This window comes from Aythya fuligula, chromosome 5, assembly GCF_009819795.1.
Source record: "Aythya fuligula isolate bAytFul2 chromosome 5, bAytFul2.pri, whole genome shotgun sequence".
NCBI lineage: Eukaryota > Metazoa > Chordata > Aves > Anseriformes > Anatidae > Aythya > Aythya fuligula.
The window spans coordinates 53,518,796-53,640,241 of record NC_045563.1 but is presented as its reverse complement, the minus strand read 5'-3'; the positions used below and the strand labels follow the sequence as shown (position 1 = coordinate 53,640,241).

Below are 121,446 nucleotides of genomic sequence, written 5' to 3'. Positions count from 1 at the left end.
CCCCTTCCCTCAGCTCGCCTCAGCCCGCGCCCTGCTCTGGCCTGGCCGTTAGCAGCCGCCATGGCAGCAGCAGCACCTGGGAGCGTTGGGAAGCCGGCTGGAACCGTCTGGAACCGTCTGGAACCGTCTGGAACCAGCTGGAACCGGCTGCAACCAGCACCAGGCTGCCCGGCTGCGTCCTCCATCTTGTCTCGCTCTGTGCCCAGTGCCCGGGCGTTGTGCTTGTCACCGCTCACAGCCTTCGCTGCTTTGGCTCGCCTGTCCTCCTGTGCCCTCGGCAGGACTGAGGCATTCCCCCTCGGCTTTCACAGCCTCCTCCTGCCCAACACGCCCGTGCTGGCAAGAGATTTCCTGAGGTCTTGTCCTGGAATCACTCAGAGATTCCCGTGCCCTTGGGCTCAGCCGGGTCCAGATCTGGAAACGGGGGGTGGTGGCCTTTGTCCAGCTGTGCCAAAATGCCAGCCGAGTGCTCCTGGGACTAGTTTGGGGGGTTATTTGTCAAGTTTGAGGAAGAACGTGCGGGGAAGAAGAGCGGGAATGGCGGCACCAAGGACTTTGGTTCTTCAGCTGCTTCTCTGTTAAAGGTGGCAGCTCCCAGCAGTGTCTCTGTGTGGAAGAACGATGGGGGAATTCACAGACTGCTTTGATTGACCCTCTGGGGACAAAGGCTTGGCATCTAACTAGGCTGAGGGCAGAAACACAGCCACTGTATTTCTGCATCATCTCTTGTCATGTCTGTGCCTAAATACCTGATGTCTGAGGGGAGGTTTGGGATCTGAGCTTGGAAGCCACTGTTCCATCCCCACGCTGTCCAAACTGGCTGTGGTAAGTAGCTCTGGTCCTGCTCCTCGATACCTTGTGGAGCTTCCATCACCTGGACTTGGAGTATGCCTCAGTGGATTCACTGGCTTTGCTCCTGGTGTACAGAAGCCTGTGCTAAGCAAGGATGCAGTGGGCTTTGAAGTCCTTGTGGCACGAGAAGAACACCTGAGGTTTACTAGGCAATGCGGAAAAGAAGGGAAGCATTGCTCACGCTAGAGGAGTCTGCATCGAAGCGATCGTGCTGGCAGTTGTGCAGGCTGTGTTGGGTCCCATCAGCCTGGGTAAGGTATAGGTGCCGGGGCCTGCAAGAGGAGTTGGAAGAGAGGGTGGGCGATGGAGTCCTGAGTGAGATTTTTCTCAAGGGGGATTTTTCTGCACATTGCAGCTTTGTCCTGCCTTGGTATCTGTCTTGTCAGCCCCCTGCCCATGCCCCATTATTTCTGGACTTTGGGTCCTGCCCCCTTGTGCCCATAGCCCATGGTCCTTGGCAGCTGTCCTTCTCGGAGGGCATTTATGGCTGCTCACAGTGGTTCCCCTGCTAGGCCCAGTGTTGTGTTCTTGCTGGGATGAAGAGCTGGAGAACTGGTACTCACTCGGTCCGGGTGTGACAGTTGTGTTTATTTTGGGAAGTCCCCAGATCTGGGTGCCTGGAGGTACATACTTCCCAGGCCTGGTGATGGCAGGCTCCACAAGGTATCGAGGACCAGGACTGCAGCTGCCTGCCATGGGCGGTTTGGTCCCTCTGCAGGTGTAAGCAGGGGCTCGGCTTTTGGTGGGACTGTGGCCCACGAAACCTAGGAAGCAAGCAAAGGAAAGGACACCTCCAGGTGGCTGCACATTCACGCTCCACTGGAAGAGGCACAATTGGAGTTGCCAGCCCCCATAAATTCTCCTACCATGGGATGTTTTCCTCCAAGACTACTACAAATACAGTTATGTCTGACTGAGTGGTTGTGTGGTACGTAGCCATGTTGGAGCCTGAATGAGAGAGGGAGTTAGGAGAAGACAATAAATCACTAACCTTTTAGAAAAGAATTTACTAACTTTTAGAAAAGGGGGAACTGAGAGAGGACGTTAGGGGAATATTATCAAGTAGAGATAGAGTGATAGGCAGCATGAAACTAGGATGGTCAAATTAATTAAAGCAAGAAGCCTTGGGCCCCTTTACCAAGGTCAGCCTCCCAATAAGAGTGTGAGCTGTCTTAAGAAACTGGTCCTGCAGATGGACAAGAGCCAAGGAGCAACTGAGTCTGCACAGAGACAAGAGGTCAAGGAGCGGTGACGAGGAAGAGTCATCAATCTTCATCCCCATAACCCCGAAAGACCACCACCAGCATACACTGCGCAAGCGCAGATGGGAGCAGTTTATGGAAATGACTCCTTGGAGCTAATTTTAATATGAAGCAGGGGCATGTTATGAATATGTATAGGCGTAGTGTGAAACTCCATGCATATGTAACTCTTTTCTGCATATAACCAAGGCAAGTTGCTGCGTCAGGTGCGCACGACTTTGGCGGGACTACCCCCCGTGCTGCCCAGCACTGAATAAACATAGCTAATTTACAATCTTTCTGATTGTGGAGTCCGTTTTCCACAAGTCATGAACACGGCTGATGCCATTGCTTTATGTGCTTTATTTACGTTATTGACGGACGCCATGGGCTTTATGTGCTGTATTTACTGACTGAGGCCACCCGCTTTATGTGCTTTATTTCCTTTACTGACTGAGGCCATGTGCTTTATGTGCTTTATTTCCTTTAATGACTTGTGCTTTATGTGCTTTATGTGCTTTATGCGCTTTATTCGCAGCGGGCCCGTGAGGCGGCGCCGTGCGGCCTAGTGGGGCTGGGGCTGGGGAGGGGCCGCGGGACGGTAACCATGGTGACGGCCCCGCCCGGAAGTGACGCCGGGGGCTGGGCAGGAAGTCAGGCGCTGGCACGGAAGCGGCGGCGTGATGGCGGACGGGGAGGCGGCGGGGACCGACACCGGGACCGACACCGGGACCGAGACCGACACCGGCTCTGGCAGCGGCACCGGCCCCTCCTGGCGCCGGCCTCATGGCCCGCTGCAGCGCTACTACGGGCTGCCCGCCGCCGAGGCAGCGGAGGCCGCCCCGGACCCCATCGACATCAACGGGCCTCACTTTGACCCGGAAGTTTTCCTCGCGAAGGTGACCTTTGACCCCGCTGTGACCCGCACCCCCACCCCGGGGACCCCCTGAGGTTTGGTTGCCCGCCTGGGGGGACCCCAACGGGTTCCTATGGGGATCCCAAAGGGTTCCTATGGAGATCCCAAGGGGTTTCTATGGGGATCTCGCAGCCTTCATGGGGCGAGCGGTGCCGTGCAATCTGTACCCCCGCCCCCAGAGCCCTGTGGGGACCCCATTAACCCCACCGTCAGGCTGTGCTGGGTCCCAGAGAGACCTTCCAACCCCCTTCAGATCCCCACAGAGGGGTTCTCTGGGTACCCAACAGATCTCCCTCCCTAGGCGCTCTTTGGGATCCTGTATGTCCCCTGTGTAGGGGCCATATGGGGCTATTGGGGGCCGTCGTGGATCCCAGCAGGGCCCTGGCGTGCAGCTGGAAGCTCTTAGGGTTCCTTCTCCCAATGCCAGGGTGCCATTTAAGTGGTTGTGTGGCAGGCAGGCCTCCCTGAGCAGCATGTTGGGCTGGGGGAGACAGCTGGAGGGCTCTACCATGCAATTAGGGGGCAGCTCAGGAGTCCAGAACCACTGTGGAGGGATGTAGGGGCCTGGGAGGGGGTTGTTCCGGCTGCAGGAGAGTTGTTGGGGTGCCATAGGGCCATGGTGCGGTTCTGTCATGATTTCCCCCTTCCAGGTGCGCAGCGAGTGCCCCCTGGGGCAGTTGTTGGCCCGCGAAGCTGCGCTGGGGCGGGAGATCCGCGCTCTCGACAGCGACATGCAGACGCTGCTCTACGAGAACTATAACAAGTTCATTTCTGCCACAGGTGGGTTCTCAGGGAGGACACAAGCATTTGGGGGGGAACCTGTGGGATCCCAAGTGGCTCAGGGACCCATGGGTCTCATTTTTTTCCCTCCCCCCAGACACTATCCGAAAGATGAAGGTCGATTTCCGCCGCATGGAGGCAGAGATGGACGATCTGGCTGCCAACATGGCAGCCATCAGCACCTCCAGCGCCCGTGTCAGCGCGGCGCTGCAGGACCGTCACCGCCGGGGCGCCCAGCTGGCTGGTACGGGGAGGGAGGGATGGAGCCCAGGAGGGCAGATCTGTGGGGTTGGGGGACAGATCTTGGGATTGGGTGACTCGGGGAGGACAGATTGTGGGGTTGGGGGTCAGATCTGGGGCTTGGAGGGGCCTGGGGATTAGATATTGGCCTTTTAGGGGTAAATATGAGGGGATGAGGAGACAGATGTTGGGGTTTAGGGATCATGTAGGTCGGAGTGTAGACTGGGGGAGGCTGGGGGAGTTGGAGGAGCCCATCTGGGGGCAGACCTGGGCTTTGTGGGGTGGGCAGATAATAAGGTGTGGGGGGAGCAGAGGAGGCAGATGATGGGGAAGGGGGCCAAGAGTCAGATGGGGAAGGGGAATGGGATCCCAGAGGGGGCTGATCAGGCCCTGCCTCATCCGTAGCCCTTCCCCTTGGTCCTTGCTCCCCCCACCTCGGTGCCCGATCCTTTCCCCCATGCCCGACTCCTTCCTGACGTTGCGGCCCCTCCAGGCGTGCAGGCGCTCCTGCGGAAGCTGCAGTCCCTCGTGGAGGTGCCGGGGCGGCTGCGGCGCTGGGCGGCACCGGGGGCAGACCCTGCGCGGGCCCTGCACTGCTACGCCCGCGCCCGGGCCGTGCTGCGCCACTACCGCCACCTGCCTTCCTTCCGTGCCATCGAGGACGAGAGCCACGCCATCATGGCCGAGCTGGCCCAGCGCCTGCGGGCACGCCTCCGGTACGGTCACCCCGCAGCCCGCTGCCAGCAGGAGGTGGGGTTGTGGGGGTGTTCACTCTGGAGCCTACTGGTGGCGGGTCTGGAGAACAGAGGGTGTTCCTTTTGGGGGTAATTATAGCAGTTCCCCTCACAACTTTATTCCACTGGTAACTCTGGAACATGCTGATGCTATGAAGTCCTCATTTCTCCTTTGTTTTTCAATAATTATCGTTAACTCTGAAGCCTACTGATGACCTTTATTGCTTTTTCCTGTTTTGCTGTGCCGCTATTAACCTCGGAACCTCATAGCACCCAGCTAACCCCTCCCATCTCTCTAGGGACGACACCTTGGACCCCAAGGAGCTCACAGAATGTGTGGAGATGCTGCTGCAGCTGGAGGAGCCGCCCGAGGAGCTGTGCGAGGAGTTCCTGAGCCATGCCGGTGCTCGCCTGGAGACCGAGCTGGCGGCGCTGGAGGCTGAGCTGCCCCCAGCCGATCCCTCCGGTGCTGCCACCACTCCTCCCCCGGCCTCCGACATCCTGGACTTCGTTGACCGCGGCAGCTCGGCCTTCGTGGGCAACCTGTGCCTGCTCGCAGCCTCGTACCGCAGCCTCTTCGAGGGCTGCCCGGGGGTGGGGGAAGGCCGCCTGGAGGCTTTCGCCGCCGCCCTCACCGCCCGCTACTTCGAGCTGCTGGAGCGGCGCCTGGCGCTGGAGCGGGGCCTGGGCGACACCTCGCTGCTGGTGCGGGCGCTCGACCGCTTCCACCGCCGCCTCCGCGCCCTCCTCGAGCTGCTGCCCACCGCCGGGGCCGAAGCAGGCGCCGCGCTGGTGGCCCGGGCAGCGGGCGAGCGGGTGGCCCGCTACCTGCGGGCGCTGCAGACCTTCTTCCTGGGGTGCCTGGGTGATGTGCGCCAGGCGCTGGCAGCCCCCCGGCCCCCCGGCAAAGAGGGGCCCGGGCTCCCCGACCTCCTGGCCACGCTGTCCTCCTCCGTTCTCGGCCAGCTCAAGGCCGTCCTGGCCTACGTGCAGCTCTTCACCGCCAAGGACGTGGCCTTCGCCAGCTTGCCCTACTTCAAGGTGGGCTGGGGGCAGTGGGGGGAGCTTTGGGGGGAGTATGGGGGTCGCTGGGGTGACCTTGGGGGTGGCTGGGGGCTGCGCTGGGCAGGGTGGAGGTTGCACGGGCTTAAAATAAGCGTGGGTTTACTTTGCAGGTTGCATGGGGCAGATTGGCAGTCCCTGCAGGGGTTGTTGGGGTGGTTTTGGGGTTGTACAGCACAGCTTGGTGGAACTGGGTTTGTTTTGGGGTTGCACGGGGCAGTTGTGCTTTCCGTTGTGCATGGCAGTGCTGTGTGAGGGGCTGCTGGGGGCCATGGGGAAAATATCAGGCTCTAGGGGCAGTTTTGGGGATACAGAGGAGGTTTTTGGGAGACCCAGGGTGGTATTTTTGGGACATAACCCCCCAGGTTTGGTCACGGGGCCGTTCTACACGGTGACATGGGTGCGACAGCGGTGCCCAGCAGCAGTTCTTTGGGGTGCAGCTGAGGCTTTTACGGTGCAGTGGCAGCTTTTAAGCAGGCAGGGGTGGCGGTTTGGTATTTTGGGAGGTGTAACCCTCTGCTTTTGGCCACAGGGAGAGTTCTGCGTAGAGGCGGTGCGCGAAGGGCTGGTGGTGGCCTTCGTGCGCTGGCTCTGCCGCACCGCCCGGGGCTTTGCCGACAGCCCCACGGAGAGGGGAGCCCCCGCAGCACCCCCGGCACTGCTGCTGCTCCTCGCCCGCCTCTGCCTCGACTACGAGGCCACCACCATCAGCTACATCCTCACCCTTACCGACGAGCAGTTTCCTCCTGAGGTGAGCCCCAAAACCCACCCTCGTTGGCCCCAAAATGGCTCTGAGGGGGTCCTGAATGTCCCCGAGGTGCCACAGAGCGGCCCCGAGTCCTGGTGTCTGTCTGGAACATGGGAGTGTGTGTGGAAGCATGGGGATCTTCCTTCGAACTTTGTGTGCCCCCAAATGTCCACGAGGGACCCTGAAATGTCCCCAAAGGGATCTTGAATGTCCCCAAGCCCCTCCCTGTGTCCCGCTGTGGCCCCATGTCTGTCCAGAATGTGGCCCCAAGAACAGCAGTACGCATGGAGGCAGAAGGGTCCCTCCCCGTCTCAGTGTCCCTAAGGGGTGGGAGCTCCACAGAACGTCCCCAGGAGGCCTTGGCACATCCCTGAGTCCCTCCAAATGCTACAAGGACGTGAGGACAATAGGGATGCAGCACTTTGGGACAGCCCAGAGCATCCCATGTACCCCCCGACGTCTCTGTGTACCCTCACAACAGATGGTGCTGTGCATGGGGGCACTGGGGGAGGCCTCTAGATGTCCTCACATCCCTGTGCCACCAAGGAGCCATCTCCCTGTGTCCCCAAATCCCAAGGACACGGGGCCGAGGCTGCGTGTGGAGTGTCCCCATGTCCTTTGTGCTCCCCAGGACACGGGACCAGCGGTGACGCCAGGCCCGGCGCTGTGCGCGGAGGCTCGGGGGGCGGCGCAGCGGCTGCTCGACCACTACGTGCAGGTGCAGGGGGCGGCAGTGGCGCAGATGCTGCGGAAGAGCGTGGAGACACGCGACTGGTTGGGCACCGTCGAGCCCCGCAACGTCCGCGCCGTCATGAAGCGCGTGGTCGAGGACATCACTGCCATCGACGTCCAGGTTGGGGCAGCACCGGGCCCCTGTAGGGGCTTGGGGTGGGGGCTGGAGACCCGTAGAGGGGTCCCAGATGTGCCAGAGGGTTCCTGGGGATCCCTGAAGGGGCCAGAAATCATGCCTGCTGTCCTTTATAAAGTCATTGAGAATTTTAGGATGTTGCAGGTGGTCCCTGTGGGGCTCCCTAAAGCACCCTCAGGGGTCCCAGAGGGTTCCTGAGAGGGTTTTGGAGTCCCAGAGGGTCCCTTGCAGGGGGGCTGAAGTCTCTGAAGGGCCAAGAGGAGACTCCCTGAGGTGTCCATAAGGATTTTAGGGAGAGACCAGAGGGGTCTGAGAGGATCTCAAATGGACTGGGAAGTCTTAGAGGGTTTTGAGGGATCCTGGCTTGTTTTGGGAGTCCCCAGGGGGGTATTTGGGGTGGGTTTGGGGGACGCTGGCACTGAGCACGGTGCGATGCTGCAGGTGGGGCAGCTCTTCGAGGAGGGCGTGCGGCGGGCGCAGAGCAGCGACTCGAGCCGGCGCGCCTTCTCCGTCTACAGCAGCTCACGGGCGCCTGGGCGCTACGCCCCCAGCTACACCCCCAGGTCAGCCCTGTCACCTGGGTCACCTCCCTATCAGCCCGGGGTCACCCCGTTGTCCCCACATTCGTGACCAGCCCCGCGTCCTCCTGGCTGTCCTCATGGCTCCAAATGATCCCAATGTTCCCCTACAGTCCCCGTGTCCCTGTGACAATCTTCATATCCCAAATTGTCCCAGTATCCACCCATGGTCCCCACATCCTTTGGCAGTCCCTGTGTCCCCACACCATCCCAGTATCCCCTGATTATTCCCATCTTCCCCTACTGTCCTCGTGTCTCCAGATGCCAATATCTCTTGATGATCCCCATGTGCCTTAAATCCCCGTGCTGTGACTCTCCCCACATCCCCCGCTCATCCCCATGTTCTCCTGCCGTTGTGTCCCCATACAGCCCTCCCATCCCATCTGTCACCGTGTCCCCTGACCGTCCCTGTGCCCTCCTTCCTCCCCTGCCAGTCCCGTGCCCCCCTGATTGTCCTGCTTTCGTTGTCCCCAGTGCCCCAATGGACACCCACCTGCTCAGCAACATCCAGAAGCTCTTCTCCGAACGTATCGACATCTTCAGCCCTGTCGAGTTCAACAAGGTGAGGCCGTAGGGATGTCCCAGTGTCCCTCAGGTGTCCCCGAAGACCCTAAGCTGTCCATCTTCCCACCTGTCACGTGTCCCTTGTGTCCCCGTGTCCCCAGTGCTGGGGTTTGGGGGTTCCTCAGGGGCTGATGGCTAAGACAAGGGGCGTTGGTTCTTGGGGCAGATGGCAGGGGTGAGTGTCAGTGTTCCTGTGTCCCCACACTGATGTGGCTTGAGGTCTCTGTAACCCCCGTGTGACATGTCCCCATGTCCTAACACATGTTAGGATGAGGATTAGGGTGTCATAAGTGCTGGTGACCCCAGAGGGGCATCCCTAATTTCTCCGCATCCCTGTGCGGACACGACTTGAGTCCTCCTTGCGCTGGCTGTCCCCATCCCCACCGTGCCACTTGTCCCTGCTGTCCCTGTGTCCCAGGTGTCAGTGCTGACGGGGATCATCAAGATCAGCCTGAAGACGCTGCTGGAGTGCGTGCGGCTGCGGACGTTGGGGCGCTTCGGGCTGCAGCAGGTGCAGGTGGACGGCCACTACCTGCAGCTCTACCTCTGGCGCTTTGCTGCTGACGAGCGCGTGGTGCAGGGGCTGCTGGACGAGGTGGCCGCCAGCGCTGCCCACCGCTGCCTCGACCCTGTCCCCATGGAGCACAGCGTCGTCGAGCTCATCTGCGAGCGCGGGTAGGACCTGAAGATGCCAGGGGGACACGTGGGGACATGTAGGATGGGGGGGGGGCACTGGGACATGGGACATCTGTGTTGCTGTGGGGCGCAGTGGAGATGGGGATGTCTTTGGGAGGGCTGTGTCATGGGTCCTGGGGCACCCCATATGTTCCCACACATGCAGCAACACATGAGGACATCCCCTGTCCCCCCACCAGTCCTGGTGAAACCCCATGTTGTCCCCCCCGCGTCCCGGTGATGCCAATCCCGTGTTGTACCTGCCACCCCAGTGCCATGCCACGTCGTTCCACTACCTTGGTGACTTCCCCCGATGCCTGGGGCATGCCGGGTGCAGCCCCTGTGTCATGGTTGAGGACAATAAATAAAATGCATGTGAGCTGTGCCTTGTCCCTGTGCCTGGACAGCTGGAGGATGGTGGGGTGGGGGCATCTCTGGGGAAACTAAATTGAAAAGCTTGGTCACCATAAACTCCCTAAATAAGCTGGACAGTGATGGATGGACAGATACTCCTGCTGGAAGGGATCAGGAGGATGAGGGAGTGTTGCAGATACTGTGGTCCCTAACGGAGAGGCCAAAGCAACCAAAATGAGAACTTTTTGTCTCTCTGCCTCGCTGTAACAGTAAGATCTTGATACTGAGCTTTTGGTAAAGCATACGAAAAAAAGATATGAAGCACAAGCTGAATCCTCGACGTTATCAACTCTTCAGGAGCAAACATCTCCCATTGCTATTGACTGCCGGCAGAGCAACTGGAAGTTACAAATTCACAACGTTAGTTCACCTTTAGATGGCGCTGGAAAACCATATTTAAAACAACAGCTCACAGCTTAATTCAAATTCTCGCTTTGTTAGAACTTCAATCAAGGTTCCTGCAAGTATTTTGTTGATTCAGCACTGAGGGGGAGGAGGGTGCATGCTGTTTTCTCTAATTTTTGTGTGTCAGCAAATATTTGCAGTATTAGGACTATGGGAGGGCACTGGAACCAGGAGTCACTCAAATAACCAAATGTGGTAATAATGTTGAAGATAATGTTGAAGGCCTGGGCAGCAGGGTACCTTCAAGGGAATATCTTCATGTCCGAGTGGCAATACTGTTATAGATTTGAATGCACACACTATCATCATTCCAACTACTGCGTTGCTATTGCTGTTACTACCCTGCATACCCGCTTTGAAATCGTACTTGTAAATTGTCTCAGGTACGGCACTTTCCCAGAATATTTACTGGTGAGGGAGGCTATTGTCCAGCATGTGTACGGATTATACATTCTCAGGTTTTCCAAGAACTTCCAAATGTTGCAGTTGTAAGTTTCAGAGGGTTAAGCACGGTTATGTGGTGCTTCCTGTAAGAGATTCCATAGACGGATAAATCCTCGTGATGGAAATCACTGCCTGGCAGTGCTGACACATGGAAGCTGCTGTTCCAGCCCCATGCTAGCACCTCATGTCAACAGGCACAAGAGGGGAACGGGAAGCAGCCGGGAGAAACAGGATGAAGCAGCCTGAGGCAGGAGGCCAGGGCAAGGCCCAGAGCTGGAGGAGAAGTAAAAAAACACAATACTTGGGCAAAAAATTGTAAAACCAGGTCTTTATTTACAACAGCTAAAGCAAACTGAGATGGCCACCCTCATGAAGACCAGGATGTTCCAGTGGCCTTTCATCAGAAGTCATCCGCTTCTGAACTCAAAGCAGTCTGTTAATTCCCCCATCGTTCTTCCACACAGAGACACTGCTGGGAGCTGCCACATTTAACAGAGAAGCAGCTGAAGAACCAAAGTCCTTGGTGCCGCCATTCCCGCTCTTCTTCCCCGCACGTTCTTCCTCAGACTTGGCAAATAACCACCCAAACTAGTCCCAGGAGCACTCGGCTGGCATTTTGGCACAGCCTAACAAAGGCCACCACCACGCGTTTCCAGATCTGGACCCGGCTGAGCCCAAGGGCACGGGAATCTCTGAGTGATTCCAGGACAAGACCTCAGGAAATCTCTTGCCAGCACGGGCGTGTTGGGCAGGAGGAGGCTGTGAAAGCCGAGGGGGAATGCCTCAGTCCTGCCGAGGGCACAGGAGGACAGGCGAGCCAAAGAAGCGAAGGCTGTGAGCAGAGACAAGCACAACGCCCGGGCACTGGGCACAGAGCGAGACAAGATGGAGGACGCAGCCGGGCAGCCTGGTGCTGGTTGCAGCCGGTTGCAGCCAGTTCCAGCTGGTTCCAGCCGGTTCCAGCCGGCTTCCCAACGCTCCCAGGTGCTGCTGCTGCCATGGCGGCTGCTAACGGCCAGGCCAGAGCAGGGCGCGGGCTGAGGCGAGCTGAGGGAAGGGGGTGGCCCCCGGCGCCCTGGGGAGGAACCTGCGCCAAGGCTGGGGTCCGTGGCTCCTGGAGAGCCCAGGGACAGGGCAGGGAGCTGAGAGGGGCAGGGGGCAGCCCTCCAGGCCCTACTCCAGAGGAACTTTCCGGAACTGTCAGCATGCTGCAGCCTGGGCTGTGGCACTGAGGCACAGCCATGACAAGAGATGAGGCAGAGCAGCAGCGGCCGTGTGTCTGGCCTCAGCCTGGGGAGATGCCAACCCTGTGTCCCCTACAGGGGGTGTGGAGCTGGGCCCTGTCCTTGGGTGATAGCGTGAAAGTCAGTCAAAGAAACTCTCTAAGACTCAATTTGGAGTTTTAGGGAGCAGGCATTCTTTAACTGTGGCACAGGACCCACAGAGGATTGCTCCACCTAGAGTGTGTTCCAAATTGTTCACGTGCCAGGGGTTATATACAGTTATAACCATTCTTTAGGTTTCCAATTACTAACATAGTCATACTATTTCCCATAACTCGTTAAACTCTTTAAAGTTCTCTGACACATCCACATTTGTTTTCACTCATGGTCTCTCTGGGGGTCTCTGGTGGTGGTCAGTACACTTCCTCACCGTGTTCCCTGCTTGAACCCAGTCCTTGTGCATCTCCTTCTCTCTGATGGTGTTCTCTCTACTTAAGCCAGCACACTGAGTGTAGTCGGTTACACACGCAAGCACACCTGCACAGCATGACTTTCTCACCTAATCTGCTGACACATCCTGCAGGCTTGGGTCATCTTGCCCTCACCTAGAGAAAGATACAAGTCTCTCTTTTCATACAGATGAAGCTGGCTAAGTAATACAAAGTTTCTAAACTCCCTGCTAACCAGCCAAACATGGTAAGGTTTCACCTATCGTCTAACGAAGGACTTCAAATCTGATCTGATGGTTCTATCAAGGAAAAGACCGTTTGTCCTGTCAACTCGGTATCATGGGGACAGGTGAGAGGATTGTGGCTTCCATCCAGCTTGCTGGGAGAAAATCACATTTTGGATAAAATGCTAAAGAGTGGCAGATGAAGGGGCCCATATTTACCTGCAAAGTCTGATCCTTTTTTTTTTGTTTGTTTGTTTTCCATTTTTTTCTGGGTAAGGCTGTGCAGTAGGGAGGATGGGAAAAAAACAATCCAAAACTCTGGAAGTTGGGATTCAGTCTAGTCTTAGGTAAACAGCTCTGCTACATTTCTTTAATTATAGCATAAAAACTTTCTGCCAGTAAGGCATGTTCCTTAGGCTCCAGCTGAAATCTGGACCGCCTGCAGTACAGGATAGTCCCCTGTAGTAGGTACTTGAAGTGCAGAGGGCAAATTCAAAGACTGAATCTTTAGAAAAGAAACTTTAGAATTCTTTAGAAAGAATCTTTAGAAACATAGAAAACGTTTCCTATCTACAAGGACTTCCTCCTTTCTAGAGCCACCATTGCACAAGAAATGGGGTGCATTGTGACTACAGGAATTCATCTCCTTTACGAAGCTCTTTAGTCTGTGGATCATATGTAACCTACTTTGAGCTGAATGCTAGAAACCACTGCCAGGTTTGCAGTCCTGTCCTGATTACAGGCCAGTTCTCTCTTGAACTACACTTTGATGAGGGGAAAAGGAGACCATGAACCACTACTTAGCAGCAGCCTCAAGAAATGCTTTTCACCACCTGCCATCTCTGCAGCAGCTCCCTCTGCATGGTCAGCAGATGAGTGTCTGTGCATCATGGGGGAGCTGGACCTTCTGCTCCAAGCCCAGCCTTCTCACCACCATGAGTCCAAGGACTTGAGAGAAAAGCACACAAAGCAAGTTGAACCCGAAGAGAGATGTAATTCTTAATTATGCTCCACGTGGCACCTTCTGGAGGCCCAAGTCCCCCTGCCACAGGAAGGGTGAGTGGTAACATTTACAATCACTGAAAGGAGGAAAATTCTTCACAAGGAGCCTGCTGCTCCAACTGGCCTTGGTGAGAATCCCAGGCTGACTGTATGAGGGCTGGAGGCACCACACAGTACCCTGGCTTCTCAGAAGTAAAATGCGTCACTTCCATTAGGGTAGGTCAGTCCTCTCTCTGGGTCATCACCTTTAAAAAATGTCCAAAAAAATCACAGTTCAGCTTCGTTCTGGGAAGCAATGGCCAAAGCAGAAGAATACTCAGTTACTGAAGGTGCCCAATCATCCTTAGGGGCAACGCTGCTCCCCCCTACTGCCTGGGAAGCAGTTGAAGCAACTGTCAGGCCTGCTCTTCTCCCTCATTGGAAACGTGCCGGTAGCCAGGGGGCTGAGACTGTACGCGAAGAAGTACAATCATGAGGAGGATTATAAGGAGAAGGAGAACGGATCCACACACGGCCAGACCCACAAACAGTCCTGCAAGGGAGAAAATAAGTGGTCACAGTAATTCTAAGCTTTCCCCTTCTGCCACGTTCTGCTCCAGCCTGGGCTCACCTGTCTCTTGCATGCTGCTTGCTACCTGACATTCTTGCTCCCAGTTTTGAGGCACAACAGGATCTGTGAGTTCCAAGAATTTATGCAGGGGACATTTGTGCTGACAGCCAGGGATCGTCAGTGGGAAAGGTTCCTTCCCGCTCTCATTCCGGAAAAACATCTCCACAGAGAAGTCACTGAAAACGAAACACAGCTAGATTTTTTTTTTTCCTCCAGCTCAAGTCACCCCTTCCCAAAAAAAAATCTTAGAGTGCAAACCATTTCCTTCAGTCTGGTCACAGTTTTCCTCCTAAGAGTCTGCCACTAGGAGCAAGCTTGCATCCCCCTAGATTGCACCTAGCCTAGGTATCTAACCCTTGAGGTGAAATCACAGCAGACATCTTTACTGCAGCCCTCACCCATCATCCTCTTGGTACAGCTCAAATAAATGACATGAGGCGTATGGTGCTTGAATCTTGTTGTAGACATCTAGAGCCATCTGCAGTGCCACAAGTGTGGTGTCATGCTGAGAAAGAGGGAAAAAAACCAAATCAGTCACCCTCATGAATGTGGCAGGGCAGCTCAGACCATACCAGCAATGGGCAGGGCAGTGCAGAAGGGAAGCCACCTTTGTAACTTCCATTGAAAGAAGGGAAAGGAGCAGTAGTTGGAAAGGTGATCTGTGATGGTGCCAGAGAAGGGGAGGAGGTGAAACACAGCCGTATCTATCCTGCATCGTTCTTTTAAGGATTAATCTCTAGGGAGCAATCTGGGAGATGCTTGACTTTCCAGCCAGCAGGCTGCTGGAAAGGGGGGTGACTCTCTTTAGCTGTACTGCTGAAACATCACGTTGGAGTAGCAGCAACCCATCCACCAAATAAATACAGCAGTGGCTCCCCAAAGACTGCCGGTCTTATCCATGAGCCTAAGCTATACCAGGAACTAAGTGCAGCTTGGGAATTTTCCTCGGGGGCCCCAGAGGAACGATGCCAGGTATTGCATATCCCACCCAGCCAGAGGCAAAGATGCATCTCCTGCTCACTGCACAGACTGGAGAGAAGCCAGAAAGGGTAAAAACCATTAGCAAGCCCCAACCCCAAGTGTGAGGAGGAGGAGATGGAGCAAAGTTCATACCCAACCTCTGACTTACCGCTGAATAGGCAAGAAGTTTCAGGTGCTGGTGAGCAGAGGCATTTGCTGCTTTGGTTAGGTTTTTCCTAATGTGATCCAGCAGGACCCCTGGGGAAAGGGAACAGCTAGTAAGATTCAAAATCTAGGCAGAGCAACACAAAGCTCCTTCCCTACTGCACTCACCGCCTTGCAAACGAGCTTTTTCTACCCGGTGGTGGATTCCAAACAGAAATTCAAAGCCAAAGTCTTTCAGTTGCTTCAACCGGGACATGACATCTGGCGTAACCCATGATGGCAAATCCATTTTGTGTGCTTGCTAGGAAGAGAAAGAGAGTACTCATCTGGAGGCAGCACGGACCACAATCTAATCAGAGAATGGGAGTCAGGGTGTCTGGAGTTGATTTACTGCTGCTGATTTTTTGTATTGTTTAAGTAGGACCCTTGTCTAGTTAGGATTCTGTCTTCACCCTGTCACGCTGCATACAGAGAATACACGTAGTTCATGTCATTCCTTTTAAATGTTGTTTCAGAAACTAATTGTGAGAAGCATCAAGACTAGAACCTAGGAGCTGCTTTTCTGTGAATGCACACCTGGAGCGCAGGGTTAGAGTGTTAGGACAGTACAGTAATCTTGGGGCATTTGGTTTCTGGTTTACCTGCAGCACAATTCCCCAGGAGGCTCTGTGGGCCACTGAAAGATGTTGGAAAAGTTAGCAAGCACTTAGTGTTAGCAGACGTAGTAGTGGGATGCACCACTGACAGAGCCCGGTAATCAAACCTAGAACACACAGAACTGGGAACCAAGAGAAGAATTTGCTTTGCAGCCAACCCTTTACAAGAAAGGATTAGTTATACTGGCAGACAAACAAAAGTTGTGGTTCCCTGGCATTGCTCGGATGGAGCAATTTTGTATGCCACATCCTGTTAAACTGCCAGAAGACGAGTTTGAATATCCTTAAGGGCCCATTCTGCCTCAGCAGTTCACAGAAATTCCCATCAGCAACCTAGGTATTTAGTTAGGTTTTCATTAATTTACAAAGAGAGTAGCTGGAAAGTTCAGGTATTTCTTGGACCTTTTTTTTTTTTTTTTTTTTTTTTACCAACCAGATGGTAGAGCGAACCTGCTGGCTCAGGTGAGAAAAAACATTCCTCTTCAGGGCACTGTTTGTAAAAGTGAGAAAAAAGGAGGAAGCTCAAAGTGGCCACAGCCATTAGTCAGGCTGAGGGTATAGTTTTTACAGTAACTCTCCCCTTCCTTACTATGGTGTAGTTTCATTTTGGGACAGTGAGCTGTCAGCCAGGTTCTCAGGGATATGATGGCTGTCAGCTGGGCTTCCGGGCCCAATTTGAAGCTCTTTAAGTGAGTCTTGAAAGCGCAGTTTTGAAATTCTTGATCTCTTTGACTAGGAGTTTTTGTTACTGACAGAACTTGCTTCACTGTCACTGTTACAAGATAGGAGATTGGCTTTGTGATACAAAGGGCAAATTTACACAGTGCAATGCAGCTCTGAGCTAGAATATTCTCAGGTTGCAGCAACTCAGGCAACTACTTTATGTAGCAAAGTGTAATGCCATGCAGATTTATGCTTTGCATCCCTAATGTAGTATATACTGCATTACTGTACCATTGCCAGCAATCTCACTACCCTTGCATCTCCATAGGACCAACAGAGTGTCAAAAGCAGCACGTCAGTGTCAGGGTTTACATTTTGTTCTATCACTTACCAGTCTGATATTTAAAGATCACTTTATTTTTTTTCATTGTGCTATATGGTTGTACACAAACCCGTGCCACAACTGTAAGTCTCCTGGATGCACGACCTTTACTTTGGCATTAGCACTGCTAAATCGATTTTTATTTTTAAGCTTCCAGGAGAGGTGCTTTCAAGAAAATTCCATTTGAATTTTGTGCTTCACCCCAGATAGTAAAACAGTAACGTCTGTCTCTAGAGTCTTTGTCACAGGACCTCATAATGGGTCAAAAAACAAATGTTGGTGAACCCAACTTAACACAGTGGAGCACTTCTTTAGAGAGGGCATTAACAGAAGCAAAGAAGTGACCAATCCAAATTAACAGAAGCAGAATCAGGAACAGTCCAAATTTAAAACACCCAATTTAAATCATAAAGTTAGCACTCCTTCAGCTTCCAGAGATCTCATTTCTACCTTACTTAATTCAGAATTGTCCACGAACATCAGAAGATTTCAGGTTGAGGTCATTTTCTAGTGTCTTTTAAATGAGGTATTTATTGTGCTGGTGGCCTTTTTTCCTGGCTTTGGCATGATATTTAAGCTACAAAGCAGGAGGTTTACATAGCAAAGTGCAAATCCACGCGCATTTATGCGGAAACTTACTTCGCAGAACAGTGTGTCATACACACTCCAGACAGTCTCCAGAGAGACATCCCGAATCCCAGTCTCATTTGCCACCATCTGCAGGAATTGCTGTAGGTATGAACAGAAGGAGAGAGGCCTTCAATTTTCCAGTTTCGTGCTGCATGATATGCACTACATGATATTGTCAGAGCTCTGATTGTGTAGAAGCGGTATTTTAACTACAGGGCCACTTTATCTCACACCATCACTTACCAAATTGTCTCTGGTCTTATTTACGTATTCTGCCGAGTGCCGTGTTTCGTTCTGTAGTTGTTCGTACCGTGGGCAGGGGTTCAATGGGAACTTCAGTAGCTGGGCAGAGATGAGAGCAGGTAAGTCACTGGGAATTCCATATGTACAGGATTTAAAACATACAGAATGGTAATGAAACCCCGACCATCTACAGCTTCGAGTTCTGCCCTCTAACATGCTCCAGCCAGCCTGTGTGTGGCCTGGTGCAGCTAATATAGGGAGTGAACAAACACAGCCCCTCAGTTCTCATCTCATTCAGAGAACAAACGAATCTTTGCAAGGCAGGTCCCAGGAGAAGCTCAAAACAATCTGAATCGAGCCTGAAGTAAAGACTTTTGGAGAGGTCAGCACAACATGCCACTTGGGTAGTCAGGATGTATCCTCGGGACTAACTTACCCTTTCCCCGGACTCTGGCACTGTGTGTACGGGGATCGGCTGCCAGGAAATGTTAGGGTTGAACATCTGTTGTCTCTCTGGGGGATACAGGCCTGCCAGATTGGCCTCCGCACTCATCAACGTCCGATCGTAATCTGTGCTGCGGATGAAGATCTGCCAGGACAGGGACAGCGCACCGTTAGTAACGCCACTGTAAGCGGTGCCGCTGGGACGCAGGACAACGCACGTGCTGAGGAACATCGCCACGTGCCCTGCAGCTGCTTGTGGACAACAGGATAACAGGAACTGAAGTGACGGGGCCTGCTGGCGTCAACCTGGACGAAACTTTAAGGATGGATGTGAAAGATGCTTCACTGTGCAATGCTACAGCAGTCTGTTCTGGGTAAGTGAAATAGCGAGAAGCACTGTGTGGATGTTACAGATAGGAAGAAGGGAGTCTGAAAATAAACGAGTCAGAGAAGAGCAAGACAGAGATGTAGATAACGATGGGCACAGATAGGAAATGTGCTGTATTTACAGAGCAGGACTGGGGCAAACTGCTGTGTTCAGTTCTCTGTTCCAGGAACAAGCTGCTGCTCCTGCTGAAACCTGGCTTCTCCAAGCCTCAGCTTTGCCATCTGAGAAATAATTAATAATAATCTGTGGTCTAAGAAAGAGAAGGGGAGAGCTGAGATATCATTTGATCAGTGTGGGCTCTTGGGATTAATGGGCCAAGACTTACCATTCCAGAGCTCAGAGAGAGAGATCTGAGCCAGAAAGGAAAGAAAAGGGAAAATACTAAAGAGTTCAGAAGGTCAAAATGGCAAAACTTTGCTGTTCCGGTATCTGTGTGCTAAAATCACTGGGAGGAGATTGGGAGAAAATTAGTGCAAAAGAGCAGGAACATGTGTGAAAGAATGCCCTTAACCCCAGCATACTGGATCTGAAACAAGAACTGAAAACCAGAAGAATCAAACAGAATGTCAAGCTTGGGGTTTTAAATGCTAAAAAACCACCACATATGCTCACCCTGTATAGCATCCCCCGTATCTCAAAACTTACCAGTCATGGCAAAAAAGTCTGACAATTCCTACCCACTTTTACCTCCCAACTGTGGCCTGAAAACAACTGATCCTGTACATGCTAGACAGGATTGCCTTCATCCTAGGCAAGCTCTGAAAAAAGGAACTATTTTAAAAGATAAGCATCTAATTTTACAAGTGTCATAAAAAAAAAACAAACAACAGTTAAGCCCTGGGCATATTTGCTTTCTTCAGCACCTTTTGCCACGGCTCCAGCTTGTCGCTGAGTCAGGTGACAGATGGTCACACAGTGTCAACCAGAGGCAACGCTTCTCATAAGAGAGCTTGCTCAACTCAAGCTGGTATGGGCTTGGTTAGCGGAACTGTTCCTGTTTGCATATGCCACGGTTTGTTTTTCCTTCTCAGCCAAGGGAAGAGAAACAGCTTCAGCTGGCAAAAGCTTTGTAAGAGCGAAGTACGTTTGGAAAGGAACTACTGAGGAGGGTTAAAGGATCCACGTTTGAGCTGACACTGGAAGTTTTGTTGAAGCAGCAGACGACAAAGAGGGGGTGTGATCCGAACCACGTCCAGCTGTGTACTTCCTGGGGAGCCCACAGAGGGGGCAAACAGGACAGACAACCCTACAGGGCTCTCAGTTTGCCTCGTCTGGCCGACCACCCGAGGCAGAGCCGGATGAAATAAGCACTCACCTCCTGCCGCCGGTACGCGGCGCCCAGGAAGCCTCGGTAGCGCCGCCGCAGGGCCTGGCCCAGCTCCCACTGCTGCCGCATCCCCACCTGCAACGGCAGCGGCGTTACCCTGAGCCCCGCTCCCCCTCCCCGGGCCCGCTTCGCGCTGCCCGCACCCACCTGCGTCAGCTGCCCGAAGCCCTGCGGCCAGGCGGCCTCCTGGAAGGGGTCCCGCGGGTAGGCCTTGATGGGCGAGCGGTCCCCGTGCCGGTACACCTGCGGGCGGCGGGCGGTCAGCGCAAGCCCCGCTCCCCGTCCCCTCCCCTCCTCTCCCCTCCTCTCCTCTCCCTCCCCTCACCAGCGTCACGAAGCGGAGGCTGCGGGGCCGGGCGGGCTGCAGGCACAGCGCCAGGAGCAGCAGCAGCAGCAGCAGCGCGGCGCCCGCCCTGCACCCGCAGCACCCCCTCCAGCAGCCCCGCAGCGCCTCAGCCGCCATCGCGCTCCCCCCCCTCCGTCCACCCCGGGCCCGCCCGGCGCTGCCTCCGCCTCCCCTCAGCACTGCGCGCGCGCGGCCTGCCCGGGGCCCGGCTGAGGCGGCGCCCGGCCGGGCCGGTGGCGGCCCTGAGGCGGCGGGCAGGGCCCTGCGCCCCTCACAGCGGCCGCGTGAGGTAAGGGGGCGACCGCGGTGCCCTAAGCGGGCTGAGGGGGGCTCTCCCGGCTGCCATCCCTTCGGAGCTGCGTGGGTGCTGTGTTATTTGTGGTATAAAGGGGGCTGTGTCCGCGCCCGCTGCGTGCAGCGGCCAAGGTTCAGCTGGGCGGAACGGTTTGTTTAATCCGCTTGCGCCTGGATGCTGCATGGACCGGAGGATATTTCGTCTTTCTTGGGAAGGGTCGCCTTGCTGTGTGTTTTTCTAGCCTTCCTGCCCGGTAAGAAGTTATTCGCGGATGAGGAGCGGGTGTTGTTCGCAGCAGGCGCCCACCTACTTGGTTGTGGTATTTTGTATTGGTTTTGTTTCTCTTTTCTGATCTGAGAAAGCTGGCAGGAAATCGGTGATGAAGCAGAGCTTCGAGCGCCGCTGGGGCCGGAGCAGGCGTCAGGCAGAAGTTTGGGTCAGAGCTGTGATGTAAAGGCAGTGCCGGGCGAGCTCGCCTTGACCCCAGCCCCTAACTGGTAATTTGCACGTCAGGCCAGCTCTCCCAGCTCCAACTGATGCGGAAAGAAAAGGATTGGTCACGGCCTCAATTACCAGTCACCGCACGCTGCCCCGTACCGTGCCGGGGAGCGATCCGGCCCCTTTTACAGAAGGGGCTGCTCGTCCTTGAGCGAGGTCTCCGAGGTCTCGCCTGCCCTGAGCCATCGGCCACACGAGCGCATGGTGTGGCTGCAAGCCACCGCCTTGCCTTCAGCTTGGAGCCACGCGTGTGGAACCGACTTCGGTTCAGCTGTTTGCTGGCACAAACCCCAGCTTTCGTTTCGCTCCCGGCCTCCCGCAGCACTCGGGGTGGATTTTGCACCGGGGGCTTGCTCTGGTGGGCACCGAGCCCCCACTTCCCTGAGTGGGCGGCTGCTGGGTGGAGTGGGGCGAGGCGGGGCGAGACATGCGTGGCGTGGGCGGCCGGGTCGGAGCGGCAGGCCAGCAGCACCGGTAACTTTCCTCCCAGGGCTGGGGAGGCGCTGGAAGGTGCTGGAAGGATACGGGGCCCCAGCAGCGCAGGAAGGAGCCATTCGCCCACTGGGATCACAGAGCAGAGAGGGCTCTGCTTTGGGACAGCGCTGGAAAAGGTTTCCCCCCTCTGAGCGGATGGGGCAGGAGGTGGGAAGGGTCGGGTGATTGTGGCTGTTGCTGTGTGCCCAGAGAGTCCCGAGCTCTGCTGGAGGTGCTGCGGAGTGCAGGATGGGGAGGTGTTTGCTTGTTTTGTGCCTGCTCGTTGCCTGTCCTCATCTGCGCTGCTCAGCTCAGCGTTTTGCTGTCCCCTTCACCTGCCGCGTCCTGTCAGCCTGCATTGCGAGCTTTCCGGGGCACAGGCTCATCTGCAGGGCCATCGGTTCACACTGCACCATGAGAGGGTGACTGGGCTTCTGCTGGGGGTGATTTCTCTGCGTGCCATTTCGTTGCCACATGTTGTGCTGAGGTCCGGAGATGTGCAGCAACAGGTATTTCGTTACAGCACAACAAACCTCGGATCGCTGCTGAGAGATACTTTCCACCACAGATTTCCCACCCCCCTGCCTTTTTTTATTTATTTTTTTTTTCCCCTAAAGGCACCATTGGGCTCCTCACTGCAAGGCTGCTTCTGCGGGAGTCTCCAGCCCTGACTCACGTTCGTGACTAACCGTTTGGATCACTGTGTGTCAGCCAGTTCCTGGCTATGACTGCAGGTTATGTTTGCAGGGAAGACAAGCCTCTGAGCTCTGCTGCTCGTCATGAGGAACGTGGAGCATCTGCTGCTCCCTGGGTGTCCGGGAGAAGACTGTACATGAGGGCAGGCAGAAAAAGGAAAAGCTGTTTGCTCCTTCCCCTAGCGAGTAGTGGTCTCCCCTTCTAATTAAGAGAGCGGATTTGGCTTGAGAATTCCAGCCGTGTGTTGCTGAGCTCCGCCTTCCCTCCTTTGGGCTGTGGGAAGAGGGCATTGGAGACAGTACGCGTTGTGCCAGGGCAGGATGGAGTTTGGCCTTGCCACACTTCTCTGCCACCACGCCTGCAACGTGCTCACCAGAAGGCTCCTCCGGCTGCAAGGCCTGAGAGCAGGCTGCCCGGCTTCCCGGCCTAATCCCTTGTCGAAATCTGGCGTGGAGCTTAGTGTTTCTTTCTCCTGTGTTTACACATGTGTGTTCTTCTTTGCAGAAGGAGGCCAGCAAAATAGCTGGGAGAATAAACCTGAGGCAGAGTGTGGAGAGTGTGGAGCTGCTCAGGAGCTCTGTGGCTCCTCGAGGAACCCCGCAGCTGTTTGTGTAGTGAAGAACAGCAGCAGAAGTATTGTAGCAGGGCCTAGTTATATATAAATTGCCTAATCCAAAAAAAGAAAAAAGCAAAAACTAACAAACAGGAAACTTTATCACTGACTTGTTGCATCCTGGCCGTGTGCCTTGGGTTACCCTTGTCACTGGGGAGCAGTTACTGCTGCACAAGTGCAGCTTGCTGCCTCATCCCCATCTCACACCTGTAGGGAGAGTGGCGTTTCCAGCGCTGCTATCTCTGTTCAGAGAAGTTTTTCAGGAAGGGTGCTTTCTCTAGGAATAGCCCTTAGGACTCTCAGAGCGCTCATTCTTGGGTACAGAGAAGGATGAATGCTCTGCTGTCTTTAAACATGCGATCCGGTCTTTAGAAGTGGGGATGGTCTCAGACCACAAAAGTTGCATCTTTTCTAATTAGATCTGGTATGTGAGCATCTGGCTATCAGCAAGGACTTTTTTCAAAATGTCAAGCTTTGATTTTAAGGCCTTTAGCTGTCGCTGTTTTCCAGAAGTCATGTTCCTGGGGAAGAATATAGAATATAAGGTGCCTTGTCTTGAACGTGTTGAAGGGCGATCCTGCTTGCTGCTCTGGAAGCAGCTGCTGTCAAAGTCTCATTGCCACAGCTCTGTGAGTCTTTGTATATGGAATAGGAAAACTTGTCAGATTGATGTAACCCCCAACAATAAGACCTGCAGATCTGACAATCTTGGAGAAAAGCAACTGTTTCAGAATTGAGGTGAAACTTAACATGTGAGGATATTTTGTTTCACTAGGGAAAATTGCTCTGCTACAGAGTGTTACTGTGTGTTCCTCGCCGCATGATAATTCAGGAAGGCAGAATCGCATCCTCCTTGCTGTGGAAACCGTCTCCGTGGGAAGGAGCCTCATCTTGGGAGGGAATTCAGGGGAGTGCTTCCTGCAGTCAGGCACAGTTCTACATCTAGGCCACAAACAGGTTCAACTTGGTCATGCTTCTGCTTCTGCTCGTATGTAAGTACAATGTTTGACCCAGCATTTCCACGGCGGTTATGGCAGCTGGCAAGCTGTATTGGAACGAGCTTTGGTTTGACTGATGGGTATGATATTGTTAAATTAGATCAGGCTTTACGTGTTCTGGCATTCATTTCTCTGTTAAAAGTTCTAGCCCCCCTGTGTGGTGGTGGCCATCTGTGACTTGCTGCTTAAGACAAAATATCTTTTTTCTCCAATTTTTGGAGCACGGACGAACTCCTCGCTGGTGTCCTCGCTAACAAGGAGGCATCCTGGGAGCCAGCGTGGCTTGCAGTTTTAGACCTGGAGATCTCAAAACCAGATTTCCTGTAAGGTAAAATCACTCGCTTTATGGAGCGTCCAAAAGAAAATGTTAAGGTGATAGCAGCCTCATTTCGTAACGTGAGTTGAAATCTACGCTGCCAAGCTTTTAAGTGTCTTATCTGGGGAGGGCAAAGGCTGATTCAGGTAGTGCACATAGGAGGGCAGAGTGAAAACCTGTCCTTTGTGTTTAAGGGAAGGGGGGGGGAAATACGTGTTTATTAGTGTGAAGTTGATGGTGAAATGGAGAGAACGATGTTAGAGAATTAGAAATCTAATTCTTGTTTTGATCAGACCAAAGCCATTGTCTGTAGGATTAAGCGGGAGAACGGGGATGGGAGGATTGAAGGGCTTTCAAAGCCATGCTGCAGAGCCAAGCTGAATTATACCTCTCTGGGATGTAAATAAAAGATGTTCGGTGAGTATTGCACTGGTTGCTAAAGCAGGTGACTGACAAGAGAGTAGGTGTTCCCTGGCATATTAGGTTCTGTAGTTTATTTAAAGGTTTAGAAATATATATGGGTAAATAAACTTGTACAATTTCTTGAAATGAATGGGGCAGAGGAGTTGCATCCTCTCCCTCTCTGGGGAGAGGGGCCCTCTTGGCCAGCTGTGAAACAAACAAGGCTGAGTGGTTTAAAGCCAGGCTTCCAACTTGCTGCTTTCAAATCTCGGTGGGTGATTTAAGTTATTCACGTAAGCCTGGTTTTGCGTTTGGTGTTTTCCTAAAAGGAAGGTACCTTCTAATTGGCAAAGCTAATTTATTAATATTTCTTGCTAAGCAGGATGATAGTGTATACATGCATCCGCGTTATGCTATTATATCACAGTAAATGTTTACATTAGAAAATAGTCACTTGGATTTACTGGATGAGTAATTCCTTTCCTTATGACTTGTGCAAAACTGCATTTGAATAAAAAGGTCAAATTAAAAACATGCAAAACTAAATATTTTATAACTAGACTATAATCAAGGGCTCGATACCGAAGAGAAAATATGCTTGCTGGAGTGTGTTGTTGTTGAAACTGTTTTAGTGTAACAAGGCAGTGTTATCTGTACTCAGCAAAACGAACTGGTTGTTTTTGGTCATTGTGTCCTTCCAGATCTTAGAGTGAGCATAACTCATCCTCCCTTGTGTTGTTTTTATTCAGAGATTAGAAGAGAGAAAACATCTCCCCCCTCTTTTATGCTTCCCTCCCCCAGCGTTCAGTGAACTGAACTAATTTAATAATCGAATTGATGAAACTAATCTTTCTGTCCTTTTTCCACCAGTACTTCAGTGGACTCTGGTTCCGTGGCCTTAAGAACTTCTTCAAGTTTAGGAATCACGTTCTTTAAGCATTCCACTGCAACCGTGTGCTCTCTCTGCTTGGAGAGCATTCCTGCTTTTGTTGTAATGATTGTTTTAGGCTTTATCATAATTTCTCATTGTCTCAGAAAATAAATTTACTGAGTGTAAGCTTGGACCAATGCGTGTAAATTCCTACTTAAACAGAAATGTTTGGAATTTAAGCAGTCTATTTAGGGCCCTTATGAAACGAGGGCAAAGAGGTAGGCTTCTGAAACAACTCTGTGGTGTGTCTCGGTTGCCAGGGCCATGCATGCAGAAATGTGCCAGTCCCCAAAGGACTCCACATGCTACGGCAGTGACTTTTCCTGGACGTTGTTCCATTGTCACGTTGTCAGGTAACGCACATGTAGTGGCTCCTTGAGCACCCACGGGGAATGTTTGTGGGCACTTGACTCTGCGCTGCAAGAGCCTTTGAGGCTTGCCCTGGTGGCTCTTGCCTTGACTTGCATCCACACACGGAGCCCTCGCCAGCGTGCTGCAGCTTGCAGGAGTGCTGCCACCGAGGCAGGGCAGCTCGCCCAGCTGCGTGCTCGGGAAGCTGAAGGAGAATTTGTCGTCCTGCCTCCCAGTATTGACTTGGCCATTCTGCTCTTCTGCTCATCGACTGCTTCCCAATTCCTCTGTGGGAGAGGAACAGTTTTCTGGTCTCGGTGGAAGGGCGAGGAAGAAATGTGACAGATGGCTTCTGTGTTTGCAGTTGGTGAGGGAAACGTTCCTGGGCATCAGCAGGTGTGGGCAGGAAGCCCTAGGGCTGTGATTCAAGGTCCGTGTAGCGCATGGGCAGGCGAAGTTGCGCTGGTGAAAGGTGTCGGATTCCTTTAGTGAGGGAAGAGGGAACTCGAGTTGTGAGGAGTCTTTTCAAATGTAACATACAGATGAGCTTAGGTCATGCGGTGTAGCTCCTGTTATCTAAGCGTGTCTGAGAAGAAGGGGATTAACTTGCTGGGTTACGTGGGACTGAAGAAAAATTTTCCCTCGGTCTGTAGAAAGCTGCCAAGTTGCTATTTGTTTTTCTTCAAGTAGCACAGGTGTGGTGAATGCAGAAGCCTTTTCCTGAAGAAAACATGATTTTTCTCTCTATTACCAGCACTATTTTCCTATCATGCTTCTTCTAACAGCGGTTTGGGCACGAAGAGGTAAAACCAAGGAGAGCCTGGAGACTTTGTCCTGCCTCACTTCGGTATCAACTCCAACTGGTACTGCCTGATACTTGCTCTGGGTGGTGCCTTCTGCAGTGTCCCAGAATCAGCGGCCATCCCCACCCTCCTCCCTTGGTGCAAGGAGCAGAAGAAGAAGGCCAGCCACCTGCTGGCTCAGCCCCGCTGCCTGCTCGTACACGTGCTCACGTTTTCCAGAACTGAACTTGGCTCTGCAGCTATTCCTGACCGGCTGGGTGGTAGGAGCTCGCTGACCTGTGCAATGTTTGCTTGCTTGCTTCATACAGCCCCTGCCAGGGCATTAAGCTGGGCAGAACCGCTGGCTTGTGTTTTTTTCCGTGGGTTGCTTGTGAATTCTGCCATTGGCTTCCTCCTCCTCCTCCTTCTCTTCGTGGCAACATTGCGCAGGAGCTGGGAACGGAGTGGGCTCCGTGCAGTATGTTCCTTATGACAAACCCTGACAATCTCATGGTTACGTTCTGCTTTTTTCAACCTGTTTGGGGCTGTAAAAAAGCATCGGGCTGTTAGCACCTCGGCCCTTTTGTGCTTCTTTAGGGCTCTTTCTGGATGGAGATCACCTGCAGGACCGGGGGCTGCTGTGCCGGCCGGTGGGTGTGCCGCCCGCGCGGCCATTTCACTGGCTGCTGTTTGAGTCCCGGACTCTGTCCGGCTCTGGACTGTTTTCCAGCTGAGCATTTGTGGTGATGTCAGGCCGTGTGAGAAGGGAACATGACTTGGCAGGACAAAGTCTGCAGAAAGTTCAGCTCCACATTTGGCCAAGAGCCTCGGAGGGAATGAGATCCACACACACACACACACACACACACACATTCTGCCGCTCAGGCTGTCACACGCCCTCTCACATGCTCCCTTCCTGTCACACGGATCCTCTTTCTCTCATTTTCAGGCCTTTAACCCTTCCCTTGTAGCTTTCACTCTCTGGATTTATTTAAAAAGGAAAATAATTCCCTCCCTTATCCTGCTGATGTCGTACCTTGGAAGTGTTCAGCAGAAATGACCCCCAGAGCAAAAATAGCCCGTGCAGACCAGGGCCTGGAATAGTAAAGTCAAAAGCAGGGCAAGTTTGCCTTATGACAGAGCCCGTAATGGTCTTTTCTTCTGACCTGCACCCTGCTGCGATGCCAGTCTTTACTGTGTTTCTTGGCACTACTTCTCCTCTCTTTCCCTGCTCGGCTGCAGTCTTCTTGCTGATGTAGGTTTGGGTGCGTAGATCTGCTGTGGGGTGGGAGGCCCTGCCTCTCCTCTCTCCTTTTTTCAAAAGCAGTGGTAGCAAAACTTGCCAAAACGCATCGCAGGTAATGGATGAGTGGGGAATAAGCCAACGTGGAACGGTCAAGCTTTCTTTGAAGCAATTTAGACCCGGTCCCAGTATCTGTTTTATATGGGTATTTCTGTAGCGCTGTCGTTTCTTCCTGCCCTCTGTGCTACATCTAGGGATGAGATTTCTATGAATGGGAAACGCTGCTTTTCCCCTACTGCCCTTAAGGGAATCTAAATGATTTTCCTGCCTGTTTTGCAATCCAGTACTGTATTTCTGTTTTGCCTGTGAGCGGTAGTATTTGTTTTGATAGATGCTTTTAGGTGGGACAGTGCTTGGATACTAAGTGCTGTACAGATACTCCATAAAAAGGCTGTTTCCCAGAAACACTCCTGTTCCGGTTACGGCGGTGTGCAGCGTGCTGATGGAAGTGCTCTTGGGGTGGGAGGAAAGGAGGAAATCAGAACGATGAACAAACAACTGCGCCATTAACAGCCCGCTCCTTTATTCCCGTCTTCCCTCTCTTGCCTCATGTTCTTTTATTCCGTATCTGCTAGAGGATGGAGAGCGGTGTCAAAGAGAGTGTGGGCTGGGTAAGAGCCTGCGAGCTGAGTGCTTTTAAATTTTCTTTCAGGCTTTGCTGTGATTCATCTTACAGCTTTGGGAACTTCTCCTTCGTCCTCTTGTCTTGCTGGTAAAACGTTGCTGCTGTTTCTTACTGCTGTTACCTGCTCTAGCAGCAGTTCAGTGCTGACAGCGGACTGGGCCATGTTCCTGCTCAGAGCACTTTGGGATGCTGATGTTGAGGAGATGGGCTGAGACAAGCTGGCGAGCTGAGCAGGTTTCCCTTTAATGCTGCTAGCTGCTAAAGGCATTTGGTTAGAATAGGCACGGGCAGTCAGATGGTATTCCCTGACCTCATAGGGTTTTGCAGAGATTAAATTATTTTTAAGGAAACAACCAGGTAAGCAGTATGTTCTGTTATTATTTATCATTATTGCTTTCTGCATGCAGAAAAAGGCCAACTTCTCTAGCCATAATTTCTTTGATCCTCTTACTGGCCGGGGACTGAGTTTAGTCCTTTTCCCTGACGTTGTCTATCAGGTTGTTACTTTAGGTAGTCATCCTTGTTGTTTGTTCTTGTGTTGTTTTATTTCTTAGTTCTGATCTCTCTCCAGTTTGGAGACAGCATTGGGATAACATCCCAAATCCCTCAGACTTGTGTTCCCTGTAGCAGAGGTCTAACCTCTGTGGGGTTGGGGGTCATAAAGACTCCGAGGTAGAGTTTTGTTCTGCTCTCTGCAATATGGTGCCAATGCAGTGCTCCACACTGGCTGGAGAGACAGGTTTCTTTCACTCTTATTTTTTTCACTTCAGTGCAAGCCCCATTTAAGAAAACAAACAAAAAAAACACGATCAGGCTTTTTGAACCTAGCTAGTTGTTGCCATTACCTCTGATCTAGATGACGCTGGGTATTTCCTGTCTTTTTTTGGGCCAAGTTCTCTGACAAGGCTGAGGAAACTACATCTTGAAGCTGTTACTTGAAAACTTTAAAGAGTGGCTGGCTGTTAGGTTTGGGGTAGCTATTGCAGAACAAGGTACTGGCGGCTGTATAAAGCTGGAGAGAGAATCCAGAGACAGCAGACGCTCCGGTTGTGTTTTCTGTGCTGCCATGCAGTGGCATTTAGAAGGGAACTGAGGTGAGATCTGTTCTCATTTCCAGCCTTCAGTAGGATGTGATGAACTGTTGTTGCACGTGGGATGCGTAAGAGCAGGTCAGCAGCAGAAATAGCGAGCTGCAAACAGCTCAGTGTTGGTTTCCCACAGCAGGGTCTTGCTGCTTAGCAGATAATTTAATTGGAGGAAGTTTCCTAGGTTGCTTGAATACTTTCCACGTATGATTTCATTTATTTATTGATTTTGTCTGGTGGTGTGGGTAAAAGTACAGAAGAATTATGCTAGCTGTTGCATGTGTCCTAGGAAGAAAAACAAGCAAAGCAAAATTGCCACGGTGTAGATATGCTTAGGGGAAAAAAAAGACTTGCTGCTAGCATAATTTGCATGGGGAAATTGTGAGTGGCACTGGTGGAAGAACGCTGCTGCTCTTATAAAGAGAATTTCCATAGGGAGAACTTGCTGTTACTGCTGATGCTAACAACCATTCGTACGGACGGGGCTGCAGCCTGGATCCCCTCCTTGCCCTTCTTCCCGAGGAGCTGCAGGGAGCTGCCCTTTGCTCCCGTGATAGCAGGAGGGGGCAGCTGCTCGGCTTCGTGCGTTCCATCCTCCTGGGAGGAGCGCAGAGGCGATTTTTCCTGTTTGAAGCTTCTGTCAAAGCCTCAGTCGTGCTTCCTGCCATCTGAAGGTCGATGCTGATAGCGGCGTCAAACTGTCATTAGACTGTTGGAGCTGGATTTGCAGCCAGATGCTGAGGATTACTGCAGTTCAGCCCCGAACGGCAAGTTCTGCTCCTGTTCTCCCCCACAGGTGCCGCACAAGTCGATGGTGCTCCAGGTGGCAGGGCTCTGCCCGCTTCTCACGTTGGGGCACCAGTCCCCAGCTCACCTGGCTGCACAGAGCTGGGGATAAATGGCTTGGCACTTTGCCATAACCCAGTGCGTGCTCTAGTTTTTGCCATTTGGGGGATGGTTCTAGTCTAGGTTAGCCAGAAGCTTGAAAGCTGAGGTGGCGGTGACAGTAGAAAGCCTGGGAGGAGTGGAAGGGATGAGCTTTGTCACCTAGGCCTGGCTGGTGCTGTTTGCCAGAGTTCAAGGAAACTTGTGTCAATGGCCTTTAGGGGAATTTCATGTCAGCAAGGTGGACACACCAGGCCTGATAGCACTTGTTATTCATTTCCAGGTAATTAACCAGGAAAGAGTCCATCCTTTCTAACCAGCATCTGTCTTCTCTCTCCCTTTCTGCCTCTTACTCTCCTCCTTTGTCACAGGGACTGCTGCCTCGGTGCAAACAGGAAGAGAGGCGCGAGCTCCCTGTGCTCGGTGTGAATGAACGGCAGTAACCTCCCTTCTCCTCTCAGCTGCGGGATCAAGGGCATCTGGCTGTGGGGTGGGAGGAAGCAGAAAGGCACGGCCCACTTCAGGATCTTACCCACCCTGAAAACAGACACGGTGTAACTCTTTTCCCCTAGCTCCTTGTGTTGACACGGCACGCTTTGATCAGGCAGAAACCAAGAGGTGAAGACGAGGGCAAAACCCAAACCTCAGCCTTTGACAGGCAAGGAATAATGAGAGACAGGTAACGAGAGAGGGGAGGGAGCATCTCCTGCTGGATGAGGCGTGAACGGAAGAGCTGACTTCTTGCAAAACGATTGCTGTTGGGGTGAGAAGCTCTTTTGCAGAACTTGTAAGTTCTTGGGCGTTCTTGCAGTCAGCACATTCTGTCGTCTTCTCAGGGACAGTTTGTGAAGCTCTGTTCCCAAATTGCCCTGTGTGGGAAAGAAACACATACTGTGTTGTGAAGACACAGTGAATTTGGTTTTTGATGTAGAACAGAGCAGAAGTGCTTGGGACTGATTCTGCTCCGAATTAGGGTGTTCTGTTTGGTTGTACATTTGTGGCTTAGGACCCTAATTCACTTTTCTAACCAATTTGCAAAAAAAACCCCACAATTTTCACTGGAGAAAGATTTCTCTTTTGCTTCACTCCCGTTTTCTTTTTTCCCTGAGGTGGGTGGAACTGGCTTCCAATTTCTGCTGCTGCAATCGTTTGCTTATAGAGGCATATTCTGTACGGCAGGAGCATCTAAGTCACGTTGGATACAGATTGATAAATGTCTGCAGAAATATTTGCATTGTTGTAATAAAAAGTCTGATTTTGGAAGGAAAATTAGCAAGTCTGCCCTCCAGTCTTGGGGAGCTAAACACAGCGTTAGGAGGTTTGCCTGTAAGAGCCTGACCATCCCTTCCTTGTCAAGCCTATGAGGAATAGGTGGAATCCGTCTTTCAGAATAATCCCTCCTGTCCTGCTGTACACCATCATTAGACCTTCCTGCTTCCCTTCCCTGTACTCTTTCGACCAAGTGACACACAGGAATATTTTAGTCTGTCTGGTTGTTAGTCACTTTGGCTGTTGCCCTCTGAATACTGCCACGGCATCCATAGCTGAGCAGGTTAGGAGACATCTCGCTGTGTGCTGAGACCAGACTGAAGCCAGGGGTGGAGACACAGCCCAGAGGAAGGCTTCACCATGAGAGCCGGGTGCTGCAGCGAGAACTGAAGCGAATTCAGGGATGCACCACTTCAAAGGGAGACAAATGCCGTAAGCGAAGCTCACGCCACACGTCAGCAAAGTCACAGGTAGTAAGGAAGCTGGTCAGCAGCAGGAGTCAGAGCCAAGGTAAGAGGATGGGGGCTCTCAGACTCAGAGCCAGAGGGGCAGAGGTGGGAATAAGACTGTATCACTGGGGACAGGAGACCTAAGTGGAGCAGGCTGCACGGTTAGCAGTGGCTGGTAGGACCAGAGGTGGCAGCAGCTTGTGAGGCTCACAGGCAGGTGCCACGCACTTGGGCAACTCGTAGCAGTCAGCTGAAGCTTAGCTTGGTCGCGAATGGAAGCAATCACGAGGCAGCAGCTTTCTTACCAGGATCATCAAGACTGATGGTGGCTTGTGGACTCCTTCCAGTCTGTGGATGTCTTCGTGCTTCTGTGGCATCAGAATGGATAATGCAATTTCAGCCGGGGTCGCTGCAATTCTCTGTGGAGAGGGCTCTTACAGCTGGGGCCCAGCTAGTTTCTTTTTCCTCAGAGTCACGGTACAGTTCTTTGCCTTATTTGTAAACATAATGTTCAGAACTACTTCTTATGCTATCCTGTTGCGCTGCTTTACATGCCTTGCATTTTTGTGTTTTCTCCCTCCCATTGACAATCAAGTTGATTTTTTTTTCATTTTTAATGTTTTTCACACAGATTCTTACTTTATTCTCAACATGACAGATTTGCATAGATTTCTTCTTCTGCTCTGAAAGGTACAAGTGGCTCTGTCCACTTTTTACAAAGCGAAACCTGTTATATACGTACTTCTGACCTTCCTATGGACCTCTTAGTTGTGTTGGTACTTCTTGAGAAATGCAATGTTGCAGAGGAATGAGCTAGGATGTTTCTTCTTTTGTTTCTCTGGGCCAACTGCAAGGTACTGCCGTGTTCTTTGGGGAATTCTGTGAAAATTCTCTGGCTGCCACACCAGAGGAGGGATAGGAAGAGTGTTAGGTTAGTCCTTATGAAAGAATTGGAACAGCAGTGTCTCCTGGGGGGCTTTGTTCCCTGCTAGTGCTGTAGGGTCCGTGAAATGTCAGTCCGACCACGTTTATTTTTTTCCCTCAGCCATTTATATCTGCAGCCAACTTTTGGTACCAAAGATAGCACCAGTGGTGTACACACTGTGCATTTAGATTTCAGCAGAGACCGTTAAGCATTGTTTTGACCCAGCTCTCAGGGGTAGTTCCAGAATGGGTGCCAGCACTCCTCTTGCATGTCACAATGCATTTAGAAGCCCAAATGCCAAATTAGATCCCTGTTTTAAGTACCTGTGAAGGATAAACCTTCCTATCAGACACAGCAGTTCACCAACAGCCTGCTTTTTTAGGCCCCCTCCAAAAAAACCCAGTCCTTCTGCCACGCAGGTGTGTGACACATGAGCACAGTCATGTTAACACAAGACTATAAATGCAAGGTCTCTTCTGCTGATGCTGACGTGCTGCAGAGAGCGCACTTGTGATTCATTTTGGAACTGAAACCTAACCATTTATTTTTTTCTTGGCAGAAGGCTGTAGGATTTTGTAACTTACCAGGACTCTGACCAGTAACTCTTCTTTTGAAAGATACCAGAGGCTTGCGCAAACTTCCTAAAAAGCTACCGTTTCATCGGAGCTTCCAGTGCTTGGAGGTAAAAGGCTTGTTGTGCTATTCCTCCCATTATTCCTGCGCTCCACAGTACAGGTTCTCTGGAGATGCACTTGCATCTGGTCTGCTTCCTGGCTCTTAAACTTCTCCCAGAAAGCACCAGACAAGAAATGGCAAGGAGAGGACAGACGTTTTTAGCAGGAGTCGCAATAACTGCACCTGGCTCACTTGGTTTCTTTACCCATGTGCTGTGCTGCTCAGAGCCTTTACCTTTTATTCTTTTTTTACCCTCTATGACTATGGGACAGAAATGAGGCATATTCTGCAGCTTTGTGGCTGTTGATGACAGGCCAGGTCAAAGACTTCCAGAAGAGTGCATAAATGCTTTAGCTGAACTTGGAAGAAGACTTTCAGCTGAGCGTATGGGTTGAGACAAGGCTGTTGCTGGAGGAAGTAATGAAGGTTTCTGGCAGTTAACATGAAGTGCAAGAGCCAGGGCTGCCACCTCTGGTCTTTGTTACAGAATTTTCTGTTGCAGGAGCACTGGTGTTGAAACCACTGGTCTCAGAGTTGTTCAGTTGTCTCAGAAAAGGAAGAAAGAGGAAAGAAATGGAGTAGGGAGAACCTGGTGGCAACACATTTCAGAGGTGTTTAGTGTCTTGTTTGAGATGTGAATGGCAAGGGCTGGTAGAGAATTGTTTCCATCAGCCTTTCATCTGTATGGGCTTCCTCGCTGGAGTATGTTCACTAGGTTTCTCTGACCTGGATGCTGTGTTAGAGAGAAGCGATTGCCCCATCTTCTGTCACTTGGCCAGTCCTGGCTTCTAAAACTAACAAAGCTGAGACAGACGGTGGGAGGCAGCACAGCAGATGATGTCAGGAAGGCTCTGTTCCCTTTTGCAATTAGAGCTTGCATTACCCTTCTTTATCTCAAGTTGAAGTGGTGGTGCAAATTGGGAGATACGAACCTCTAATAACATGGCTGTTAGTACAGAACTCAAGGGTTTTAGTCATTTGGAAACTCTTCTTGTATATTTCTATGAAAACTGACTTGCTGGCCTAATCATACAGCCTCTCATATATATGTGTGCCTGTGTGGAAAATGCTGATTTAGTTTTCTTTACCTAGCCCCACCAGCGTGCTGCTGTTTGCAGTTCGGTCAGTTTTCCACAGCCTGTTACTGCAGCTACGAAACTAAAAAATGCTGGCTCGTAGGAGAGGCTTCTCATCTGCCCTGCTCCTGTCTGGCCTGTTCCGCTGGGGGAGGGCTAGGGAAGCTGGTGCAGGAGGTAGGAGCATGTGGGCTGGTTTCGCAGCACGAAGATAGTGGCTGATAGGCCTTGCCCCTTGCCGTGTCCTGGGTGTGCACGCAGCTTTATACTCCCCTCCCTGGTGCTAACTGCAGACTAGTCAGACATCGCCAGGAAGTCTGCAGTCTTGTGGTTGTGTGTATGTTTTTAGAAACTCCCCTTTGGGCTCCAGATGTCCTGCTGACAGCAAGTTTCACTCCTGCCATGTCAATCGTGGATGAGAGTTTCAGAATCCCATCAGGATGCGCCCTCCTCTTTCTACCTTCCGGGATACATCACATTTTATGGCCGGGATGCAGCAGGACCTGAGCTCAGTCACTCAATGCCTCAGCTGGAGGATCAAACTTTTGCTTCAAAAAGCACTGCAGTGCTGCTGGTAGTGATTCATTCTTCACAATAATTACCGTTTGAATGAATCTTTTGCGTGGTTTAAAGGAATGTGGAGATGCGTCTAGGCAGTACACTTAGCTCACTGTTTCGTGCCCAAACGTGCCCAGAGACATCTGGTAATCTGCATCAATGAGGAGCTTGCACAGGACTCGGAGTACAAGGCACATTTGGGTTTGTTTCATTGAAGTTCCTCTCTCCAAGTGGTGCTCTGTGCCTCTCCACAAGGCTGCAGTATTTACTGTGGAGTTTTTTTTTTTAAAGTTGATTGTGATGGCCACTCTGTTCCTTTGCGAACTATGAGACTTCTTGAATTGTTGGCAAATCAGATCTGTTATGTAGCAGTCTCCCACATTAGGATTTTTACTTTTCCTATGGCTTCGAGTCTCATATTTGCTGCCACTGCGTTCATCATAGATGGTCTGTTTTGGCAGTGATTCAGGGCTGCGTGCACCAAAGGGAAGAGAGCTTTGAATTCCTTATATGGTCTGAGTCTGTGTTTATAAAGGTCACATAAATTAATACGTCCTGTGGTTTTTTAGACCTGCATTCATTATCTGCCGGCGTGTAATGGGACATGGCAGGAGTCCAGCAGGCTTGACAGTATGACTGGATTTATACTTGATGACTGTTGCTCTCGGAGTCCTGGGAGGGGGTGGTTTGTGGGACTACTGCTTTTGTCTTTGTCTTTGGCATTCCGAGAGAAGCTTCGTGGTCTGGTCCAAACATACAGGAGGGAAGAAGGGACGGGGGACAGCAGTCCTCTGCCTTTTCCCAGTCAGCAGTGCGGTGTGTGAAGCATGCCCCTGGCTACCTGATGCGTTTGTATTTGGGCTGCTGCCCAGCCTTCTGTCACCTCCTCTCTTGTAGAGAGTCACAGTCCTCTGGTCCCAAACTCAACTGGTCAAGTTAAAGTGGTACAGGCCTTTAACACAGTTGCTTTTTAAATCAGTTAATCCCTTTAGCTTGCATTGATAAATCACTGAATTGAGATCAACTGATCTAAATGCATGCTTAGTCAGATTAGGCGTGTTTACACTAGCAGTTTACATCGGTTTCACTAAGTCTGTGCAGTCAAACTGGTAAGGCTTTTTCTGTGCAGGTGTAGAGCTTTTGGGAAAAACAGTGATTGGATTCACTTTCAAGGTTCAGTTTCTGTAGCGTGGAGTTAGTGCTGGATCCTCAGAAGGTTGGTGCTGAGTCTGTTTCCTGAGGGTGGCATAAGGGTTGTTTCCCTTAGGTGTGATGCTGGCTATTCAGTTCTTTTTGTAGGTCCAGGAAGGATTTGTAATCCTCATATTTGATGCATCATTGATCTTTGGCATAGCCTTCGGCTGTTGCTAGTAATAGGGAAATTAGTCTTTGCTAAATCGTTGCGTCAAAATTGTCTTTTACAATTTTCTTTGTGTTCTGCAGTGCGTGACACAAAATCCAGCACAACTGGCAGTAACGAGTCATTTGTTACTGGAAGCTTCAGCAAAGGCCACCCGTTGTAAAGTCTGGAATTTCCCTTTCACACACTTGGGAGGGGTCAGCGCTCAATTCCCCTGGTGGTGGTAGCAGTAATGGAGATGTGTCCTGCTTTGATAAATATTCTGGCAATAAACAGGCAATTTTGTGTCTGAATGCGCTAATCCTTGTACCTTTACCACAGTTTGTTAAAATGTTGTGTTTCAAGGGAATAAACGCTGTTAAAACAAAGTTAATTGTCCCTTTTTAATAAATAAGGAAACAAAATCTTAATTTTGCTTGTGATGCAGTTTGTAATAGCTTTGGGGAGTTAACAGCCTCAGTAGTTGAACTCTTGCCTCTTTTGCATCTGTTTTTCTTCACAGGTACTTCCTTTCTGACTTGCAGTAGCAGAAAGAAACTGAAGACGTTGAAGGAAGACGCCGGCTGCCTCTTGCTCTGCAGTAACCATGCTGCAGCAATGAGATTATAGCGAGCCCTTCCTGTGTGGCCTCCATGGGTCCCACTCAACTCAGCACACAAGATCATGGGAAGAGGGTGGCAAGTGTATTTGAGATGGAGGAGGAAGGGCTTTCACTCTTCTCTGGCTCAGAGAACCCCCCTGAGCATGCAGGTATGGAAAAATTCTTATTCAGTCCACACAAGCTAAGTGAATTCCATTCTTTGAGCTGCAAAAAGAATTAACACTTAACAAAATTTTAGGGTGATTACTGCTACGCTTGAGGCAGCCAGTGTCTAAGACTAGAATCCTTTACTGGTAGTTGAAGATGACCAGGTTTATACAGCTGATAAACGTGTTGAATGCTTTGCTTATTTGACCTCCTGGAGGCAAGGTCCGTGGCAGTAAAATGGAGTTCTTTTTGTTTGCCTTATCAAAAGCTGCTGAACAACAAAGCTTTACTGTATGTGACAGTCCTACAAGGGTTAGTGATGCAATGAAGTACTAGGTTCTTGCAGATTCATATAACAGGAGAGTAGAGTTTTCCTCTACACATTTTTTTTTTCTCCTGAATGTGTGTATTCACAGTAATGAGACATAATAGGCCATGATGTTTTGAAGCTACACGGCATAAAAACAAGACAGGCACCAGAATTAAACAGAGTAATCTGCCACAAGGAATGGAAGTTAAAAGTGTATCAGGAAAGAGAACTGAAGTTTTGCAGTTATAATTGTCACTGACACACAGAATCCTGTATCTTCAAACTTAAAAAATACAAAGGTTGCAAGAAAAAGCATCACCAAATGTGAGGAAAATGATTAAATAGTGTATGTACTAAAGGAGGACTGTAATGAGAGCCCAAGGTACCAGAGGAGGGTTTAAGCTTGATACATCTTGATCTTTGGTTACGCAAAATAGCAATAATAAACTGTATAACTAAAATGGCTAGTGTTAAAACTGGAAAATAGTTTCTTTAGATGGAAGAATAAGCATATTTGTCTCAATAAAACAATCGTAAGGATGGTTATCAGGCCTTTATGTAGCTCCTTAAAGACTGTGAAGAAATCCAGTATGCACTGAACAGGTGCAACTTGTGGAAGTCATTGGGTTACTCTGCTGTCTGTCAGAAACGTGAATGGGATTCGAGCCTTCTGCAAAATTATCACACCAGTTAATGCATATGTATGAAGGGACTAAGTAATATGAGATAAATAATAGGCATTGCATAACTTGTTTGTAACTGATCGTGTGAAGAGAAGTACAGTAAATCAAGAGAGGTGAATATCAGAGACTTAACCTTTCCACTGACATTTTCCTGCTGTCCAGTCTGCAATGAGATGTGCAGGCCAAAATGAATGACCTCTAGACCTTAGTAAAGTCAATGGGATTGAAAATCAACACCAAGATACTTAAGACTGAAAACCAATATGAAGTGAAGAACACTAATAATAATTGCTGAGACTGATCTAAAACTTCCTAGCTGTTTACTATTTGGGGTACCTGAGCAGAATAGTAACCAAAGCTGAGAATAGAGAGAAGCATTAAAACCGTAAGCATGAAAATGAACCGTGCTGTTGTAAGCTTGGTGCTGATCAGGAAACGCAGCAGCGTTGTCCTGCAAACCAAACCCTATAAATTGACTGCAGTATAAATGCAGTATAAAGGCTTTCCAGGCATATCTAAACTTATCTGGAGACTTATCAAGACCGTGCTGTTTGTGATCTTTATGAACATCTGTCATGGAAGGATCTATAATATCTGACAGAAGAATTATATGCACTGAGCTGTGCAGGAAGACGTGCCAGATGTCAACGTGGCTAGAATTATTGGAATGAAAACAGAGATGGCTAATAGGGAGGGAATACACAAATAACCTCAGCAAACATTTGAGTAGAATGCTTAAGAGAGACAGTGTGCTCTTAAGTGAGACAGTCTTAAAAATGTTTTCACAATGTACAGTTGGTGACAAGATTCAGATCCCTAAGAATGATGTAGGAAGAACAGGGAGCTGCTGCACAAGACCATCTAAAATGCAAGACAGTAGCGAAGGCCCAGTGTTTCAAATGGCGTAACCACGTTTAGTAAATGAAATGTCAATGTGGAAATGCTTTAGTTGTAGGAGTCAGGAGGAGGTGTCTTGAAAAAGAAATTATGGCTGTGGGGTTCCAAAGGTTCCCAGAGCTCATGCAGTGCTTGTCTGCTTCTTGCCCCTAACTCCATGAAGCTGGCGTTTTCTATCTTGAAGGTTTCCCCAGGTGTTCTAGTTATGGGGATTGCCTACTCAGTCTGTTTTGTTTGTAGTGCCGCAGTTTAGGTACTGTTTCTCTGTGACTGTTTGACTGCCGAACCATTTTACTTTACCTTTGTGTATGAGAATGGCAGAGAATAGAAGTTAGAACACTGAAGGTGAATTTTAAAAAAAAGAAAAAAAAAATATTTTCTATGCAATTTTGGATTTCCACTCAGATTTTTTGTCACAATTTCTTACGTGGCTTAGTGTCATTCCTGCTGATGGGAAGTGCAGAAGAATGTCTGACCTGAACCAGTTTTCTCTCTGCCTGTTTTTAAGTGGATCAAATGCAAAGCTATATCTGCTTATACATTTAGCATGAAACTGTTTGGATTATGTCAGTATTTGACTTGCTTTAGAGGATATACTTGCCCAGAAGAAAAGGCTGTGGAATGGAGGACTTGATCTTTTCATCCATATGTTTGGGAGGTAGTGGGTTTGAATGAGGATATCAGTAACTGTGAGGAATGGGACAGTCACTTGCAAACACCATGTGTGATTTTTTTTTTTTTTCTTGATGCTGTTCTCAATAGAAAATCCCCCCTTGAAGCGGAAGAAGGGCCCAGCCCCAAAGATGCTGGGAAACGAAGTGTGCAGCGTGTGTGGCGACAAGGCCTCGGGCTTCCACTACAACGTGCTGAGCTGCGAAGGCTGCAAGGGCTTCTTCCGCCGCAGCGTCATCAAGGGTGCCCAGTACGTCTGCAAGAACGGCGGCAAGTGTGAGATGGACATGTACATGCGCCGCAAGTGCCAGGAGTGCCGGCTGCGCAAGTGCCAGGAGGCGGGCATGCGGGAGCAGTGTGAGTGCACCCAGGGGTGCTGCTGGGCGCACCGTGGTGCTGTGGGAGTGGGCTGGGGGCCAACGGGTGGTGTAATAAGGAGACGGTGTGAGTGCTGGGGGGTCGCTCAGCATGCTGGATTGTGTTTGGGAAGTCACTGAGGGCTTAGTCGGTGTTACGTGGAGAGGTGTCTGTTGGTGAAACAATGCTGATGTGCTGATGAGCCCCGCTTTGTTTCCTGAACACACTGTTTGGTAAGAATTCATGGAGAATGGCATCAAGGGAAAGACTCACAACTAAGATTTACACATTCTTCAGTATGTTGTCGACTGCCACAGTAAACTTGGGCTTCTGTCTGGCTCGTGGTCTGCACTGTGAGGTTTGTCACTGTGCTCTTTGAATGCCAGAAGGCGTTTTCCCTATGCGCCTCGTGACAGAAGTCAAGGGCAGCACCAGAGTGCTGCAGCTGTGTTTGTGCAGACCCAACCTTGTTGAGGCCTTTAGCGAGCTCAGTTATTTTTCTCACAGGAGTCATTAGGCTGCTATTTGCTGAATATTCAAGAGTACTCCTGCTTGCATATCAGGAACAGCAATCCTCTGCCATGGCACCTAGATTTCATCCTTCTGGCCAAGACTGGCCAAATGAGTGCTCAGTTAATTCCGTGTGAAGTCTCCTTTTCTGACATCCAGTACTCAGAGCAGTGAGGAACGCAAAGTATTTCAGAAACATCTTCAAAATACACTTGTGCAATAAGAATAAGCCCTGTTAACTTGCAGCAAGGAAATGTGCTTTTCATGTTTTTCAAGTTGAAACACAGCACGCCTAACATATGTAATCTATATCTTTGCCAGAGTGGTTTGCATCAGCTCTGTATATACTGACTTTGCACCATTTCCCCTTGCTTTTGAGAGCTACAAAACAGATGTATTTGAAAAGTTATGTAGTGAGGCTGTCTGTCCACTGTGTTCCTCTTTGGTTGCAGGTAGATATTAGAGAGCCTCTACGTGGTTTGCTGTTTACTTGTTGTCTTATGGTGAGGACAGAGGATATGCTTCAGCTCAGAGAAATTATGCCAAGAGGAATCTTCAGGTTGCTATTATCAACTGCTTGGCAATTCTTGTCAACATGAATCCTCACTGGAAATTTGCCTTGCTAATCTTGACAAAAACGGAGTGGTTTTTTTTCCAACTGTTTCACTTGGAAGGTCATTTCAGAACTTCCCTCTAATTGATGGAAACATTCTTCTAATTCTCAGACTGAAGTTATTCACAGACTATTTATCTTTCTTGTAACAGTGTGCACCATGAGGTTAAATATCATCTTAATAGAAAACTGAGTAACTCAGATAATTTTGAATTTAGCATGGTGTAGGAGCTTTAACATAGGCAGTTTTCAGGGTTCTCCAATATTTAGTAACTTGTAACTTGGATGTAAATTCTTCATGCATCTGAGACCTAAGATTGCAATTGCCTGAATCAATGACTTCCCTTTTCAAACTCCTACTGTGACTGGCATTCTCCAATCTTACAGGTCACCTTTAATATGGCTACTGGATTGAATGCCTTTGCCATTAGAATTCTGGTTTGCATGTGCGTGCATACATGTGCACCCTTGTTGTTGGAAGTTTGGGATACAGGTTCATCTCAGCTTGAATGTTATATGTTCTTTGGCTTTCCCTCCAATCCTGTGTGTTGTGCCCCTCAGAACACACTTTCACAATAGCTGTCTACTTCTTGCCTTCATGTTTAACGCAATTCTTCTGAGAAGTGCAAGTGTATACTTGTTGTGCTTTGGGAACTGCCTTCTTGGGGAGCACCTATGTTTCCTTGTTACCGCTACATAAAAAATGGCCAAAGGCTTTTTCAGCACCTCTTAAATTCTTTTTTGCAAGGTCGAGCTTTTTTTCCTCTGTTTTTGAAGTTTACTTTCCAGTCAATCCATTTTCTGCGTTTTGTTCATTGATCAGTAGCTCATGGGGGTGACCTTCTTGAAGATAATCCCTGAATCCAAGTATGTCTGATAGTCTCCTTTTGCTTGGATACAGCATGCAGATAGTTTTTACAGCTTTGACCTAAAGACACAACCAGCCTTACCTGTGTTCAAACCAGTAAGTTCTTCAGTTAACTTAGTTACAGGCCTCTAACAGGTCTTTCTATTTAAATTAACTAATGAACCGCTGATTCAGTAGGATATTTCATAACACATGCCTCTGGCTTGTTTTATTCCCTACGTTAAATCTAAATGGCATCACCCTTTGAGTTCATGACTGAAGAAGGCTTCCAGCCCTGCTCCGGAAAGACTTGCATTCCTCCTCAGCAGGATTTATGTAAAGCTATCCTTTAATTACTCATCTTGCTGCATGTTACTGCTCTACAGTCTGCTGCAGATGGGCTGTGTAGAGAATTGTCCTTTCATGCTCAATCTCCATCCAGTACTGACTTTGACGTCTTAAGAGGAAGATGAAATGCCACAAACTCTTAATTTAGCAATGTGAGGAAAAGACAAAACAACAGGATACTATAACAATATAATGGACACATCATGATGTGGAGAAATCACCCCTTGGAATATGTTACAATATGATATTCTGGGGAATCGCTCAAGGGGAAAAGCCACTGATGTGTTTCTGACATCTGCAGGGCAGCATGAAGGGAGCTTCATGTGTTCACTGTCCTTTGTGAATGTTTTGCAGTGCAGTATGATTAAAAGAAAAGCAATGGAACAACTTAAAGTGGAAAAAAGAGGGAGAAACAAATTATAGGTATCACTGCCTGCTGTCTATATTATGTACACTCTGATAAGCCAGATGCAAGCAGCTGTAATCTCTGCCTCTCCATCCACTGCATGCTACCCTCTGTGCAGTTTTTGGCATTCCCCTGTGTCAAGGTTGATCTCTGGCCATTTCTATTTTAGATGTTCTGTCTGAAGAGCAAATCCGGCTGAAGAAGCTGAAGAAACAGGAGGACGATCAGGCTCGGACAGTCGTGGTGCGTCCAAACCCTCCACACCCACCAAGCCCTTCCCACAAACTGACGCCTGAACAGTTAAGCATGATAGAGAAGCTCGTGGCCGCTCAGCAGCAGTGCAACCAGCGCTCGTTCACAGACAGGCTCAAAGTGACGGTAATAACTCTTACCAGTGGAACCGTGATAAGAAAAAGTGGAAGTGTGGGGAGTTGAGGTTGTGGGTGAAGCATTTTGGGGGAATTTAAATGTTTGAGGCATTGTATCTGTGGGCTAACATTCTGTGAATAGCAAAGGCTAATAGTCCAATGTGTCTCTTTTTCTCTGTTCACTTTATCTTCTCATCCTTCTGCTCTCTCTCCATCTTTCACATATACACACTGTCTCTTTCCATCCCCACAGCCATGGCCCCAAGTTCCTGACCCTAATAACCGTGAAGCGAGGCAGCAGCGTTTTGCTCACTTTACAGAACTTGCAATTATCTCTGTGCAAGAGATTGTGGACTTTGCCAAGCAACTGCCCGGCTTCCTGGAGCTCACCAGGGAAGATCAGATCGCTTTATTGAAGACATCTACGATAGAGGTGAGAGTTTGGCTCCACCACAATGCGTAGTAGAAGAGAAGAAAGAGTTTGGAGCACCCACATGCAGAACTGATTTTACACCCTAGATTGAAAGACCTATTTAACAGCTATGGGGCTGTTACTGCAGTGCCGGGCTCTCCTGGCAAAGGGCCGTGGAGGAGAATGAGGCAAGAGCCTTGGTAGTGGAAAGCAACTAATTCCCTTCCCAGAAGGAAACAGTGCAAAGGATGCAGTAGAATTTACACTGGAATTTTGAAGCACTCTTGGAGAAGTGTAGTTTTTATATGTATTTTTTCCCTTTGGTGATGCTCTAACCATCATTAAATTATCAATGTTGCAATGTTCTTTCTTGTATTCAAGTCAAGTGTATCTATCCCTGATCTCTGGTTTCAGGTGATGTTATTGGAGACGTCTCGACGCTACAATCCAGAGATTGAGAGCATCACTTTTCTTAAGGACCTGAGCTATAATCGGGATGACTTCGCCAAAGCAGGTGGTGCATTAGACAGGTGTTTCTTCCTTCTCTGTCTTGTGTTGTTTCATCTTTTCCTTTTCAATATGAGCTGGTGGAAATGGTATCTGGGGCCTTGGACTTAGGTGAGGAGTTTAGAACAGGGCTAGACCAATGTCCCCACAAACGTTCTTTGCTTTTAACATGTGATATTGCTTCAGTTAATGTCTTTTTTTTTAGGTGTGAACTTGCTTTGGAAAATTCGGACACTTACAGCGTGACAGTCTTGCTGTGTGGATGTCTGCAGTCTTGCAGCATGCACTCGAGCTTAGCCCTGTTTGCTGGGGGAACCAAGGTTGTGTTCACTTTCTGGGGTACCCCACTTCTGGTGTGGATGCTCCCCTTAGCTCACTGTGTGAGGGTGGTGTGCACCTAGGGCTGGCAGCTGGTGCGAACTTACTGGTAAAGAGCTGACATGGATGTGTTCTTAGGGCTCTATCAGATCACAGCAAATCAAACCCCAGACTTTTCCCCTTTGCACTGTATCACTTGGCAATGTAGAGCCTTGCTTTGAGTGATGACGTTAGTGTGAGTATGTTCAAGTTGTTATGAAGTCTATAATGTGTGTTGGAGATCCCTGCAGAATGCTGCAGACGTGTCACTGGCTTGGTATGTGATGATCAGCGGTGACGTGACTTGTGAATTGTGTTTTTCCAGGAGCATTGAATATTTGTGATTTCAAATTAAGTGAAAGGAAGTGCATATCTTCAGCATTTCTGAAAAGGAGATTTTGGCTGTTCTTCATGTGATTTTGGGGGTTTCTTGTGTAGCTATTTAACATCTTGTATTCAAGGTGTCCTTCATTACTTTCCCATCCTTGTATAGCCAGGAATTCCTGACAGTGGCCCTTCTCAGCAGTTTAATCTCACTCAGTGATACGACTCTTGCTTGGTAAGGTTTTCTAAGCCTTACCATGCATTTGGTTTGCTGAGAGACCATATGAAATAGGGGAGCAGTGTCAGGTTGTCCAAGTTCTCTTGCAGTGTCAGTAAGGACTAGTCTAGAAGAGTTAGGCCTCAGCCCTTTAAGTCTTACTGTCATGGTTTCTGTTCAGAACTGTCTTTGGTCTTGCTCACTGGTAATTGAATTGTAGGGTGGCTTTTCAGGTACGTGCTGTTCTTCCTTCTCTCCTCCACTTCTCATCATCTTGCCCTGCCAGGTGATGCTTTCATTGCGTGACTCAAAGGCTCATTGCAAACCATGGATTCTTTGTACCTTGCATGGGCCAAGTTCAGGGTGCTCCAGCCCTCCAGGCCCCTGATGGCCTTCTAGGAGCTTACTGCCTCAGCATGCCACCTAACTTCACTTTGAAGTTGTGATGCTGTTTCTCATAACAAGGGTTCAGAACTCTAGGGAGCTGAACTTGTTGTTGTTTTTTTTTTTTTTTATTTTTTTCAGGTTTTAATAAACACTATTGTTCCTTGATGCTCTCACTGTTAGCCTTTTCTTCAGATTATTAGGAAGGCAAAAAGCAGGCAGTCAGAGGGGTTTCATCCATCTTGCTCTTCTTTGCTCTGATGCAGTTGTACTACAGGAAATGAGAAACTTAGATGCTATTTTGGGCTTTAAGATTTCAGCATGTTTGTGTAGCATGTAGCACATGGAGGCTTGATGTGACGGTGTCCTCTATCTTGTGACAGAAGTATCATTGCACTTCTGCCAGGCTGTGTTTATTGAAAAATCATAGAATGGTTTGGATTAGAAGAGAATTTAAAGATCATCTGGTTCCAACCCCTCTGCTGTGGACAGGAAAATCTTCTGCTATACCAGGTTGGTCAAAGCCCCGTCCAACCTGGCCTTGAACACTTCCAGAGATAGAGCAAGGTGATAGGAGGCATAGGTCAGGCTCTTCTTCATCTCTATCACTTTGAAATGATTTGAAATAGTTCAGACCTCTTGGAACTGTATTTCTTTTTTTTTTTTTGGCTCAGACCGACTACAGATGAATCAGCAGCATGGGATGAAAGCTTCTGTGGAAGCAGGAAGGCTGCCAGGCTTGAAAGAGATGGTTTGAGAGTGGAAAGTGTAGATTTTGTGATTGTGGGTTTCTGCCTTTGTGATGGATTTACCTGAGAACTGATGACGTTTTTCTTTAGATATAGATATTGCCTACTAATGTGTTGAGGGACACATAAGGCTCAAGGAAACTAAGAAGTTAAGGTTAGGGCCTGACTCCTCACCTGCTGTTGTTGGTGTTCACTGGTGGTACAATGTGAAGGGTGTTTTCAACCATACTTGGGATATAATATAAGGGTATTTGCCTGCCTACCTGCCTTCCCTGCTCCCTGGCATACTGAGTGTGTTTCTGACAGCTTATCCTGTAAGAGGGAGAGGGAGATAGAGGAGACAGTTGCCATTGTTGACACTTACCCTCTTCTTTTTGTTGTAGGTCTGCAGTTTGAGTTCATTAACCCCATCTTTGAATTCTCAAAGGGAATGAATGAGCTACAACTCAACGATGCTGAATATGCACTTTTAATCGCCATCAACATTTTCTCTGCAGGTAAAATGCCAGGCAGGTCTGAAAGCCTGCAGCACTAAGTTGCAGGGTAAAGAAAATAGAATTAAGGAAGGTAGTGAACAGCAGAGGAGTAATAGAGGGTCTTGTGATAAAACAGTGTTATTTCTGCTGAGGGTATTCATTATACACCGAATCTTCCAGTGCTACCTCCAGACAAAATCAGATTCCCTGCTGATGAAAAAGCATATAGCAAAATCAGCCAATATTAATCTTCCTCACTTAGAAATTGCTATTTTACTGTCCCCTTAAGATGCTTGGCAGGTCTCTGGTTTGAGGCAGGTCGCGCTGCATGAGCGACATCTAGTGGTCAAGGAAAGATGCTCTTGATCAGAGACCAATATAGCTCTGGGTCAGGAAAGGGCTCTGCAAAGAAATCGCCTCTACTCTTTGCTTCTGTTTTCTGTCTTGTAACCTGTAAGATCAAGAATATGTCTTTGTTCCTGTTATCGGACTTTTTTAGCTGCTGGAGAAACTCTCCCATTTTCTTTGAATAACTGCAGCTTCTCATCTTCACTGGAACAGAAACGTGATGCCAAACACATCTATTTAGTGGTGTTTGGTCTCTGTAACCTTTCACCTTTAGAGGAGTCAGATCTGACTCCCCATGTGCATTAGGTATGATTGAGAAGGAACAGTAACAGAAAACTGGCACAGCTGCTGCAGTCATGGATGACTCCCAGCTGTCCTGGGTGAATTCTCGATGAGGTTTTGGGGAGAAACCATACTACAGTTAGGGTCAAGTCCAGTGATGCTGCCTGTAGCAACCTGCTTACTTCTAACCTGCTTTTTGGCAGACCGACCGAATGTGCAGGACCAGTCCCTGGTGGAGAGACTGCAGCACACCTATGTGGAAGCCCTTCATTCTTACATCTGCATCAACAGACCAAACGTAAGTGTCTCACCAACGTCCTTGGTGATGATGCAAACTGATTGTGGGTTTATGCAGGCACAGTCCCTGCAGTGATGTCTGTAGCAGATCTGTTACTGCCTGTACTGTCACGCTGTTCCCTTCTGTGGCTGTGTGGTGGCAGCCGTAAATGGAGGATTTGTGAGCTGTCACAGCCTGCTGTCCTGTATCATGTTCCATAGTTAGCAAGCATGTTTTGGGACACGGTGTAGTATTTGTGTTCCTCTACACTGCCGCATGCTGGAGGATGCCAGTTCTAGAGGAAATTGGAATTGTGTTTACAATGCATCATCTGTTTTTTTTTTGTTTTTTTTTTTTTTTTTCTTTTTAAAGTTTTAGTCTGTATTTACTAACAGCTGCCAATTCCTCTGACCCTGCAGGACCACCTGATGTTTCCACGGATGTTAATGAAGCTGGTCAGTCTTCGGACACTAAGTAACGTCCACTCTGAACAGGTGTTTGCCCTTCGGCTGCAGGACAAGAAACTCCCTCCCCTGCTCTCAGAAATCTGGGATGTGCATGAGTGACTGCATGCTCCCAGGGCACTGATATGCCGACATAACGCCATGTCCCAGCCTTTGCTAACAAGAAGCCAGCCTCCCCTCTCCAAAGCACTGAACTCTGGGCTAGGCAGTGCAGGGAGTGATGAGCCTGGGGTTGCAGTGTTATCACGAGATTATGCAGGAGGCAGCTGGGGTAGATCAGATGGGGGGGTTGGTTTTGATGTAGTGCCCACGCCCCAAATGAGTAGCATGAAACATCTGAAAACGGTAGAAATGAAGACCCTCCCCACGCACATACACCTCTTTCTTCAGAGTCTCTTTCTCTTTTCTAAGCATGTCCTGGGGATTGGCCCATTGATCCTTTCCTCTCTTGTTGATTATGAAAATGAATTTGCAGGAACTTGCCAAACCATCTCTGTTGAGAGTAACCCAGCTCAAAAGGCTTCTGCAGGGTCCCCAGTGTACCTGGATCTGAGGAGCTCAGGGAAGTCAATGTGGATGTTCTAGGGGTTTCACTGGGTTTCCGATAAATAAAATCTCTTGTACGTATTGCCCTTTACAAAGATTCCAAGAGAAGTAGCTGTTATTTCTTTATTATGAGACTTCATCTCTAGAGTTGCCCCTTTCATTCTGACCCTTTTTGGAAAGAGGATTCCTCTAATGTGTGATGCCCTTTGTCTAACAGGGAGGTCCTCTGGGTAGGGAACATTTGTACATCAGGAAGACGTCAGGCATAAAGCAGTGGACTTTTTTTAACATAATATATTGCAATTTTATCTCATGATGGTTCTCAAACAGTTTACTTTACCTTTGATTTGCTAACACCTGGAAAACTTTAGTTCATAACAAATCAGGGAATAGATTTTGATCTTTAGGAGTGGAAGAGAAGAGAGGAAGGTGGGAAGGACTGGTACCTAGACAAGGTAGGTGTGGTGGAAGGATCTCAGAAACTTCCAAGAATTTGGAGCATGTGGCATGTGTTCCAAGGTGAGTGTGAAGATGTATTTGCCAAGGAGAAGAGGACATGCTGCATTTAGTGAAATATGTGGGCATTGCGTAAGCTATGGGCTGCACAACTCAGATCGTGGGTTGCAGGAACATTGAGTGTAACCAGATCCGCTTGCATCTTCTTCCTTATGCCAAAGTCTTTCCAAGGTACTTGCTCAAGGTTCTAGTGATTGTCATGGGATATGGAGGTTCCTGCTGTGTGAGGAGTGCCAACTGCTTTAGAAGGACACTTGGGTCTTGTATCTTTTTTCGCTTTGGGCACAGTGAGATCCACGCTGGATTTATGCCCTACATTCTTAAGTATCCACATCCTCAAGTATTCTAGGATTTACAGCAATATTTTGTCTGACAGAAGAGAAATACACTGTTCCAAAACCTGTTCCTTATTTTCCAAGAAATAACATCTTATGGCAGATCTCAGAGATGTAACCTGAAGTATCCTGGTAGCTTAGTCTCATGAGCCTTCTCTGTCATAGGGGTCTGTTTGCTTGCCCGGTGAGCATCCCAAGAGCCTAGGTTCACAATGGCTCGTTGTTTTTTGTTTGTTTGTTTGTTTTTTGGCTGTGTATCTGAGCGCTATGCCCGTGGTGAGGGTATTGTGTCCATTTTGCACTTGAGGTTGGTCCCCTGCCACTGGCCTTCACTCTGCACCTTTGTAAAGCACTTGTAACAATCTGTAAAATAATCTGTTGTTTTTTATAACTCATTGCAATTGCAAAAATTCTTGTTAAAATCTGTATTTTTAACTAATCTGTTTGAGAAATGTTAATGTTTATATAAAAGAATAAAGCCTAATACGGGATTTTGGCGTTCTCTGTTGTTCCTTCATTAGACTGGAGGAAGGCGGAATGTTTTTGATGTAACAAACTCTAAATTGATAAGAAAGTGAGAATATAGGTTGGGGAGAAGCAGGAAATAGCAAAATAAAAATAACAGCGCAAAACCAGGCAGTTTCCTTTAACCTCTAGTGTGAGATTTTAGCCCACAATGTACCCTTTGTGCTGTAGCTGGCAAATGAGTGAAATTAAGCAAATGTTGTGAGGCTATTGATTATCCATACGTATTTTACCTTAATTTGAGCTACACTCAGAATTTGAGCCTTTTATTCCACGTGCTCCACTCCACTTTCTGCATAGCCAAGCTCAACAAAATTGAAATATGGGTCCTAACTATTAACTAGCCACAGGAGACTCAGCAGGGTGTGAGGTGGGGCGTAATGAGCAGACCTCAAGAGCTCAAGCCAGCCCTGCATGGATTAGAGGACAGCTGGGCCCTGCTGCAAGGATTTGCTGACAAACGAGGCTGTCAACAGCCAGAAGAGGCAATGGCAGTGAAGCTGCTGCCCAGTAACAGGCGCTGCTTTGAAGCTGCAGCTTGAGCAGCTATCTGCCATCTCATTTTTTATTAATCTGAAGATAAAAGCTGCATAGAAGCATGAAGGATTTTCAAGTTACAACCAGTAATGCTGCTGTTGATGGCAGCTGTGAAAACAGTGAATTTCCTTGACTCTGGCTTCTCTATGCTTTTGTGCAGGATCCTGTAAGCAAAGGTAAGTCCTTAGTTTACATTCTTTATTTTTCTTAGTGCAAATGAGTACAGAATTGGTTTTTAGTTTTACAGCCACTTCCCACATTAGCCTGAGGAGGTGAAATAAGCAAGTGTGAGGGAAAAACTTGCCTTGAGCTCAGTGGTGCTTTAATATTTGCCAAATGCTACCTACTGCTCTCAGTCTCTGTCCCTGACCTGTTTCAGGTTTGCTTTGTTAATTTGGCTGCTGGAGAGGTTGTGGGGTGCTGGAAGTGTCACTGGTGTGTTACGGGGAGGGAGAGAGGGAAGGAAGGAAGGAAGCTGTGTTTGCACAATTGGCTCAAATGGATGGGGGCAGCAGGAGCAGATGGGCTGATTTCTGAAATCCCAATTCCTCTATGAGGGGAGAGCGCAGATGTTTTGTGCTCTGTGTAAAAACAAAACAAAACAAAAAACAAAAACTGTTTTTTGTTAACCATTTTGCACTTTATTGTAGTTTTTTAAACCACTGGGATGCCAGTGGCGGTAGCAGTTGCGTCTAGGATTTTGTTCGTTTGGTGTTAAAGGGAGGTGGTGATGCAGCGTGTGAGCGCTTGGAAGAAGTCCTTGAAGCCCCACCTCGATCTTGTCACAACCCCGTGAGGCCGGCAGCCCCGGGCCTCGCCTGCTACCAGCTTTCACCTGGGGGCTGCCTGTAGGGGCAATAAGGCCGGCATTTTGGGGTCTCCCTTCCCCACCTGCCCTCAGCGCCCGGCCCCTCAGCCTCCCCTCAGCGCCTTCCCGCGCTCCGCCCCGCGGCTGCGCCCTGCTGCGGGCGGCACCTGCCGCCCCCCCGCGGCCGGTGTGCGGCTCCGCTCCGCCCTGCCCTGCCTCCCTCCTTCCCCCCGTCCCTCCCCGCGGCTCCTGGGGCTCGATGCGGAACTGCCCGGGCGGCGCAGAGCGGCCGGGGGGCGGCGGTGGAGGCTGTGGCCGTGGCTGTGGCTGTGGCGGCGCAGGTGAGCGCGGGAGGCGCGGCGGGGGCCGTGAGGTGATCTCGGCGCGGCGCTGAGGGGCCGCCCGCGGCTCCGGGGCACCGCGGGGGCCGCCTGCACCTCTCCTGGGCCGAGCCGGTGCCGGCAGCGGGTTTGGGTCCTTCCCGGCCGGGAAGGGCAGGGGCAGGTGGGAGGGAGGCGCTGAGGAGGAGATGGCTGCGGTAACGCCGCTGGGAAGGCGCCTCCGTGCCCCTCGGCTTGAGGGCAGCGCGTCCTGCTGCGCCTCCAGACAATGGGGGTAGGAAATCCGCTCGGCGTCAGGCAATTTCTGGGGAAATAATGTCTAATCCCGCTTGGAAATGGCCGCTTTGCTCGGTGGCTCGCCTCCTGAGGCAGAGCGCTGCCTTCCTGGCGGTGTGCAGTCACGGTAACGAGGCGCTGGGAGGAACGATAAGCGCCACAGGGAAGCGATTCCTCTTTCCCCTTTCCCCCCGGGTACCACACCGAGCAGCCTGGGTGCCCGTGGTGGAGAGGTGGCTGTGAAGCTGGCCGCACGCCCTGCTTTACCCGGCAGGCCAGCCATTTTCTCCACGGTCAGCCTCTGGGCTGGCGTGCTCGCCCGTGTCCTTGCTCTGCGCCTTGCAGCATCGCTTATCTGCCAAAAGCTGGGCACCGCCGGACAGGAGTGAGGGAGGGAGGATGTGTTGTGGTGTCCTGAGGGTCATGTAACCGAGCCAATGTCATCCAAACGCTGATTATTTGGGAGGCGCCTCTGTTTTTGGCCCTTCTGCTGCTCGAACCTTGGGTACTATTTTGGGCAGGCACAAGACGTGTTGGCTGTTTTCAGCACTAATGAAAATCTGCAGCACTGACACATCAGAGAGAGTGTCCAAGACAGCCAGCGTGGTGAAAATGCAGTTTTTGCAAGATCTGAGCTTGCCATCATCTGATAGCGTGTTGCGTAACTCTGGAACAGATCGATCGTTCCGGCTATAAAATTGTCCTTCTGCTTTACTGTCATATTATTAGAAATTTTATAGCTTTTGGACCCAGTTTAATACACCCTACAATGAATTATATGCTCCTTATGCATCTTACTGTGTGCTTAATAAAATGGAAAATCGTTAGAAAGTCTCCAGCACGCTTTTGGTTGGAAAATAACACATCTTGTCTGCACGAGCAGATCTTGTACGCACCTCTAGCAGTGCTGTGGATGTACTGAAAGTCTGGCCGCTTGCGATTCTACCAAATTAACGTCTTCCTCTTCCAAGCTGTGAGTTTGCATTGCTCTCCATACTGTTACTACTTTTAAAGCAGTTCTAGTTTTACTGGATGGACTAAAAGGAAAAGGGAAATCATGTCCTAGCTGAAAGAATGATTTCTATACAAGATGCATAACGTGGCCAGGATATGTTTTGATGATGCATGTGTTATGTGGTAAAATTAGGAATGGCAGTGAACTAAAGGCTGTGTAGCAAGTAGCAGAAAGATAGGTCCTCTAGTTTAAAGCTTTTACAGAAGAAATGTACGTAGATATTCTACTGGGGAAACCTCTTCTTCAACCTTGGTACCGTCCTGTAATTCCTTTGCATGCAGACAGGCTGTGTCTATGATGAAGTCCAACTTCAGTCTGCTTCAGAAGGTTGTTGGAGATGAGAAATGGAAGTTTCAGAGACTTTTAACAGTGAGCTGTGCCCACCTAGTCACGGTAGCTAATTACAGGATGTCAGCATTGAGTTAACATTGGCTTTGATTTGATCTGGATCGGGGAGAGGGGTACAGAGGCTCCTAATTTATTGCTCATTCCCTCACCTTACTGAATCATCAAGTCGGGTCTAGTGGGATGTGTTAGAAAATATCTTTGCAGAGGTATTCCGTCTGGTCTGTTTAATATCTTTTGCAATGAGTCAGTTGAAAAAAACACATATTAATGAAAATTTCTGGTATTAAACTAGGAAGTCACAAGTACTGTGGAATTCAGGGAGAAGAAATCTCACAGGTCTTAATGTACAGTGCCTGAGGTAATACGTCTGGGGAGAAATAGCAGGAAAAAAAAATCTGTTAGGGGAATTACTTTATTTTGGGGGGAATAATGCTGTTTGAGATTTAGTGCCTGAGTACAGATCGCGAATGATGCAAAATTTAGTCATCTGACATTACATTTAGTCACGTTATCGCTCCACGCTGTGGTGTTTTAACTAGGTGGGTAGCGCCAACCTGCCCACAAGATGGAAGCTGACACTTTTCTGTCACAGCTAGGTGCAGAGCCGAGCGTTACTTTCCACCGCGCATATGTTAGAGCCTGGATTAATTCCTGCAGATGTCCTCTGGCCTTGCTGTGGTGACGTTTAAGGTGTACTGTGTTACGTTTCTGAGCCCCTTAGTAGAAGGGCTTTGACATCATTATTCTACGCAAAGGTAGGAAATACAGACTGCAGCTCCTGCGTGGGGATTTGTAGGAGTGAGGAAAGGATTTAGCAACCAGAATGCGATACTAGTGTGTAAGAAAGCATTTAGAAACAGGAAGGAAAGCTTAATATGTAAGATTAATGCCATTTCCACTGCTTAAACAATCTCCATCTACCTCAAGGTATAAATTCTTGTGAAGGAAAAGCATCGTCAGCGACCTACCGAGAGAAGAAGTGGAATAAAAATAAGTAGCGTGAGGCACTGGTTGGAAGGGAGCATTTTTAATGGGATAATCTGCTAATCTGTGGAGTAATTGTGGTATTTGTTTGATCCTGGAAGGGTTTGTGGCTTTTCCTTCTGTACCTCAGGAGCTATGAAAGCCTGTTATGATGACCTGCTGCTCAAAGTTACTGCCATCTGTAACTGGCCCTGTGCAATTCAGCTAGTCTGCGCTCTGCTGGCTGAGATAGAAACTAATTTTAGAGAGATCAGGTTCTCTGTCACTGGAGGCCTTTAAATCTGTCACGACCACGTGAGTATTACTGTTGATAATCGAGAGATGTGCTCCACGTTTGTTTCTTGGCACTAGGATAGCTGCTAAACCCACAAACCCCGCAGCACTGCAGACACGACCCACGCACTGCCAGGAGCTCGGCGTTTCCTTGTGGCCGAGGGCACCCAAATGGGGTGGCTCCCTTTTGGGGCCCAGAGGCCAGCAGGTTGTGAGATGCTGTGTCAAGTGAGAGACTGGTGTTCTTCCACGTCAGCATGAGAAATAACACCTCAGTGTCACAGGGAGGAACAAAGTCTTGTGGTTTTCCATCTGAGGCAGTCCCCAAAAAAGAGCTGGTCATCACCTAGCCTTGGATCTGTCCTGCGATGTTTGTCACGATCTACCTTTTCTGGTTTGTTTAAGACTTAATTTCTGAACACTCGCTCTCAGTGGTATTTGTGAGGATCAGGAAATCAGCCTTGTTTTTAGTACACATGGGACAGAGACAGCTGGGCTGATGGTATCTTTCCTGGTGGCCTCCAGAACTGTGCGTTGTCTTATGAGCAGAGTCTTAAAATTTTCTCTTATTCTCTGCACTTTCTTTGTCGTGTCTGTGAGTTCAGCAACAGCAGAGCATCCTGCTTCCCATCCAGTCTAGCCGAATTTCCCACTGCTGGTATCAAGTGGCCGTTCTCCACCTTACGTGCAGCTTTGACACCAGCTCCCCCACGTCTCTGCTTGCTGAGCTCTGTGCTGCTTGCTCCGTGTCCTGTGGCACGGGATGGGAAGCTCTGCCTCCTTCGCCTTGGTGCAGCTCATCAGATAAGAGGGAGGGGGGTTGGTGATAACGATCCTCCCTGGTACTCACCAGAATTGCTTCACACACGAACACCGAGCCGCTCTGCTGCAGCGTTTGCATCTGTTTCCTCTTGATAGTGGTTAAACCCTGCTCTGCTGGGGCTGGTGCTTGGGGCGTTTGTCTTCTGTCCTCCGCACCATCTCCTTTCTCCCTTTCTCTCGTGTCAGTCGTCAAATGCAGCCGGCAGGCGTTGTGCTTCCCACCTGCCACAGCTCTGGCAGGGAGGGAGCGGGCTTTTCTCTTTGCTTTCCCTGCAGTTTGGACCAGCTGGTGCTGTCGCTTGTCACGCAGATTAATAGTAGGTTCAGTTTAGAGTAGGAATTTTAGCTGTGTCCCAGTGTTTGTGAAAAGGAGGGGAAGGCACGGAGGCGGAAGGAGTAATTAAGGTGGGTGGCACATGGAGGGAGACAGACTGAGTGTTTCTCAGATAAGACAGAAGAGACAGGAGGAGCTTCTGGGCGCCACTTCTGTGGCTCTGAGAGCAGCCGAGTAACTCAATTATTTCAAATGCTTCTGCTTATTTTCCAGTTCTCATTATCCTGAGCAACGTTTCGGTGTTTCTGTGCTGGCTGTGAGTTTGCCACTTGAATTTATTGTCAGGATCTGGGGGCGCCCGTCACTTGTGCCGTCATGGCCCATGTCCAGGAAAGGACTGAATTCCTGTGCCTGCTGGTGGTGGCATCACCAGAGATGTCACCTGCTCAGTGGGTAGTGTCACAGCTCGAACCCTGCATGCTGGTGTGCTCTTCGCTGCTTCTGGCCCCGCAGCTCTGCTGCCTCTTGCAGGAGGCTCTTCTGGGCGCTCCCAGCGCTGCTTCCCATGCCTGGGGGAGGCCCTGGGGCAACAGCGAGACTGAATAATTTAGCAGTTGCGTCCAGCAGTTTCCTCAATTCAGATGCCGTGTGCTTTGTTGTCTTCTGGTTAATTTTTTATGGCCGTGCGTTTGCAGTGTTGGGATTGTGGAAAAAACCCGCAGGTGGCCGCGTTACGGGAACCGTGGCCGGCTCGTCACACGCTGAGCTGGATGGAGGGGCGAGGGCGGGCAGGGGTCTGCACCCACTTCCAGTGCCCTGAGGAGGTTTCCCAGCTCAAAACTCAAGCTGGAAGCAATTCCAGTTTGGAAAAGAATGAGAATCCCGTAGTGGCTGCAGAAGATGAAGCCAATTTATTTCAGGGGCATTCTGTAGTTTTGGGTTGGCTTTTTCTCTTTTTTTTTTTTTTTTTTTTTTTTTTTTTTTTTTTTTTTTTTTTTTTGTTCTTGCAAAGTGTTTGAGCAGATGCTAGTGGAGACTTGAGGACTGATGAAAGGCTGAAGGTAGAAATAACTCTTGTGTTTTGTGATAGTGCTGTTGTACAGAGGGCTGGCTGGGTTACGAGAGGGTTTTTATGCCAGAATTTGTGTTCTGCACAAGGACAGTTAGTCGTGATCTGCAGGGCGGGTATGAAAGGGTTGTTTCGGGCAGTAAGGGAGGAGAGGCGAATAGGGTCTGTAACCTAAATTGAAGTGCTTAAAATGAAGGCAGGGCTGCGGCTACAATCGGACATTTCCTTTCTGTTAGCAGATGGAGAAAAGTAAAAGCATGTGCTTCTCCTGCATTAGTGTATCACTGATGCCTTTCCCCAAGAGTGCAGTAGAATAAAATGGATCACAGTGTTCGCGTGCCGCTCATCCTCACCTTCTGGTTTCTCATGGCTAAAGCAAGGCCTTGGTCTTGGCTTTTCTTTCCTTCTGTTTTCTTTTTGGAAACAGCAGTTAGACACCTGAGCCCCCTGCTTTTCAAGTAGCTGCCGCTGGGTACAGCTGTGCCTCTGGGACGGGGACAGCTGGGACAACTCCTTTGTGTTTTCTGCTGCCTGCCAGTTCCCGTTAGGATTGCCTGGTCGTGCTGGCACACTTTGCATGTCCTTTCTGCACACAAGTAAGGAACTGGTGGCAGCAGCCATCCGTGGCAGCATCGTGTGCGTACCTAGACGAGAGGATTTCATCAGCCACGGCAGGGCCTCACGTTAGGTGAGCAGTAACCACTGCTGATGCTCCGTGCTCACACACACGGAGAACCCGACCGCCTGGGAGGCTCTTAATGCATTGCAGACACCAGTCTGCCATCCAGCTCAGGGGCCTGCAGCTGCTGGGGCACATCTGAGGGCACCCCAAGGCGGTTCTTGTGCCGTTGGTGGCAGCGGCAGCACTGGGAGCCGTGGCGGTGGAGCGCGGCCGCTGCTCTATAAATAGGGCCAGCAGCCGGGATCTGGGGACTGCAGGCTGGGTTGCTATGGAGATTGATCTGAATCAGATTACCCGTGGCTCTGCTCACAGCCCGTGCATGTGTGGCGTGGCCTCGCGTGTACAGCAGCCGGCTGCTTCGCACAGACACTTGGCTGAACCGGGGCGAAGCGAGGAGGGAGGCAGCTGGAGGGCCAGCATATGACAAGGACACCAAAATCTGTTACCATGGCAACTGAGACCCTGAACCAGCCCAGCTTCGGTCTTGTGGTGCTGTGAGAAGGCTCCTGACTGTGCCGTGCGATGCTTCTGCTTGTGAAACCACTCTGGTCACATTAGGCCTATTTTTGGCTGTGCAAGCCACCTCCATTTTGCTAGAAACCGATGTGCAGGCTGAAGATGTTTGTCTGTGTCAGTAGTGTCAGGCACGTGTGCAGGACGCAGCGAGGTAATATCATCCTTCAGTAGGAGAAAGAGGTCTTTGGGTTACTCACATTCATCAGAAGGGCTTCTAAGGACATCTTTTTGTACCACCAAAACCTGTTTTCACACTTGATACTATAATTTTCTTTAATCTAGCTTGGCACATCCTGTCTCTCAACCGTTTATATACGTGTGAGAAGTGGAAGCAGTTGGGATTCATCTGCTGTTTTATCTGTAAGAGCTCTTACTAACCCCAGCGATGCCTGTGCCCTGGGGAGGATGCTTTCAGAACCACCCTGCAGTCCCGTTCCCTGCTGGGGTTCTGATACCTGGAACCGCTGCGTTTCATGAAGCCACACCTACATTGTAGGCTACCTATGCTAGATGAGTGTGCCGTTGTCTGCCTTAGGTATGTCTGCAATGCTTTGAAAATACCTTTTTTTTTTCTCCCCAAGTTGTGTCAGTGCTAGTATCTGTTGGGGAGTCACAGCATTGGCATGCACTGCTTTCTTGGCAAGGTAGCACAAGCGAAGCAGCTGCACCAGTACAGCAAGTCCATCCAGGTCTGACTTCAGAAATTGTTCCATCTTCTGTCAAGCTCTTCCATCAGGCTCGGGAGGAGGGGGTGTTCTCAAGCCACGTGCACTCCTGTCTGTGTTCGTTGTGCTCGTGGAGCCACCATAGTGCCTGGATAGGGGAGAAACAGCACAATGGGCTTCCGAAGGATGTTGCATAGTTTTGAGTATAAAACTACAGCGGTGTTGAATATAGCTGTTAAGCAGCAAAGGTATAAAATGGCTAATACAAAACGGGGACTGCTTGTCTGCTTCTTTAAAAGCTTAATACAAGCACAAGTAGGATGTGCTGAAACAGGTCACGGCTGGAAGTAGCTCCCTCAGTGTACTCAAGGTGTGTAACATGAGAAAATGAAACATAAGTCAACCAAAAAGGGGGCATTGAAGCTTCTGGCCATATCTGTGTTTGCTTCAGCTTTCAGTTCAGTTCAATTCATGTGTAATGTCTTGATTTCTCAGTAAACAACTCGGTAAGGTTGGCTATAGATCTGAGCTGAGTACACACTGTCTTGGCTGAATATAAATAGAAATTCAAGATGTTCCGATGATATTTTAGAACTGAAAAGCGTTCCTTCTGGACATGGTTGGAAATCTGGTCTTTTGCAAGATGAGGCTTCAGTGAACCAGAATTCATATGGCTTCTGTCCTGTAATTCTTGCTGTCTTCTTCATGAGCTTCCTCCTTTTTCTCTCAGATATCAACGCCCCTCTGTATGCTCTTTACTTATGCATTTACTAAATTGAATTGTCTGACCCCAATTTATATTCTAAGATCCATGTACTTGTAATTGAGTATGTTTCTTGTGTCAGATAAAAGCCAGAGATAAGAGAAGGACAGACCTCATTCTGCTCCCATCCTAAACTGGTGAGGAAGCACCAGGCAGGAGGGCTTAGCATCTGCCTGTTGGAAAATAATCTGCTGCTGTATTTGTATCATCCTTTGGAGCAAAGGAGCTGTTTAAATGCATGCTGGCTATCATAGAGGTGAGTGTAAGGCTGGTCTGTCAGAGCTGGAGTTCAAGTTATCTTTGACTAAATGACTTTGTTCCTCTAGCTGTGCATCTAGAAAGAAAAGACGTTTTAGCAAAGGCTGGAGACTCCGAGGTGTGGATGAGACGGGTGCCGCACCGTTCATGTACACGGGGGACTAATGCCAGGGTATCGGTCTGACACGGATGCCTCTAAACTGATAAGGAGGCTTCTGCAGTTCTGTCCTGTTACTATATCCGCCCTGTGGTGTGGTGCTTTCCCTGCTGTGTTCACAGAGATTTTTATTTCTGGGAGGACTTCAGCTTGCAGGATACCACACAGCTTGTCCTGTAGAAGTTCTGCCACAACCGAGACGTGGGTGTTTGGGGAATTTTGAAGAGTAGTGTAGCACCAATAATAGAAGTGTTGTTTTGAACACTTTTTGCCTCAGTTAGTGGAAAACCATGGGTTAGTGCTGGCTCTGGCCTGTGTCTTTGTGTCTGGGCTACTGTGTCAGTTTGTACCAGCTCATGAGGGTTGCTGATAGCTGCTGCGGTGCGTGGGTAGTGCTCATTCTCACCAACCTGTTTATTGTCCCTCTGAGTGCTTGCTTAAACAGTGCTGATCTCCGAAGCATAATGTGTTTGTGCAGTATGCGTCTGTGGTGGCCTTCGCTTCTTCTTTCCCCTTCCTGGAGCCGCAGTTACAGGCAGTTTCTTCTCAAATGCTGCTTGACAGTGCAGCCTTCGAAGGGCAGCATCCAAGATATTCGTACAAAGAGAACATGCTGCAGAAGACATGTTCAGAAAAAGCAACCTAAAGTTCAAGGAGCTTGAGAGGGAGAGCAGGCCATCGATGTCAAAACCTGTACCAAGATACTACCAAGATACTCTCAGTTCAGAGGTAACAGTAACAGAGGTAACTCTCAGGTCCCAGTGGTAACATGAAGTAACATGAAGAAGCGAGAGAAGCAACTGAGATCTTCCTCAATCTTTGGTCTCATTTTGTTCTAATGTACTCAGTTTGTAAAAGCTAGAGGAAGGATGATAGCAAATTCCTGAGGAAGAAGCTACTTCACCTCCTCATTGCCTGCAGAGAAGTGAGCTCAGTAGTAGTTCATGATCCCTGAGCTACCCACTCCTACCTCTTCCTTGTGCCTTCACGAGCACTTATGTGGCCACTTGGTGAATCTAGTCATAGAAATAACCCAGTAAAAACTAAAGTGGCATGGGAAAGGAAGAAGAAAGAAAGAAGGGTGTTAATTTTAGTCCTTATCAGTTCCCTGATCTGATTCATCATGTCACTGCACAAACTCTTGTACCAGCACAAAGTGTGGCCTGAAAGTGAGCTTTGGGCAGCTGCAGGGCGAGAGGCAGGACTGTGGAGCCTGTTTGTGTTGGCTCCTGCAAGTTAACCCTGGTGTCCAGTGGCAACCAGGAGCAGGAAGGTGAGTTCCAGCAAATGCTGATCTGATGCTCTTTAGTTGTTATCACCCTTCTAAATACTAAATCTGTGAAGTTGAGATTGAATAGAGGAAGGCAAAAAATACCTAAACTTCATTCTGATTCTTCTAGCTCTTGCTCCAATTCACCAAAACTTCATCTTCCAGACGAGATATCCTCTTTGTGCTCTTATGAATTGCAATCATAAGAAATGTTTTCCAGGCTACACAACTGAAGAAAAAACACAGGATATGGACAGGTCACCAAGGGGTAAGCTGAAGTTCTGTTCTTCTGTTCTTGTAGCCTCTCACTTACTCTGTTGTCATTCAAAACTGAAGGCAAAATAACCATATGATCATCCTGATTTCATCTTGTTCCTCTCAAGTTTGTGTACAGCAAGATACTCACAGTGTGTGTTGGATCAAGAGCTGTCACAGGACAGATTCTGCAAGGCTTTCAGTGATACCATTAAAATGAATAAACAGGAGCTTTGCTTCCTGTGTCTGTTGTTCAGAGAAGATAATTTATAAAAAATATTGCAGAAGGTGTTTCATATCGCTGTCATTTACAGACCTTACCCCAACTGTAATTTAGGATCTACTGAAACCCGACCATGAAGTCTTAAAAAATATTTGGGAGTGGAGAGGATGTGTAAGATTTCTTTTAATTTTTTTTTACTCCATAATTAATGCTTTCTAGTATGCATTTCATTTTCAGGAAATCTTACCTGTTCGTAGATTTTTTGTATTATTCTTAATGCTATTTGGAGGGATAATGAATGAACTTCCACAACTGTGCATGAAATACGAAGCGCTGGAAAAAAAGCTGATGTGTTGCTAGGCTTTGAATGAGGTTATGAGACACTGATGTTACAGTACCTTTACCTAGCTTTTGGTTGTGAAGTAATGAGAGAAACATCAAGAAAATTACCTAAATTTACTCAGGTTTTCAGAAAATTTGTTATACTTTTATACAAATAAAATCTAAGTGTTATGTTGCAGACCTGAAAGGTTTTAGTACAGTCATAATTCTCTGTATTCTGTGTTAGCTCTAGGAGGTAAAGATAAATCAAAATAGAAACCTTGTTATCAATACACACCAGAAGGCAATCTGTTTGTTCTTTTTAAACATAAAATAGCTTTATTAATGTTTTTAGTGGGCTGCTCTGTTAACTTGTAGTACAGTTTGAGCATCTGTACAAGATGAGATGTACAAGATCAAGGAAATGGAATAAAGTCAGTGAAAAAAAACTTGAGTATGATTTACAAGGAGTGCTTCTGCTCTTGCAAGCTGCAGCATGCAGGTCTGTATCGTCACAGGAAAAAGTGGTGGGATCGCGGTCGTTTGGGGCCGTGGAGATCATTGGGTTTGGGAGGGTAAGGTGCAGTACATCCAACTGGGCTTCTCTTGATATTACCCCTTCTTTAGCTACGTTGCTTACCAGACACCTAAAGTGCAGGTGGCAGTTTTTGCTTCAGTTGTGTTTAGCTGCCATTTAAGGCTGCTTTCCCAAGCACATGGGAATCCCAGGGTTTTGCCTAGACGACAGTGTTGCCTCAAACCATTTCATGAATGGCTCTTTGCCAGCGACAGGCTTCTTTGCTTGTCTGTGGTCATTCTTGTGATCCTCTTGTTTATTGTGTGGTTCATCTTGCTTTGCTTCTGTGGCTACATGTAAACACTTCCTGTATTACTATTATTTATTAATAATAATAAAGCAACAAAACCACCCTGGGTTCCTGAGAGGAAATGCCTCATTCAGTCCCTGCTGTGTTTCTGCATGTGGTGGACACTCTGGATCATGCCTTTTCTTCGTCATCTTGCTCTAACTGCAGTCTCACTTTCTGGTGCCTCTGTGTCCTCTGGAAAGCACCTCCTACTTCCACCTTAAGCAAAGTATCAGCTGGTGCTGAGAATAACTCTCTGTTTACTCTTTATTTCCTGTCTTCCCATTAGCAACTCGTGCTGTAATTGAGCTTCCCTCCGTAAACTGCATCTTGTTGCTATGCTGAGAGTCAGGCCTTGGTAGAGATTTCTCCCAGCGCGTTAAGGAGAGCTGCTCATTCTGATGTCTGTGCAGGTTCAGAAAGGATGCCCCAGCTTGGGGTTAGGACTTTCTGAGCCTATGCATTATTGATATGAGCAATTCAAAACAGGTGAAGTGGAAGTAAATCTCATTTTGTGTATTTATACTCGTGAAGAGAGGGAGGTCTGGGGATGGCGGTAGCTACCCAGAACACAGGCTTTGGGGGAATGTAATTAATACATATGTGTAATTGGTATTCCTGATTGTGCCTTTGACACTTTTGCTTTTCTTGATCGTAGGTTGAACTGGCCAGACATTTCCAAGTGAATTGCTCCCCAGGGCACTTGGTCACGGCTGACTGGACAACCGATTGCTGGATCCATGAACAGGAACTCACTGAGATGACATAGGGAGGGGGTCAAGGACAATGGTGCAGAAAAAGAAAAGCTGCCCTCGGTTACTTGACTACCTTGTTATCATTGGAGCCAGGTAAGGGAGAAGATTCTCAGCTGTGCTTTTCTGTAGGCAGTAGAGGTGGTGGGGTGGGGGGCAGCACAACAAATAGCCTGGCATCTAGTGATGAGGCCATGCTTTGTGCTGAAGAAGAGTTGACTGGAATGTGTGCAAAAAGGGGGCATGTACTTGCCTAGGCCACTTTCTGAAAGATACTGCTGCAGTCAGAGGCTTTTTATTTGTGGTCTTTAGACCTTTACAAGGGTCTGCAAAGGGTGACTAAGAGTAGCCGGTTTATGTATGACTGATAGCTTGTGAGTCTGAACAGCTTTGCTTCCACTGACATCAGGACAGGGTGATTCACAAACTGAAAACACTGAAAGCCACACGCAAGTAAAATGCTGGTTGGGTTTACTTCTCTAGCTTTTGGACTGTAGGCTGTAAACCCAGTTTTAAAACGAGTCTGAAACTTACCTTACTTGGCCACGTTTCCTCCTAATACTCATTTGTCCTATTAGGAACTACATGAATCCTTTTAATATTTTATTCCTTTTTTTTTTTTGTGTCTTAGTCATCAATAAATAACATGTTATGTTTGTCTACTTAAACAGCACACACATCAAGCCCACATTTCATATACCCTATATCTAATACACAGAGGCTCAGCAAATGTTCTTTTTCTCTGTTCAGAGTTCATGTGGTAACTTTCTGCCAGTTTCTTTAATGGTGTGTTCTGAAATGTTTGTACTTTCGTTTCTAAATATCAGCATTTTATGTGCATCAGCCTGTTGCTTTACCTCCTACTTTCTTTTCAAAAATGCTTTGAGTGCAATATTGAAATAGGCTAAGTGGAGGAAATGAAGTAATTTCCTAAGTAGTAATTGTTTTATTATTGTGTTTTCTGGACAGAATAATTCAATAGTTTAATTATTTCTTATTGTCTGTAGAAACAACCATGATTTTTCTGTGAGAGGTGGAACGTAACTAGGTAAAGAAGAGGGAAGAAATGTTAACTGCCTCCTCCAGTGATGCTCACAGTGTCTGATGTCCTCACTTAAGGACTTGCTAGCATCAATTCTGTTTTTCGCTAGGCAACAATAGCTAGATTGCTACTGCTTAGAGGTCTGTTGTCTTATTAGGCACTTCAACAAGTGCCTCTGGTAAGAGATGCAGTTGACTGAAGTAACTTCCACTGCAGGTTCCTTAGGAGCTCCATGTGGCTTTACCATCACATCTTGTTATCCACAGCGCACAAGTGCCAATGTCTTCTGGAAGTACTCCTTTTTATTAGAGAGAACTCTTCTAAGTGTCTGAGAAGACTCTGTCTTTCTGTCTGTAGCTCATAGTATTGCAAAGACATGACCTTAGGATATATTAACTGGTACTTTGTTGATGACTTTTTATAACCGTTTATTTACAAGTAGACTTTTTAAACAGTACCAATATTATTTGACATTTTTCTTAACAGATGATGCATTAGTGGATACTGATACACAAAAGATTTTAGGGCTCTTGTTTTTTTACAATATTTCAGTACTTAACCATTCAGACAGTATAGATTTTGTTACCAATTTATGTCTTACTAAAGCATGTTTATTTTTAGTTTAATAAAGTTTTTTGTTTGGAAGAACTATGTTCAGCAGAACTATTTATGCCAGTGATTTTCTTTTGTAAATTAAAAACATTCTATTGCTATTTGTCTGTTTTTTTTTTTTTGTTTGTTTGTTTGTTTTTTGTTTTTTGTTTGTTTTGTTTTGGTGGTGCTTTTTTATTTTTTTGCTTGTTTTGGTTTTAAATCCAGCAGTTCTTAGATAAGAGATGAATAAGTTTCATCTCTATTTTGAAATGGGCAAATCTAAAGTATTAAGGTGAGAAAATGTCTCGCATGAGGTCCCTCAAGAGAGTGATGGTAGAGCCAGGGCTCCTGCATCCCATTTAGTATTGTGCTTACTAAATCCTAATTACTGTAGAAAATGGCAAGAGGACAGACTTTATAGCAAAGGGGTCAAGCCAGAAAGAGATTGTTTTGGGAATATTTGTCTTCCCTTGCTTTCTGGTTTTCACAATATTATTTCTCTGGCAGTTATTTGGGTAACTTTAATGGGAAAGTGGTGGTAGGAAGATTAGTTAATGCCTTGAAACAAGCTGTTCCTTCGGTGAGGAATCAGGTATAGATAGTGTTGCTTGTCTTTGTGTTCCATTAGTGATTTGCTGTACAAAGATTGGTGAGACATGGTATTAAGTAGGCCTGCATACGACTACACAGCTTTTGTAGTAGCTTACACTCTAAATCCAACTAAAAAAAAAAACAAAAAAAAAAAACAAAAAAAAACAAACACACACGTTTGTTAAAACCTTTTAATAAGAATTTTACAGGATGAGGTTTTGAGTTCATGGAACTTGTCAAAAACTGTTGCTAACTTAATGGAAGCCAATGTCATTTAGAGTTAATAAAATCAACAACAGGTTGTAATGTGCTTCACCAAATAAACTAAAATATTTTTTTGTATTACTTGGATCACTTGGTCAGTTGACTGTTAATCTGACTAAAGGCAGCTTTATTTTTGCTGTTTTTGTTTGTTTTCATCCTCTTCCCACACTTATACAGGAGAAGCGTTACCATTCTTGTTTTTTCCTCTACTTTTCAGTCTGTGGTTACAATGCATTTCTGCTGGACTTGTTAAAACTTATTATATGTTATACATCATTTCACAGTATTGTTAGCTGTGTTATACTTCTGTCACAGCTGCTTCCTGCCTGGCAAAATTGTGGTGTTGCTTTCAAGACTGACATAATGTTTTAACCTATATCACAGTCCCCCTTTATTTGCCTTGGCAGGATATTAAAAATTATTATTTTCGTAGAAACCTCTCTAGGAACAGTCCAAATGTTGTCAGTATGTCTTCACTATAGGTCTACATAAATTCCATGGACGTGCAATAGGTGCACAAGGCCCTGGTAGAGGGCTTTCTCTTAACTTTTTCATTTTGTTCATCTGCTGAGCAGTGTCTTTTCTACCTGAGTATTCCCCAGAGACCCATGCAGTTAAACTCATTTTGGAAATCAAAGTCAGGGAAACATAGCAATATGTTATTCCCCTGGGGATATCATGCTCTTGAAACTCATTTTCTGAGTCAAATTTGAATAGAGGGGCTCCTTGTTGGGCCTTGGTAATGATGGTGTAGACTTTTATTTAAGCTTTCTGCAGTTCCTGGGCTTGTGCTAGTGACTGAGAACTGTGGCTAGCGATTGAGGTGCTGCTCTTCCCCTGGGTATTAGGGTTGAGGACAACCAAAGATGAAGCTGAACTTGCAGGCCCCTGACATGTCATTAGGGAGATACCAAAGATTTTAGTAGCATTAAGTAAGCATGTGTTGGTTTTTTTTTTGTGTGTTTGTTTTTGTAGGCAGCCAAGCAGTGATAGTGTTGCTCAGACTCCTGAGCTGCTCCGACGTTATCCTCTAGAAGACCACGTGGACTTTCCTCTACCTCCCGACGTTGTGTTCTTTTGCCAGCCAGAAGGATGCCTGAGTGTGCGGCAGAAACGCATGAGCTTCCGTGATGACACTTCTTTCGTCTTCACCCTCACAGACAAGGATACAGGAGTCATTCGCTATGGAATCTGTGTCAACTTCTACCGCTCCTTCCAGAAGCGAGTACCTAAGGAGAAGGGAGAAGGCACGGGAGGACACCGAGCTCGGGAGGGACAGAAAATCACCAAATCTGGGGATGTGCCTGCACCCCAAGAGGATGCGGGCACTGAGAGTTCAGAGAGTGGTTCTTCGCTGCAGGTCCCAAGTACAGAGTCTACCCCAGATGTGAATCGATCACCACGCAGCAAGCGGCTGGCCAAAGGCAGCCATCGCTCTCGGAACAGCACCCTGACTTCTCTGTGCATCCTTAGTCACTATCCCTTCTTTTCCACCTTCCGTGAATGTTTGTACACCCTCAAGAGACTCGTGGACTGCTGTAGTGAAAGATTGTTGGGCAAGAAGTTGGGGATTCCTCGTGGAGTGCAGAGGTATGTTGAGGGGGGAGAAAACTTTTTTCTCCCACTGCTTTTTTTTTTCCAATTGGCAAACTGTCATGGCAAATTGTCTCCATAGGTGTAGCTGCAGAAACTGGTGGCTGATCTTTCTGCTGTTTTAACCCAGAATCACGCTAGGAAATTTTTGTGATGATTTGTGTAAAACTTCTCTATCTGGTTCTGTCTCCTGGTATGATATTAATTTTTGATACGCCTGTGGAGGCACTGCTAACAACTGACTGAACGTGATCTTTGTGAAGCTGAGCACTGATGCTGCGATTGTTGCTTTGGTGCATAAGCTCCGTGGCAGTGCGTGTCAGGGCTGGTGGTTCTCTGGCAGATTAGAAACAGTTGAGAAATGGCAGGGAGAATTTCAACTTGGGGCCAGAGGGAAATGATGAAAGTATTTTTCATAAGCTCATTAAACACAATCTGAACTTCAGTGTGGGAGAGAGAAGACTAGAGCAGCAGGAATGGCTCAAGGAGATCAAAGTACTCTGAAGAGGAGAGAGAGGAGAGGTAGGAAAAGAAGAAGCTGATTATGAAGCAAATGGGAATGGAGGTTTGCAACAGCAAATTAAATAGGATCTTGGTATCTTTTTTATGTAATGTGGTAATCTTACATATCTGCTATTGTAATGCTGGGTATGTAACAAAAGCTGTTGCACTGTAGGGTACAGAAGGACCAAGGTCTGTATGTGTATCAGTTATGGATCTATATTTGTTTATTGTGCCTGACGCCTACGTGCCAGGAAGATTTTTTTCCCTTTCCAATACATGAACTAATAAGAGCAAATATAAAATGAATCTCTGGAGAAAGAGGGGATTATCTTACTATCAGGAGGGATTGAGCTGTGAGATAGCTCGTAATGTGAGTTTGTAGCTTGTTACACTCCAGCTTAATCTTCTCAAAAGCAAAAATTGACAGGACATCTGACACTTGCATCTTCGTATGCTTTTTATGAAAGAGGAAGTCTGCCCCTGTTCAGAGAGTGGTGACCTACTTGGTGGGTTCCTGCCTCAGAACAGCTCTAGGAGATTGTGCTGGGCTTGTGTCAATTCCTGCATTAACAGATTTATCACCTGAATCCACTGATGGTGAGGAAAAAATGTTTCTCTCAGAACAAAAAATATTTTTTTTAATGGAAGTATGCTTTAAGGAAGCTTATTTCATCACTTGGTTTAGTCTGATCATTTCCGAGGCAGAAAAGAGCTAAATTTCATGACTTTCTTCAACTCTGTGAACTCAACTGAATTTTGAAAGGAGAGCTGATGCATTCCAGTGTTTGAGTGGCATGTAGTATTTTAAAAATGTGCTGTTGTTGACCGTAATTCTTAGAGTTAAGAGGAGAAGAACTCAGTGACAGATGAGGAAGGCAAGAGGAGGAGGCTAAGCATCCATCAGGGGGACGAGTAAAGCTGCTGGTTTGAATTACCGTGTGGTTTGCAAGCTGTGACCTGGAAAAGTAGAGTGGTTTTGAAATGGTGGCAGAATAAAAATGCCAGCTTACAGCTTGCGAAAGGTTGAGCGTGCCTGTTAACAACTTAATGTCCTGTGCGTTACAAGTGGCTGAGGGAGGAGCAGAGGATGCGAAGCATCACAGTTCCTGAGAGGTATATCAGCCAGCGTAATCTCAAATTGCTCTTGTTTTGACCCCTCCAAAATTATGTAATTTTTGTTCTTTAAGAGATAAGAGGTCTCCAGTGTCATCCTTTTTTTTTTTTTTTTTTTTTTTTTTTTTTTTAAATTGAGCTATTTGAGCTCTAATTTGAGCTATACCATTCTAACAGACCTATTACAGTAACCAAAAATATTTATCAACCTGAAATTTGTGCCCAGTGGCTATAACAGGTTCACAGCCATCATGCATACTGTGCTACAGCATTAAGGGATCAAATGGACTATCCACTTTGCTTCCCTTGTCTGATCCAGTTTCAAGTTTTGAAGCACTGAAGGCTTGAGCAATGCTGTACGTTTTTGGCCAGCCTGCCTTTGAGCTAAAAGTTTGCAGTTTGCTAGCTTAATGCATAGAAAAATGCCTGCTTGTTTTGCTAAGGTACCTATCTGCTTCCCAGACAGCTTTTAGAAATTTATATTCTCAGCTGAAATGCAGCCACTTCTGCTGTGGGTCGTTCAGCTTGTCAGAATGATAAAATGCAATTTAAGAGAGGATGTAAAAATACTTAATGATGCCAAAACACCTACGAGATCTTGGTGTGGCATATTTTTATTATCTCAAGTTATTATTTCATATTCTTGAAAAAGTCTGTAGAACTGCTAGACGCAATCCTACAGTCAACTGGGCTGGACAAGATGTGAGAGTATCCCAGTTGCAGGCTGAATTTTAAGCCCCAGGGCAATGCAGGATGTGTCTTCAGAGATCTGGACCTTACCAGATCATTTAAATGAATGCATGACCTCTCGGACTAACGTGACATACTTGTGTTGACTTCTGCTTCAGAAAGATCTATTATTCCCCCCAGTTGTTGTTTCAGCAAGGTTAAACCCCTGTCTTCCCTTCCCTTGAGTGGCCAAATGTGTTAGCTGCACCTTTTATTTCTTGGTGACTCTTCCCTTGCCCTCAAAGAGCCATGCAACCCTGAAGAGGAACGGCTGTCAAGTGAAGCTGTGGAGTGTTAATCTTCTTGTTCCCCATGTGCAGGGACACAATGTGGCGGATTTTCACAGGCTCGCTCCTTGTGGAGGAGAAGTCCAGCGCATTGCTGCACGACTTGCGTGAGATTGAGGCCTGGATATACAGGCTGCTGCGTTCGCCGATGCCCGTCGCTGGTCAGAAGCGGGTGGATGTGGAAGTCTTGCCGCATGAGTTGCAGCCAGCTTTGACTTTTGCTCTTCCTGATCCGTCCCGCTTCACCTTGGTGGATTTTCCATTGCATCTGCCTTTGGAGTTGCTGGGAGTGGATGCCTGTCTGCAGGTGCTGACCTGCATCCTTCTGGAGCACAAGGTAGGAAGGGAAGAGTTGGTCTTTGGACCAATGTAGAGCTTAGGAAGCTCTGCCTTCTCCACAGCCAGGGTAGGCTGGGTGTGTGGAACGGCCGTCTGCTGCGTTCTTTGGGATCAGTTTGTCTGGAGGCGGGAAGGAATAGCTCCTTCTGAGGGGCGTGTTCTGAAAAGTTTTGATCTTGTTGTAGGAAGCTTCTGAAGTTTGCTTTCAGACAGATGAGTTGAAGGGTCATCCAGTTCACAGCTGTTAAAACAGAGTCCTGCAGGCTGTGATATTTGTATGGCTCTGGGGGGAGTACCAGAAGAGAAGGGTTGCTGCAGTGCTAATGGGAGTTCCTGTGGTTGCAGGTTGTGTTGCAGTCCCGAGATTATAACGCTCTCTCCATGTCTGTGATGGCCTTTGTGGCTATGATCTACCCCTTAGAGTACATGTTTCCAGTGATCCCTCTGCTTCCCACCTGCATGGCCTCTGCAGAACAGGTACGTATTTTGCCTTCATTAGTCTTTTGCAAAGGATGTTTCTGTGATGTCTGAAACATACAGAAGCAGCCCTTGTTTCCTTCCTCACGCTTTCTCAGGGGCTGTAACACTGCCTTGCAAAGGATGTTTTTTGAGCACCACTGACTAAATTGTAGGTAACACCTTTTATGTAGAACATTCGCAAAGCCTGCATAGTGAATAATGTGATTCAAAGCGGTACCTTACAAGCAATGGACTGAAAGGCCACACATCTACAATATTATGGCAAGAATTTACTTTTCCCCTCTTTGCCCTCCCAACTGAGTATTAAGGTTTGTTGGGGAGGGTCCATAGTAGTTATGGAATCTTGAGGCCTATTGATTCAGAGTTTAGAAACTACTGCCTGCAGTTTATTTTCCTCAGAAATATGAAATGTCAAGTTACTTCATTTGGAAGCCTGGGTTTCATAACAGTCAGCTCTGCAGGAGCTCATTATTTTGCTTGGAAAGACAGAATTGAGGCCATATTATTAATTCAGTGCTATCCTGCAAATGATGCTGCAGGTTTGTTTTTCCCCATGCAGGTAACCAGGTGTTCTAGATTTAAAGGATAACTTTGCCTCCCAAACAGCGGATCTCAAGCTGCTACGTGGCTTATTGATTTAAACCTTTTCCCTCTGCTGATGCTCAGAAACAACAAGAATTTCTTGTTGGACGCTTTTTACACAAACATGTGGAAAACCTATTTCTTAGGCTTCCTAGAGATGGTAAAGCCCTTTAAGCCTGATGACATCTTCTCAACAGCACAGTCTTGGTTTGAGCCGAGGGTGTATTTACTTGCTGCTTTCTGCTTCTCCAGTTAAGCTTTTATTCTGAACATCTTTTTTTCTTGGTCCATGACATAGCAAGCTATTAGTTGAGCTATTTTTTTTCCCTTAGAGCCATGCAGCCATATAAAAGTACATCCCTGGCAGAAAAAAGCACTGATTTTCTTCTTGATGAGAATTGAAGCTCTTGGAGCAGGATTGGTTTTGTTCGTTTGTTTGTTTTAAAATGCTTCTGTTGTGTGGAGTTAGTGACTTATTTATCAAAGCCTTGCATGTTTTCTCTTCTGATGCAAACCTACTGTATTGTTATTTATTTAAAAAAAAAAAAAAAAGAAAGAATATGGTGATAACAAATTCAGATCTTGTCGTTTTTAAGTTGTCTGTCTCTCAGTTGCTTCTAGCCCCTACACCTTACATCATTGGTGTTCCAGCAAGTTTCTTCCTTTACAAACTGGATTTTAAAATGCCTGATGATGTATGGCTTATTGACCTGGATACCAATAAGGTAAGTGATGCCCATAAAGACTTTTGGCTTTGTTTCCAGGGAACTGTGCACTTTCATCAATGTGCACACTGAGAGTTTAAGAATTTCTATGCTTATAGGCTGGCCTCAGTCTGTCCCTGCTACTACTGTCCTAAGTTTCAGGATTCTGTTTCCTTGTCGCAAAGTCCCCATTTCTTTTATTCATAAGGCATTCTTTTTCAGTTAATCCGTCTGGCTGTTTTATAGGAAGATAAATCCTCAATAAATGATAAAGCTGTCTCACTGGGTAACTTGACCCTGTCTGCTATAGCCCTAGGTAAGAATCTAGGTCTGATAAGAGCCTTCCAGCAGCACTGGTTGTCACAATTCAAATGGGGCCACATATCTTGCTTTCTATTGTGGCATGAGCAAGGCTATTTCAAGGGAAATGTGTTTAACATCTTACACTTAATGGAAATTCTGAAGGATGAGTATAGGTTCATTCAAACTTTCCTTTTTTGTGGTTTATGACAGAGTAAATCCTCTCTTGTTTGCGAAATCCTCTCCTGTGTAAATACTATTTACACAGTCATAAAGAAGTGAAAATCAAAGTATTGATTGAGTTTTTTTTTTTTTTTTTTTTTTTTTTTTTAAATTTGATATTATGACTTTTATCCAGTCTCAGGAGCAGTGGAGATGTGATGTAGGGGATTCTGGTTTTGAAATGGCTACAGCTGGGTAACTTTTAGTTTGTTGTTTGTGCTTTATTCCAGGTGATTGTTCCTACAAATGCAGAATCTTTGCCAGCACTACCAGAACCAGAAGCATCAGAGCTGAAAAAGCATCTGAAACAGGTAATAAGCATTTTGGGAGAAGGACTCAGGTTCGGTAGAGCTTAGCAGATGTAGTCTTGCACAGCTCTTTTGCTGTGCTGGACAAGAATGCAGTCAGCAAATGTAAAGCAAAAGGTGTTAAAAGCAGGTGTGTATCCTGGCACATCAGATGGATGTGAATAAGATATGAGGATGCTAGAGTGAGCTTGTTCAAGAAGGTGCCCCTTGGCCAGTCATGGCAAGATCTGCTCTGGATGTGGAGGTGGGCTAATCAATAGGGGAAGAAGTTACTGGGATGTTTTCTTCTGAGCCCCGTGAGCACCTCTGTGATTTTCTAACATTGCCTTCCTCTGACAACCCTAAATCTGAGACTTTTATCTCATTTGAGATCTTTAGTTTTTCCAAGGAATTTCATGCTCATTTTTATTGCCTATTTATCTTCTACTGTCTCCGCTGCTTCCACTTTTGTCGGGAAGCACAGGACTAGGGATTTTCTGTCAAGGTATTTAAGGCACCACTTATATATGGGTGTCCAGATAGAATATCCCCTATGTTAGAAATGAGCAACATGTTAAGCTTTAAAAGTGGTGTTAATTGATACAGATGTTAAGGGTTAGCTATCTAGCTGCTGGCTTTTCTCTCTAAAGCAGAGAGCTAATTTGGAAAAGCAAGTGCTCACTAAGGCCTATGACTGCAGTTAATTTCTTAGCCTAGTGAAAGATAATTCAAAATGCTCTTGGATGCAGTAGATGGTTTTTGTTTCTCACTGTTGTTTGGGGCTAACTTGTTTCTGCTTGGTGCAGAAAGTTCCAGATTCCTCCTTTACATTTGCCACACAGGCTTAAACTCTGACCCAGTCCATCTAGCAATGATCATCTTTGTTTCCCCTCCATTCACAGATCTGTGTGAGGTCTGTCTCTTCTCTCAGGTCCTGCTAAGCCATTAATCAGCTTGGGTCAGCCTTGCTGATCATGTCAAGCAGGTTTTATCTCTTTATTTCTGTTTTCCTTATGCACGCTGCATGCAGTATCTAAAGGTAAAGTGTATTACTGACCTGATGAGGTCTGCTCTCTCTCTCCTTGTAGACCTGGAGAGCAAAGTGTGTGACCTCTGTGATACCCCAGTACCTGCTGTCGGCACTGATGGAAGCAATGTGTTGCTTGGAGTTTTGTTAGATCCACCTTCCCCTTACTTCTGCCTCACCCCCTTGCAATTTCAGGCACTATTCAGCAAAACTGTCTTACTACAGCAAATTTGAATATCAGAAGAACAAATTGCAATTTCCGTGAACACTTTCTATTTAAAATTGGCAGAGTATTCACCAAAATTCTGTACATCCCTATATATTCCTGTGTCCATTATCATCAGCAGTTGACTATTGGCAGAACAGGAGGGCTACTGATTGCTTTACAAAGTAGAGAAGATTAAATTGTGGCCCATGTCACTAAGGTTAACACCCTTGTTTACTTTTGGGTCTTAGTGTCAATGAATAAAATTCAAGATACCCGATTTTAAACTGCAGTGGAAAGTAATTTGCTGTACCAATAAGGACAGGAACCTTTCCACTTTCCAGAGGAACTGTAGCCAAATGTGGATGTTTGGGGGTGGTGCAGTTGGACCTCTCTCCACGTGCCTATTTTGTGGTCCTTTTTATTTCCTCTTATTTGTGATATTTGGTAGTAATAGATTTTATTTTTGTTTTGTTTCCCCCTCCATCTGTTTCTCTGTGGTCATGTGTTCGTCTTGGCTCTGATGGGCTGCTGGTGTTATCATATGATCTTCCATCATGCCTCCAGTGTCTGGTTAGCATGACTGCAATCACTCAGCAACAGCTGCTCACTCCTGACAACAAGGTTCTTTATTTTATTCTTTTCCCCTCGATTTTCCATTTTACCCTTTTCCTTTGGTGTTTTGATTGTACTTTATTTTATATGATTGTTTATTTTTGAAATAAAACAGTGAAGACTCAGTGGGCAAATGGGAGAAATGAGGGAGGTCCAATTTAGGTTGGATCTGGGTGTTAAGGACCGACTTGCCAGTCATGCTGCTCCAGTGCATTTTACTGAGGATGTTATGAGGGTTGAAGAGGATGGTGGCTTTATGGAGAGATGAAGACATCATTCAGATGAGAAGTGTAGGTTTGCAGGGATAGGTGCAGGCAGATGCCTCTGTAAGAGGTGTCTGCACTGTTGTAGGATACCAAACTCACTGGCTGAATGGCCAAGTTGCAAGGCAAGTTTCAAGGCCTCCAGGTCCCAGTGTGTATTCAAATTACACGTGGGAATCACTCTCAGATGTATTGTACAGTGCCAGTGGTCAGATTTGGATTGTCTGTTCCCGCGTCATGAATGACAGACTTCCATGCTAACCCTTAGGTAGCTCCAAGACTGTTTTGTCATTGAGGAGCTCATTTGGACTGTCCACATAAAGGAGGGCCTGGAGATACTTCTTGACTCAGTGTCGAAGAAGGAGTTTAAGACAAACTAATGGAGCATGCATAATCGGTGTGATTGCTTAGAGGCAGAGTAGCTCTGATCTCACTCTTGTTCCTTGAATAATTTATTGCTGAATGTGTGCATCATGTTGTCCTTTGTTAGGCACTGGCCAGCATGAGTCTGAATACTCAGCCCATTCTTAACCTAGAGAAGTTCCACGAAGGGCAGGAGGTGCCACTCCTGCTGGGAAGACCGCAGAATGATTTGCAGTCTACCCCCTCCACGGAATTTAACCCTCTGATCTATGGAAATGATGTGGACTCTGTGGATGTGGCTACCAGGTGAGGCTGAACAGGAAGGTAGTGTTGAGTCTTCTTAAAGTTTGCACTTAAAGGCAGCACAAATGCTGCTGTAAGCAAGTCCTGTGATGGAAGCAGGTTCTACCGCAGGTTCTAGTCTACATAGAAAAAAATAAAAAGAGAAGGAATTACAGCGTTTGTATCAGATCCATTAAGTGCATGAATAACATTATATGTCTTGAGGGGAAAAAAAAATCTGGAAACTTAGTCATAACTTAAGCTAGCGGATCCAAGAGCAACGTCTCTCCTTGGGGGGGTCTTGGTTTCAAGGTGGTGAATTAAAACCAAGTGATTTCTTGTGTGTGCGCTTTTTTTTTTTTAATTTTAAGAAGTTTTCTAAGACAGCTTTTTGCATTAGGTTACCATTCTCTGAAGGTTTGAAACATTGCCTAATGCATACATTTTAAAGGTTGTGTCTTTTTTATCTGATATATATTCTCTGCTTCTTTTTAGGGTTGCTATGGTGAGATTCTTCAACTCACCAAATGTTTTGCAGGGTTTCCAGATGCATACTCGCACTCTTCGTCTTTTTCCACGACCAGTGGTGGCCTTCCAGGCAAACTCCTTTCTTGCCTCTAGGCCAAAGCAAACGCCTTTTGCAGATAAGCTTTCCAGGACACAGGCAGTAGAGTATTTTGGAGAATGGTCACTCAACCCTACTAACTATGCTTTTCAAAGGATTCATAACAGTAAGTTTTGGTCGTAAGTTTCCTGCACTTTTGATGTCTTGTCTCTTAAAATGTAGAGAGATTCTAGGGATGAACTTCGCTTAATGCCATACTATTCATAGAATCGTAGAATATCCCAAGTTGAAAGGGACCCACAAGGGTTGAGTCCAACTCCTGGTTCTGCACAGGATCATATCAAACCGTATGTTTGAGAGCGTTGTCCAAATGCTTTTTGAACATCGGTAGGCTTGGTGCCATGACCACTTCCCTGGGGAGCCTGTTCCAGTTCAGCATTCCTGCTGGGTAGGGAAATCCAGTTGAAGGAACATTTTTCTATTTATATTTACATATGTCTATTTATATATATTGATGGGTTTCTACCAAATTAGCACTGCTGTTTGCCCCTTGTTTTTCCAGTTAATTGTTTGCTTACAGAGAAGAAGTCTGCCTCTCTCTTTGTGTAAGACTTAGTAAGGAACAGCCTCACTGTGAATGAAGCCTTCAACATAAATAAATGAGTTCAATTAACTCTCCTTGTGTTGTTTTTTTTTTTTTTTTTTTTTTTTTTTTCCTTTTTGTGCAGACATGTTTGATCCAGCACTGATTGGTGACAAACCTAAGTGGTATGCCCACCAGCTGCAGCCCATCCACTATCGTGTCTATGACAGTAATTCACAACTGGCTGAAGCACTGAATGTACCAGTAGAGAAAGAAACAGACTCTGACCACACTGATGACAGGTTGGTGGAGAACAAAACTCTAGCCACATGATAGTTACTTCAAATTATTCTGGGCCTTTCCTCCAACTTCTTGTTTGCAGCTTTTTCCTCTAGCCTTCCATGCTGATGTTTTTTTCTTCTGTCTGGTCAGAACACTGACATTGAAGTAAATTGTCTTGCTGCACTGTCATCATCATAGCAGCAGCTTATCCCTTTGCTTGTGTTTTCTCAAGCCTTCGCTTAACATGATTCTCTATTTGTACTTTGCTGTTTTCTTTTGCTACTTGTCATTTGGTATTTCTTCCCACCCTTATGCTTTTTTCTTCCATGCTGTTCTCTCTCAGGTTATTTGTGTTGCAGTACTATAACTACTCCCACCCATCCTACCATTCTTTCAAATCTCTAATCAGCACATGGTTATGCAGAGCTTGCCAGTACTACCCACTGCCTGAGACCTTCTTGTGTGTTCAGTAAAGTTAGAATAATTTTTTGTTAATGTGTTTTTGACCAAGTTTTCCAGAATTTTTCATCTAGTTTTATTATCCTTCTTTTCTTTTAGCCTATGAGGCTCTCAGGCTTGGAATTGCTTATCTTTTATGTTCTACATAGCACCAGTGGTCCTCACAGTGGGATTTATCATTAGTATTAAAAGAGAATGCTTTTCCTTTGATCTCTACTTCTCTTGAAGCTTCTTCCACCCCTCTGGCACACACAGAGAATTCATATACTACTTCCTGTCCACCTGTGGTTGACCTTGTTAACTTTGCTGAGAGCCTGTAAATGCTATACCGTATTGTCTTGTTACCTATCTCAAAATTAATTTCATTTGCTCTGACTTTTCATGAAGCCGGCCCCTCACTCTTGCCAGGAATCTTTCTTTTTTTGTTTGTGTGGAAACTGTAATATCACAAGATTTCTAAGATGTCCTTGAAAACAGTGTGTGCTGATGCTCATCTTTGAAATACTGGGCCCTGCTGTTGCTATGCTGCTACCACTCATCTCTCTTTTTTACCTGTTGTGGCAGTGGCAGTGACAGTGTTGACTATGACGACTCAAGTTCCTCCTATTCCTCCCTTGGTGACTTTGTCAGTGAGATGATGAAATGTGACATTAATGGCGATACTCCAAGTGAGTAACTTTGAGCTTCATTTTCACAGTGTCCACATAGGCTCCTCTTCCTCATTCATCTGCACTGAGGAGGGAAATGACTCTCCTAAATCCCTTAATCAGAGCAAAGTTTTGTTCCATTGTAGTGTTGCTCTGAGGAAAAAGAGCATACACCTTCAATTTCCAGTGGCAGGCTGAAGAAAGACCTTGTTTCTGCTCATGTACAGTGCCCTCCAAATGACACTGGGAGGAAGAAGAACAGAAATATGTGCTGCTGAAAAAAACTGTCTCTCTTGATTTGGAAACAACCTGCCAGTAGATAAGATGCAATATGGGCAGCAGCTTATGAATTTTCTCCTGCCCCTGCTTTTGATTCTTAGTGCTGACTTTAATGAGTCATTCTGTTCTCTTGGGGACAGGACAATACATTCTCTGTGGTTTATATGGAGCCTGCAGCATCAGTGTCTCTTTCGAGACTGGGAAATGATTACTCTTTTCAATAAACCAAATACAGGAATGCTGATGCATTTCCTATATCCCAAGGGCAAGAGATAACAATCCTAAGTTCTGCCTGGACCCAAGGCAAAGCTCTCCATAGTGAGCACGGTTAAACAGGTTCCGAGGGTCAAAGTGGAGTTTCAAGCCTTTGAGTCCCACATAACTAGGTGGGACAAGACCTGAGCAATCTGCTCTAATTTTGAAGTTAGTCCTGCTTTGAGTAGGGATTTGGAATAGATAACCTGCAAAACCCCTTCACAACGAAGCTTCTTACATGATTCTGTATTCTACTGATCAGCAGTCCCCATCTGCCAGTGATCTTTATTTAGATGAGCAAAAGGCTGAGGAAGGCAGTGTTCTTTAATGCAAAATGATGTGTTTACAGATGTTGACCCCCTGACACATGCAGCCCTCGGTGATGCTAGTGAAGTGGAATTTGATGATTTTCAAGAATACTCAGGGGATCTGGATGAACAAGCCATGGACAGTGAGAACTCCCAAGAGAACAACCAGCCTCGTTCAAGTTCCAGTACTACAGCCAGTAGCAGCCCCAGCACTGTCATCCACGGAGTGAATCATGTGTGTACTGAGACTAATTCAGCCCCAAGATTGGTGTTATTAAGATATAAAGAGAGGGAGAATTCATGTAGTTCGTTTTGAGAAGGGCAAAAGCTAATGGGACTGTGAAACTACACACAGATTAAATTGCATGCTCTTTCTGGACTTTGAGCAAGGTGGAGTTTACTGGTAGCTTCCTATACTGGGACAGGTCATTCCTGTGCTTACAAGCTCCCATGTATTGAAAAACACTATTAACAGAGGGTGGTGGTCCAGGGTGTGGCTGCAGGAATGTCTTTTAATCAGTATGGAAAAATCTAATGCATTGGAAGAACAGGGAATGGGGTGGGGAAACTCGTGAATCTGTGGTTATTTGGGAAATGTGGGAGTTGATTCCATAACGTCAAAGCAGGACAACAGAGATGTTGGAGCTGTCACTTAACAGTAAGTTAAGCTAACACTTAACAGTAAGATCTGTTTTACAGGGGAAAAAGTCCCTAGAACGATGCACAAATACTGCGGTATTTCTAAAATCCTAGGTCAGAGGGACTAATAGTGGGATTTGGGTGGAGAGCCAGGATCTGCAAGGACCCTACAGACTTCCCAGTTTGAAATGGCTGTCCTTGTCCCACCCTTCAGTTGTACATAATACAAATTCTCAAACAAATCTATGATTTGACTGGTCCACAGGAGTCTGCAGATTCAGCAGAGATGGAAGAGAAGCTGGCTGCTGGGTTTTCAAACCATCTCCCTTCCTTGCCACTGCAAACAAGCTTTCCCAAGATGAGCTTGGATCGTCGCGAGAGTGACAGCCCAGCTGTCAGCATGACCTCCTCAGAAGGGGTGGTGAGGAAACGAGAGTATGACAATCCATACTTTGAGCCACAGTATGGTTTTCCTACAGAGGATGAAGATGATGAGCAGGAAGAGAGCTACACCCCAAGATTTAACCAGAATCTTAATGGAAGCAGGTGAGTCCTCCCCATCTCCTGCCCTTCTGCACAGCTCTGTTGGGGTTTCCATCTGTTTCATGTAGTTTAACATTCATTCCAATGTCTTTTGCAGCTGAAATGTAGCATTGGTCATCTCTATTTAATGTTCCAATTCTGCAAACCATTCTGGTTTGAGTAAAGGCACTTGCTCAGTTCCCTCAGGTATTTGCTTTTATTTAAATAGTAGGAGCTAACAGAATTACCAGTTCTTCTTAGAAACATTCTAGTATATCACCTAATGATTCCTGGAAACCTTTGAGGGAATTTGGTTGTGAAGCTTTGTATTTGGCGGTGAAATGTGAGGGGCTTTGTTACTACTGTGTTTGAAGACATTGGGTTTTCTTGTTGTTGCTTTCAAAGCACAACTTTTTCACGCACAAATCCACCAATGCAGTTCTGCCAACAAATTTTCAACATGTCCTGAAAGGTAATGAAAGCTTGAATGTAAAGATGCTTCCCTCACTTTTTTCTTCCTTAATTTTCCCCACAAGGTAAAGGTAGTGTGGTGAAAATAGTCAAGGAACAAGACCAGCATTGACCTCTCATAATTCTACAAGGTTTTGGGTGGAGAAAAAGCTAATAGCATTTGTATTTATTTCTTCAAAGGTCTCAGAAGCTACTCCGTCCAAACAGTTTAAAACTGGCCAACGATTCTGATGCAGATTCGGACTCCAGGGCCAGCTCCCCAAACTCTACTGTCTCTAACAACAGCAGTGAAGGTTTTGGGGGCATCATGTCTTTTGCAAGTATGTACTAATGCATTCATTAAACTGCTATTATTTATTAGAGTTTACAGGGAGATGGAGTAGAGGGATGACTAGTCAAGAGGATAACTTGGTTGTCAAATTGTTAGCAGGACTTCAGAAGCCGTGCTGGGAACCATAGGAACTTTTTTACTTACGTTGCTGATAACTACCGTGTTAGATATTTTTCAGTAAGAAGGACTTTCTTACCAGTAGTATGCTTTCCATGCTACCATGTCTTGTGTTTAGGTGCTAAATTAAATTCTTGACTATTTTCGATTGTATTTTAATAATAAAACCCACAGGTATGGAAAACTAATCTAAATTATTTTAATGTGTGAGAGAAGATATAGCCGGTTGAATCTTCTGCTGCTGTAGGGAGCAGGGCAAGAAGTTTGTAGCAGTGGGGAAAGTATATTGGATGTTTCTGCTAAAAAGATTGTTACTAAGATAAGGCTGAGGGGAAACAAAAAAAAACAAATTGGAATAGTACACTGACATTTAAAATGAACTATTTGAGGTTTGCTATATGGGAATCTTATACAGATGACAGTGCATTTTTGTTTTCTTAATGCTATTAAAAATATGCTGGTGCTATGAAAAGCTCTTGTTTTCTCCTCGTAAATTGAAAGCTGCTATTTTAAAGCAATCCTTTGTGTCACATTTAGAGAGTTGCATAAGGCTCTCTGCACAATTCTCACTTCAAGCTTATGTATTTTAGAGATCTTTCATCATCCTGTTTTCTCATGTGACCCCTGCCATTTATTTACTCCTAAGAGGAGTCTCAAACTAGAAGACACAGTTGATGTGAAGTTACCTGCGTAAGTGCAGGGAGATAAGTGTATATTGGTGGTACATTTAAGACTCAAAGGCACAACGGCAGTGATTGTAGGATGAGAGCCAAAAATTATGCTTTATACAATTAAGAATAATCTGATTACAGATGCAGGTGTATTGTAAATAAGATGGTATGATGCTTATAATGTTGTTGGATTAAAAAAAAAGTATTTCTATCATTATGGATCTTGAATAAGAAGGTGAATTACAGGAAGCTGGATGTGTGCAATGAGTATTAGGCATTTAATTGTGGTTTTTGTTGTTGTTTTTTCCATTTTGTCATAGGCAGCTTGTATAGAAACCACAGCACAAGTTTCAGTCTGTCCAACTTAGCCCTACCAACCAAAGTTGGGAGAGACAAGAATACCCCCTTTCCCAGCTTGAAAGGTAACCATTTTTCCCTTTGCCTTACAGCCTTTACTATTCTTGTTACTGGGCAGTCTGAGGTGTTATCCCTAAAAGGAATTCTGGTGGTGAAGCCTTTTGGTAGTTTGGGTTAGTTATCAAGACAATAATTTGTCTTGATATTTCTCAGTCAGACTTCCTCCCAACAACCGGACTGTGTTGGGTTGGGAAAATAGCTAGTCTACCCTGTGTTAATGGGTATGCTGTGAATGTTGGTTTTGTTTTGCGTTTTATTTTGTATTATTTTTAAGTCCTTAGTGTATAGAATGGGAACAAAGAGGTAGGTTCTACTGTTGTACTGCCACTGTCTTCATGATTAACCCTCAGTAACTTGGGTTACTTTCAATTCATTATATGGAAATTTTCCAATCAGCCTCAAATTATAAACATGCTTCAGCTCATTGAGAGTAAAGATCCATCTTTAACTTAGGTGCACAATCTTCCAATTGGGACATCTCTTGTTAGATAGCATGACTGAACCAGGGACTAGAGAAATGACCCTCTTACATTCAAATTAGACAGCCTGGTCATCCTTGCACTGGATGTGATAATAGTTGCTAAATCAGGGAAGGTTTCTTTTCATAAAATTTTTTGAGTTACTCTATCTAATTAGAAGTTGCTGCTTTTGTTTTAATATGTTGATTTTATTTATTTTTTCCTCCTCATCATTTTCATCGGTAAAGATTACTTTAATCTGGAAGTGGGAAGGGATGTGGATGAAGGTTGGTATGATGTTTTGCTGACCTTTGACCTTGTAGAAACAAAGGCCAAAAGCTGTTTTTGTGTTTCTGCTTTGGACTTTGTTTTTGAGACAAGTAATCATTCCCTGTGTGTAAAATGAGGAGGAACAGGACTGGTATGGTGAAAACACTAGCAGAGATTCTGCGCAGCTGTTTTTGACAACCTTTTACCAGTTGGTTACATTTTCATGTCCAATTGTGCAGGATACGAAACATGCTTCATATCAGGGTTATTTCCATGGGTAAACTTAACGATTAATTCCATACATTGGAAGAAAACAGTGATGGGGTTTGCCATTCCATGTTTGTGCTTTGCGCCTCATCTTCTGCACTTTGGTGTTCTTTTCTTGACGGTTGTAATTGTGCAGGGCCTTCAGTGTTACTGTGTGCATACGAGGGTCTGATATTCATGGAGTAGCTCAGTTCGTTCTGTGCATGTGCCAGTGTGTGTGCGTGTGTGTTCGTGTTCATTTGTGTGTGCATGCTGGCTCATTGGGATTTCCACTGGGCACTTCTCTGTTTTTTAAATGTTTTTGTCTCTGTTGTACAGGTATAAAATTGCTGCGTTAACCCGTTCTTACCAAGTGTGTGTGGTACTCTGTGTTTGTAACTGTAATGGGAAATGATGCTGGGACTCCATCTCATTGCTGCTGTTTGATCACTCTCCATCCTCCTTTTTAGTTTTTATTTCATGCACATCCATTTACATTGTTTTTCTTCAGTGATGCAGATGTTTTTGATAGTGCCCTTGAAATTCGATATGTGCAATAGTATCCATGAAGATGCAGTACAGTGGTTCCACGATGCCAAATTTCAAGTCAAGCACTATCTGTTAGATTAATTACGCTGGCCCTTGTCTTGGGCTTTCAAGCATCCTTCCCGCTCTAGCGTCATTTGGGTTTTGTTTTGAGGGAGGGCTGGGAAAAAGCTGGTAGTTTATTTTTATTTTTATTTATTTTTTTTTTTTTTTGATGCTGATGGTGGGGAGCATAGATATTGTAGTACACTACTAATTGTATATTTTGTGTCCCAGTATTTGGGTTAAATACTATAATGGAGATTATTACTGAAGCTGGCCCAGTAAGCAATGAAGGTGGGTTCCCTACAGCATGAGCTGTGCATGATGTAACAATTTCCAGCATTCCCTATGCCTGACTTTGGGCTCCCTTTCTCATTGGGTAACCAGTATCACCTAATCTATACTAGTCACCCCCGATGCATTATGCTTTTACATACAGTGACTAATTTGAAGATGGTTCTTGTTGTCCAACTGCATGCAGAGCAGCCAAATTTTTCCTGCCTTTCACCTTCTGCTCCCATTACCATCTTCTCTTTTTCTCTCCGCATTACTCCCATTACTGTTTTCTGCCGATGTGTGATGCTAGAATATGATATATGCTGCTGCTTTTTTGGAGTTTCCATTTTGTTTGAAGTTCGTTACTTGTAACCTGAATAGGTGTGTTAGCCGACCATAGTATTGCTTGTTACTGTCCTGGGAGCAGACTGTTTTCCTCCCACCCCCTTCTTCTCATCCTTTTTCCTCTCCTGTTTAGGAAACAGACGAGCCCTGGTAGATCAAAAGTCTTCAGTCATTAAGCACAGCCCAACAGTGAAGAGAGAATCTCCATCGCCTCAGGGACGAAGTAGCAATTCCAGGTAATATTTTTAATTGCTTTCTGAGCATAGAGTGATGTTAGTGGTGTCATACTTGTCAAACATTCCCTTAGAAGTCTAGCTGTTGAAAATAGCATAGTACTTCTCTATGGCCCCAAGCTTGCACACATTGAGAAGATTTGGTACAGACGGCCTTTCAGTTAATAGCACATATTTGTGTTTTTCTGTCCTTCAAAATGTTTCCTTTTCCTGTCTGAGATCCAAAATATTCCAGGTCATGAAAGACCCTGCTTTACACAGTGTTTATTCTTTGTAGTCAAGTCTAATCTGATCAGGCTAGTCTAGCCAGCAGTTTAGTGTGCCAAGCGGGGGATCAGCTGAGTCATGTGAAGCAGTTTGATTACATGAGTTCATCAGAAATCATGAACTTTTTTCAAGCTTGGAAATGGACTTGGAATGCTGAAGTAAACATTTTCTGACCTGTGCTTTCTCATTCTCCTCCCTTCTTGCATAGCAGCTGTATGTAGAGTAAAATTTACTTTGAGCTAAGGGGATAGGAGATAACTAAGGACAAAAAGCGTGGCTCAGACTGGGGATACAGCAGGCTGCACAGGTGTTCCCTTTTTACCATTCCCTCCCCTGTAGCAAAATGAGCTGAAACAGTATGCATGCTAGGGCTGCAGCACTAGTGCTATGAATGCAAAGAAAGTCTACAGGTGGGACAAGGCAGCCAAGGGAAGAATGTTGTGGCATAGAGACTTCCGATGGATTCTAAGGAGTGCTATGAAAGTGGGCAGTAGAGTGGTAGATAGTGGGACTAGAGAAAAAGCTGATTATAGCTTATTACAGGAAATAAGGGACAAACAAAAATGTTTGATGCTACACCCCTAGAACACAGCTTGGGCTGTGAGCAGTGGTTAGCAGCAAATCTAGCAAGATTTGAGGTTTTCTTGTAAATTTAGTTTTGGAAATGCATCTATGGGTTTGTCCTGGCCAGACCTCTATACCCATGCAAGCTAAGGTAAGCAGAACATTAACTCTTGCCTTCTTGTTTCCTTTCTAAAAATCCATCAGTGAGAACCAGCAGTTCCTGAAGGAGGTGGTACACAATGTTCTCGACGGGCAAGGTGTCGGCTGGCTGAACATGAAAAGAGTCCGTCGCCTGCTGGAGAGTGAGCAGCTCCGAGTCTTTGTACTAAGCAAGCTAAATCGCACGATCCAGTCAGAAGAAGATGCGCGGCAGGATGTCATACAGGATGTGGTCAGTGCTGAACTCAGCAGGGTCTTCATACCTAGTGAATGCTTAGGTTCAATTCATAGAAGATTTTTGTTATCAAATTACTTTCTACAGGCTGATATTACAGCAATTTTAGAATATTATGTTCTCGAATTACTTTCTTACTTCTGAAATATTGACACTAATGGGATTTTCATTGCAGGAGATCAGCCGCAAAGTTTATAAAGGCATGCTGGACTTGTTGAAGTGTACTGTGTTGAGCCTGGAGCAGTCATATGCAAATGCTGGCCTGGGAGGCATGGCCAGTGTTTTTGGCCTTCTAGAAATAGCACATACTCACTATTACAACAAAGGTAAGAAAAGTGTTTGCTGCTTTACGCAGTGACTCTTTTATCACTGTATGCTCTTGAAGTCCGGATTTCATATTGTTTGGATATGAAATTTTCACTATAAGCTTAATCGGCTGTTGGAATTGTTTGTGCAGAATTGCAGAAGGTTCTTTACTGGGAACCTAATTATAATTTAAGTGTTCTCTTCTGAAGGTTTAACTGTAATTCAAATCATGCAGTTTGATGCAGAAAAATAATCCAAACTGCCTTTGGGGACATATGATTAGATGAAGTCTCAGAGAATGATAGAAGAGGTCTGCTGCTTTCATTTCCTATTTCCTTATGTCTTTTTTTTTTTTTTCTTTGTTCTTTTTTCTTTTGGCAACTCTTTGTTCTTTCTCTCTAAAGAACCAGAAAAGAGAAAACGAAGTCCAACAGATGGATCCGTCACTCCAGTTGGCAAGGATCCTGCATCATCTCCAAGAGTGGAGCTGAAACCTGCGATGCAGCTGCCAGTACCTCAGTTGATGTCAAAGGGACTGGGCCCTGCAGGCAAAGGGCCAAGGGAGTTCGACACAAGGAGTCTAAAGGAAGAAAATTTTATCGCTTCCATTGGTGTGTATTGAGATACATGTGAAGTGTGGGAGGGGCTTCTGTTTTGGCATTAGGTTCTATTTGCATTGTCTCCATTTTAACACAATACATTTGCTGCTGTAACATGCCTCATTTACACCTTGGATCCCAAGGAACAATCATAAGTGTTTTCACTTGCTCTTGGTTAAACTGTCCAGGACAGTTTTCTCCGAGAAGCTTTCTAATCTTAATTTTTTCTGAATATCATTACACTTCAGTCAACTTTCATTTTTTGCTGTGATTGATGTTTTCAAGTAACAGGAAATGTCAAGAGAAACAGGGCCAGCAGGACTTTGGAAAGGGCAACCATGGAAGGGACTACATGAAACAAACATTTTTTAAATCATTGCTTACTACATCTGGATTATATAGATTGATAGAAGTGGGACCAAGGATCTGCTAACTGTTAGTAATAAGAACTGACAAAAGGTTTAAATTGTGGTGTTATAGTTTCAGTAAGCAGTACTGATGGATCTTCCTTCTATGCAACAGCAAATGGAATTCATGTCCTTCTTTACAGTGTCTGCTAGGCTGGTCTCTAGAAATTTTCCCACTCTTATTTCATAGCCGGAATGGCTTTTGTCCATGTCTGGGAAAAAAAGACAAACATTAGATTGTTTTACATTAAAAGGGCTTTATAGATTAAATAGAAAAAAGAAAAAATATTTAGGTTAGATCCAACCTGCTGTGGATTGTTAGCAAGATAGATGTACAATCAGCATATGAGGAAAATATTTCATCAGCTCCACAAATATTCTGTGTTAAATTTCAGCCATTGCTTCTTCTAGCCTGTTTAAAAGAACTTTTTAATGAAATCATAGCATGAAATATTAGTCTTCTGAAAGCAGTGTGCTGCTGTGAGGCTGTACCTCCAGTATGTGGCATAAAGCAACAGGAATGAGTGTACTGGGTAGTTATGTGGCTGAAAGGGTGCAGACATTCTTATACTGACTGCAGGCTGCAGTCAATAATAATAGCTGCAGGCTGAGTGGTGTTAAGTCCTTCAGAGCTGATAGCAATCACCTCTGATTTTCTTTGCTTTCTTGTTTCAAGAGGTAATCTGTTGAGGTAAATGCTCAGAAGCTGATCTTACATTCTATCTGGAAATCTCCCAAGGAGCTACGAGATTCAAATTTCCAGCATTTCAGTTTAGCTTGCTTTGGGGTACTTAAGTGTTTTTCTTTTCCACAGAAGAGAAGAAAGGAGGTATGCTGCTGACAGAACTAAAAATAAAGCTTTCATATAAGATAATGCTTTGGATATTCAGGAGCAGAGTTAGTCATGGCTAGAATGAATTCCTTATGGAGCGAAATGCAGGCTTTCCTATGCCAGACTAACTTCTTTAGGGAAGAAGCATTTGGTAAACATTTATATGTTGCTGAAATAACAAAGTATTTTTAAGGAACTTCATTTAAACAACTTGAGGAAAAAATGTTGTTTTTTTTTTTTTAAAAGTGAAGATGAGATGACATTGGAACGGGTTGCCCAGAGAGGTTGTGGGTGCTCTATCTGTGTAGATATTCAAAACCTGACTGGGATGTGGTCCTGAGCAGCCTGCTCATATGAAACCTGCTTGGAGTGGGGAGGTTCAACTAGATGATCTCCAGAGGCTCCTTCCAACCTAAGCAATTCATTGATTCAATGAAATCTGGAAGGTATTTACAGCCTCAGGTTGCAGATATGTAAATGGAAATCTCAGTGAACTTGTTGGTGTTCTATGGACAAAATACAAATTCAGCTGCTACCCTTTTGACCAAGTCTGACAGAGGAAATAGCAATGTAAGTAATCAACATGAAGGAGTAAAATCTTGTACAACATTGTGTGCAATAGCCATGCCTGCAGTATGTATTAATGTGGTAATTAAACTGGATCTCTGGGATCTAGAGGTACAGTAGCTGAATGTTTGTGGTTTTCTTGTACTAGAGGAACCATGGTCAGGAGCTTCACCACGTTTTCAGAAGTTTAGGGTGGATGTGTTCCTGCTTGAGTTCCTTTTCTTGTTCATCTTTCAGAAAGTTGTCGACCACTTATGTACATCTGAAGTATGTAAGATAATTCCTTATAACAGGGAAGTCTGTTCGTATGCAATATTCGTATTTCTAAGGTGAACGATGACAGATATTTTTTTATTGCATAGCTGGGAAATTTGTTGTGAAGACAGTGCTTCCTGATCCTTTCTTTCCAAAAAGCTCATCAGTTATTTGCTTGCTTCCAGGGTCCTTGGTTATTAATGTAGCGTTGACCTTTTTATTTGGATACTAGTGGCCTTAAAATTGATAGCTAATAGTTTCCCACCTTATGTCAGTCATTTGTTTGGTTTTACTGATTTGTTGTAGTAAATCTTGATGAAAATTTCAGTATTTACTGAAGTCTCCATTACTACTCTTTTAGTAATTGTTTAATGCTCGCAGATCACTCTATATTTTTTTGTTTTTTGAAACAGAATCAGTTTTTTGAAACAGAAAAGATTGCACTACCTACGTTGTTTGCATCAAATCCTTTCTGGACCTGCTGTCCAGATTGTTCTTTTCCTCTTTCACAGAGAAGATGAGAGTAAAATCTAGGCTGTTTTTAATGTGCTAGGATATACTGTAGGCTCTCAAATGTTCCTATGGCATAGGCTAAACTTGAGTAACTGTAATGATCAATTAACAGACACATCAACTAAAAGTCATTTAATGACAGGTATTGTAACTTTCAGCCTGCTGGTTTTTAGTATAGAACCATATAGGCTGAGAATTCAAGAGCCTTTTTACAAATAGATTTGGTACGACTTCTGAATAGATTGTTATATGTCAGTGTGTGGTCAGCTAGGTAGGCCTACAGGATGCTGTTTGGATCCATAGGCAGTTTTATCTTTTTCATCCACCACGTGCTTATGAAAGTTGAAGGAATATCCGTACATCATGAAGCAGACTTAGAAATCAGGCCAACAGCCATCTTTCTAGTTCTTCTTCCTTGCTAAACTTTTCTTGCTCCTGATACATTTAATGATAATAGTTTGGAGTCTTTCTCCACAGCTGTAAAACAGTCCATTTTTTATTATTTTTAGTAGATAGATTGCTTAACAGATTTTTTTTTTTTTTTTTAGAGCCTGTCTTTAATTTCTGCCATCTGTGGGATGGGATGGATTCCTGACACACTTTCAATGGCCTTTTAGTTCCTCAGGAATTTTCCTTGAAGAGCAATAGAACATCATGCTGCTTTTTCCTTTCCTTTGCCTTAGCTACTTTTCTTGGCATATCTACCTCTGTAGCATTCTCAGCTTTAACCATTCAAGCGAGAGGGGACAGTCCCCTGCATTGAGACTTAGTTCAGCATGTTGGCTTGTAATGTTTCCTTTCTCCAGCGGGTCAGCACTTGGAATGATCTGGCGCTACTAAGCAGAAAAGCTAAGTGCATTTCTGAGGGTTGAGAAGTGAGAATGCTAGAAATGTGCAAGTGTCTCATCAATAATTCTTCTTATATATAAGCTTCAAATGAAGAAAGTGCATACAGACTCCAGATATTTTTTCCTTTGTCTCTGCATTTTTTCTTGTTATGGAATCCCTTAGCTTAGGGTGTTAGGACTTAAGTAGGCTTTTGGAAGTTGGCATTAAGCATGATTAATATTTTGTGCGTTTTTCTTCTCCGTTTTCCTTTCTTCATACCCTGATAGGAACAAATGGATGAAAAGAAGTTCATTTTTTTTTGGTGTGTAGGTACTAGTTGATAAGGCAGAGCCAAGCATTTATTGAGAATACCGTGAGGTCAAAAGTAACTTGTAAACTTTGTGATAATTTTCAAAAGATTATTTTGGTTAAATATTGTGTTAACCTACAGTTTAGGTTATCTTATAATTGCTGCTGCTATTTTTGTGCCTTTCCTTTCAATGATACAAACTAGAAACATGAAAACATTTATGTTAATCAGAGCTATTGTGATGCACATGTTTTGGAGGATGAAATATCTGACAGTCTTAAAGGCCTTTCTCAGGAACGGTGATGAATTGCATTGTATATGTTCGTAATAGCTGCTTTTTGCTTAGTTGGTTAACTGTATGAAGTCATCTCTAATGTGAATTCTGTAAATGAGAGATGATACAGTGCTCAAATCCTGACTTTGATTTCTTGTAAAGTGTGTTAACTAACTCTTCACTCAGTAGTTCTCATATATATATATATTTTTTTTTATATGAAGGGGGTGGGTTTTTTGTTTCATTTTTTTCCCCATTTTCACCTGTCTGACTAGCCGCTGACTCTTTCTCTTTCTCTCCTGCTTTCAATGCATCTTGGGTAGAATTGTGGAACAAGCACCAGGAAGTGAAAAAGCAAAAATCTTTGGAAAAAACGAGTAAGGAAATGATAAAACATAGAAAACTGATTTTCCCAGCCTCCCCATAACTGCCAACTCCCCAGGTGCAGAGTGAGCTCGCATCTATGGCACATAAGTTTTTATGCCCATAAGAACAAAGGTTTATCAGGAAATCTTGTTTTATAGAGGAGTCCAAACAGATCAGTTTGCCCTGGGGAAATTGTGTTCAAATGTCTTTTGTCTTTTTTTATTTCTTTCTTTGTTTTTTTCTTCCCCTGAATGTTACCTTCTACAAAGAAGGAGAAGCAGATACTCTGCATTGTCACCATATCAGAAATAGATAGAATTTGAAGGTGTTCCATCTCCTTTCTTACAAGTTAAAGACCACTTTTGCTTAACAAGTCTTTGACATGAATATATAGGTTGAATGTTATTGGAATGAAAAAGTCAGTGTTCTTTCAAGTCTTGGAATGGCAACTGTTGTTATTTGGCATTCAACCATGAACAGTTTCTGACCACAGTCAGTGTGCAACAAAAAGCACTTCAGAGGGGGAGAGAGAAGGTGGATGTGAAAAACTGTATTTAGTGAAGGCTGTCAGAGAGCAGCCTCATAATAAGGAATCAACCAGATTTTGGTTTTTATATCCCATATTAAGGGAGGAGTGAAATGACCTGAGTCTGTTTGCAGAGTCTAAATAGAAGTCTAAATTGACACAAATCTTAACATCTGTTGAAATATGCATGTGTGTTATCTGCAGTTGTAGTACCAGATTTTTCTGGTTTGGTTATCACTGTTATAAAAAGGGACATATGACATAAGGACAACAGGTCGTTTATAAAAACCATGATGTAGTAGGTGTTTCCTAACCATGAGTGTAATTTCTACTTTGCAGACCCAATGTCCCTTTTTGCAGACTGAAGTTTGGGGAGAACTAACAGCTAAGATGAACGGGTGATAATTCCTGCCATTGTGGCTGGGCCTGGATTTGGTACCTTCCTTTCAGGCTCCCCAGTTAAATACTTCAGTTAAGTGCATGGAGCTTCTGAAGCAAGTGGGGATACCTCTGCAGTACAGCAAACTGCATTTAAGATCTGAGTTGCTTTCTGCTGAGGTGGGAGAGTGTGTGACAGACACACAGCACATGCACGCACCTACGCTCCCAAACCAGGCCTTTCAGTTAGGTGGCTGCACTGGAAGATTTTTTTAAAAAATGTCTAATGGATATACAACCTTTTAAAAAGGGGAGGGGAGGTTCCTAAGTGCCTGTAAAGTGACAGTTACAACAATATGATTGTGGTTATTGTACTTCTGAAACTCAATTACCATTATTGCTCACAATTGTCAAACACCTAAACTGCATCAGTCAGCTTCACTTGTGTTAAAAATCAAACTGCTGGAAATATATCTGAATTGTGCTGGGACAGGGAACTCTTTAAATTGCTTAAAGCGTGCAACTGAAGTTTAGTATTCTTGCTGTACTAATGAGATGCTAAAGTTTTTGCTGCGGGATTATTCAGGACTAGAAAAAATGGCTGTTAGAAGTGAGCAATATATGTTTCAGTGGAAAATAAGATCACAAATTTTATAAAGGATATTTTTAGTTTTCATAACTTTGTTTATAGTTTGACATTGGTCTTACAATTTGACTTACAGTAACTAGGGCATATGGTTCTATAGGCAGACTACTATAATAAATGAGGAATTGACTTTCTGTAAAACATTTCACGTGGAAAATTTGTGGTTGATTAGGAAGCTAGTATGGTCTGCACAGCCCGCCTACGGCTTTGCTATTCATGAGTTTACATACCATCTCAAGCTCACTCCCACAAATCTTTGTATATTATCCTTCTCTCTCTCTCTCCCTCTCTCGCCTCCCTTCCCTTTTTCTTTCCTTTTCGCTGTCTTGCCCTCTCTAATATTACACATAACACAAACATGTTCATAATTCCCAGGTTGTTGTGATTAGTGGTTATAAGAGACTGTGGCATTGTTTGCTTAGAGATACTGGATAGAGTCATGGGTATCTAATACAACTATTCCAGCTGCGGATCATGCCTTCCTGTTACTGAATAGTTGGCAGATATGGATATGGCAGAAGTGTTGCATTCAGTCTCTTCCCCTTTCTGAGAGTAGTCATAATCTGTGTACAGTCTATAACGCATTCTTTTCCTGCCTCATTACTTACTTCATGCAGTGCTTATCCAAATTTCTTTTCAGGCTCTACCTGTCCATCATTCTCTTTTCCTTCTGCCATCCCATCAGAGGACAATAGATGATATGGTTCTAGAACTGCATGGGAAGTTGAACATAAAGTTTTTTCTCTTTTTTTTTTCTTTTTTTTTTTTTTTTCTCTTTTATTTTCAATTGAGCAGGTTAACAAATGCATGACTAAAGGCTTGCTGTTTCCTTCTCTCACTACTGACCTGTGTGATTGCCAACTCTGGAGAGCCATTTGTTGTATAATTGGCAAACGTTACAAAGTACAGCATCATACAAGCTTCTTCCTTGATATTCTTACTAGTGTGACACTGATAATCACCGATTATTTCTTGTAGAGTGTTGCCTGATTACTGCCGAGATAGTTGCTGTGGGCAACCTCAGAGCAACAAACGCACTGTGAGACATTGAGCAAATTAGCTGTTTTAAAAAGGATAATGACTCCAAGCAATTAGGTATCCCTTATTTTTGCCAGGAATAAAGGAAGTGGCTTCCTAGAGTTGAATGGCAACTGCTCTGCATGTGTTACTGTAACTGGAAGCTTACTTGACCTTTGTCTGTCCTCTTTTCTCTATTGAATGGCTAACAAAGGTACTGTTTAGTGATAGTCACTGTTGGGCTATGCCTTTTGAATACTTGAAATTCAAACTAACATTTGAAGAATGGCAGATGTGTCCTGCTGGCCTTGTTTACAGTACCAAGGAATAAAAAACAAGGAACAAGAAAGCAAGTTTGTTTTCTTGGTACTGTTCCTGCTTTCAGTCTGTCATCTGCCTTCTGATGGACTGTTTTTTCTTGATACAATAACGGTTTATTTTTCCCTTTACTCAGGGCCAGAAGGTGTGAAACATTTTGATTTGGGAGAAACAGATGAGAAAAAATCCCAGATCAGTGCAGACAGTGGCCTCAGCTTGGCCTCAGGTTCTCAGGTGAGTTGCTCCTACACTTGCTTTATTTATGTGGTAAGATGGAAGATTCTTCTGTTGGCTGCTTAACTATGGGAAAACTAGATTTTGAGAATACTTGATAGGCTCATCTAGTAATTCCCTCCCCTTTACCCCACTTTCTTTAGGGTACTGGTCTTTGCTAGCTCCTCAATTGTAGGACCCCAAGGCCTTTCTGACTTGCAGGCAGTAGTATCTTATTTGATTGGCTTCATGAACCAGTGAAGTATAAGCCATGTGATTTAAGATCCCAAGGGAATGGGAAGTGGGGTTCTCATGATGATAAAAACTAAACTGATGTGACTTTGCTTCCTGTCCTCTGTATGTTTGATTGCAGAAGAGTGATTTCGACTCTCTTCCCAGTGGAGGACCAGCAGTTATGGTCCGAAGTACCAGCCAGGATTCTGAAGTTAGCACAGTGGTAGGATATGTCCAAAGTGAAAACTTGATGTAATTCATTTCCTGGTAAAGCGGGGTAGGGCATTTCATGCCTACATTTTGTGTACAGTATGCCTGCATACTATCTCTCACCCATAGTAGCGTGCCTATGATGTGTTCTCTCTCCAGAGCCTCTGACTGTGTAGCAAGCATGTGTGTCTGCCAGGATATACATACTATTTTATTAGCAGATTGTATTCATCATATGTGATGCTTGTTGCTGGTACATATTCGTACATATTGGTGTATTTGTGGAACTAGTGGTTTGCAATCCTTTTATAAATATGGCTTAGTTGTGTATAAACCATCTATAAAGGAATGTAACCTGAGAGCAAAAAATGCAGATGGTTTGATGCATTAAAAGCAAGAAAAAACCTCTGACGTATTACCTTTAAGTGTTTGAACCATATGAAAACGTCTGCTTGCTTCCAGTACAGCTCTACTGATCACCTGTACTGTGCACTTGCTGTACCATCTGGCAGGGGTAGAGTTAGGAAAGCCAAGACAAATCTTTACTGGTAAAACTGACCATCAGGAATTCCCAGCCCATGGAGTCAGAGGAAACGTCTGGAGAAAGGAGGATTTACTGTTGGTGGAGGAGGATCAGGCTAGAGAGCACTTCAACAAACTGGATTGACATAAGTCCATGTGGTCTAATGGGTTGCAGCTACGAGTGTTGAAGGAGCTGGCTGATGCTGCTGCAAGGCCACATCTGATCGTCTCTGAACAGTTATGGTGATTGAGAGAGGTTCGTGAAGACTGGAAGAGGGCAAAGAGAGAAGTTGATGGAGAAAATCTCCTGTAAAACATTTCCAAATACACGAAAGAAAAAGTGATTGGGAGAAGTCAATGTGGATTTACAAAGAGGCAATCACATTTAACCAAGCTGATAACTTCAGACAATGAGATAGCTAGCTTGATGTATGAGAGGAGAGGAGTGGATGTGTTTACTACAACTTTAGTAAAGCTCTTGACACCATTTTCCATAACACAGACAAGCTGAGAGAATTGGGACTCTTCAGCCTGGAGAAGAGAAGGCTCAGGGGGAATCTTACTGATGTGTATAAATACCATACAGGAGGGAATGAAGATAAGGGAGCCAGACTCTTCTTAGTAGTAGTACCTGCTGTCAGGACAAGAGGCAATCAACACAAAAGTCAAAGCACAGAAAATTCCATCTGAACACAAGAAGACACTTACTTATTTTATTCTCAGGGCAGTCAAACACTGGAACAGCATGTCCAAAGAGGTTACAGAATTGCTGTGTGTGGAAATTTTCACAACTTGTTTGGACATGGTTCTCAACAACATACACTAGCTGACCCTGCTTGAGCAAGGGGGCTTGACTATAGAGAATCCTGATGGGTTGCTTCCAAACTAAACAGTTCTGTATTTTTTCTGAAGGTTGTATTGAGTATATCTTCATTTTTTTATGGGGATTTTGTGCAAGAATAGTATCACTGAAAGAGAAAAGGCAAATGTGGCCTTTGGTTGCACAGCTTATTATTTTATGCCTTAAGAGGAAACATTTTAAAACTTTTCTCTCCACAGTGTCTTGTCTGTGAAGATAACAGCTTTATTTTTCTCCACAGGTTAGTAACAGCTCTGGAGAGACATTAGGAGCTGACAGTGACTTGAGCAGCAATGCTGGTGATGGCCCAAGTGTGGAAAATGGTGGCAATCTGACAGGATCCAGGGGCACTGTGTCAGACAGTGAAATTGAGACAAATTCTGCTACTAGCTCTATTTTTGTAAGGATGCTGCATACCTTCCTTTTTATTTTAATTTTTGTACAGTAATCATGTTGATGTTAGTGAATGTGTGAAAGAGGTTCTTTGATTCTGTTCTAAGGGTTAATCAACAATGATTTACAATAACAAGATATTAAAGAATTAATTACTTTTTGTATGGATCCACGTACCTTTCTTCATACCCTGTGCAATATGTGGCTCTTTGAGAATAGTCAGTTCACATCTCACGCCATGTTACAGGCTCTACCACCCTCATTCAATATTACTCTCAACCCAACTGTCATTTAATTACCCTTCAGAAATGAAACAGCTTCAGGTGATAGTGTTTGAATTTACTTAACTAAAAGGAACTGATCCCCTGCTTGGTAGAATCTTGGCAGCTCTTTGATACAGGAAAGTGATGACCCATCGTCATAGGTTTAGCAGCTCTTCTGTTTTTTTTTTGTTTGTTTGTTTTGTTTTTTAAACAGTACTTTAAAACTATCTGAAGTGTAGTCATAACATTTAAATATCCTCTTCTAACTGGAAGATATGTGTGCAGTAAAATTCAATTCATTTTTTTTAACAGAGCAATTTTTTTGTTTTATCAACATTTGTGGGAGAAGTGTTTACGAAATATAACTTTCAAACCCTATCTGTTAAGTAAACTTGCAGTGGACTGCAAGAAACCCCTACAGGTTGCAGAATTAAATTGTCTGACACCTCTTGTATCATTTTCAGGCAAAGTCTCATAACCTGAAGCAGAGCGTAAAGGATAACAAAGGCAGTACTCCAGGGAGAGTTCAAGAGGATGGGAACCAGCGTGTCTATCTCTATGAAGGACTTTTGGGTAAACTATTTTGGGGGAGGGAGGGCAAGGGGATTGTTTAGACTGAAGTTCAAGGGGAGTCATGTCTGGCTCAGACTGGAATTTACGTGTTACCAGAGACCATTTTAACCACCTCCTGTTTGTCCATGCTGATAAAATAGGAGGGTACATCAGGCCATTCAGGGTAAAGCAAAGGATTTGCTGGGGAGATGGAATAAGAGAAGATGGGTGACTAGACTAGTTTGCATAAAATGTAGCTTATTCCATGCACTTGTTCTTGAATAAGAGTTAGTTCTTTAAACTGTTGGAAGGAGGGAAGAAAGATCTTAGTTATGCACATAAGGCTGAAATTATTTTTTTCTGAGTATTGCTGAGTATTGCTGAGCTTTTACAAAAGACCGTTCAGTTTAAGTCTTCAAATAGAGGGCTACTAAACTCATGGCTTTTGAGCATGACCTTAAATTAGCAGTGTATTGGCTTCTTATGTGTTTTTTTTTTTTTTTTTTTTTTTTTAATGTATATCTTGACTTGCTGTTAATCAAGAGCTCTCTCTTCCTCTGTTTTTCATCCTTTCCATTTATTGTTCCTACCTGCATGGAATGGTGCAGGTAGGGATAAAGGATCTGTCTGGGACCAGTTAGAGGATGCTGCAATGGAAACCTTCTCTATGAGTAATAATCTCATCTTTCCACTTCTCTGTGTGTTTGCTGTGATCTGTGTTTGTGTGAGATATTCCCGTCGCTTTCAGGCAGTGTTAACAATATATGGAAGAAAACATTCTCCTTAAAGAACAGGGATAAGAGGTTCTTTTCTTTAAGGTTTTCAAAAAATTATGCTGTGAATTAGAATGAGAGATGTCTTTTCTTCTACTGTACACTTCAGTTGTGATATTGTTTGTGATTTAAAAGTTACTTTTTTATTTTAATAATAGATTTTTTTGTGTGCTGGCTTATAGTATTTTCAAGGTGTGGGAAGGAAATATAACTGATCTTAAAGTATTTGACTGGAATAAATGCCCAATTTTTGTATGCATTGCATAGGTAAAGAGCGCTCAACTTTGTGGGACCAGATGCAGTTCTGGGAAGATGCTTTTTTGGATGCTGTGATGTTAGAGAGAGAAGGAATGGGGATGGACCAGGGACCCCAGGAGATGATTGACAGGTGAAGTTCTCAGTAGACCTGGGGCTTAAGCAGTAAAAAGAATATAATTTAAGTTCTGTTGCAAATGCTATTGCCACTTTGTAAACCTTGTTACTGTAACTGACAATTCCAAAGGGAGGCTTTTGTCTCTGCTGGTCAGTATCTCCTGCTACTGAAATACTGTGTTCAGGTTTGATAAGTTTTTCTTAATGCTCATGGAGAGGTGGTATTTCCAGGGAAATAGGTCATGTAATCGTGATCACACTATGAATAGATGCAATAGGCCGGATCACTAATAAAGCATAGGATTTATTTGGATTGTATTCTGGAATAAAGATACCAGTGTGCGGGGTGCTAGTTTTTGGAAAAATAAACAGTTTAAAATCTATCTTACTAGAAAAAGAGAGTGCCTGCACGCTTCCTTCATGAGTTAAATGCAGCTGCAAGGCAGAAGTAAAGCTCTAAAGGGGGTAGCTGTTGTTTGAGTTGAATGTTCTTCTTATAGCAGTTCTCATGAAGCTACAATTGTGGAAAAGAGAATATGGGTAAGTCCAGTAGACCACTGAGAACTTTACCACTGAGCATATATTAGTTACTTGCACTAGATGATAATGGCAATGTTTAAAGTGATCACAGCAATTTAATGGAAAATGGCCATTTGACTTAGTGTATTTGGAGGTTTTATTTACCATGCACTTTTTACAAATAGTGTTCTGTTCTCTGCCAGTGCTGTAGTGAGTTGGATGAAGAGTGCCTGTGAGCCTACTTCAGCTCTAGCTCTTCTTGCAGGTATCTTTCCCTGGGAGAACATGATCGAAAGCGTTTGGAGGATGATGAGGACCGCTTGTTGGCTACGCTGCTACATAATATGATTGCTTATATGCTTATGATAAAGGTAACTTTTTTTAATAGATTACTCCTCATATTTAAGCAGTATGTTTTGTTGGTGGTGTTTGGAAACCATACATCTCTTTTCAGAGATCAGAACAGTATAGTAAAAAATAATATTATAAAACATCTGATCTTAATGAAGAAATTATTTCAGAACGTGGAGATTCTTTGAGTTTCATCGTTTGAGTTTAAGTAGTTCTATGCAATGAGTATGCACACACACTTCTATTCAAGATAGAAACTTTTTAGCCCTACCTTTAAGAATGTCCTTTAAGAGGACATTCTTACAATCAAGGGCATGAGTTATAGGTAGAGAGCATCATCTAATCAGATTCCCTTAGAACTGCAAATTCCAGATCTTCTTAGGGAAGTCAGAGGTGAAAGGAGGGTATGGGCAGGTTGCAAATATGCACATCAATATGCATCTCAACATATTATTTGCAATGACTTTTAAGCAACCTTTTTTTTTTTTTTTTTCTCATTCAGTGGACCTTAATACTGTAGGTGGCTACTAATAATATCTTTCTTTTAGTTTGTGTTATTTCTTAGATAATGCAAATTCTCCATCAAAAATCATTGGAAAATCAATCTTCTAAAATTGTTATCATGTTTGGAACCGCCTGTAGTACATCATGTTACCAGGACAGTCTTGTAACAGTTTTGATGCACTATGCTGTGCAACAGCCTGACAGTTAAACTAGGTGTACGCAGGTGATAGTTTGAAAACTTATTTTATCTAAATTTTTGGGTGGGGAAAGAGAAGCAAGGTATTGATTTTTTCCTGATATAAATGGGAATGTGAAGGTAAGTTTTAAGATGGCATTTGAGTGTATTTGGAATATCAATAGTTGGAAGTGGGGGATAATGGAATTGCTGCTTTGTTGTGCAGGAGTAGGCAGGAAATCTGTTTAGCACAGTACCACTTACACCACTTTTCCCAGTCGCTGGGCATGTGCAACTTCTGCTGGTACTGCTGGGTTAAAGAGAACCTAGCATGGTTGAGCTGCAATGAGTAGTCTTAGCAATGGAAACCAAAATATGTTGAATTTGGGAGACGTGAGGAGTTGTCTGTGATTACAGAAAAGTAACTGTCTTTATATGTGCTTTCCAGGTGAATAAGAATGATATTAGGAAAAAGGTGCGTCGTCTAATGGGAAAATCACATATTGGATTGGTGCACAGCCAGCAAATAAATGATATTCTAGACAAGCTTGCCAATCTGGTAGGTAATACAGTGATGAGTGATGTATCTGTGGGAGTTCCAGTATAAGGGGAAAAAGATACCTCAAAATTCTTCTATAAATGCTCTGCAATACTAAGATAGAAGTATTAAAACCAAACTGGATTATTAAAAACTGCCTTTATAAGTACAGCATAAAGACTATGATGATATGACCCTATTTGTAATCTTATATGCAGTAATCAAATGGAACTATGATATAAATATGTATAAACATGAGATTTCAGTACTAGAGTTCTTTGCAACCCTAATGTTTTCTTAATATCACTTTTATTGAGGGGAACCTTTGTTCTTACTAAAACTGTAGCCAGTGTTTAGTTTTCCATGGGTCACCAGGTTGTAAGGTTTGTCTGGATCGGTTTCTATTCAAAACTATTCACATTGTCAGCTACAATGCAGAGTAAACTTTACATTCTGTGTTGCTCATTAAGAATATAGGCTAACAGATAAGTTAATAAAATTAGAGAGCTTTGAACACAGCTTTCACCAGGGTAGATGCATGATAAGCCTTCTGAGAGCTAATTTTCCAGAGCACTTCTACAACTCTGGAACTTTTTTTTTTCTGTACAGAAAGGATGTGTAATTCTCTTATAGTTAATTGGAGGAAGAAGCAGACCATTTTACTGCAATATTAACAGTAGTTGGCACCCAAACAACACACTAGCACATACTGAGTGTGGTACTGGCTTGAAGGTTTTCCTATGCTGTGATAACTCTCATAGTAACTTTTTTTGAAATTGAATTTAGTGCAGTATCTTGCCTAAGGCTTTGCCCAAAATTGCCTCTGATCAGCTGTATTAAAAACTTTTATTTTTCTATTGTTTGTTGAAAATGCTTCTAGTGTCACCTACTGGACATTTTTCAAGAAAATTGTTTTCAAAATTCATTCACGATGGCATTTTTTCTTATCTAGAATGGACGGGAACTCCCTGTGAGACCCAGCGGCAGCCGCCACATCAAGAAGCAGACTTTTGTAGTCCATGCTGGGACAGACACAACAGGAGACATATTTTTCATGGAGGTAGAGACAAGAACAAATAATAATGCAACTAGTAGCATTCAGTAAATAGTATTAGAAATCTCATCTAACATCTTGTGCTCCCAGGTGTGTGATGATTGCATTGTGCTGAGAAGCAACATTGGAACTGTGTATGAACGTTGGTGGTATGAGAAACTCATAAACATGACTTACTGTCCCAAAACAAAAGTGCTGTGCCTCTGGCGGAGGAATGGTCAGGAGACGCAACTGAACAAGTTCTACACAAAGAAGGTACACATTTTATTTAATAATGAGATAAGTCAGTGCAGAACAAATATATTGGTATGTCATATTCCATGTTTTAATCAAATAATTGTATTCCCTCTCCAGTACTGATTATTAAACTGCAGTGGCTGTTAACAGCATTGATACCTGAAGTTGGCATTATGCTTCGTCATTTACCTGGAGGCAGTAGTACAGCAGGATGTAATTTAAAAAAAGGGTAGCTTTTACTTGATTTTTTTTTTTTTTTTTGGTTTGAAGAATACAGAGAGAGTCTAGTGTCTGATTGAATTCCGATCCATGAGGGAAAACACTTCAATTACCAAATATTGAGTGAGCATGGAGGCTTACAAAGATATTCAAAATATTGTGGTAGATTCATGGGGTAAAGCTAAATAATACTTTACCTTAGTAATGGATTTAATTGCGTTGATTTTAACGGAAAATCCAAACTGACAAAACAGATGATTTTTTTTTTCCTTGGCCCATGTATGATTTTGCTGATTTCATGCATGTCTACTTTCTCCACTGATTTGAAGGCCATTTTCTTCTCCTTAGAATTATTTGCAAATATAAAGAAATAGCTTTAAACCTATTACAAAAAATCCAGCCACTCTTAAACTCCAGTAACGCCTGAACAATGACCAGCAAGAAAGAGATAAAGATTTGCAACTGCAAGTGATATGTTGAAAAGCTATTATTTCTGAGGCAAAGGAATTAGATTTCTGCTTCAAAAAAATAATTTTACATGGACCAGGTAATCGTAATGCAGGCATAAATACAAAGAGAATGACAAAATCAGTACACTACAGAAGTTACTCAGAAAGCTAACTGTATGTATTTTGGGCCTTGGATAGAAATTTCTCCTAAATTTTACTCTGAGATTATGGCTTAACTATTATTTGATATTAGAGAGGGGAGTTAGAATTAGCTAATTTCCTTAAGCCATATTTTTCTATTTGACATAAATAACGAATAGATAATTTAAATGAGCATGACGGGTAACATTGATTTCTGAATCAACGAGAGAAAGGGAGGGATTGTGATATTGTTTTTAAGCTTTTTCTGCATTAGGAAAATGAGTAAACTTGGTTATATTGGTTATATTTTCCATGACCATGTGCCATGGCGTGAACTGTAGCTTGGGCAATTTAGCTATGAAGTAGTTTCTCCGTCAACTTAAAAAATAATAATAATATATAAATACAATCAAGTAATTAGCTGTGGTTGAATTTTTACAGGGTTTTGTTGTTGTGTACCACATGAGGCTTGTTTTTATTTTTTTTTGTAGAATCTTGCTATTTGCTTCCCTTGTAATGTGGGAAAATAATGCTGTTTTACTCTTTTATATGTTAGTGTCGGGAATTATACTACTGTGTAAAAGACAGCATGGAGCGAGCAGCAGCAAGACAGCAAAGCATTAAACCAGGTACAAGATCTTACTTGTTGGGAATATTTGTTGCTTAATCTGCAATCATCTAGGCTTTATTACTAATTTCTTTAAATATAAGGGCCTTTAGTTGGAAATTTGAGAATAGCTTTGTACGGTGTGTACACAGCACAGAATGTTACCATTAGCTTGCCCCCATATATCTCACTCTGGATCCAAGCAAAAGCAAAACATCTGCATAGTGTCATATTTAAAGAGGAGTAACTACCAGTCAAATCAGAACTTGAAAATACTTGAAAATACTTGAACATATCACGACTTGGCTGACTGCTTTCTGTTTCTTCTTTTCTTCCCCTTTTCCCATACCCTCTCTCTGTTGTGTGTGTGTGTTTGTTTGTGTTTCTTTTTCTTTCTTAACATATCACAGGCCCTGAGTTGGGTGGTGAGTTTCCTGTGCAGGATATGAAAACTGGTGAAGGAGGTCTTCTGCAGGTCACACTGGAAGGAATTAACCTGAAATTTATGCACAGTCAGGTATGAGGGAAATACATAAGATGACTATGTGAGCATGAAGCTTTTTGCAGCACACCTACATCTGTGTTTCCTCTTGCCATGGTATCAGGAAGAACAAAGGATAGTGTGATGGATGTTGATGGGAATAAAAAGTAGATGTGTATATTTATACAAAAGCACACATGCACATTTTACATATATGTAAAAACACACTGAAATGAGATCCTCATGAGAACTGTAATGAACTGGAAAAAAAAAAAGTTGATACAGGTTTCAACTTCTTGTTTCTGGTGGTCAGAATTGTGTAAGCACAAAGCAAATGGTAGCGGCATACCAAGGGAGAGAAAAATTGATCACTGGTAATCTAAACTGCCATAATGCTCACATTGTGAACATATCCTGCTGGTGTAAACTGTCAGCCTTAGAGATACAGTGTTTGAATACTGCAGATGCAAAAGGTGACTTACATTATATGTAGTCTGTCATGTTTTAAAAAATGAGGAATCTGTAGAATTTAGTATGAGAATAGAACAAGAAAGTAGCTCTTGCTGTAATTCACAAAAATAAGAATGAATTATTGATTCTTTTTTCCCTCCAAAGAGCAGATCTTCTAGGCATAGAGGAAACACAACTAGAATTGCCATTTCTTCATTTTTGTGGATGTAGTTTCTGTTGCTTCCTTTGATCCTTGTTTTTTATTTTGCTTTGTGTTTTTTTGTTTTGCATATGATATTAAATGCATGCTGTGCTAGACGGTAGAATCCTCTTTTAGGAGAAAAAGAGTGCGTGTGTGTGTGTGTAAGTAATAAAAGCTTCTGTCAGTCCTCTGTGGAGTGCTTTTTCCTTTCCTTTCCTCTTGACTAGACTTTTCTCTCCACACAAGCTTTGTTCTTCTTTGAGTAAACATCAGTGTAGATCCCACTGGAAGTGCACGTCCATCTCAAAATCTTTATTTAATACTTCTCTCAAGATCACGGCATCGTCATGTTCATATATGGCAGTATAAGGACTGGAGTGTTGTGAGCCTCCTTAAATTTTCTTCCTATTACCAGGGTAGAACTTGGACTACAGCTGACCTACTGTTGTAGTATTGCAAACCTGCTCTGTGATGAAACAGTCTGCCTCTATGGCTTTATTTTTTTATTTTTTATTTTTTTACTGAAAGACTGGAATGACATTTTGAAAGAAGCCTTAGGGAAACCTAGTGCTGATTCTTACTATGGGACTGAAGGGACCATTAATGGTTGAATTTAGCATTACAGTCACTGAGTCCTGTGTTACCAGCAGTACTCCTAGAGTAGTAGCTTCATCATGTCCTTGCTGACAGTGTTCTAATTTGCTGTCAGTGATGAAAATTAGTACATCTTTTCTGAAGGATGGTCTGTGCAAATTGACAGATAAGACCCAGGAAATATGCCAGCTGTCTTCCCCACCTGTAAAATTATTCCTTCTCTTCCTCCACTTTCCAATGAGGCTGCAGCCAGATGAGTTCTCGTTATTTAGTATGGATATTGAATATGTTGAACTCCTGAGTCTGTTAGATTTACATTGTCAGTGGGCAAGGGAATTGAGTATGTAAGATGCATCCTGGTTTTCCTCCATATCAAAATAATGTCTAGATAGACATAAAAAATCTGCCAGTTGAGGGTCTGTAAAGAATACACAACTGCAGCATTTATGTAAAGTACTCCTACTAGTTGTACCATACAAAAATATCCTTTTCAATTCCATCATCTTTGGAGCTGAAGGATGCTTGCATTCTTATTCTAATACTCGTCAATCAGATTGATTTAATAAAAAGTCTGCTGTTTTAGATAAACTGTCCTTTTCATTTCTCATATAAATTAAATGGATTGCTCCTTAAGGCAGTTAATTTCAGAGTATGCACATATATGATTAAAACCAGGAACCTATAGCCATTTCTTTGTTGAAAACTGTTGAAACTGACCAAGCAATGGCTACAGGACCTCATCAGACACAACTTTCTCTTTGTCTTAGTTCTTTACTCCATATCTAGACCCTGATTTCAGCCTTCTTTCCAAGTACTCTTTTTTGTCAAGACATCTTGGAAAAAGAAGGGTTTTCTGTTGCTCCTCTTGGTTGGAAGTCATAGAAATAATACAGTTGGTTTCAGTGTTAGAATGGTGCTGGATTTCGTGAAACTATTTTTTAAGGCTCTTGATCTGTAGCTTGTGTATGTTATCACTGTTTCATATGAATTCCTCTGGAAATGTTTTAGATGAATGGTGGGCCAACCTACTACTGACGCATGATAGCTGTCTTTGGCATTTGCAAATTGTCTCACCATACTGGCAGTGTAAATAAGCTTAAGAAGAAAAAAATGTTGAAGTCTGTCTGAGCCTTGCAGGTCAGAGGAAGTCTTTCCCTAATAAGGAGGAGTCAGGTGTACCTGTGACATTGGCAGGCTATTCACAAAATTCCAAGTTTAAATCTACAAGTTGTAATATTGGGTGATTGTCCCAGTTAAGAATTTGTCTGTGTCAAAAATAAATGGAAGTTTAATATGTAGCAGGCATATGCCCACTTACAGTAGGATCCACACTGAATGCTCTGTCTTGAAGAACCATTTTCCCCAGGGTGAGTAACTCTTTTTTCATTTACACGCTTTTTTGTTTTCTGACTGAGAGAAGAGCATCTCTGTCCCTTAAAGTAGTGACAAATTGCCTGTCAACTGATATGTCTTCTGAAAATTGGTAACTTAATATAATTTTGACAAATAAATTCTCATATGGCCCATAACTCCTTTTGCTGCACTACTTAGTGTTATGCTCACATTATGACAATCTGGGGCAGTCAAGTCTTTCATCCAACTTTACTGTTACCAGACTAAATAGCAGTGTTTCACCTGAACCTTTCTATTTAATTTTTGAAATTTGACTACTAGCAAAAACTTTTTCACAGAAAATATTACAGAAAGAGAAAACTAAGTACAATAAAGTAAGTGTTTTGTTATTGTCTGGTTTTCTTTATTGCCATCCCTCAAAAAAAATGTTTTTGACCAACTGAACTGATACAGACATGGTGAAAACTGACAAAGGGAAAAAAAAAATAGGATTAGTTCTCCTTTCCTTGAGAGTGTGAATATAAATAGAAGGCAAGCTTAAGATTTTCTATTTAGGTACATCAGAAGTTTAGTTTTTGATACAGATCAGAAAACATCCTTGGACTATTTGTTAGCTCTCTGGTAGTAAAAATAACTTGAAAACCTGACTTGATAACCTGACTTGTCTCAAATATATGGTGATCATGTTTACTGACCTCTATTGATACAAATAAGTCTGTTCAATAAAGAAAAAAAGGCTTCTGGTGAGGTTTCTGGTGTTGATTTCCTTTGCTTTTCCTGGGTAGTATATCGTCTAGGGCTACGTGCATTTGGTTACTATTAGATTAGGAAGCGTTGCAGTGATTTCCTTTCCTTTTTTCCCAAGACAATGTAGTGTACCTAGTAATTTTTTTAATGAGGTCCTAAGGTTATGGCTTCATAAGCATGCAGGAAGTGTCAGTCCAGGCTATTGTAATATAGTCCTGTAAGTGCATCTTTAAGGTACTGGAAATAGACTCACTCTGAGTGTTAGGCCAATGTTAGTCTTGGTGTTTCTGTTGCCTTGAAAAAGCAAAAGTATTAGAATCTGATGTGTGGATTTGATTCTTTATGGCACTTTCTACAGCTTCTTTTGTCTGTGTATTTGCTGATCCTTTTGGAACTGTGCATACGTGAAGGGACTGTTTTATGTTGTGAAACATACTGGATTTTGAACAAACTTAATATGCTCAGAACTTGTTTATTCATGCAGTCTTGTCATTTAGGTTCTAGGCTGGAAAACTTAGTTGTGTAGTTCTTTTTTTTGTCTTTTGGGGTTCATGTTTGTACAAAAAAAAAAAAAAAAAGAGTTAAAAAGCAGGTTTGTTTTCTAAGTGACTGCCCAGCTGACAGTGGCCATTTGTGAAATGAGCATATGATAGAGAAGGGCCGAAATGCTCCCATGCTTCTTAAAGCAGAACACTGATGCTGACTTCTAAAGGAGACAGTTTCGTGAGCAAGTAAGCAGGTTAAATATCATAAACAGCAGTAAAATCTTAAATGGTGCAAGGCTGTCAGGGAGGAGGGAGATTAGTAATTTCTCATTGATTTCTCGTTGGATTAAATTTGATTACTGGATAGGTTAGGAGGGTCAGTGTCAGGGTGGGAGGTGTAGTGTCCATAACCTGCCCTCTGTGCCGGAGGAGGATGCATGGAGGGGCAGAAACTGGGATGGATCAGAGGCTACAAATGATGTCAAATTTGGGAGCTGGCTTTTTTTCTCGTCCCCCTCTTCTGTTGTATTTCAGGTGTGTTGGTATTCTTTTTTTGCAATAACTCATTTGAGTGCCTGAAGGGGTAGCATTGTTGGATATGTCAGAGTTACTAACTCCTTCGTTTCTCTTCCATGCTTTCTCCTCCTGCAAGGAGCGGAAGGTACTTCATCTTCTGCTGTCTTCGCTTCTTAGCACTTTTAAGTTATTTGTTGATTTCTAGCATTGTGGCAAGTTTGTCTTTTGAATATTTATTTCACCCTTTATTTATATATTAAACTGTAAATGAACTGGTAGTGTATGCTACAACACTTCAGGTTGTATCTGCTGTGGTGATGTTTTTGTTTAATTTTGGGTTTTATTTTTTTTTTTTTTAAACTTACTAATTTTGTGTTATTTTTCTCCTGTTTTTGTAGGTTTTCATAGAGCTGAATCACATTAAAAAGTGCAATACTGTGCGAGGAGTCTTTGTCCTGGAGGAATTTGGTAATTACATTATTTTGATATTAGGTCTGTACTCACATGGCAGTAACTCAAATTTCCAATCTTCAGATTCAGAGTTACACTGCAGTTTCAAAGATAGAAGAAGAATGTAGATTGCACTAAGAAGTTGCCTAACAGGGAGATGAGTGACAGCATAAAAATTTACGTGTTCATTTTCATCATATTAAGATTTGTGGCCTAGGTATTCTTTGTTAATAGACAAAGAAGATGTTCTGAGTTTTGTGAAGCAAACAAAACAGCAGTTATCTTTGATCTGTTTAAGATTTTTCTTTGGTACGTTCCTTTTTATGATTCTGGGAAATCATCTTTTTCTGCGCAAGACTTGCAGTTGATCTTTCTCAATACTGTGCTTTCATTGCAAAAAAAAAAAAAAAAAAAGCATTGCTACAAGTTTCTTCTTCACTTTGTGTGGAGTTTAATTTTTGTTGTAGATCATCTTTTGTAAGGTTGCACATTAGGCTGTGGCTTTTGTTTCAGAGCATAACTAGTAAAGAGTGGTAAAGATTAAGAAGAATAGAGAATTTGTGTTATTTAGGCGCGCTATTGCCGTTACCTATAATCTGCCTACAGTCTAGTTTGGAGAAAGTTCTGGGTTTCTATTCAGTGTCAGTCAGTCTATACTTAAATAGTTGTCTGAAAAAAAAGAAAGAGTGACTGTAGATGCGGCTCTCCATAATATTTATCCGTACATACTGTTCTCTTGATATACTCCCCAGACCTGGATTGATTTATTCTTCCACCCATCTCCGATACAATTTACAGTTTTGCTTCCTTACTAGATCAGCATACTTTGGCTGTTAATCAAAATCTATATTTGGAGCTCCGTTTACCAAGACTGATTGTTCTTTGGTGCTGTGAATAGAAGGTTCTGACTGATGGATTCTCTCTCACGATGTAAAAGAAATTTAGTATGAGAGTGCTGGAATTAATTTCTTCATCCTTAATAATGTGTTGTCTCCTTTTGGTGATACAAAGTTATAAGGTATTCAAATTGTAAAACCTTTCTGACATTTATTGTTTGCTTGTTTTTTTCCATAAATGAATTTAATCTCCCAGAATTTTGGGATTTCAAACTGTGAACAGTTTTTCCCCTTGTCTGAAAATATGCATGGTTCAAACGATCAGATTAATGAACTTAACCACCAGAAAATTTTCTAATAGTTTAAATGATCAATGATGTCTGCATTATATGGTTGCATATTCCTTTAGTATCATGTTTTTACCCTGATGGACATGATTGATTTTACTTTCCATAGAAACTGCTTCAGGTGGTAAAACTTTATTGATGGCTTTTACAAATATGAGAGTTCAGAAGCCAAAAAATCAGCTCAAACCATGGCTTCAGCCTTTCCAAGAGAAGAGAGTGGATCAGGAATGAATCTTGGGTCATTTTTGGAGACCCAAAGTTCTCTCTTAACTCTAAGTGTTCTTTAAAATGTATTTAAATTGCTCAAGGAGACAGACAGTGTTTGTTTTAGGTATTCCCAATCAACTTCTGTTGATGATTCTGCGATACAACTTTTAGCTATTAAATAATAACCGTAAGGAAGAAAAAGAAAAGTTGTTTTACAGAAAAAATTGTAATTAAGGAGCTACTGTAAAATCGAGATGTATGATAAGGAACTTATGGAAGGGTATTTTTCAGAAGTAAGAGAAACGAAATTGGGAGCTGAATGCTACAACCAAAAGCTGAAAAATTAAATAACTTATAAAGTAAAAATACCCTACTCCCAAAATAGAGGTCAGAGACAAGAACCATTTTAAAGATACTAAATGAGATTTACGATTTGCCCATCCAGCTAATAAACAAAAAGAAGAAAGGAAGACAGATGTTGCAGAAAAGCCAAGCTCTCTTGTAGTACAGAATTGAGTGTTTATCTGAGGGCTGCTCTTTTGATTGTTAAAAGATGAGAAGACTTATCTGTTCAAAAGAAATCAACATTTTAATTTATAAGTGAATTGATAGTGTTCACCAAAAGGTTGCATGGCCTTCTTAAAAATGAAGTTATAAAGCTGTGTTTAAACATCGTGAACCTTGCCATGCGATTTCACTATAGAGAGAGTATGCTGAAGTAGTGCCTCCTCTTAGAAATGTGGAGTGTGCTAAACAGGTACTCCAGTCTGATGGGAAATACTTCAGTACAGGATTTTATGTTATTCTGTGAAGCGTAAGTGCTCCAACTGTAACAATGTCAGGAAATGAAAGGTCAGTTGGTATAACACTGGGTTTATATCACAGCATGAAAATTGGAACAGTGATTTCAGAGCAGGGTGCAAGGAGAAGTTCAGGAATTGTTGCCCACAACTGGAAATGGAGATTTAAAGTAGGTGAGGAAACGTGAGGTTCTTCCCTCTGGAATTTGAGTTACTGCTGTGTACTTGTGCTTTACTTTCTTGTGGCCCCTTCATCGCGGCTACTATGAAAACCTTCATTCTCCAGCAGGTAAAGTGATGTCCCCTGAACTCATTCTATGGTAGTGCCATATTTTCATTCACAGGACCAAAGGCTGCAGGATGGTACTTAATAATATACTCCCTTCATCCACTTAGGTTAACAGCATTAGGATTAAGTTTTAATGTTAGAAGAAAAGTACTTCTGCTAATCTCTTAATTTGAGTTTTGGGTGGGGTTGCCTTTCTTTTTTTTTTTTCCTTCTGTATTCTGCAGTGGTAGTGCTTTGACTTCTGTGGGTGTAAATCCAAGGCCATTTTTATTCTTCCTAACCCAGTCCTCTCAGGAGAATTTTTCACACTGAAAGGACTGTGAAGGAGTACTGTACTTAAAGAAAAAGGCAATTTACTGACTGCAAAGTGAGGAAGATGGTACCTTGCCTAGGTGCTCTCCTGTTCCTTCTCTTCCTGTTATCAGTTATGATACGAGACTTTACAGTTTCCCTTCTCTCCTTCCCTTGTGGCCCAAGGTCCTTACAGATTTCCCTTCCTGCTTTTTGAAGAGTATATGAACAGTTATATGTTATCCAGTGGGCAGTGAGACTTACACAGCTGTAAAAATCCTACCCTATTTGGCTGTGCACCAGCCTCACTCCCACCTTAACCCCCTGGTGACATGGAGTTAATTTGGAACATCTGGTGCCAACGGGTAAGGTAGCTTGGATGTGCACCTCCTTATCTTCCCAACTCTAGTTACTGGTATCACTGGGGCAGTGCAGCCTGGGTGTGCACTTCCCGTTTTTCGGTCATTAATGTAACAGCCATCTGTCTGAGAAAACAGAACTGAAAAATCAAACAAATATTATATTACTTCTTAAAATCATATTCTGTAGTTTTCACTAGATTTTTTTTCAGGAATGACAATACCATGGCATACTAGAATTGGTAGGCACTGGTTTGTACTTCGAGTACCTTTCCAAACCCAGTCTGCACTGCCTACTTTTGGCCCTCTAGAGCGTGATCCGTCTCCCTCTCCAACATTTAGCTGTGTCATATAGTTGAAAAGATGACATCTGCATGGATAGGCTCTGTTGTGGATTTTTCCTAGTTACTCATACTGAACTCATCTGCCTCTGTTTCTTTTCTCGTCATTAGTACAGTGTGTAATAAATCACTTACCCTTCCTCTATGAACCTGGTATGGTTTGGTTTTGCATAATTTCTATACTACTGCTTCTAAATTTTTTTTTGTTGTGATACAGAAATCCCATGGCAAATTTCAGCTATTCTGGAAGGGAAGTATTCAGAGTTGGTCTTGTTATTATGCTGATCTTAACATTTAAAATTTGCCATTTGTATGTTCTTAATGTGGTCTTTGTTCTCTCCTGGTGATTTCCCATGGTATCTGTTCACAACAATATTTGTAGACCAAGTGTGAGGTTAAAGGCACAGTTCGGATGCAGTGCACGCTGATGGGATGGTTACAGCTCACTTTATGCATTCCACAGTGAGAGCAAAACACAACTTTTTCTTTAGCTTTATTATGTTCTTTCTTACCGTTAGTTTGAGGCAGTGCAAGGGAGCAACATGAAATTTTCAGGATAATAGATTTTTCATCAGTGCCCTAATCCTCTTTTTGTATAAAATCTGGAAAACAAGTAAAGCCTGGTATTTTATGAGGATATGTAACTGAAATCCATGTTTTACTTTAAGGCAATTTGTTCAAAAGCAAAGAACATTTTCAGTGAGTATGTCAAGTTAAAAGGAACAAACACACACCTCCTAAACAGGAAAAAGACTATTTTGAGAAACTCTTGAAAGACAGATGGGAAACAGTCTTCCAGTTTAGAAAAAAAACAACTCCCTAATTTCCTTTTTTTTTTTTTTTTTTTAACCCTCTGGATTTCACTAGGTTACTACCAGAGTGTCCAACAGCTCTTTTGAGATTTGTTATTCAGTCAGCAGGGAAGGTTTCAAACATCTAAAGGGTAAAATCTTTGGGAATCAAGTACTGACAAACTCCTGTGGAATTGTTGGTTTGTTTCATTGCACTAAGCATTAATGATATTTTGCCATTAATGTTGCTGGCTAGCAGGAATGAATATTATTAGAAAAGTCAGAGTCTTTAAGAACCATCAAATATCTATTGTGATTTTCCAAACAGAGACAATGAAATATTTTGCCAACCTGAGTAATTCATTATGACATTACCACTATCGTCAAGGATGTGTAATGTAAGAAAAGAGGAAAAAAAAGTATCTAGAAGTGAGGGATAGTGAGATGCCCTGTTCCTGCACCTGCTGTCTGTGTGCATCCCTTCCCTTTCCTATGGGAACATTGTGCTATTTCTTTCCCTTTTTCCTCTCGTTTTTTGAACTTTTTGTTTTGTCTCTTGCCCGTCCGGTTTTAGTTCCTGAAACTAAAGAAGTGGTGAGCCACAAGTACAAGACGCCAATGGTGAGTCAACTGTGATGCCTTCTGGTAGTTCTTTAGAGGATATATCTTTATATTGTCACATGGAGAAAAGAAATGCATTGAGATTGCAGGATTTGCAATGCTAACACTGCAGTGAAGTACAAGCTTCTCTTAATTAAAGCCTTCCCTTAATTAAAACCCTTGTGAAACTTGTTGATTCTTGTTCCTATGACACCAGAGAATCTCGCAGGTAATGTAGAAAGTGTGGTCTCTTTCATTAAATAGATAAGCCAAACCAGCTAGCTTGCATCTTTAACTTCAGCACAATATGCTATTGAAACTGTTAAACTGAAGACAGTGCAGAACACAATCCATAATCCACAGATCAGATGGAAAAGGAAACTAATTTCTGGGCATAAAGTGGTTGCTATCTGAGTTTGTGAATAATTCCATTCTCTTCACGAAAGTGAGCAGTGAGACAAGAGATAATAATCAGGCTTTTATGTACTTAGGAGGAAGAAAGAGACACCAATGATTATCATCGTAACTGACATTTCTTCAGTTATTTTCTCTGAAGTATGGTGTATACATTTGGTAATTACATGGAAGCTGACAGTCCTTTAAGGGGAAAAGAAGTAAGATACTTGAAGAAGCAAGAAATGTGTTATAAACAACATTCCTAGAATATATGTAACTTAAGAAGCAGATAGCTATATTTTTTAACAAGCCATTTCAATGAAAATGAATGATAATTTACAGAAGCGTTTTAGCTTGTCCTACAATACAACAAAGCATGCTGTCATACACGTATAACAAAGATGATAAATATAAGCCTCGGTATACAGGACAAGAACTTTTCAGGTCATCAGAATAGCCAGTATTAAAACTTGGTTATAGACTGAGTTAGTCTTACCTTCACTGAATTGTGCTGCCAGTTGCATGCTAGACAAGGATTTTCTATTAAGTAATAGTACACGTAATCATTTAAAAACATTATTTGTAAATCTTTCTAATGGTTTGTGAAAGCCTCTGCTCTAAGACAGTGACAAATATGTTTGGTATTTTTTGTATGAAACATGCAATGTTGGGTATTGTTTTTATATATATATATACACACACACACACACACACACACACACACACACATATATATATAAATTTTAAAAAATCCCAACTTTTGTTAGCCATGGATTCACTAGCTTTGGTTAACAGATAACAGGGATTACCAGTCCTTGTACTTTTGAGCATAAAAAGATTACCATTGTGAATACGGAAGAATCCTTCCATCTCATTGAGTCAAGGTATAGTATTGGATGTTTAGTTTTACAGGTGTTTTTTGTTAATTCTTTCAACCCCTCCAAGAAAAATGATTTTAACTTCATGCAACAGGCCAAAAGCAATTATGTAGGATGTTTTTGCTAAAGCACTGTCCAACTTTCTTACTTAGCGTACTAGTCTTAAAAATTATGAGTAGTCACACTATCAAGCAACTAACACTTTTATCCCCAAGGTGTTTTGTTTGTTATAAGGCTTGTCTTCTCTATTTCAGTTAGAAAATAGCATCAGACACTTATTCCAAATTTTTTATGTAGCAAGAGTATTTGTCCCATGAAGGCATACAACAGAATACAAAATGTGCAGTGGATTTTATAAAATGCTAAATCATCTGAATTTTGTTATCTCCATTTCTAACCTCGTAGGCTCATGAGATCTGCTACTCCGTGCTGTGTCTCTTCTCTTATGTGGCTGCCATTCGTGGGAAAGAGGCAGAAAACAAAAGCAAACCACCTCGGCCAGTTTCCAGTTGATCATGATATTGGGAAGTACCTACCCTTCGGCACACTGACGTGCTGCAGTATTCCCATTTTTACTGCAGTTACTGGATCTCACTTTGCTGTCTTCTATGAGAACTTGATTATTTATGTATGACCCTGCAAGTCTTTTCCCGTAGAAAAATCTAAGACTTCATTGCTCAGTCTCCTTCTGAATTCATCTTTAACGGAGTTTTTATATGAGCTGTTCATCAGACAATTCTGAGCATCAGCATCCAGCTGTGAGTGACCTACTCTGGCCGTTCCTTGGAATTCCCTTTTTCTTAAGGTGGCTAACATAGCCTGAGTTCAGTTGTTTTTTTGTTTCTAGTGGTACTTGTTCCAAATTTATCACTTTACAACTGCAGGCTTCTGCTTTCAGATTCTCTCATTGTGCACAGTGGAAGCAGTCCGGTCCTGCATGTTGTTTAAATGTAATGTTTTTATTGTTTTCCTTCTGTGTTGTTCATTTTTACCCACCGACATGGTGTTCTTGTCACACAGTTCTTCAAACCCTTTTGGTAGAAATGAACACTTTAGCTACTGTAGTCTGAAAATATCACGTGACAATTGAAGTTTGGCTATTAAATTGCTCTGTCTGTGGAGGTGACTGCTTCTCAAGTGGGAAAAAGAGAGAGAGACAGAAAGAAAGAAACTCTGAAGGTAGTATATTGTGAAAAACCCTGGCACCCCATGAATTATGTGGTTTTTCAAATCGGAGTTTAGATAGTATCTGTAGACATCTCAGCAGTATAGTTAATAGATACATATAGCACTACTGAAAGCAGTTAATCACAGAGGGCAGAAAATGGAAATGTAAAATTTGGAAACATTATTGGCAGAAGCACATGTCAAACCAATGTAATTCTGGGTTCGTAACTGTATTCTATACAAGATGTTTCTATAGCAATGTACAGAACATACTCAGAAGCTCAAAGGATTATCTGGTCTCCAAAATTTTTAAGCTATTGCTTTTTTTTTCAATCTCTACTTGCATATCAAGGAATCTCGCAAATACTGGGTTAATGCGCAATGAAACTCCTTCAGTTAAAATTATCCATCACATTCCTTATTTTAAGTAGACTGAATATGAATGTTTCTTGCATCCTGATTTTGTTATTGAAATGTACTGCACTTGTATGGAAAGCTCTTAGGATGCTGCGAGGAGGGACTGTCTGGAGCAAATAATGTTACATGTAAAATACCTGGAAAAATGCTCTGATGCATACTGATGTATTGTATGTTTTGATGTAGGATTCTGAGTAAATGAACCCAGATATAACCCTGTTTTGGCTTGGTCAGGGTCTCTACTGTTTTGAATGGAATAAACTAGTAATGCGTGAGGAAAAGATGTAAATATTACAGTACCACATCTATTTATAGAAACTGTACAGCTGTCTGAATGTGAAAATAAAATGTCATTCAACCAGCAACTTGTTTTTATCCTTCTGTGCTTTAACTTTTCTGTTCGTGCAGCTTACTCTGAAATTAATGTAGCTATATACAAAACACAACATACACATACGTGAAATAATGAAAAAGAGCAAACCATATATGGAAAATTACATTTCTTTCCACATCAGTAGTTGAAACTTGTATTTTTGTTGTTGTTTTCTTCTTTCGTAACATCCATGTAATATGTATTTTAAAAAAAGTGAAAAACATAGGAATAACATACACGTCTGAATTATTGATATATTGGTTGTGGACGTGCAAATAGAAAGCAAGTATGAAAAATCATTTACACTTTGCTAGTAAGAAAATGAAAACTAACAAACCTTGAATTTAGCTTTTTTATTTTCTTTGATCTTTTGAGACTTTAAGTTTTCTTATGCCAATACTGGAATTTTTAGCAAATGTTGTATTCTTTATATTACCGTACTACAGGTTGAAATCCTTCAGTTAAGACTTAAATCATGTTAGACTGCATAAATGTTCCACTAACTGCAATGCTGGGTCCCACTTAGGCAAACAATATTAATTTTTAAATTTTAAATATTATGTTAACAGGCCTATTGACATACTCAAACTCGCTATAAAGAGAAGATTAAGGTTTTAAATAACAATTGATGATGTGCATTTAATTGTTATCTACAGCACCCTTTTTTCCCTCTAAGAGCTGTCTTTGTGTGGATGTATTTCTGTGTGACTGAAAACCATGAAGTATAATCTTTTAGAGCTATGCATTATAGACTCATGAAAAACTTAAGTCCCAAGTAAGACTTAAATGGGCCTTACAAGAAAAATCGCCTCCTGTCCCTTTCAACAGTATTTTTGTTACAGAATGGCTGTGGCTAAAGTTGCAGACGTTGCTGTTCACAGGCAAGAATCAGTAACTCTGCAAATGGGCTGACATGGGGCTTTTGGCCTTCAGGTGAGAGCAACTAAAGAAATTCTTGAAATGTATGAAATCTTTCTGGAACTTGATGATGTGTAATTGTGCTTGGCAGGTGTTCTGTTCTGCTAACTGAGGGAATGTAGCACATTCATCTGAGATAAAGGCATGCCGTACAGTGTTTTCACTGCTAAATACTCATTGTGGTTCCCTGGAAATCTAATACAGCTCTGGAGGTTACATTTAAAACTGGCCTAAGAGTGTAAGTCTTTCAGAACGCAGTCTTCTACCCTTTCCACCTTAGCTTCATCACTCCTAAATGTTGAAAGGTATGTAAACTTTTCTTTGTAGGAAAAGAATAATTACAGCAATTTCCATGTGTTTTGTCATGTCCTACTTATTTTGATCCTTAGGTAAGAATTCCTTAGCAGCCATAAGCACTTAGAGGCTTCTAAGCCTTCCAAAATTAAATGGAATACTGAATATTGGTAATAACAAATAGTGCAAGAATACTCATGGAACAAAATGGCTTAAGCTACCGGTTTTACCACTAGGAGGAGCTCGTGATTTAGTGTTACAATATTTTAAGCTGACAACCTTTTTATTTTAACACTTGTGATATTTCCAAGGCCCTTACACAAATAGCAAATACGTTAATTATGTGACAAAGATTGATGAACTTGCCTTAAACCTTAAGGCAGTTGCTTGTCCTGAACAAATTTCTTTCTCTGTTACAATTCTTTGTTCGTGGAAGTTGGTTTTCAAAATGACCAGTAACCATTCCCTGCAAATATTAATGTTTGTGACTGGTCTTCCTGGCAGTTTTTCAAAGTGGAGCTGGAGTTCCTAATTATCTTTCTTTGGGATTGCAGATCTTCACTGTGGTGTTCCAAAAAGAAGGTACCTTTGTTTTTGTTTGTAAATGCAGTGTTGATTTCTAACATGAGTAGACCTAAATTTTAAAAGATTAAAGGTTTTAGTATTGGTCAGTGTCACAGTGGTGGTAAAAAATTGTGAAGTTGAACATTGAGGAAAGGGTTCATTGCTTCAAGAAATCTATTGTAAAAACTTCCTACACCTTGATTCCTAGCTGCAGATACACCTGCCAATCCTACTTTGACACTTTCACCACAGAAGAGCTTGTAGGATAAAATATAAGCTGTTCTCCTGGGCACCCAAAAGCTAAATAGCTAGAAGATGGAAATTATGAAGAATTTGTTTTACAACTAAAATTCTTAGTGATCAGAGTGGATGGGAAAATGTGGCTATGATTCTAAGCCATCTTTGGAGCCTTTATATTATAAATATACTAAAGATAAAAATATTTCTAGAGCCATGCTACTTATGCCAGACAAGGGCTTTTGGTTCCCACTGAGTGTACTGCCAATAAGGAAGCAATTGCTAATATTGCTTATAAGGAATGGAAGCAAACCAGCCACTGGGTCAGGCATAGACTGCCCTGACCACTGAATTCAGAACTAAATGAAAATAGAAGCTCAGCTTCATAGAGCATAGAGTTTGGGTAGGAAGAGACCTTAAAGATCATCTAATATCTAATTCTCACAAAGAGAGCAATATTTAGATCCCACTTCCCCTTGATTGCCAAATGGATTGAAGTTAGAAGAAGTTGCCTGTGAAATGAGTTCCTGCTTCTGTGAGAAAAATGGCTTCTGCACTGCAGCAGTGGTATTTAGGAACTCCAAGTCACTGCTCTTAGACAAGCAAAGTTCTGGTGAAAAACATCTCCTAGCTCCTAAAGATGTGGGAGTAGAAGCAAGAAGCAGCCACTTTATGCAAAGGACCTTGCCACACAAGCCAATGCCAAAAAGCTTCTCACTCTTCCAGAATTTACAATTTAGCCAGCCTTGCTTCTCACAAGGACAAGACATTTCTAAACAGCTGAGTGGGGTTATTTTGCCTCTGCTAGCTGCAATGACTTTTTGTGCAGCCCTGTCTTATAACGCTCTTATAAGATGTTCAGTGTGAGCTAGAGCTTTAAGTTCCTAAAGCTGTTCCTAGTGCTGATATTCAATAAAATAGTAGAAATAAAATAGCAGAAACATGCTGATGCTTTAAATAATAGTAGTATATGATTGCTCTTTCCAGCGCTGTATCCAAAGGTTTGAAAGCTTGATGCTTGTAATGAATGAGGTTTGAGTACACGTGAGTACAACAGAGGACCTCTTTCAGGCAGATTCTGTGCTCAGATATGACAAAAACCAGCTCAACAGTTACACCAAGCATAGTATAATCGTAAGTTGATTTTCTGTTTAGGTTTGCCTAGTATAATTGTAATTATAATAATTGTAATAAGGTAGTTTTCTGGTTGCATGTGTGCAAAGCTTTGAAACTTCTGAGAAGTAGCAGTTGTAGCACTGACAAATTTTCTTCCAGAAATCAGTCCTACAAAGAAAGAACCACATATACAACAACCAAGGGCAAGTAGTGTTGCTTCTATTTACAAGTTACTATAGTGATAAACGTGGTTTAGGAACCTATATAGAAATAGAAATCCCCTTCTCCTAAAATAGCAGTACGTAAAAAGGAACAAACGGTGGCCTGAAAAACACCAAGTAAAGCTCTAAACAGTTGCTTCCTTTAAGTAGATGAAAACTCTGGTTCTGTATTTCCGTTCCTTTTCTTCCACTCTTTTCTGCCTTTTCAGTTTCCCTCAATAATGCCAGTGAGCACCTATCTTTATCCACAGCATTCTGGGTGTCAGAGCGGTCTCTCCTTCCCTTTTCTTACAGTTTCCCTGCTTTTCTTACAGTTTCCTTTCTTGGATTCCTTGCTATTTCCCCACACCTAATTTATTGGCCTAGACTCACTTCAGCCACTCATTCTCAGTTCCACACCTCAGTTTCTCCTCAGATGTCTCTCTCTGTTTAGTGTTTTTTCATCCATTCTTCTCACCATCATAGTATGTAAATCATGTTCCAGCCTCTGCACAAGCAGTCCGGGCCTATGCTCTCTTGCTCATCTTTCTCTGTCCTCTTCCAACTTCCACTCAATCTTTTTCCTCTTACCAAGCTCTCTGCCACCCTCCTTTCATCATCTGTCATCCCTCAGCCTCAGTCTGCTCTTACTCCTTTTGCATTAAAATGAAACTGTTTGCAGTGGAGTGCTAAAGAGTGCTATTGAGGGAACAGAAAAGATTTTCTGCTGATCACCTATAGCACCCAGCAGCAGCTTTTCCATATACGTCTTGGAAACTGTTCAACCATTTCATCTGATATTAGAAATAAATGGGTCTAAAACAGACTTGTAACCTAAAAAACTGTCTAAGTTAACATGTTTTCAGTGATGAGGAGAGAAGTGTCATGCATTCTGAAATTTTTGAAGACTTTTATCTGGTCAAAATCTACTTTTTTTTTTTTTTTTTTTTTTTTAAAAAAGAGGTAATGTATACACGACCCAAAGTAGAAGAAAATCCTGGATTCTTCACTTTTTTTTTTTTTTTTTTTTTTTTTTTTTTGCTTCGGATTTTTGTTTATGAAAACTAGTGGTAAACAACAAAGCCATATTTGAGA

General features: G+C 44.3%; 4 protein-coding genes across 32 annotated transcripts; 3 read left to right on the top strand and 1 right to left on the bottom strand.

Moving 5' to 3' along the window:
• The first annotated feature begins 2,752 nt into the window (after positions 1-2,752).
• Positions 2,753-9,643, top strand: VPS51 (VPS51 subunit of GARP complex). Its single transcript, XM_032189436.1, has 10 exons — positions 2,753-2,992; positions 3,660-3,789; positions 3,887-4,033; positions 4,523-4,745; positions 5,063-5,804; positions 6,358-6,576; positions 7,205-7,426; positions 7,883-8,004; positions 8,494-8,581; positions 9,002-9,643. The coding sequence occupies exons 1-10, from the start codon at positions 2,777-2,779 to the stop codon at positions 9,260-9,262; spliced, it is 2,370 nt and encodes a 789-aa protein (XP_032045327.1). The 5' UTR covers positions 2,753-2,776; the 3' UTR covers positions 9,263-9,643.
• Positions 9,644-13,391: 3,748 nt separating this feature from the next.
• Positions 13,392-20,057, bottom strand: ACP2 (acid phosphatase 2, lysosomal). The gene is made up of 9 exons (XM_032189194.1): positions 20,035-20,057; positions 18,165-18,317; positions 17,729-17,827; positions 17,495-17,584; positions 15,323-15,455; positions 15,159-15,247; positions 14,428-14,534; positions 14,030-14,205; positions 13,392-13,951 (listed from the first exon to the last, which is right to left on the bottom strand). The coding sequence occupies exons 2-9, from the start codon at positions 18,279-18,281 to the stop codon at positions 13,815-13,817; spliced, it is 948 nt and encodes a 315-aa protein (XP_032045085.1). The 5' UTR covers positions 18,282-18,317; positions 20,035-20,057; the 3' UTR covers positions 13,392-13,814.
• A 396-nt stretch (positions 20,058-20,453) lies between these two features.
• NR1H3 (nuclear receptor subfamily 1 group H member 3) lies at positions 20,454-49,587 on the top strand. 2 transcript variants are annotated; one of them, XM_032188537.1, is made up of 9 exons: positions 20,454-20,522; positions 37,302-37,549; positions 40,200-40,466; positions 43,360-43,568; positions 43,812-43,991; positions 44,385-44,484; positions 46,892-47,005; positions 47,818-47,912; positions 48,311-49,587. In XM_032188537.1, the coding sequence occupies exons 2-9, from the start codon at positions 37,432-37,434 to the stop codon at positions 48,455-48,457; spliced, it is 1,230 nt and encodes a 409-aa protein (XP_032044428.1). In that variant the 5' UTR covers positions 20,454-20,522; positions 37,302-37,431; the 3' UTR covers positions 48,458-49,587. The 2 variants fall into 2 exon arrangements, with proteins under 2 accessions (XP_032044428.1, XP_032044429.1); XM_032188538.1 differs by lacking the exon at positions 20,454-20,522 and adding an exon at positions 31,257-31,274.
• A 2,260-nt stretch (positions 49,588-51,847) lies between these two features.
• On the top strand, positions 51,848-117,003 carry MADD (MAP kinase activating death domain). 28 transcript variants are annotated; one of them, XM_032188677.1, is made up of 39 exons: positions 51,848-51,963; positions 63,659-63,848; positions 67,219-67,833; positions 70,503-70,806; positions 71,154-71,285; positions 72,482-72,595; positions 73,327-73,407; positions 75,183-75,239; positions 75,984-76,162; positions 76,634-76,869; positions 77,432-77,588; positions 78,595-78,695; positions 79,558-79,751; positions 80,421-80,701; positions 81,329-81,468; positions 82,588-82,689; positions 83,391-83,429; positions 84,481-84,540; positions 85,001-85,103; positions 86,136-86,322; positions 86,501-86,651; positions 87,036-87,242; positions 91,540-91,593; positions 94,604-94,701; positions 95,054-95,137; positions 96,747-96,905; positions 97,626-97,734; positions 98,322-98,384; positions 98,754-98,874; positions 99,643-99,748; positions 100,856-100,966; positions 101,898-102,005; positions 102,090-102,254; positions 103,602-103,674; positions 104,063-104,169; positions 108,617-108,625; positions 108,879-108,948; positions 113,766-113,812; positions 115,471-117,003. In XM_032188677.1, exons 2-39 carry the CDS (start codon positions 63,787-63,789, stop codon positions 115,576-115,578), a joined length of 5,094 nt encoding a protein of 1,697 aa, XP_032044568.1. In that variant the 5' UTR covers positions 51,848-51,963; positions 63,659-63,786; the 3' UTR covers positions 115,579-117,003. The 28 variants fall into 28 exon arrangements, with proteins under 28 accessions (XP_032044568.1, XP_032044567.1, XP_032044566.1 ...); XM_032188676.1 differs by having other exon boundaries at positions 78,592-78,695; XM_032188675.1 differs by having other exon boundaries at positions 78,589-78,695.
• The last annotated feature ends 4,443 nt before the right edge of the window (positions 117,004-121,446 follow it).

Bases quoted from the DNA above. Each gene is read 5' to 3' on its own strand.
- VPS51 (XM_032189436.1), top strand. From the start codon at position 2,777: ATGGCGGACGGGGAGGCGGCGGGGACCGACACCGGGACCGACACCGGG. The intron at 7,427-7,882 runs GTTGGGGCAGCA...GCGATGCTGCAG, and splicing joins TCACTGCCATCGACGTCCAG to GTGGGGCAGCTCTTCGAGGA. The intron at 8,005-8,493 runs GTCAGCCCTGTC...CGTTGTCCCCAG, and splicing joins GCCCCCAGCTACACCCCCAG to TGCCCCAATGGACACCCACC.
- NR1H3 (XM_032188537.1), top strand. From the start codon at position 37,432: ATGGGTCCCACTCAACTCAGCACACAAGATCATGGGAAGAGGGTGGCA. The intron at 40,467-43,359 runs GTGAGTGCACCC...TTTCTATTTTAG, and splicing joins GGCGGGCATGCGGGAGCAGT to ATGTTCTGTCTGAAGAGCAA. The intron at 47,913-48,310 runs GTAAGTGTCTCA...CTGACCCTGCAG, and splicing joins TCTGCATCAACAGACCAAAC to GACCACCTGATGTTTCCACG.
- MADD (XM_032188675.1), top strand. From the start codon at position 63,787: ATGGTGCAGAAAAAGAAAAGCTGCCCTCGGTTACTTGACTACCTTGTT. The intron at 81,469-82,587 runs GTATGTACTAAT...ATTTTGTCATAG, and splicing joins GGGCATCATGTCTTTTGCAA to GCAGCTTGTATAGAAACCAC. The intron at 100,967-101,897 runs GTAGGTAATACA...TTTCTTATCTAG, and splicing joins TAGACAAGCTTGCCAATCTG to AATGGACGGGAACTCCCTGT.
- ACP2 (XM_032189194.1), bottom strand. From the start codon at position 18,281: ATGAGTGCGGAGGCCAATCTGGCAGGCCTGTATCCCCCAGAGAGACAA. The intron at 15,248-15,322 runs GTGAGTGCAGTA...CCCTTTCCCCAG, and splicing joins AAAAGCTCGTTTGCAAGGCG to GGGTCCTGCTGGATCACATT. The intron at 14,535-15,158 runs GTAAGTCAGAGG...CCTCTTTCTCAG, and splicing joins AACTTCTTGCCTATTCAGCG to CATGACACCACACTTGTGGC.